This window comes from Atractosteus spatula, chromosome 3, assembly GCF_055471065.1.
Source record: "Atractosteus spatula isolate fAtrSpa1 chromosome 3, fAtrSpa1.hap1, whole genome shotgun sequence".
Classification (NCBI taxonomy): Eukaryota; Metazoa; Chordata; class Actinopteri; order Semionotiformes; family Lepisosteidae; genus Atractosteus; species Atractosteus spatula.
Window position 1 is genome coordinate 25,898,422 of NC_142708.1, and position 144,179 is coordinate 26,042,600.

The 144,179-nt window shown below is 36.9% G+C and overlaps 2 protein-coding genes and 1 pseudogene across 4 annotated transcripts; 2 read left to right on the top strand and 1 right to left on the bottom strand.

Annotated features, from left to right (window-relative positions):
• The first annotated feature begins 2,721 nt into the window (after nucleotides 1-2,721).
• On the top strand, nucleotides 2,722-10,828 carry nfil3 (nuclear factor, interleukin 3 regulated). Of its 3 annotated transcripts, none has more exons than XM_088911946.1 (2): nucleotides 2,722-2,922; nucleotides 8,922-10,828. In XM_088911946.1, the coding sequence occupies exon 2, from the start codon at nucleotides 9,081-9,083 to the stop codon at nucleotides 10,503-10,505; it is 1,425 nt and encodes a 474-aa protein (XP_088768072.1). In that variant the 5' UTR covers nucleotides 2,722-2,922; nucleotides 8,922-9,080; the 3' UTR covers nucleotides 10,506-10,828. The 3 variants fall into 3 exon arrangements, with proteins under 3 accessions (XP_088768072.1, XP_088768074.1, XP_088768073.1); XM_088911948.1 differs by having other exon boundaries at nucleotides 2,757-3,003; XM_088911947.1 differs by lacking the exon at nucleotides 2,722-2,922 and adding an exon at nucleotides 3,227-3,901.
• A 4,411-nt stretch (nucleotides 10,829-15,239) lies between these two features.
• On the bottom strand, nucleotides 15,240-19,689 carry LOC148837613 (uncharacterized; annotated as a pseudogene).
• Nucleotides 19,690-24,158: 4,469 nt separating this feature from the next.
• On the top strand, nucleotides 24,159-119,706 carry auh (AU RNA binding methylglutaconyl-CoA hydratase). Its single transcript, XM_088909925.1, has 10 exons — nucleotides 24,159-24,441; nucleotides 25,709-25,776; nucleotides 25,858-25,945; nucleotides 43,595-43,681; nucleotides 68,674-68,766; nucleotides 78,957-79,013; nucleotides 110,344-110,531; nucleotides 112,231-112,281; nucleotides 117,178-117,225; nucleotides 118,529-119,706. The coding sequence occupies exons 1-10, from the start codon at nucleotides 24,198-24,200 to the stop codon at nucleotides 118,604-118,606; spliced, it is 1,002 nt and encodes a 333-aa protein (XP_088766051.1). The 5' UTR covers nucleotides 24,159-24,197; the 3' UTR covers nucleotides 118,607-119,706.
• Nucleotides 119,707-144,179: the final 24,473 nt, after the last annotated feature.

Sequence of the window (144,179 nt, forward strand, 5' to 3'; positions counted from 1 at the left end):
GTTGACTGCACCTTTTCATGAACCATTTATTGTATTGTGGAAATCCAAGTGTTACATAAAAATAGACATAACTATTAATTTTCAGCGTGTGTTAGATTTATGTTGTAGCTAAGATTTTAAGCATATTGTCCTATGAATTAAGTAATGATGCACTCTTGTGACAGGGAGGCTGCTCAGTTAATGACTTCATAGTTTGTTGTTGGCAGCCATGTGAATATGTGAGGGAAATTCCATTTAAGTTAACAAGTTCACTTCCTACACACATGGCTAATTCAATTTAGGCAGTAAGTAAAGTCTCCTCTTTTAGTTCAAATAGTTCCAAAAATGCTGGTGGTTAGTAAGTACTCAACAGCTCTGAGTTGCTGTCGTTATTTCAGACTTAAATGTTTGTTTAGAAACTGGTTTTGGTTTGCTTAAAGGGGGCTGGGTTTTGTTTTGCCTAAGAGATAAACCATTTTCAGTATCAGGTCTCCTCACACTGGTTCCTGGATTTTCGGTCTGTCTACTGAGTTACATTCTGATCTTTTTATAATAAAGAGAGCAACTCAATGTGATTTTTTTTAGTTTGCTACTGTGCTTCTGTATTTGTGGTATATACAGTATATATCTCACATCACATCACTGTTTTGCACATGCATCTGCATCAGCTCTTACCTGACGCACAAGTCCAAGCTACTTAGCACTGACATGTTTGTATGTGCTCTGTTTTGTGCCCAACATTGTGTCAAACTTTATATCTCTGCTATTTAGGCTGCAGATTTCAGTGTGGCAGAGAGTTTTATCTTCATAATCCTGATGACTGTCGTTTTATATACTGCAGCCCTACAGTTTAATTTAGAATCACAAAAGAACAGAACATGAATTGAACACTGGACCCAAGGGGTGTGAGGTGAGACAGGAATAGGTTTGGGCCACTCAACTAGTAAAATAATCTTTATGAAATGGTTAAAAAGTTCTCAAAAGAAAGGAGCAGTTCCTTGTCTAGCCCTCTCCGATGCTTGTTTATCCAAACCCTTAAAGAAAAACCTTTTGAGTACTCAGTATTGTGCAGTAATACATATATCAATACTTAATAACTAAAGATTGCAAAAACGTATTGTTTGTTACCGCCATATACTAGTTATAGTGTAATGTTATTTCCAATCGCTGAAATGTTTTCACATTACTGAAGAAAAGACTGCATTTTCTGTGTAATGTTAAGGCCTTCACAAGACAGTCTTTAAGCAAACTGAGAATACTCTCTGAGTGGATTACTAGTCCACTACAGGTGAACATCTCCAGCAGTACAGGTATCCATTGGTACATACTGGTGGACTGTAGCAATCGGTCTAATCGATCTCCAGTTTAGAAATATACAACACTAAAGCGCTACGACATTGAACCCATAAACCAAAACCCAATAGTAATGAATGGATCCAGAGCTGTAAGCACTCACACTGTCTTTGTGAACACATCAATTCAAATGTGAATTTACTCCAGAGTTACCTACAGTATATCTAACTATACAGGAATTCTATTAAACAACTTTACTATAATAAAGCAGATTTCAAGTCAGTTTATTCTGAAAGTGTAGAGTTAAAAAAAAGTTAATTAGAAACATATTCACCATCCCCTCCACTGGAAATCCTAATGTATTCCTCTAAAGTTCTAACATTTTTTTACAAAATACTGTACTTTTGCAAAAGCTTACTGTATTGTTTCTATTTTATCTATGCCTTGTTAGGAAATACATTTGTTTGTATTTGCTTTTGTAAATGCCAAAGATTGGAAAAAAAACAAAATTACTGCCAGGTTTTGAAACTGTAACAATGTTGGCTACTTAAATTTATTTGTTCACCTCCATAACACGCATGCAAAAAGCAAATACAGGAGAAGATTTAACACTGAAGTCCAGTAGATAAAAGTGAAGGTTATACTCAAGCTTTATGCCTCATCAGGTCTGAACAGTTTTCTGCTGTGTGACGTGGACTTGAGAATACATTGATCTCTCTGAATAAAACACTCGTCTATCACAGGGCAATGCAGAGTCATATTTAGGACTGGTGGGTGGACTGGAACAATATCGGGATAGCTACCTTTTTCAAGGATATAACAATAGTATCCATTGTGTTGTGGAACCTTAAGCCCTAGAGTACAGAGCCTTAACTACTACTCAGTGTCACCCTCATTAGTCTGGGATGTTACAAAACCTTGTGAAAAAGTATGCATCTTTTTCTCTCTCTTTGCTGCGGACACATGGGTAGATAAGTTGAATGTGTTTTTGCACTGTCGTTACCAAGAGGATTTTTAAAAACACATTCAAGTACTGTGGAAAGAAAGTAAAGACAGACCTTCTACAGTGAAATGTTATGTTTACAGTCCCGTTTTGAGCGCATGATCCCCGTCCGCATTTCAACGCTTTTGAAACTTCCAACTAGTTATTTTAGTGTCCTCAGAACTCATCTGAAAAAATCCTTCAAATAAGACCCCGTCACACCCCATTGGTAATCCTACCGGGCTAAACATCTTTCTCTTACTACATAGTCACACTATACATATAACTCCGTTGCTCTCTAGCTTGTTATGCAATAGGTGCAAATTCGGTGCAGAAGATACACTCTTGTGTACCAGAGACTGGTTTCGCAGCTCGGGTAAGTCATCATTGGTTGAAATCAGATAATGCCTCTCTTGGATTGGCTGTTTTAAGTGTCAATAACACGCTGTGTTGCCAATACGTTTCTTGACTGACCTACTAACACAGATCTGTGGAGCAGACACTCCAGGACTGGAAAGCTAGGGAGAGAGAGGTTTTACTTCAATGCAATTGGATTTTTACCACCAAGGAAACTTAATTTGTTTTTTTCTTTGTACCGACTTGTATTTTAAATTACAATGTCACAGGACGTCACATCTTTGACATTTAGGTCGTGTTCGATTGAAAAGGTAAAGCATTACTTGTTTATTGAAAACCTACAGATACTTAGTTTTTGAGGATTTATTCAATGGGATAATCGCCACCTTAAGGTAAATAGTTACATTGCAGTGTACCGGAGTGGCACGTAGCCTTTTTTTAAACATAATTTCTATTTGCCGTATAATAATACAGTCTAAGGATCCAGTGTTGCGAATTCCGTCTCCGGGTTCTAATTCATAAGCTTTGATGACTTTTCAGTGTCTGTGTGGACCGAGGTCCTGGCTGTGGCATGATTTTCAGGTTGTGTAAACATCACCGTTGTAACCATGGCATAGTGACCCAGAAAATTAATCATGTGCGCTGTTCTGTATAGAGACGTTGTTGTGATAAAAGTCATGATCCTGCCATTGTTGCTTTGTGGTTCTTAATTTATACGATCAATGACCAGTTAGGAGTGAATGTATTGTCTGTGACCTATGCGTGCATACACGAACGCGGACTGGTGAGTTTACCAAGTTTCTCACTTAAAACCAGTTATGAATGGTGATTTTTATTTACTCACATGTACATTATGGGCTTAAGCCTAGGTTTACTTCCCAAGTAATAGTAAAAGAGACCCTGAGGGGAAATAATTCATAATTAAACACTTTGGGCTAATTTAGCCGGAATTGATGAATTTGATTCGTCCGTGTGCCCGTTTAATTAAATGAAATACATAACATTCCTTCGTCATTGCGTATTTCATCAAAATTATCAGTCACGGTTGTTCTGAGGACATACGACAGAATCGTTCCTGGAAATGTTGCATAATGCAGCCACAGAATTTGCTGGCAGCTGGTGGAAAGAAAAGGGGAGCTGATTACGCGATTTTGTAATCCTGACAATAAAGGAATCTGGGACATAGACGTGAACAATGTTTAATTCACCCATGCGAATGTGGGCATAAGGATTGTCTGACTAAAGATACGCTTTCTCTTACTGGAAACAAAATCACAAAACTTACAAGGGGTGAGTTGTTGTTAAACCTGTCGGCGCAGAGATTTTAAGTTATTTCTTCTCGATTTCGGACATTTTGAGTCTTGTTTGAATTACCGAGTCAGATAAGTGAAGCAAGCATTTGAAAATGCCAATCTTAAATCTGAATTGAACAAAACAACCATGAGGCCATGTTCCGAGCACTTCTTTTAACGAGGTGCAACGCACGCCAGAAACGGGTTAACCGGTAAACTCGTCTTTGAGCTAGCAATGTTTGCTCTCTTATGTAATAGTAGGATAGTTAAGTTACACTTTTGTGTTGTGATAGTATCTTTTTTGTGTGGCGCATAGCTAGTGGGATGTCAAGGGGCGTTGGTGTTTCGCATTCTTACGCAGGTCTGGCTAGACCGTTGTCCATAAAAGGGGAGCTGTAGTGTGGCTTTGCGTACGCTAACATCTAAAAAAGGCAAACCAGAGAAATACATATTTTTTTCCTGTACGCATACAAAATAATCTCAGCAACTTTTTTTAAAAAAAACATCTGGGCTTGAATACAGCAAGCTCTGAAAAGATTTTTAGTCTGTGAGGAGAATGGGCTGAAATATTAATATTAAAAGCACGTGTTTTACGTCTAGCTCACGAAACCTGACATCTTTTATATGTGCTTTAATTCCTGTTTTTTTTCCCCTATCGGCTGCATACACGTGTATGGATGGCAGGGTGCATTCCTTTGTTCCTGGTGCGCTAATAAACACGACTGGCTGGCGTGAAAGCAGCGAGTCCTACGAGCTCCAATGGTGCCTTAGTCACGTACTGTACGTCTACATGTACAGTGTTGCAATGAACATTTAGCACAACAGCACATATTATAATATTGCTTAACAGTCCGGGAATCCAGTCAGGCAGCCCGCCCTAATCCGTACGATGAAATTTCTTTTAACCACAGACAATTAAGATACAATCCGAACGGCAACTGTCACCTGAAGGTCATCTGTGTAATTCAGCCTTATAATTTCCACCATGAATCCAAATGTTGTTCAATATTTAAACGTCCCACAGATGCTATCCCGACGGATACTTAACTTCTTTTCACCCTTATCTATTTTTAGAGTTAACGCCGGGGGAGCTTTTAAACTATTTTTATCAGTGCAAGTGTGTCGAGCCGTTTGTCTGTTTTATGCGTGAGCTTGGCTTTATTTATTTTTAGTTTACAGAGAGGTAAAGTAATTGTGTAATCGGGATACTCCGATAAACGAGTGACATAATTTGAATCCGAGAGGCTAGCCGTAGTGAGAGTTGCTGAGGCAGTTGCATAACAATTTGCATTTGAGCAATAGTGCAGAGTTCAAGTAAGGCGTGCCAGATTTTCCCAAACTGGCAGAGTACAGCTTCAAACTGTTTGGGAAAAACGCCTGAGCTAACAATGGAAACGTTTTACTGCCTAAAGTCGGTAACTTTTGTACTGTTTTTATTTTTAATACTTGGATGAGTTATTGTTACCTTTATGCGGTTATTTCAGTCTTTTTATTAGGGATTTAACGGTGGCTGCTTTCTATGTTTTATATAAAACGTTTTATATTGTTCTTCCCGTGTTTTTTTGTTTTACTTTATCTTGACGACTTTTTAAAAATCTCACTTTCCTTTATCTCTACCTATTTTATGCATATTGGTTAAATAGCCCAATATATCACTGATGCGTCTTTACTTTATCCATTATTCCCGAGGGTTTCTTTTCGTTTTTTAAGTGAAGATATAATTAACTAGAACATTGAGTCCAGGATTCAGTCCAAAACCTGATCATATTGTTCATTCATAGGTGTGTCGAGTAATTAAATAAACTGTATTTATGATTAAAATACTGTTGACTGTATGCTATTTTATAATGATTTAAGTTATTATTCACTCAGAACTGTCAAATGTTCAGTTTATGAAATCATAATATTTTAATTATGGAACCCAACTGAAACGAATGAGTCATAAATATCAAGTCAAGAATAAATTAAAACAGGATGTGTATTTTTATCGTAACTCTGAACTAAGTTTAAAAGGACTTTTTGGTATCTCAAAATAGGGTATTGAACTTACAAGTTAGTCAGATATATGTATACATACATCAATAACAATCACTGTTATTGTGATTATTCATGTTATTTGATTAACTTAAGTCCTCCTTATGTTCTCTCTTATCCTCTCAAGTATGCCCTACGAAACCAAATTTGAATATAGTGGTAGCATCACCAAAGTTTTTGTTTCAGATTTTCTTTAGTAGCCCATGAAAGGTCTAGAGAAAACGCACAATGTCCTTTTCTTATTCACAATCCTTCCTAATAAGATGTACTTGCTTTTTTATAAATTTAGAATAGACAGACGATTTTCAAATAGCCAGCGGCTTTGTTTTAAGTCTAATTTTCCTGATAAGGACCCTGTGACCACACATGGGGAAAGTGTAGGGAGACTTCTCCCATCTGACCCATTCCTGCCATTTGTCTTTTCACATGTCACTGGCATCACAGCCCCTCACGAAAGGTTCAGTACCAACTGGACGATTGGTCCTTCCCTCGCCGACAGCACTGTATGTCAGGAGGCCACAGGTGTCAATATGTCGCTCGCAGCCAGTAGAGCCCACCTGCACTTGATGACACTCAGCCAGTAGTCCCCATTGCAGTTGGCTAGTGACATGATTCGATCCTGATTCTGTGATCACAGAGCTTGGGCAAGGACCTTTGCTGGTTGAGTCACTGAGGTGGACCCAAAGCACCCACTTTTTGTGCATTGTTTTGCAGGCTTTAGATGTTTCACTTGGCATATGTAAGAGGTCTTCTAATCTGTAAGAGAAAAATATATGAAATATAATCAAAATGTGGTGTAAGCCTATATATCAGAGCACATCTTATAAATAAAGCACTGGGTGCTGACTATGTTGATCTTACCTTCATCAGAGAACAGATGGTCTAGGTTTTGAACTATCTGTCCATTTCCTAACTGCTTCATCAGGTTAAGGGTAATGGTGGAGCCGGAGCCTAACCCAGCAAGCAGCTAGGCTAGGTGAGATATGCCCTGGATGGGATGCCAGTCCAGACACATACACACTCATGCCACGGCCAGGCCAGGATTCCCAGAAACCATCTAACCTACTAGTATATCTTTGGACTGTGGGAGGAAACTGGAACACCCAGAGAAAACTCACAAGAACATACAAACTCCATTCAGATAGCATTCTAGGTTCAGAAGTGAACACCGTGCCCCCAGCATTGTGAGGCAGCAATGCTAACCATTACACCTCCCTAAAATTTTAGTGAATTTTTTTTTTTTAAAGCTGGGAGTGGGATTTGAACTTGTGCTCCTAGAACTATTTGGGCATCTGAGACTGTGGTTTAACTCATTGAGCTATCTTGTCTGGTTTTAAACTAGTTTCCTGGTCACATACCACTTAATATTCACTCCTTTTCTTGTATGCTGGAGTCTTAATGATTTTCTCTGAATTAATTTTTCTCTTAAACCATGTTACTACCTTCCAGGTCTTACTCATTGGGGATACAAGTTACTCATAAATGTACCCTACCATGGCCCTCTGGGACCATGTGAATATAACCACTTTACTTCTTTATTTTGTCTGTTTTCTTAGAAAAAAATGAGTGCGTTTGTAATTGTCTTATGAATTTGACCCTGGGTGTCTAAGTACACTTCAGAGTTCATGTCATATCTGTCTCGTTCATTGAAAGTGACAATAGTCAGTTTCTAATAAGTTGAAAACAGTGATGTGTTAGGGATATTGCAAGCTGGTTCTGATGATTCTTTTTTTACGAGTGTACACGCACCCTTTTATGATTGAATGCAAATTAGTAGCCCTATGAATTAGTCATTTGCATTTACCAGTTGTAAATCTCTTCTAAGTACTGTTAGTTTTTATTTAAAGGTGTGTTCTGAGAAAGCGTTGATTTCTTTCCTTTTTAAATGAAGATTTGTAGCATTTGTAGGTTGTAACATTTCCATCATTTATATCACCCACATACGGTACATGGTGCAGAAAGACATTGCCATTAATCTGTGATGTTGTGAAAGAGCTATGATTAAATCTTGAAACATATGTTCACAAATTTGTATTCATTCATTGAGCTCTGATTAAACCACATTTTAGAATACCTACAAGAAAACAATAACTGTTAATACTTCTTGCTTTTGTAAGATGTATAATTTTATCTATGAATTATTTATATTTTATATTGTAATACTCTAACATCATGAAATAGTGGACAATCTCAGACCCTTAAAGAATCCTTATGAAATTAAGTAGAATAGACATGAAGAGATTTTTAGGCAGAGAAAATTAACCTCTTTGTACTTAAGAGTACTAAGTATTTATTAAAGTTCTGAACTAAAAACACGTAAGTTTGGAATTGCTTAGGTGATGTGTGACTGCCTTTTGAAGGTAACTGGAACATAATTTGCCATAATTTTATTTCTTAAATTGTCTTTAAAAGACACTACTCTGGGCAGTAGCAGTTGACACAATTCACTCGTGTAATTACATTTGAACTTGAGTGCACTATAGTCAGGTTGAACTAGTATACGCTGCGCTCTTATTATTAAGTTTGCTTTCATTATCTATAAAGCATGCCAAAGGGAACGTTGAATTATGTTGTAAGCCACATCAGCTTCCTTTGAACAAAAACTGTTTCTGTAATCATATGTAGTGACCAAAGCTTAAGACTGTACATTTTAATAAATGCTTTTATTTTATAAATCTTGTTCAGTGTTTCCACTTCCATTATGATTAATAATGATTCTTATTAATGGTAAGCAGGACCCCAGAACTGCAGGGAGGCTTATTCTGTTTAAAACGGTATTTTTTCAGTGTACTTTGCGTACTCCTTTTTCTCTGACAAAACTCTTTTAAGGTGTTCTGCTAAATTCCCCTAGTTACTTGCAAAGGCTGACTCATAAAATAAGATCTTTAGTGCATTGCAGCTGTACTGAGTCAGAGGAAGTTACACTTGGCACATTCAAGATTCTAATTATTTATGACGTCTGCCTCTTTCTTCCCCTCTTTTAGGTATTGTAGAACCTTTGCCACTGAAGAAAGAAACCACCATCTTCTGGAATTAAAAGGCATTAAGAAGACTGCTGCATCTGAGTCTTCCCTGTAGGAAAAATGAAATCCTTGTAGAGACTTTTTTTAAAGCCAAAGCAGTGTATTTTGAAATTTTGAAATATGCAATCGATCAAAAAAGAGCAGAGAACTGTAGACCCTTGTGGTGGAGATGATGTTTTAGTGCTTGCAGCTGCTTTACAAGGCTCGGACAGGGAGTTGGTGGCTCAGAAATTACCCGGTGTGGCTTTTAAGCAGAAGACCTCAACGTGCCGCAGGAAACGCGAGTTTATCCCCGATGAAAAGAAGGATGACCAGTATTGGGAGAAAAGACGGAAAAACAACGAGGCTGCCAAACGGTCTAGGGAGAAGAGGCGACTGAATGATATGGTCCTTGAGAATAAACTGATGGCCTTGGGGGAAGAGAACGCTACCTTAAAAGCCGAACTGCTGTCCTTGAAACTTAAATTTGGTTTGGTCAGCTCATCAGCCTATGCCCAGGAGGTACAGAAACTTTCAAACTCCACAGCTGCGTTTTATCAGGATTTTAACTTGCCCAATACAAGCAGAAGCTCTTACTCCGGGGAGTCGGAGTCCACCTTGCTGAGCAGCAGTTGCATTTCAGTTATTAAGCACTCCCCACAAAGTACTCTGTCTGATGTGTCGGAAACGTCTGTGGTTGCCCAGGATAGCCCTTTACGAAATACTTGCAGAACCCCTGAAATAATCAAACAAGAACCGCTTGAGAATGGTAATTACACACGGGAAGCAAGAGAGGAGAATATCCCCTATGACCTGTACCGGAACTATATGGGAAACCCGTTCCCAGGAAGCTACTCTCAGCCTTCTCCAATTTTACAGATTACAAGGTCCTCCAGCAACTCTCCCAGAACCTCGGAAGGGGACGAAGGTACGGTGAGCAAAGCCTCGGATGGGGAAGATGAGCAGCAGGTTCCAAAAGGGCCGATTCCTTCTCCCATTGACCCAAAGAGCATTGGCACCTCCACCGTCAAGGTACCAGACACAAACTCCTCAGCCCTGCCTCATAAACTCAGGATCAAAGCAAGAGCCATTCAGATTAAAGTGGAAGCCATAGATCCTGACTATGAGTCCTCAGGAAAACTGTCATCTCCCCTTGACATGTCTGCTAAAGGATGTTATCAGATAAGGAAACACACGACTTCAGATTTAATACAGTCCTCTATCAGTCCTTTATCTCTCCAAGTGACAAATCTCCAGGACTGGTCTCACCGGCCAGAACACTGGCACAACAAGGACCACCCAGTGACTGTTCCAAGCAACTGTAATAACAGACTTTGCCCTGCCTCTCCTGGGCCTTTAACCAGCAAACTAATTGTGGACCTGAAAGACAATTCTTACAATGATGCCGATTCTGAAAACTTGTATTTAAAACAGGGTATTGCTGACTTGTCAGCAGAAGTTGCATCTCTAAAAAGACTCATTACAAAACAGCAAGTGTCTGTTGTAGAGTCGGGCAAAAGCACTACTGATCATAGCTCTTTGTCTAAAGGATGTTACACAAAATGAGATCTGTGTATTTGCACAATGGCCTGTTTCCACTGGAGCTCTGTTTGTTTTTCACTGTTGTGTTATTATAGTGTCTTATTGATGCAGTATGTTTTTAATGAATGGTGTCTCGTGCACAGATTGTTGTAGTCGGTGTGTATTGATTACTCTGTACAGTCTTAGTCAGGCTTCAGGTAAATGAAATGTTCACTTTTGTTGTAAAATTGCAAATTTACATTTACAATAAATGTCTGTAGATAAGCACTGAAACTTGTGTTTTTTCAATAACAGTATCATGTATTTTACAATAATGGAAGTAAAATCTAAAGTTTTTTTTGTCTTAAGTGGTTTATTGTACAAATGCTTTGCAACCTTTAAAATGGCCTGAAATCTAATTGATTACAGACACAGAGAGGTGTGTGCCAAATTCTAACAACTTAAAATGCTAGAGCTAAGAGTTTCTCAGATGTTTAGATCAATTGAAGTACAATATTCATTAAGAATGTATATTAAGTTCTTATTATAGTAAAGTATTTTAAAACATGGAAAACGGTAGCAGAGGATGACTGGCAGATTTAAATGCTCTAGGTCTTGAAAGTTGTAACAGTTTTTGATCCCACAGCAATTGTGCACTTTGTGAAATGAAAACATTCTCTTTCCATTGGGTAGAAATGCAAGAAGTCCTGCTTTACAATTTGACATGTAAGCTAAAATATGTCTGTTGTTGTCATTACCAGTTCTGTGGAGATAAGTGTTTTACCATATGGACAAAGTTCAGTTCTGCAATTTTTATCCATTTTATATGCAGTTAACATAGGTAGCATTGGCACCTGGTGTGACCCTTATCAAGGTTTACATGATGTTAATATTTCAATAAATAGCAAAAGCACATTTACAGTAAGTACTAAGTGCTCTGATTAATAATTGAACAACATTAGTTTAAAAAAACAAGGGAATAGAAAAATATAATACTGCCCATAAAATAATTGTATTGAATATCATGTTTTCTAATACAACTCTTATTATTTTGTAGTAGAATGTTAATTTTCCAACAAAAAATAGTGGTTTTAAGTCATCAAAATAGTGAAGTTATACGGGGAAATGTACAGTACCATAATATATTATTACATCAAATTATAAAATTTGGGAGTGTCAATGCAAAGTATATTAACCAAAGAAATGAAACATTTGGAAAAAAAATATCAAGTCATGATAAGGCAAATCATGAAACAAAAATACAGTAGATTTCACTTTAATCATGTTTGAAACACTAGTTAAAATTTCAATAACTCAACGTATGTTCAGTTGGAAATTCGAGTGGCAACAAAAATCCGAACCTGTCAGTTTTTCTTTTTCTTGCCTCTGACGAGTGTTGAAATGTTAGGTATCATATTAAATTTCCAGCAGCCATATCACCCTGCAACTCACATCTGGCAACCCACTGGAGCTAAGCAGGTGTGAGCCCGGTCAGTGCCTGGATGGGAGACCTCCTGGAAAAAACTAAGGTTGCTGCTGGAAGAGGTGTTAGTGGGGCCATCAGGGGGTGCTCACCCTGCGGTCTATGTGGGTCCTAATGCCCCAGTATAGTGATGGGGATACTATACTGTAAAAGGCGCCGTCCTTTGGATGAGATGTAAAACTGAGGTCCTGACTCTCTGTGGTCATTAAAAATCTCAGGGCGTTTCTTGAAAAGAGTAGGGGCGTAACTCTGGCACCCTGGTGCCCTTACCAATCATGGCCTCCTAATAATCCCCATCTATAAATTGGCTACATCTCTGTTCTCCTCCCCACTAATAGCTGATGTGTGGTGAGCATTCTGGTGCTGCTGTCACATCATCCAGGTGGGGCTGCAAATTGGTGGTGGTGGAGGGGAGTCCCTATTACCTGTGGAGTGTCCAGAAAAGCACTATACAAGTGTAAGCAATTATTAATTATAAATTTATTGTGAGGTTTCATACAGTAAATGTGAAGGTTATTAATGGGCAAAATACCTGCATACTCTATTTTAATTACTTTTTTTTTAGTTTTCCAGAATTAAACATCTAAGAACAGTTGTCTGAAAGCTATTAGAAGAGGGGAATTCAGACCGTTCTAACAAGTCCAATGCCAGACCTAACTGAGTTAGTTGCTATTTGCTAAATATACCATAATGGCCTGTGTTGAGATCCTTTCAGTAATTTCTCTGAGCTGTTATGCACTGTAATTAAGTTTCCATTTAGATAATGTAGAAACAAAGGTGAATTGGGTTGTTCAGTAGTGAAAGCAAGTATGACCGATGAAAGCATACCTTTGCCAAAGTATTTTATTCTGAAAATCCTTTGATAATGTACTTTTCTTTTTGCTTTTTGTTTTGTGTAAAATTGCTTTGGTGTTACATTTTGTTTGGTTGCCAAACTTAATAAGAGTAAGACTTTCTGTGATGGTATACCTCTAAGGAAATTCAGGTTGCTGCTGTAAGTGGTGTTGGTGGACCAGTAGGTCACATACTTCTTTAAGGATCAGAGCTTCCAAGCCAATGGACTATTATGGTGACATGGGACAGAGTTACAGGAGGTGTCGCCCTTTTGAATGAGGAATTAAACTAAAGTCAAGACTACATGGTCATTAAAGATCCTATGGCACCATTTAGAAGAGTTGGGAAGTTACTCTACTTTCAGTGTGTAAAAGGAACCATTGAGGATCAAGTAAAATGTGCCCGAGACAAATGTAAACTAGACGATGAAAGGGAAATGAAAGATTTACTAACCAAGTATTTCTCTCAGATGTTTGCAAAGGAAGAAGTCAACATACAGTACCTCAGACAGCAGCAGGATTTAGTTTGTTAAATGGTATTAGAATAGAAGAGGTGTTTTAAAGTACTAGAAGGACTCGATAAATCTCCAGAGCCCAATGGTATCTTAACAATTTTACTCAAGGAAATGAGATATCATTCAGATGCCATTAATGTCACTCTTCTTACAGTTGCTCAGTAAAGAGGTAGCACCCATGTACTGGAGAATTTCCAGTGTAGTGCAAATCTAGAGGAAGGGTGACTAAGTCTGACTTCTATTACATGTAAGCTTATCAAAAAAAATTATTCAATATAGAGGAAAACCTACTTTATATGGAAATAATATCCATTGGAGTAGTCAACATGAATTAAGAAAAGGGAAGGTCTTGCACAACCAACTTAAGAGTTAAGAGTTCTTTGAACAAGCAAAAACAGTATTTAGATTTTCATTTGGTCTCTGATAAAGTTCCCATTAAAGATTAATTCTTAAATTACAGGTTGCTGGCATTCAGGGAAATGTGTGCATTTAGATTGAGGATTGGTTAATAAATAGAGGGTACAGATAAGGGGCTATGGTTAATATTGTGTGTATTTCTGGGATCTATACTACTGCTATTCCCAATTCATGTCAATGAACTGGACTCTGGTATAGCTAATAAACTAGTCAAGTTTGGAGAGAACACAAAATTAGGAGGATTATCAAACACCATAGAAACAGCAAATGAAATAAAAGATTTAGATAAAATTCATGACTGGGCAAACACTTGGCAGATGACGTGCAGAAAGTTTAGGGATTTGCATGGACATAGTAAAAACAAACTATAATTACAAAATGGGAAACGCTAAACTAGAAGAGGCTACTTTTGACAAAGACTTGGGTATTTATGTTGATACTAGTTTACATTTTCCATAAAAAGGCAAACTAATTTTAGACTGTACAGTCAAAAGTGCAAAATTCAAATCAAGGGATGTTACGTTAAAATTGCAATTGTGTACAGTTTAGGTCACCATATTAAAAAAAAAAAAAGATGTTGATGTTCTGGAATCGGTCTAGAGAAGAGTAGATGGATTTTGGTGGTTAAGGGAATGTCCTACATTGGTAGGATGAAAGAATTGAACTTTTTAGTCTTTATACTGAAAGCATAGGGACCACAGAGAGACTATACAGACTGCACATGGAAGGTGCCCCAGTCTAGAATCAAACCCAGGATGCAAGAGTGAAACAGCAGAACTAACATCCATGCTGCCAAGTTACTTAAAATGCATTTATTCTGAAGGTAGAAACATAACACTTTTTTCTTTACTGATGGAATATTTCATCTCATATTTGATTTAGATAATCACTATGTTTTAAGAGATTAAAAACCTTTTATGAACTCATATCATCTGTACATACGTGTTGAAAGAGAGCAAATTCCAATTAAATGAGTCATTTCTTAGGTGTGTAAATCACCCCCTTCTAATGGACTGTAAACAGGCAGCTGCCCATTTTAAGACAAGGATAAGAGTGTGAATATGACCATTACTGAGGAGATAAGCACTAAAAAACGTCTAAGATTGATTTCTCATTGAAAACTGAATTAATTTACTTTATGAATGAGATTTATCATAAGTCTTTTGACTCACTGGCTGTCGTGTCAGGTTTCTGCAGAAATGACTACACTCCAAGCAAGAAAACAAACTAGGTCTGTTGAAGGAACTAATCCATCTGCTTTCATCACCTCCAAAATATTACTTGGGCTCACATCTCTCCACTATAGATGCTGAGTTTCTACAGTCATGTGAAAAAGTACACCTTCTTTCAATTGTATGGTTTTACTGTACGTATCATGACATAACAAAAAAATAATCTAAACTAAAATTAGGTTAATCCAACCTCAGGTGACAAACAGCACATAACAGATTCCACTATGTTATTATTTATTTAACAAAAAATAAGCCAAGATGCAGAAGCCATGTGTGAAAAACTAAGTACACCCCATGATTCAGTAGCTTGTAGAGCCAACTTTAGCAGCAATAACTTGAGTAATTGTTAATTCTGTTAGTAATTGTTTTCTGTATGAGTTTATCAGTCTCTCACATCGTTTTGGAGGAATTTTGGCCCACTCTTCTTTACAACATTGCTTCAGTTCATTGATGTTTGAGGGCATTTGTTTATGCATAGCTCTCTTAAGGTCCCGCCATAGCATCTCAATGGGCTTGAGGTCTGGACTTTGACCTGGCCATTCCAACATCTTGATTCTTTTCTTTTTCAGCCATTCAGTCGTAGATTTGCTGGTGTGCTTGGGATCATTGTCCTGTTGCATGACCCAATTTTGGCCAAGCTTTAGCTGTTGGAAAGATGGCCTCACATATGTCTCTAGAATACTTTGGTATAAAGAGGAGTCCATGGTCGACTCGATGACTGCAATGTGCCCAGGTCCTGTGGCTGCAAAACAAGCCCAAATCATCACCCTTCCACCACCGTGCTTGATGGTTGGTATAAGGTGTTTGTGGTGATATACTATGTTTGGTTTTTGCCAAACATGGCATCGTGCATCATAACCAAAGATCTCCACTTTGGTCTCATCTGTCCAAAGGACATTGTTCCATAAATCCTGTGGTTTGTTCAGATGCAACTTTGCAAACCTAAGCCGTGTTGCCATGTTCTGTTGTTTTGGAGATAAAGGGGCTTTCTCCTGGCTACCCTTCCATGAAAGCCATACTTGTTCAGTCTTTTTCTGATTGTACTATCATGAACATTTAAGATGTTAATCAAGGCCTGTAGATTCCTAGACGTACTGTAGCTCTTGGGATCTTTGCGATTTCTCTGAGCATTATACAGTCTGACATTGGGGTGAATTTGCTGGGACAATTGTACAACACCCACTCCTGGGAACATTGGCAACTGTCTTGAATGTTCTCCATTTGTAAATAATCCTTCACACTGTAGAATGATGGATTTCAAATTGTTTGGAAATGGCCTTAATAACCCTTCCCAGACTGATGAGCAGCAACAATTGCTTCTCTGAGTTCATTGCTGATGTCTTTTTCTCCTTGGCATGGTGTTAACACACACCTGAATCTCCAGACCACCAAACTGCCAAAAGTTCTGCTTTTATAGAGGTGGTCACACTTCCTGATGATCAACTAATCAAGTGCATTTGATTAGCTGCACCCGGCTGCTAATTACCTTCTTAATTCCTATGGAAGCAGTAAGGGTGTACTTACTTCTTCTCACATGGCTTCTGCATTTTGGCTTACTTTTTGTTGAATAAATAATGACATAGTGAAATCTGTTATGTGTTTTCTGTTATCTGAGGCTAGATTTGTCTAATTACAGAAGTTGGTGAGGACCAGATGATTGTTATTTATGCACTGATATGTAAAACCATTGAATTGAAAGAGGGCGTACTTTCTTTTTCACATGACTGTATGTCTTGAGTTTGTCTCCTCCACTGCTGCAGTGTTCTAGTTGTTGAATTAAAAAGTACAGGGGTTATGTTTTCACTGCTATTAATGCAAGCATGAGATTAAGCTACACTCGCCTCATCTACATTGATGACTCTGATTGCGTTTATGAGCTGGCAGCCTCCATAACATCCTGTACAACAAATCAGATCATTTAATTGTAATTCTCATGGTTGTGGAATGTTCACTTTTAGATTGGACCCTCTTTCATTATAGATCTTGACTGAACACATCTTGCCTCTCTTTCAACTAATGTGATATCTCTGCTATTACTAACATAATATTTTACTTTCTACATTGTGTAGCATAAAACCTTTTTACAGTGTTTTATGCTTGCACTCATCGTTATTGATTACATAATTAATTATGACAGCAACAGAATTAATTGTGAGATTTACAAATATGATTTGTCTGTTTACAGTGGGTATAGAAAGTCACCACCCCTTTAAAATGTTCACCTTTTGTTGCCCTAAAGTTAAAAAAGAAGACAAATAAAATCAGACTTTTTCCAGTTATATTTGCAAATTGTACCTTGCAACATCCAAGTGAAAAAAGAAAGCATTTTTTTAAAATAAAAAAGTAGAATAACTGGGTTGGATAAGAGAACACCCTCAAGAGTTAATAAGATAAGATCACTTTATTGGCCATATACAATTTCTTGCGTTAGGAAAATGTCTTTTCACATACCCCAGCTTGCTCTCCATGAGACACACAGACAGGGAGAGAAGCTTGGGGTCAGAGTGGAGGGTCAGCCATTATACAGCACCCCTGGAGCAGCTGGGGCGAAGGGCCTTGTTCAGGGGCCTAACAGAGTAGGATTCCTCTGCCAGCCACAGGATTTGAACTGGCAACCGTCCAGCCACAGGCGCAGATCCTTAGCCACAGAGCCACCACTCCGCCCATAATACTTGGTGGAAGCACCTTTTGCTTGAATTACAGCCTTGAGTCTGTTTGGCTACATCTTTACCAACTTTGTACACCTAGAGGGAGGAATATTTGCCCATTCCTCCTTACAGAATTGTGCAAGCTCAGTCAAACTGTGTGGTGACTGTTGATGGACTGCCCTCTTCAAGTCATTCCAAAGATTTTTGATTGGATTTAGGTTGAGGCTCTGACTAAGCCACTCCAGGACATTCACCTTCCTGTCCTTCAGCCACTGTACTGTTGCTTTGGGTCATTGTCATGTTGAAAGGTGAACCATCTTCCCATATTCAACTGCCTGGCTGAGAGCTGCAGGTTTTCTTCAGGAATTTACCTGTATTTGCACCATCCATCTTCCCATCTATCCTGACAAGTGCCCCAGTCCCAGCTGAAGAGAAACACCCCCACAACAGGATGCTGCCACCACGGTGCTTTACTGTAGGAATGGTGTTCTTTGGATGGTAAGATTTGTTGGGTTTTCGCCAGATGTACCATTTTGCATTCCGGCTAAAAAGATCGGCTTTGGTCTCATCTGACCACAGCACCTTTTGCCACTTGGCCACAGAATCTTTAAGGTGCTTTTTAGGAAAACATAAACAAGACTTGATGTGGCTTTTTTCTTGCCACCCTCCCATATAGGCCAGATTTGTGGAGCACTTGTGATATTGTTGTCACATGCACACAATGACCAGTCTTTATAAAGGCCTGTAGCTCATTCAAAGTTGCCTTCGGCCTCTTGGTAGCCTCTCTGATCAGTCTCCTTCTTGCTCGGTCATCCAGTTTGGAGGGACGGCAAGGTCTGGATGGGGCCATAAGCCTTCCACTTCTTAATGGTGGTCTTGACTGTGCTCCACGGGATACTTAAAGCCTTTGAAATCTTTTTATAACCATCTCCTGACTTTATCTCGAAGTTCTTTTGAAAGCACCTTTCTGCCCATAGTGGATTCTTTGCTTTGAAATGTACTTCCAAGCAGTGGAATCCTCTGGAAACAGCTGCTTTTATTCTGAACAAATCAAAATCACCACAATTGATCATAGATGGGATCCAATTAGATTGTTGTGTGATCTGGAAGGAGATATACTGTACCTGAGCAAGTTTACAAATGCAATTGTAAGGGGGGTGTTCACTTATCCAAATAAGGTATTTTACTGTTGTAATATTAATTAATTTTCAAAATGTTTTAGAAGTTTATTTTCACTTGGCTAATGTGGGTTACTCTGTAAATAAAAATGGAACAAGCCTAAATGAATTTATTTTTATTTTCAGAGTGTCATACAACAAAAGGTACAAATTTTGAAAGGGGATGGTGACTTTATATACGCACTGTACGTAGAAGAAAATATTTTCATACTTATTGGAGCAGCACCTCACCATGCAGGATGATAATCAAATATACAGTATAGCCAATGTGACTGAGGAGTTCATCAGGTGAAATAAGTGGAAAATGTTAGACTGGCCAAGTTTATCTCCATTTTTAAATCCCATTTAAGCATGCATTGGGCATGCTGAAGAAAAAAGAAAAACAAATGAAGTTGTGGTACCCCAAGAATAGACAAGAACTCAAAGTGGCTGCTGCAAAGCACCTCAGATGATTACACAGAGCCTGGTGAGCTCACTGGGTGGCAAATGTCATGCAGGTCTTGGCTCAAAGCGCTGTGCAATCCAATACTGATTATATTTACACTCTAAAATGTCCTTAAAGGGGATGTGTCCCAGAATGAACAATCGCCTGAAATTGAACTGGCTTGAACACAAAGTATGGTTTTGTTCTAAGATAATTTGATATGTACATATATTATACTTCATCTCATGATCACAAATACAGATTGTGATACAGATTGTCGATTCCTATTGCTATATAGCAAACATTCTGGCTTTACTGTTCCAATACTTTCGAAGGGCACCTGTGGTTCAGTTCTGGCAGCTCACAACAGCTTCCACAACCAACCCCCCTTGTTTCAGGCAGTTTACCAAACGCCTTTTCATGTGCTCAGAATTGCATCATAAATATTTAAATTTAGACATGACGGAAAGTTACCCTCCTTAGGTTGCCTGCCAAGCATATCTGTCTCTCATAAGACCTTGTATCTAGTTCTGGAATATTCTAATGCAACCAAAATGTCTCTAATAACTATTATACTCATTAGATTTAAACAATAATGGACTTTAAATCCAGTAAACATATAGTTAAAAAGCAAATGTATTGGCAAAGATGTCTGTAGAAACATTTTGAATGCCATATCACAAATGGTGACAGACACAAAAAATGTTTGTTCCATGGTGAATACGCACTTAAAGGTTTTAATTATAGTAATATTACTAAATCTTTCCTTAGAAAATGCATTGGGAATCCTGTAGAAGCAGGATTGGGTACTCTTGAACCAGAGGGGATACTGATGTAATAGAGAAATAGATGAGTAGAATATGTGAAGAATATTTGAAAAGGGGGAACTGATCTCTAAAGGTCAGTTCTAATAGGGTGAGGGAAGCACTGGGCAACAGAAAGAACAAACTTAATGTTTAAACTTAAATAATAAGCATATGGAATAAAATTCAACCCCTTAATGCAACCACATGCACTGGAAACAGAAGAGGAACTGAAATGTGCCTAGAAGAGCGCACAGGGATGAATATAAAGTTGACAGTCTTTTTGTTTTTACACTGATACAGTACATATTTTTCTGAATGAAAGGCAGGACAGAAGGGGTGGTGTGGTGTGACTATATATCAAAAGCAACCTGCAAGATAGCGAACTGGAGCAAGAGACTACAGGTATCTTAGAATCTATATGGGTAACATAGTTACTTGTACAGTAGCTTAGCGTATGATGAGAAACAGAAGGCATATATCAAAGTCAACATTATATTTCTGTAAGATTTTGATTTTCCACACTTAACCTGGAATATTGTGATGGAGAACAAAGAAATTTAATATGATATGGCTGAATATGATTTCTTCTTTAACTGTACTTGTAAAGACACCAATTAGGGAAGATGCCCTTATTGACCTATTGTTTTAAAAAAACAACAGGATATAATTAAAGGGATAGTTGTAATAGAACCACTAGGAAACTGTTACCACAATCTTTTGATGTATACTTGAAATATCTAAAAGCCGAATCTAAAATTAGGATTCCAGATGAGATTTCAAAAAGTGAACTAGAACAGATCATCAAGAGTAAATAGAAAAAGAATGGTTACACGTCAAGCACATAACATTTAAAATGAATTAATTCCTAAAACAATTGAGTTAAGATGTAGGAAAATGTGGCCTGACTCATTTCGAAATTAGAAGATCATCAGAAGGTAAAGAGTGCTCTAAAGACTGTGCAAAAGGGTCCAAGATTCAAAGATAAAAACACAATACACTTAGCTCCAGGTGCCCCAGAAAAAAAAAAAAACATTAGAATTGCAAGAGAAACAGAAAAGAATATTGTAACAGTGGTACAAAATGCAAAGTTTCTTCATCAGTATTACAACACTAAAAGAAATGTTAAAGGAGAAGCACATGCTTATGTCACAATAGTGTGTTAAAAACTTAAGATGATAAAGAAAGAAACACTATGTTTAATAAATATTTCTCATAAGGTTTTACAGTGGAAATGCCAATAACTTGCCTCATGTTATGAAAACACTTACCACAGACTGGAGAATTGGACATCTACTAATACTTGACTCATCAATTCACAGACTAATTCTGGTTTTAATCTATGTAAATATCTGAGTTTTGAACACAAAGGCCACATTTTTTCTTCATGTGATAATAAGTGTGCATATGTACTGTAGTGCAAGCAATCTGAGCCTGGATTCAAAGCATGGTCACAGACACACCTCAGTGTCCAAAGAAGTATCAATCCGACCACAACAAAAGATTAGTCTTCTGGCCCAGGGGATTCAAATACTCTTGAGAGGCAAGGAGAGTGAAGGCATTTAACAGGCTAATTTTACACTGTGAGTCACTCTCCACCTCTAAACTCTGTAGCAGCCTCAGCATCTGGAAGATGACAGAAACTTCATCAACAGAACACCTCGTATTTTCCTGAACAGACCAAAAGCACGTAAAAACTATGATTTATGTCCCTTGACATATCTTATGAGGGACCAGAGAACTCACATCACAATAAAATATTCTTTGTGGACTCTGTTCCAGTTGTATACTTATCTTATAGATAGCCATGAAACTGGGGTGTCACTTGTTAATAAAAAAATAGGAAAAGCAGATCTTTTGTTAGTTTTGTTAGTTTACATTTAGGTTTATGTTCTATATTTTCCTTGCAGCACTGGAACCCTGGGTACAATTACCTGTGTATGTTCTCCATGTGTTTGCATGGGTTGCTTCCTGCAGTCCAAAGACATACTGGTAGGTAAATTGGTTTCTGGGAAAACTGACCCTGGTGTGTGTGCACGCAGTGATGGACTGGATGTGTTGGATAAAGCAGTTAAAAACTGGATGTATGCTGGTACTGTATGCCCAACTGACCACAAATGTGCATCTGGCACTCACTTGACAACTAATTAGCACAGACTGGTTTGTTCACACTACCAAATATATTAGGTTTTCTTTCTGGACATTTATGTTTGAAGATGTTGAAATTAGATGTTGTGACAGGATTTAGTTTTGTTTAAGTATTTTTATATTATCTTAAATGAGAACCTTCATAAGACAATTACATAACTACCGTATCTCTTCAATGACATCATCAGGTATGGCTGATTTAGAATTTAGAATATTTTGAATTTTTCAAAAGAAAGAAGACACTTAACGCAGGTCTCTTTAGTTTTGTACCTATTGTCCACTCACCATCAGAAAGAACAAAAAGATTCAGAAGACCGCCATTTTAACACTGTTGCAAATAACGCCTGATTTATTGATCAGCCACCTGGTAAATTAGGTATTTCTAATGCTTCAGAAATAACCTATTCAGTAACTTGTATTTAAAATGCAGCTTCGCATTTTCTTAAAAACAAGCCACTGAATACTAGATGTATCCGGTTCAGTCTGGTTCCAGGGTTTTGTTTTTGTAACACAAGATGTGAAAGAAGACATTGTGCATGTGAATCAGTTCGTCTTGAGTGGCGCTGCATGTATGATTGCAAAGATGAGCAGGAGCTGAAAGTGTGTGGCCCGGTTCCTAACACTGAATGAACTCAGCGTGTTGGCAGAGACTGAGGAGAGGCAGGTGTCTGCAGAGTGGCAACAGGCCACGTGTGCTCTCTTAGCTTGGCTGTGATCTAACCATTGAGGCTTCTCTGGATATTATGGATGTATGCAAGTATTAATTAGATTATAATGAATAGGTTTAGCCTTCTGCAGCCATACACTACCAGCAAAAAACCTCTAGTCAGCAGGTTTTAGGGTGAGAATGTGACAATTAACAACTTACAGTAGCTGAAATACATGTTTTAATCTTAAAAAAAATAGGTTCCATGATAGAGGAGGCCATGACGAACTTGGAAAAAAAATCAACTAGATAAAAAGGTGACAAAGGAATTTGACAGATCTTAGGATCACATTAGAATCACATTCATTTTTTCTAGAACTTGAAATAATACATTTCCTGCTACTGATCAAATGTTCAATAAAACCTGATGGATGTAATAGAAGCCTGAGTTGAAGGATATTTTTGAATAAAAAGGTTGTGGTTTTGGTTCAGTCTGTGTTACCTTTTCTCATCCTGCAAGCCCCACAGTTTCTTATGAGGAGCATAAGGAAGGTGGGAAGTGACTGATGTCATTACAAATTTGCAGGTGCCCACCCAGTCGCAGGACCTGCGGTTTTACTAAAAGGTAATAAATAAAAAATGGTTTCATTTATGTGGAAAGAGTTTTAGCCAAGGTTACAAAAAAGATACTTTGTGGTACTCAAGGGTAAGAGCAGACATTGACAGCTTGGGTTTATTTTCACACTGAGCAGCTGTCAGGAAGAACTGCTGTTGCTGAAATAGTATCATCAAGATACGAAGTTAAGATAGTTTCCAGACGAGAGGAGACTAATTTTACTCATCTTTTTTATCTAGGTTTTCAGTGGGTTACAACTAAAAACAGACCCCATCAACACCCTTCATTAATGTTCCCACTGGCTCAGGTGTGTAAAAATGATTAGGCAGTTCAAAATACTTCCAGTCCTACTTGTATGGTACCTGCTATGCTCAATGCTGAAATTAATAATTGTGTGAACAGCAATCAAAGAAATCTCCAGCAGACTGAACCTACACACATTCCTTCAGGAAGTGTTCGACTAAACATTCCTTTCCAAGGAGAACCTGCGAGACAACTAAGCAAGGCTGGAGCAGAATTCAGGAAAAAAAACTGTCACAAAAGCAGAACACGCCTGCATCAGTATGCTGTTTAAAAGTTGAGCTCGCCTGCTGCAAGTTTTCCGTTGCTTAATAAAGGCAATGTTTTAATTAAAGAAAATAGTTGTGTACATAGAAACCCCCCACCTCTATAAAAACGTTCCACTACAGTAGCAGATGGGAAAACACCACGCTGCGCGCAGCAGAAGACACGTGACTAAAATGTCGCAGTTCAAAGTTGAAAGTCGAAATATAAACACAGACACGCAGTGCAGTATGGCGGTTCTGGCTGGGAGTGGAGTTCTGTCTCGGACGTTTCGGTCTGTTACATTATGTCCCAGCATTAACGGAGCTCGTAGACTGTACGTGAATGCAAAATCCCTTTACCATGCTCTCCTCACAAACGAATTGCAAAGACTTCGACCTGGGGGAGGTACAGTGGGTCGACTTTACAGCTCAGAGGCCAAGTCGAGTGGTGCAGACGACCTGAGCGTTAGGTACTTGGATGGAGAGGACTCAGGTATAGAGATTAATATTGTTAAACAACCTGACCGAATACAGTTAGTGAATATATTGCCACACAATCATTTGTGCTGCACGTTGTTTGCACACAATATGTATGTAGAAACAAAATACCGAAAGTGGTTGAAGTATGCGCACGAATTGCAGTTTAATTTTTTCTGCACATTTTATGCAGCTGACGAAATGTGCGTCGACTTTGAAATGCTTAGCTTCTGTTTCGCTTAGCTTTGAAATAGTTACGTGATGTCTGATAGAAAGTATTTTGAAAGTTATGAAAGCAATACTCAATGAAGTGATGCATTTAAATATATTCAGTAACAATTATTCTGCGTGAAAATCTTACAACGTCACACGCATATCATTTTCAACGATATTCCCAGATTGTGAAATGTTATGTTTCGTGCTTTGCTGCTTGTGATAGTTACCTCCTGGTTAATGACCGTGAACCGCCTGTCGCTAGTGCTTATGGGAAGTAAGGCAGAAGACATGGCACATTCAATAGACGCTCACTTACATTCATGAGTTAGTGGTGCAGACATTAAGTTTAATTGTGGGGTAGAGAAATTTAACTTTGTTTATGCTTACCCGTGTCGTGTTTAATTTGTGGATTTGTTGCAGAAGACAGAGGCCCTGGTAGTCTAGAATAATTTTGTCAGGTAAATTGGGAGATGGAAGATTTGGAATTTATTACAGGGTAGAAGACCAGTTGTGTTCCCTAAATATTAGTAGTGCATGTTCAGCAAATCTGATCTTTTTAAAGAACAAATGAGTTTAGAATACGGAAGCGGCTTAACCCTACTGTTCAAAAACTGCACTTGGCTTTTATAGCTTTTAGCCAAAAGGGTCATCTGTCTAGTATGTTAACGTCCCAGTTTTAAAATTGTGATATGTTCATGCTGGTGATATTAAAACCTTACAGTCAAGAATTTACCAAGGGTTTTCTCAACTGTAGCAACATTCTCAGCAACAAATTATTACATCTTTTCCTTGCATTGAATGGTTTTCATTTTATAATGAAAGAAACAGTTGGGTGAATATATTTTGAAATGTTGAGTGATGCATTTTTCCAGTTCAGTTTAACATAAAATATAGAATGACACATAGAAAACTTAGAATCATGTTTTTTATAAAATTGCTCCAATTAAAATATCAGTGGACTTTTGTAGTGTGGATAGTTTTTTGTATTTCCTCTGGCTTTCTTTTTTTTTGACAAACATGCATTTTTAGAGCCCTGTATAAATACAGATCTTTGATTTCTTTTTTAGGAATTGTGGTGCTTGGAATACACAGACCAAAGGCTAAGAATGCAATAAGTAAAAACCTTGTTAAAATGGTAAGTCCCTGTGTAGGTTTCTTATGTGATCTTTCCCCTTGTTTATTTTTAAGGTAACAGATTTTCATCTCTGTTTTCCAGATGACTGAGGCTGTAGATGCAGTAAAAAGTAATAAACGTGTTCGGACAGTCATCATATGCAGTTTGGTGCCTGGAATATTCTGTGCGGGTAAGTGGTTTTCAACTGACCTTTGGTAGGTCTATTTATATTTTTATATTTGAATGGAAGTTTAAAATGAATGTTTATGGTATCAATGTATGAAAGTGCTTGTTGATTACTTCAGAAGTCAATTTATTGAATTTGAAAGTTTACTTGTTCAAAATTACCCTAATGTCTGCTGTTACCTACAGGGTATCGATCTTTCAAAATATCTCAAAAGCTGATATGATTGACTTAGGTGCAAAGTGGAATGTTTGCAGAATGCTTTTAAGGCAAACGCCTACAGTCTAGGTTGGCAGATGTTAGGCCTTTGTTTCACTATGGAGCTATCAGTTCTTTTTTAGGGTGGACAAACTGATCTTTAACATAAAAAATGTCAGCAATGACTGTGTTACATATTTGTAGATTGACATTCAAGTTGACCAGCAGATCTTAATAGAGTTGACAGAAGTCACCAGTGGCTTGTAAAGAGTTAAGGAGAAGACAGTCAGCTTTTGTATTTTATGCTGATCACTTTGCATTGTCTTTCTTTATCATGTTTTTCCAGGGCAATGTAGCGGATATAAAAAGCAGTAATGTGGTAAGCATGCAGGAAATTCTAGATGAGGAAATTCTAAAAATGTGCTTTGGATCAATAACAATTCTCAAGGATTAGGAGAAAACATTTTTCATTAGAAATGACTTAATTAAACAGGATTTGGTAGTTCACATTCAGTAGCAGCATCATATAGTGTTATTGTTGCCACTACCACTACCACCACCCGTCAAAAGATTTCAGAACAGCTGTTTGTAATGACGGCAACAGTCTGTTTTCCACTCTTTTTGTGTTGATAGAAAATGTATTTTACATTTACAAGAGCAGGTTTTTCAGTGCATGTTTTCAGATGGCAATATTTGACAAAGACTGGTAGGCTTTAGTGTTAAAATCAAAGTATAAACTCCTTATTTTTTCCAAGGGAAGTAATGCTAAATCGTAGTTTAGATGATCGTAATTATATTTCTCTACATGTGAGATCACCAGCAGATTTTCTTTTACATAAGGAAGTATAAAATTGCTTTAATGTGTTTAGTGTGCTATAAATCTTATCAATGGATAAGCAATGCTTTTCCAAACAGGACTATCTGTATTACCCAAGAAATTGACATTGTTCCTTTGTATTGCTGTTTTGCATACACACCTCCAGATGTTTCTGTGTTGTTTACTGTTGCATAAAAAAATACTTTTTCAGCATAACATGTTAAAGGTGCCAAAATGTTCAAATGAATAAAAAAGCATAAACAAAATTTTAAGAGCAAAATGTCTACCGAACATATTAATTCCTATTTCTTTATAACATTTGTGAGTTTTTAAAAAAATACTGAGCCTAGTAAACAAACCTTAAATTAACCTCTGACGCATTACCTTTTGTTTTTTTTGTACACTCATTTTTAAACAGCCATGTGGTTGTTCAAAGTTTTTTTTAAACGACTTGGTTTAGTTATATTAAAAAAGTTTAATTCAAAACGGAGCACTTGAAATTCGTTCGTCTGTTCTGTCTTACAAATCTAAGTGTTAAGATTTCATGGTGGGTCAGAACGTTCATAGCACAAGATTATAACATTCTTCACAGCACTTAGGCTCATGGCTTATTGGAAGCTTGTTGCTTCACAACTTTACATTTTAAAAATGTATTTACTGATCTTGTGGATAAGGCCTAGGTGTGTCATAGGCCGTATTGTTGGGAGCACAGAGAAGAATTTAGGCTTGAGGACAGGGTAAGTCACACAGTGCCATGGGATATGACAAAGTAATCTGAACTTTGGTTTAATGGAAGATCAGGCAATCCCTGGATTCCGAACTCCCTCCAGTTTTAAATTAGGACCTGATTAAGACCTGGAAAACAGCTGATGTAACATCTTATTTTTATAACTTCTTTTAATAATTGGTTGGCATTATAAAAAAAAACAGAAACATGGTACTTGAGGAGAAGGGTTGCTCTGCTCCCTGTTTAACCTGCCAACTAAATGATGGCACCCACCTCCTACAACACAGTGCACCACGCTGATGCATTATTTTGGAAATCCTGCGAGGGCAGCAATGTTTTTTTTCTTAGATTTCTCTCAATGCAATGTGTCTGTATAAGCATTCCTACTACATTCCTCTGTTTTTGTCTCTTGTATTGTAAGGTGATAACTCAAAGTTAGGAAGGAAGAAGTGTTAGTGGGGCCAGCAGGGGGTGCTCACCCTGCGGTCCACGTGGGTCCTAATGCCCCAGTATAGTGATGGGGACACTATACTGTAAACAGGCGCCATCCTTCGGACGAGACGTGAAACCGAGGTTCTGACTCTCTGTGGTCATTAAAAATCCCAGGGGGCTTCTCGTAAAGAGTAGGGGTGTAACCCGGTGTCCTGGCCAAATTGGCCATTGGCCCTAACCTATCATGGCCTCCTAATAATCCCCATCTATGAATTGGCTTCATTACTCTGCTCTCCTCCCCACTGATAGCTGGTGTGTGGTGAGCGTACTGGCGCACTATGGCTGCCGTCGCATCATCCAGGTGGATGCTGCACATTGGTGGTGGTGGAGGGGAGTCCCCATTACCTGTAAAGCACTTTGAATGGAGTGTCCAGAAAAGTGCTATATAAGTGTAAGCAATTATTATTATTATTATTATTATTATTATTATTAGAAGTATTTCCCCCAGGACCACATACTCTTTTGTCAAGGGTTTTTTCATCATGTGTGGGACTTGTGGGCTGACACAGGTCTGCATGAACCTGCTGGATGGCAGATGCATTTCCATCTGACCTGTTTGCTGATGATACTTTTGCTTCCATGTCTTTACAGCGTTTAACAGAGAGATAGCCAGGTGTAGTTGGTTAGGCTGGCCTTTGCTTCTGATAACCTTTAACACTGGCATAGTAACACTTCACCCTGTACTTTGGCTTTGAAGTTCTAGCTTACAGATTGTAATGGTTTATTTTAAAAAAAGTTTTTTTAGCAGTGCAGTATTATGAATTTGCTGTCTGCTCTTCAGTTGGCATCCTATCAGTTTTGTTGTAGGTATTATTTCTTTGATTTTTAAAAAGTATTTGTTATTCCCTTGTTTTTTTGGGAATCTTATGTCACAGAAATTTCCAAAATCTAGCTAATGGTTTTGGTGGCTTATAAAGATCACTGTCTGTCCTTATAGATACTGTGTATTTAAGATTTCCTCTATCCATATATAAAATCTGTTTTTAATATAGTATTTAATTTGTAATATTAAGTCATTTTATTTCCTATTATGGTACACACAAGTAATTTTGTCAAATCTGATTAGCTATCATTAATAAGCCCTTATAAATACAAGTTATTGTTTTGTTGAATTAATTTTAAATGACACAAGCTTCCTTTCTTAATTTGAAGTAAAAATTCTTGCAGTGACAGAAAAATGAATATGACTGATTTATGAACTGATCACGTTGTTAAAGCAGGATGTGAATCTTATATCAGAGATTGAATATGTTAGTAGTTCTGCTATAACAGGACATATCTTGATTGAACCTCCAGCATATCATTTTGCTTTTGCAGCCTGTTTACAGAGGTAGAGATTTTTAATCTCTGACTAAAGACAGATCCAAGAAATCAGGCAGGATGTGACAGAATTTAGATGTTTTGTTTAAAGTGCAGATTTTGTTTATTAAGTATGTCCTGCAGACTGGAAATTTGCACTTGTCTCTTTGTAACTAAAGTGACAGTTTGTATTTTCATTGTTTCAGGTCAGTTTTATTGTAATGTAAAGCAATGGAGAATGAATAAGTCAATGAGTTTTCTGAACACATTCTGGGAAAGATACAAAATCATCAGTAGTTTCTTTAATATCAATCAGTTTTTCACATTATATTGGTGATTTTTATATTTGATCAATATTTATCTTATTTATTTTTATCTTAATATTCAGACAATAATATTAATAATTTGTTTATAATGTAAATAATATTAGGCTAGATATTGTTCAGTATCTAAAGCCCCAAAATTAATAGTACTTTTTCAGTATTTCAGTTTATATTCAGGATGTTGAAATTTTCAGTTATACAATACACTGAGAATCAACAGAAATGTGTAATTTACAATTGCAACAAATTTAAAGTTCATGGATGATGACAAAATCCCTTTTGTAGGAGGAGTGCTGACATTTTTTTGAACAGACACAACATGGGTACATTGATTATGTTGAGTAACATTATCAAAAGTGTTGATCAAGAGGGGGTCTGCTGTGAAAGTCATAGTGTGAGGTGATCTAGTGAGTGTGAAACAGCCTCTCAAGTGTATTAATTAATAAAAGAAACATCAAAGCATTTAATCACTTACAGACATCATTATACTTTTTTTTAAAACAATATAGAAATAAAGGTTTCAGTTTCTTTAAATGCTTAGTATAATTTGGAATAGCAGATCACAATATTTTATGATTTTTTGCCAGATGTTTTTACAGGAAAACATGAGTAATGTTTTTCAAGCATGGGGTTTTACAAAATAGTTTGGCTTTGGTGTTTTTCATGTTCCTCCTTCAAGATCCCTCAGTTTTGTAATTTCACTATTAGAGGGTGGGGTGTTTTGTCTTCACTAGAGGCTAGAAAGGTCAGTGTAATCTAAAAAAATACTGAAATGCATCTAACTGAGAGATTACATTTCAGGCTCATTCCAAGGTTTAGATATCATGATGAATCCTGAGGTACATTGGAAATATTATGACAATAGTAAAACATTTAAAACAAATGTAATTCCATTCAGTGCTGAGTCTTTCCACAGAAGCAGTTGGATACAAACTGAAATTCAGTGCATAAGAAAATGATAAACCATTCATTTAAAATAGGATTATGGTCACATCTTATAAAATTATGGTCTTCAGTGCATCCTTAAAATGTTTTTCATTTCATGTACAATGTGAGGGTGTTTCAATATGTAAAGACACAATGGCCTGCAGTTGTAGTACTTTCTGTATCCTGGTTGGGGCATTACACCTACAAGTACTGGACAAAAATGTGGAAGCATCTGGATAAATGAGGGATGCCAAGTATGTTCAAAGCAAGGACTTCCACAGAGGTGTGGTTCATTTGTTAATTAAACTAAATAACATCCCAGCATAGGGTCATGTATAGAAAATGGTGGACAATCCTAGTTGCCTATTATCTGGCTAGCACGGTTGCAAGAGGAGACTTTGGTGACTTTGAAAGAATAATGATTGTTAGGGCATTTTTGGCAAGCCCTTCAGTGACCAACTTTTACTTCCTAATGTTTCATGAGTAATGAAAAACAAAGTAATTTATATGGCTATTCCCATGGTATTCTGCAGAGAGCAAACATGGGCGAAAGTGCATACTACAGGATCAAAACATCTATGTATCAAAGTGCAAGGCAAAACAGGGTAACTGTAGATCAGATGGCTGCTAATTTCATCCTGGGCCATGAGCAGGCAGTTTCATCAAAAATGGTCCACTGAGATCTGACAATTCAAGATACCGTAGTTGGGTTGCTGTGCATAAATCTGTCATCACACCAGCAGAGCATCTTTGAGAGATTGTGGTCCAGTGGTGCCAAGAGCACAAGTTGTAGTTATGAGTATTTCTGAAAAGGTTAGACTAATTGTCATTCATTATGTCCTTGATGTGTGTTGCCAACCTAAAGGACTCTACAGCCCAGGCTGGGAGTTCCATAATGTTGTGTGGTGCATTTGCCTGGGATGGTTTGTGTGTACTCTTTCTGTTGGAAGACAAGGTCAGTGCTAATCGCTACTTAATGGTACCGAGTGATCACCTTCACCCAATGTTGCAGCATATCTTTTCTGCCTGGAGGGGATGTCTTTTAGGATGACAGTGGCCCGGTTGGTTTAACGAGCATGAGATCACCAGATCTGAATCTATCTGAGACTTTATGGGATATCCTGGAATGAAGGGTGAGACAGTGTTTTCCATTTTCTTCAATCAGGTGGAAGTTGGCAGAGTTTCTCATGGAAGAATGATGCTGCTTCCCTCCTGCAGAATTTCAATTTTTCACATGGTACACTGTATTACACATTGCATACATGCCATAATGGCTGCATGTAGTGGCTCAACACATTATTAAGTGACTTCACATTGGTTTTCAATTTTTTTGCTACCTTAAGTTTTCCTTATAATTTCCCTATAAAGAACAAATTTGCCACATCTCACTTTGACTTTCATGTATTTCTCCTAAACACAAAAAAACTTTATTTTGCATGAGGAATCTCAGGATTGTACCCACCATGTTAGGAGTCCCTTTACGGTTACATGAGAATCGCTTGGCTCTGATTCTAATAAATTATTTTCCCACACAACTTTTTTCCTTGATTTTATTCACCACTGTTGAATTTGGGTGCTTGTACTCCATGCTTTGCCATTTGTTTTCTGATGTGTAATGGTATATCATTATTTGTGTAGGTGACTAGAAAATGACCATCTTGATTTTTTTTGGTTATATTGGAACATATGTATGGTACAGTAGCTTCATGGACATCATTTCATTGGACCAATTTGGCCTTGTTCCATTATGCAGTTTCTCATCTAGAGCAGAGTTTCTCAGCCTGTGTGCCATGTCTCTATGGTGCTTGTTCAGTCATGCTGCAAAATTTTGGCAAAGTAACATAAAAAAACAGACAATTTAAATATTGTTTCCTGATTAATTTTAGAGAGCACCCAAGTGTCATGTTGCAATTTCAGTGTATACTGTCAGACAGAAGCCACACTCATGAGACTGTTCACATGGGAATTGCTTGTTGTGAGAGTTAAGTGTTTCATATTTGAAAGATGTTAAAAAAAAGATATCATCCAAAAATTCACAAGCAACTGAGCAAGAGCTTAGCGTTCTATTAATTCCTGCCAGGATAATATCACTGTGCACTTCAAGGCAAACTCTGATTAAAAATTATTTCTAATATTATGTGCTCAGGCCAGTGACGTGTGGGGTGTGCCACAACATTTATTTGTGGATGATCCTGTCTGATTTGTAACTTGTTTTCTGCATCTCTTCATGATTTAAAGGTCCCATATAGAAGTCTATCTCCACGCAAAGAGATAAAACGTAACAAAGCCATAGAAATATTATTAAAACCTTGTATTGCTAAATATCTGCAATAAATAAACCACTCAAATGGGTAAATAACGTAACATCTCTCACATTTATGAAGATGTGTTTTTGCTTGCTGATGTTTTCACTTATAGTAGTGTCCAAAACTTGCAGTGGTGAATAGCGCAGGGTTGCTTATGGACAAAGCAGCAAAAAAAAATTAAAAACACACACCTACACAATGGTTCACAGTCAAAGTCCCTAGTTCCAAATCCCTTCAGTCGTAATTTTCAGTGTCAATAAAAAGATAGTGTCCCAGTTCAAAAGAAAATGTACTAGAATATACTACTCCTAGTTTACAAATGTCCTAAAATTTTTAATGTTAATTTAGGTTACTGTCCTAAGGAAGGAGAAACATTTAAAGACAATCTTTGTTCCCTGAGTGAAAACCTGTTAGGTTTAAGTGCAACAGTTTTAAGTAAATCTGTTTTGTGACATGTGATTCTGTGCATTGTGGAAGTATTTTCCAGTTGTAAATGGTGTGACTTATTCTGTAGTTCAGTTTTTCCTGTTTCCCTGGAAGTATTTTAGCGTAAGAAAGAATTTGGAAATTGGGTCTCTGCTTTTCTTTGCCTTATGGCTTGGGACACTTCCTCTTGTATGTTGTGTATTGAATCTAAAAATTAACACTAAAAGGATTTGGAATTTGGTTCCATTAGAAGAACTAAATAATGTAAAAACCTTGCTCTTATCTTTTTGTTCATTTTTATTAGTTAAAAAAGTTTTAAAAACAAACGAAACCTCTGGGTGTGGAACTTGAATGAGATGAGTCTTTGAGCTATATGAATTCTCATCCAAATAGAATTAAATCATTTCTCAAGCTTGTTATGGGAGCTTGTTTTCCTTGAATGCTGAAGCTTGTTCATGAGGCAGTGGTTTTTAAGGTCTGTGATCTAATTTAGCTTCACAATGTGAGTATTTGTGATTTTGAATAGTTGTATCAGGGATGTGCACATGTGTATTAAGAGATTTGCAAAACTTTATAAATGATTGACTGTACCTTGGTGACTTCCTTGGTGAAATAGTTTGTTGATAGTTTTCAGTTTTGATCTATTCATTAATATATTGAGTATATTATGTATATATGATATTTAACACATTGTGGTTTTGTATTAAACAAAATAGATTTAAATAAGTAATCAACTATATATTTTTTATTATTAGAAATTATTATAAGGATCTATACTTTGGAATGGCTTTATTTGCTGTATTAGTAGGGACTTTATCACACAGTAAAGGTTAAAGTGTTTCACTTGAACTCATTGTGGTTATTTTCACTTCTTTTTTGACACACAGATTTCTAAGAAAGTCTCAGTATGAAAAGGAATGTGGCAGTGTTTTTCATTTCCTCAGGAGCTACAGTATTCAAAATTTTATTTAGTGATTACTTGGCAAGTCTGGTTTGCTTAGTTTGCAAGTGTTCTTGAACCTTTTTTAAAGTCCTTGTGCATTACTTTCCACTTAGTGTGATGGGGTAAATGGTAGCAGAACAAGTTAAACTGAAATTTTGTTGCATTTTCTGTCACCTTTAGGAATCTCTTGGAATCTGGAATCTTTTAGGAATTTAGGAATCTGGTAAAAAGGTAAAGTAATTAGTGGTATAATTGAATACAGTATAAGCTGTGTAGTTAGACTTTCATTACATTTGAATATTACTAAAATAATACAAAAGTCTTGAGTGTGGTTTTTAAAACTATAACAATAACCAGATGACTCCTTAGGTTAAAACCTGCTAACAGTTTTCTAGAAAACATATTCTGTTGTTACATTTCCTCTTGGTGGTGTTTTTCTACTATAGCTAAAATAACGAAATGAGATAACACTCTTTTTTATGTTATAGAGTAATCAGAATGTCTAAGATTGAAAGTAATTAAGTGCGTGCAGTCATATACTGTACGTCAAGCTAAAAATCAAAGAATCCGAAAGGAATTTAGTAGTGATGACAAAGCTAATTTTTCAGAATTTTGTCATCAGGCTTCAGACTAAATGAAACATTAGATACATTTCTCTTATAAGATTTATGTAGGGTTTTTTCTGTAAAAATATTTTGAATTTTGTTGTTAACTTTAGTTGGTTTGAAAGTCCCTACACAATGATGCGTACTGAAGTGTGACGTTCGTTTTATTATATTATAAAAAAAGAATCTACTTCTGCTACAACAGAGGTATCAACCTTGTCAGTGTTTCCTGAAAGTGACAGCACAGCTGCATGCTTTTATATTTTCTTCTGTTTTCCATACTTCAGATATGACTTTGGTGTTTTTAAAAATGTTAAAATTAAAATTCAAGCATTTCTTATACAGCACATCTCATTACTGTCACATAGCAAGTATTTTAAATAGATCTGTAAAAATTATAAAAAAATACATTTACAGGAAGCATTTAATGGTGTTAAAAAATAACTACTCTGATGCTTTGAATTGTTGATGAAACGTCTGGGTTTTGTTAGGAACAGTAGTTATTTAGCAAGAACACTTAGTGTCTAATTTATTCATAGCCATATTTAGCTAAAGTCTTAGTAAAGTAAAAAAAACTTCCGGTTTTTAGACTGCCTTGCAAGAGTATTCACTCCCTTTCAATGATGTTCCTTTTTGTTGAGTTACAAATGTATGCATTTTTTTACATTTGCTGACATTTATCTTCTTTTCAATCTAAAAAGTGACTATTTTTAAAAAAACATGAATGTTCAAATTGAACACTTTAAAAATGTATATACATCATCTTGAAAGCAACAAAATAAGACATCATTGGAAGGCACTGTATGTATCACCAGGACTGCTTAATAATCTGGAAAGTATGGATGAGGCCAGGTAGAAACCTCTGGAAAAGTGTTTGAAACACCATAAGACAAACAAGAGAAGCATTATACTGTGTAGGTTAGTGGTCACCTTGTTGATGACTCGTTTCCTTAGTTTCTTTGTTCGGTTGTCTACACCTTGCGATGTGTTTAACAGGAAAGATGAGTCATGGTGAAAACAAGGATATTTTTGTCATTAAACCTCTTGATTCACACATGAATCTTTACTATGGGAACGTAACTATGAAAAACAGGTGCGATTAGTGCTTAATACTAAGGACTAGAACCTTTGAAATATCAATTACTTTGTCTTTACAGTAAGATCATTAAAGTTTCATTGCAGAGGACTGTTCTAAAGTTCTGTGAAGAAAGATATGACTATGTGGTTGGGTTTTGTGGAGTGTATTTTACAGAAATCAAGGTTTTATGAGTTGGAGGGGCAGTTTCCAATATGTACCTGAGTTGCATAAAAAGTTCATGGACAAATGCAGTAGTTCTGAGCCCACATACATAAATACCATTTTTTTTTGCTATTGATTACTAAGGAGAACATTCTTATACATGTAAGTGATTGAGTGAATTATTTGTTGTATCAGGCCAAACTGACTCTGCTCCTGATTCGTCTGAGGGATTTCAGTAAAAAGACGTGAAATACTAGGACATGAAATGAAAATTGTAAAGTTTTTGTGACTAATTTGGTGTCCGGTTGTATTTTTGCAATTGGGATAAAAAGTTTGATTGTCTCATATACAAAAAAAAAATGTTGTAGATTTGGTTCAAAAGGCAGGAGTGGTAGATGAGATGAGAGTGAAAGCTGTCAAAAAAGTTCAAACCCCAAATAAGGAAGTTTGGTCATAGAATCTTGTTGAGATCTGTAGTGTTAACAGTTCAATGCATTATTGCATTTTTTAAGTGAAGTGGTAGAGAAGCCTAGAATCAGTAACAAAAGGTCATTATCCTTACCGCAAATAAAACAGGAAATGAACAAAAGGTGTTTAGTTAAGCAATGCAGTGAAAGAAATTTAGTCTTTTCTACCCTCAAGGGCAAACAGAATATTTGCATTTTATCTATGCAAATTAAAAATGGCTAAATTTGGTCTATTGAGCTTATCTGTGTCTTCTGGAATTTTTTCTGCTTTCATAGTGTAAAAAAACAGGATTATGGTTTCAAAATATTTACAGTTCAGAAATGTAATCTTTGCTGTAGTGCTGTTCATGTGTTGGAAAATGTGTTAATCCTGTAAATATACTGAAAAATGGCAGACAGAAAATTCTATTGCTTGCTAGTGCAGCAGTATGTTAAACAGTGCATCTTGAAAAATATTATTAAAAGTAATTAGTGGAATACAGTTGCATGAAAGAAAGAAAACAACCACCATGCTGTTTTAAATGTATTTCAGATAACTGTGTAACTGTGCTGTTTTCTTAAAGAAACAAAAGAGTTGTTAAATTGAAAAAAGTAGACTTTGTGTAAAGTACATATATTCATTTAATTTAAAAGACCAGATGGGCAACTGATACTGTACAGTATATTCTTTGTGGTATTCAGTGACTCATCTTTAAAATGAATCAGGTCTTGAAAATTAGATTCAAAATAACCAATTTGCATAATAGCCTACACTCTGGTGTTAATTAGCAGTTAACAAGCATGTGTTAACAAGCAGAACAAAAACATTAGTACTGAAACTTGTTACTGAATGTAGCAGTATCTAATTAAAGTAAGACAGAAAAGATTGTGTTTTGAGATCTTGTTTATTCCTTGTGATAAGAAAAAGAGTCTGGTTTGTACACAAGCTAACTGTACATGTATAAGGAATATTTTTTCTTTTTAAAAGGCTACTTACTTAGATTGAGATTTTAGGTTTGGAATGTAGATTACTTAGATCCAGCCATTCAGAATGAACGATGAATAATGCAGCACAATACATTCCACATACCACATTGCACCTTGCTTTTTTAGAATATTCTTGTTGCAGAACTCCACTACTTGTTAAACCACCAGGAGGCGCTGTGAATGCTTAACGTGACATATGGAAGCATTTGCGAAGACACCTGATAACGCCCGTTTTCAAAACAGTGCAGAGCCCCATATGGACAATCTTTTTCCAATTATAGAATTTAATTTGCATACTGCTTACTTTATTACTTTATTAATTGTATACTCTATATTACAGTATGTTAAATATTAAATTAATATTAAAAAAGAAAGTAGGGCTGTCTGCAAAACAAAATTACTCAGCTGGCTATATAAAAAATAGTTGTAAACACTATGTGCTTTTTTCACATTTACATTGGCAATAAAATCTTTTTTTAATGCTAATTTCAGCAACAAGTAATAAAGAAACAATTTTGCTTTAGATTTTGATACCGTACTTTAGTGGCTTTAAAACTATACAGTATTATACAGTATTTACTGTATATACAGTATATTAATACATTATGCTGATCATACAGCAGTTCATTGCACACAATATCTGTGGATATGATTTTATGTGATTCCCGTGTGTGAGACATCGGAAAATGTAGCCTTTGTATCCTAATTTATTAATGTGGCTGATGTTTTAAAACGTGCGTTTGTGTGAACAGTAAAATAGAACTCTCCCCAAAAACCACCATAATTGGTGTTTCAGCTAATTATATTTTCTTAAAGATTTTGACCAGCTGCCGTAATTCGTAGCAGTGTTGATTTTTTAAAAATAAAGGTGATTCTAATCCGTTTCTCATTGAATCCTTGAATGTTTAAAGTTTCAACCCTTCTGTCGAGCCACACATTTAAAAAGGCACTATATATTAACTTTAAGTAGTTTATAAAACTTTAAGTAGTTTTAATAACAAATCTGTAAACCAACTTGTAAAACAAACATGACCATATGACATATACAGACTTTAGTAATATTTGAAAATATTTGTAGGTATAAGTAATCAAATTTTGAAGCCAATATCTCCCATGTTGCATTTTAATTGGAGTGTTTTTACATAAATTCAACGGTCTATCCATTTTCTAACCACTTTATCCAGTACAAACTGGTGACAAAAAATGGGTGCAAGCCAGGATTCACCCTTGACAGGAGAGCACTGCTGATTGTGGGAGGAAAGCCATGTGAACATGGAGAGAACATGCAAGCTCCACACCGATTACACCCCGGGAATTAAACTCAAGGGCAACTCCGTAAAGTTCCCCCCCTGCACATCCCCTGCACTACAAATGGCATAAACAATGACTCCCATCACATTTAGTTCCCGAGATAATGTCTTATTTTTCAGGATGTGGCATCACTCATTATTATTAAATGTATTACTATATTTTGAATGACATATTATAATTAGATGCCACTGTTTGATCTTTAAATTGAATATATCACCAGCCCCACAATTTTAAGAAATATTTTAATGTGACAGAGAATACTTCATAAACTAAGAAGCTTAATGTTTTGGAAACAACATGATTGTTACAAGAGAGTTAAACTTGACCTAATTTGATACATTTTGGTTTTGTACAGTTTTGTTTTTCATATTTTTTCCTTGTGGCTTCAGAAGTAATGTTTTTTGTAGTTCATAGTGCAAGGGTTTTGTGCATTTACTGGGACAATTATTAATTGTAGCAGTAAGTCACAAAATGATTCTTTGATGGCTATTAGAAAACTGACTCAGCGGGATAACTCAGCAACACACACACACGGATACTAATACACGACAATACATTTATTAATACATAAAATGTGCATATAAACATAACAGATCTTATAGTGAGGGTTAGCAGAATACAAAAGGTATATATTCAATCACGAAGAGTTACAAACCAAGAGGGACATACATTCAGTATACCATTCATTTAGACCGTTTCGAAAATGAACTTGGATTACATCTTCTACACTAGATACTCAAAGGCAAGTACATCACTCATAGGAATTAAATTGATATCAAATCAGGTTGAGGTAACAATTTAATTCTGGAGCTGTAATGCAGAATGTTGAATACTCATAAAAATCTGTGTGGATTCAGATCTCCCGCGGAAACAAAGAAGCAGTGGCAGGCTGTTGCTATGTCCAATTGGCATCCTCTGGCCCGTTGCCAGACAGTTCTGGTTCGGCTGGAGGTGTGAGAGAAGGGGGGAGAGATTTCTGCTGCGGCATGCTAGCAGTGGGTTCTCTGAAGACTGGCTAGTTAGTGTTTGCTGAACTAGCAGAGTTTGTGCACATGAAAAGTGACTGTGGATCCAAGGAAGTCACACTCTTTAGACAGGAAGAAAACCGGTTCGTTCCCAATGCAGCGCTAGTCCTGAATCCTGAGATTCAGCTGTCCACAGTTCCGACCGTAGTTCACTCGTTGATCAGGTGAGTGTTCGCGGTGGGTTCACGAGGCTTGCTGCTGGGCTAACCTCGGGCATCCTTTGGTTACACGCTGGCAACCTCTGTTCTCGACTCTTAGAACAAAGCAAAGTCCTGGCACTCGGACACACTGGCGGTTACGTGATTGTCCGAGATGAGTCTGAGAATGTCCTGGAGGAGCCCCTTCTGGGCCCTGTGCTGCCTGTTTTATCTGGAGGAACTACGGTCGTTCATTGGTTTAAAGTTCCGCGGTCGTTCAAGACCCACGTGGGGTTACCTTGCCCTACCAGTTCCTGATTGGCTGATCGAGGTGGATGATGAGTAACAATGCACTCTTAGGGTTGTAAACCTTGGGATGAGACTCTCCCAAGGAATCTCCCAGACAGTAAGGCTGGGAGAGATGACCATTTATTAGGGTGGCTGGTGAATCTCAGCTTTGGGAGCTGTTCCTTATCAGGAAACTCTATCAGCTAGAAAAACACCTTAAATGTAAACCAAATGGAATGGCCTCTCTGTATCCAGCACCACTTAGATGAGGGAGAGAAAGACTGGCAAAGGAGCAGCAAACTTAATTCCTGTATATTTAATAAGCCTTGCCGCTACAATAGCCTTACATTATCTTGCAAGTGCGCTCATCTCTGAGACACTGCAGCCTGCAATGTCTGAATAATTAATGCCTCCAAATTGCTTTCTTACTCTGTCCGGGGAGAGTGGGCTAACGTTACTCTCTCACTTCCTCAGTGTAATATGGGATAGGTCCCCACTACTACTATGGGGTTAAGAGATCATGAATGTAAAGTGAATATTTCACATACTACGATATATGAAATAATAAAAACATCATGTTAGATGTAGTAACTTTAAATTCTTTGTATTTAAAACAAAACTTTTAGTCATTTGAATGAATTTGCTTCACTCCATAACTTGCCTTTAGGTAAGGTGCATTAGTAACCAGGAGACGTAGGTGCGTCCAGGAGGTCGTCCTGTGGTGTTCACAGGAATTAAAGTTACTTACCTAAAGCTGCAGCAGTGACTATTGGGAAGCCGTATTGAAGATGTAGAGCAGAGAGTGAAAATAAAAACCCACATTGATGGTATGGAGGTATGTTCATATTATTACTTAATTATTAATATTATTTTAATATTTGACATACTGTGATACATAAAATTATCAGAAATGTGAAAAAAGTTTGCATTTTATTTTATTATAATAGGAAGTCTTTACTGTGCCCAAGTGGCAGTTTATTAAAAAGGTTGCTTGGGTTTTGGCTGGAATTGAACCCAGGTCCCTCTCGAGTGGTACCGCAGAATCCTACCTCTGAGCCACAATTGCAATGACGATTGGTGTTTGATTTTCTGTTATAACTGATGTAGTAAAAGGAGCATGTGAACACCTTCCCAAAATAACCACAGCAAGTGATTGAGTTCAGATATTTGTGCAGAAAATGTTTATGAAGAAGGTGGAATAATACCTACCTTATTTTTTTATTTTTAGATGCCACTATACATGTATATTATTGTACATTGTTATTCTTAAATTAATATTGTTAATGATGTTCAGAGACCTTATTATACTTCAGTGATTTTTATTTTTAGCTAAGAAAATTTTCGTTTAGTTACATGATTCTATGATTAATATTGTTTAATAATTATTAATAAGATTAATATTCCCTATTTAGTGGATTTAAAAAAGTACTACGACTTATTTGCAACAATAACAACAGCAAGTATTCACTGAAAATGTTAAAATATTATAGCTCTTAAACTTTATGTATTTAGAATGAGCATGTCAAAACATTTCCAAAATAATCACAGTAAGGGAGGTGGAAAGGTTTGTTCTCCCGCTACTTTACCTTTGCCTACTGCCCTGTCTCTCTCACACCTGAAGAAGGCTCCACGGCCGAAACGTTGTGTTTTCTTTCTTCTTTTTTTCAGCATGGAATAAACCTATTACTTGTTCTTTTGCAGCCTACGCATGCTGACGCAGCTACCCACCTGAACTACTGTTGTATATGTTTTTTTTATTTTATGCTACCACTACCAGCTGCTGTATGTACATTAGGTATAATAGTTTTAAATTAATAATTTAATGTAGTCTGTTACTTTCAGAGACGTTATACTTCTGTTTTTATTTTCAGCTACCAAAAGTTTTCTTTAGTTACATAAGTGGATATAGAGACAGTAGAGAAACATTAAATGAAGCAATTGTTTTATTAACATCTAAGGCACCACAAGTGCTACCTAGCAATCGTCTTTGGTCATACTGTGCCCCAATACTGCAAATATGGTAATAAGAACTGATGTGCGTTCTGAGTGGCTGCATCTGTACAACAGGTATAGATTTCTTGAAATTAGTACTTGAGAATTAAGTAGATGCTTAATGCTTTATGCTTTATTCATGACATTGCAATAAAACAAAAAAAGGATGGTCATAATATTGTCTTAAAATTTCACAGAACACCATGTAAATGTTCCTGTAGTGAGTACCAAGCACCGCAGTAATTTTAATGTATCAGGGTAGGCAGCGTAGGAATCACTGGTGCAGTCTAGAAAGAGGTTTTGGAAAGATGAGTGCAATAGGTGGTCAGGGATGGAACAGATTTGATGTCCGCATCTGTCTTCTGTGGTAGAAATAGCTGTTTCTACCACAGAGGTGCTTTATAAATGTAAGAATAGTGATGATAGATGAGGGTTAACATGAGGCAGCTAGTAGTGGGTGACCTGAGTGGACAAGAAGGAGCATGAGAATAGACAAGTGTCTCAAGATAGGAGGGTGCAGAGTGATGGACAGGGAGTGAGGTGAAAACATAAATCTTGACATTGATACAGAAATAGTATACATAGAAACAGAGTCTTATGTCAAGGAGCTATGTGGGAGAAGTGAGGCAGAGAGAACAGAAGACAAGGTTGCAGTTTTAGATGAGCTGGAGAGGGTAGGTTTTTAAAGCTAGGAGGCCAGCCTTTAGAGGATGCAGAAATGAATAGCACAGGCCGGTACATGTAATAGATTTTGTTAGTGCTTTGTTAAAGTGCGTTTGTTAAAAAATGCCATCTCGGTAGGTGTGGTTTGCCTGATTGCAGTAATTGTATATAGACAAAGAACGCGAGGGTAATGTGATGGAGAGAAATCTGAAACAGTATTATGGTAGGAATGGAACAGGTCTTGTGAAGAAAAATCCTTTCAAAACTATGAATAAAAAGTTAAAAGTAAAGGTCTAGTGGCATTTAAGACATTTTAAGGATTTAAAATATAAGGATTTGTTAATCATAAAAGCATAGCTGTTAAAATCTACTGTACATAATGCGTTTTTAAATAAATGTACTGTAGTAAAGCATTGTATAGAAAGAATATTCTATTGGTTTACTGTGCAAGGTATAGGAATTCAAGTTTCTTCTCACCTAATCCTACTTTCTTTCTTGTGTAGGTGCTGACTTAAAGGAGAGGGCAAAAATGCATCCCAGTGAAGTTGGACCATTTGTTTCGAAAGCGAGAGCCTTAATGAATGAACTAGGTAAAGTATATTGCAAAAAATCTCAATTATACACTCGGAAATAATTTATAGCATATACCACTTTTGGGTAGCACTGGTAATCCTGCGTAGTGAGTGTTATAACTGTGAATTTAACAGTTAAACATCCATTTCGAGGTCATTTAGGTAAATGAGAAGAACAGACAAGGAGGGCAAATAGTTTTCATGAATCCTACAGTTAAATGATCTTTATACCATCTCAAACTTTGTATTCATGGATCCCACTATTTTAGATTAGGCATCAGCTATTTCTAACTAATACATATTATCTTTTCTTGTTAATTTCCCTAACCTGCAAGTAATATATGTAGTACTGTACTTATTATCTTTACCAAACACCGATATACGACAAACACGTCAGGTCTAGTTAAGCACTGAATTGCATCCAAGAGGTTCTTGGAGTTCTTTGCCTTTTCGCAAGGCTTCCTGAATTTTTTAACTCAAAGGAAAGGGTATTAGTATGGTAAGTTTGCTAAGTTATATTTAAAAAATTGATCTGATTTATACATTGGTTTTAAAATAAGAATAAGGTAATAGTCTCTCATGAAGCCTCCTCAGAGCTGACCTTCTATTAGATAAGAAAATGAGCCTCTATTATAGTCTGGTCAGTGGCAGCCTGTCAAGTGGCTCTACTAACAGTTTGAAGTGATTGTGTATCTTTATTAATTTATACACTTCTGAATACTCTGCTCTGTTAATGTGGTTTGTACAGTAAGAGAGATTAAAAAGGAAGTGTCTAAAAAAAAACCTTTACAACAGCAAAATGAGATCCACTGCTTTTAAATTAATCTGGAATCTGTGTGTTATTCTCAGAAGCAGTCATTGGTAGAGGAACAAATGGTTTCTGAATATACTGACTTTGAAATAAAATCTTCTCCTTCCCATTTTAGGAAACCAATTCCTAATAGTGACAGGAGCTTGTTTGATTTTACTATAACTGTCCTCGAACTGAATCTTAGCTCAGTTGCATTTTTATAGACTTTATATTAATGCTTCATGCTGGAACACACCTTTTAAAAGAACTTTTAAAAAAAAAGCAGTTTAAGTAATGGGTTTTCAAAGACAATAGTTGAGATTTGAAAATTATGTAATTGCTGATTATATGATTGTAGACTAGGCAGCAGACTAAAATATGATTATTTTCTCATGTTTCAGTGGATTCATATCTTGATATATTTTCTTTCCTGAATAGATACAGCATATTTAGCCTTCCTTTAATCCCAAATAAATCTTCTGGCCATTTATCCTTAAATAAGATTTTCTGGTCAGGACACTTTTCTCAGTTGTACATGTGTATCATGATTAGATTGGGACTTTTTGCAGCACAATCAAAAACATGAATAATTAATAAAAAAGACATTTGGGGTCATGCTAAACCAAAACATATTTAAAAGAAAATAGTTAATTTGTCTCAATTAAAACCTGATGTCACATTTTTCTTTTACATTCTTATTCAATGTCAAAAATCTTTACAAATGTTAGATGTTAACTTTCATTATGGTTTTCTACAGTAGTGACGTACACCTACATCCTCCACCTCCACAACAACACTAATATTAGGAAGTAAAATTTTAAAGGAAGTGAATCAGATATGTGTAGCAGATACACAGTACTCAGAAAAGAATGCCTAGCTTAAACATTAAATAAGAAAGCGGTAGAAGCAGAAACAAATAAAGCTAATTTTCTTAGAAAACCACAATGTCCATTTCGTGGTTTTCTTTTCTTGCAGTGGTGTTAAGCAAAGTGTACAATTTACATCATTTAGTTTCTGTTTTCTTGGAATCTATTTACAGATATCTTATCTTGTTTATCCATTACAGAAATATATTCACGTCATATGTCATATATGTCATATGCTGGTTGATTAAAAAAAAATAATGACAAAATACCCTTTTTGTGTGTAATTTGTCAAATGAGGCTAGTTTTATCTGTTAGGACTTAGTGAGGTGAAAGTCAGATATGTCTAAATGTTAAACCATCAAATCTAGAAGGGGTGTACTTTTTACCACACTGATGGAAAAAAGAAACGCAAAACCTCCTCCTCCACACCCTGGCCCTCCCGTCTGTGTGGAACAGCCTGAAGAGTGACTCATCCATAAAGAGGACCCGATGCCACTGCTGATGAGTCCATCGTAGCCTCTGTCTGGCCCAAGCCAGTCAGGTGTGACATCTAGGAGGTGTGAGCAGAGGGCCTCTGACAGGTCGCCTTGCTCTGAGGCCAGCAACATGGAGCCTCACTGTCCTGTGACTGATGCGGGCATTGTTTCTGCCGGCAGTTTCAGCAGCAGTAGGGGTGGCAGATCTGAAACAATCTCTCAGATGGATCTGTTTGATGTGTTGGTCCTGCTTCGGTGTGGTCACTCGAGGGCGACCGGATCTTGGGCGGTAATTTGTCCTGCTGGTCTGCTGAAACCTTCTCTGCAGGCAGGACACAGTGGAGTGGCTTACTCCATAGTGTCTGGCAATGCTGGCACATGACATGACATGCCTGCCTGCAGTATGCCAGTGGTCCTCTCCCTTGCTTCTGGTGACATTTGAGGCATTATGGAATGCACAGAAAACTGACTAAGTGTGGCCTTCTTCTTGCAGGGACCTAAGCTTTGAATCAAGGCCTTTTTAAAGGTGACCTGATCAGGCATTGTTCCACCTGGACATCATTGGGTAAAAGTGCACCTAACAAGCTTTCATGTCGTTGGAAATTGCAATGCCTCACTGCACAAACTGTATTGCTGGTCAGAGAGCTTAAAACAAATTGACAACTTTTTGTGAAAATACTTAAGCTATAACTATAGTATTCTCATTCCATAAAATGTTGTGTTTCTTTTTTCCATAAGTATATAATAATATAGTTTTCACATTTAAAAGGTAAGTATTTTGTTAAATATTTCCATGCTTTTTTCACATTATTTTCAAGTCAGTACTTGATTCTTTCAGAAAGAGCAAGTCTGTTTGCCTCTGAATTGACAGGCACCCACTTACTGTACATTTATGAGTTGTTGAGAAATGCTCTCCAGAATGTAGATTTTTAAAAAAAATTAAATTATATAAATTCATTTGGAGATTCTGACAAGTCAATAAAGCCAGCAGCCATATCACCCTGCAACTCAAAACTTAGAGAAGCCAGTAGGGGGTGCTCTCCCTGCGTTCTGTGTGGGTCCTGAATAGTGACAGGGACGTTATACTGTAAAGAGGTGAAGTCCTTCAGATGAGACATAAAACCGAGGTCCTGACTCAATGTGGTCATTAAAAATCCCAGAGCGTTTCTTGAAAAGAGCTGGGGTGTTACTCCGGCATCCTGGCCAAATTTCCCATTGGCCATTACCAACCATTGCCTCCTGATAATCCCCATCTATGAATTGGCTTCATCAGTCTGTTCTCCAACCCACTGATAGCTGATGTGTGGTGAGCGTTCTGGCGCACTAAGGCTGTCGTCGCATCATCCAGGTGGGGGCTACACATTGGTGGTGGTGGAGGAGAGTCCTCATTACCTGTAAAGCGCTTTGAGTGGAATATGCAGAAGAGTGCTTTATAAGTGTAAGGAATTTAATTAATTAAAGGTATTTAGCTTTATATTGATACTGTAGGTGTTTGTGAAATTTGTATCAAGAGTTTGTAATCATTTGATTTGCATATGAGGGTGTTACTTGTAATCTTAACATTTCCAAACATAAGGATAGACTTTCTGGTCTTTACAATTCGTCATATCACCGACATATATTCAACATATAAAATATAAGCTTGATAAATATTTTTAAAGTTGATATACTATACATTATCTGTTGAACAGAATATGAACACATATTCTGTTTGAATGATCAGAGTACATTTTATCCTGTATACAGCCCTGGGCTGGGATCTGTTGTAATTCATTCATGATAACTGCAAATGTTTTACTTACGTAAATTAGAACTGACTGGTTTAAAATACATTATATTTAGGAAGTATATCTAAATATCTTATATTTGGCCAGTTAGCCCTCACATTTAAGCAATTGCTCATACTTTGTTTCGATGTGAAATTTGAATTTACTCTCTTCATTTCCTGGCTTTCAAACATGTTCAAATAAGGCCTGAGAGGACATCCTGTGGCTCTGTGTTGATATTCTGTTTATACTACAGTGTTTGTTTAAAACTGCTAATTATTTTCAGCATTGAAACAGCATTTGCAGTAGTACTGCATATTGTTTAGTAGCCATACATAAAATAGCACTAGAAATATGATAGGTTCTGTTCAGTCTTTTTCCATTCAGTTTCTTCCAGCTTTGCTCTCTGTAACAAAGAGTGAGTATTTGATAGCAGATACTGTATTTAAAGATGTTTTGTAGGCTAGGTAATATTCACCTTTGAGGCCACAAGACTTTTAGCTATAGTACCACCTAGAGTGTGAATCTAAATATTCTATTAAAAATGTTGCATTTTACTGTAGTTTTTTTTCAATATTGCATTAAACAGAATGAAATTACTCACACAGTCTTCTTTATATAACAGTGCACTTGGGTTTTTTATATTTGTGATTTCCTGAACATTGTTGTTACATTTCAAAATCTGCATGTTGACATATGATAGTTTTTCCGATCTGTGCTTTTGTGTTGATCCTGTAGATGAAAAGTTGACATTTTTATTTATATAAAGATTCAAAGTGTTGATACAATATACTGTACATGTACAGCTGAATGGATTAAGTTTCGTACAGTTATTTTTTCCAGCAAAATTGCTAACCTTGGCTGGTAATATTTTATAAATAAACTGCTATAGATTAATTTTCTTTGACTATGTATTTAGTCCTACCTTTGATTTTAGAGCATTGTTGTTCTAGATGTAATTGACAGACCTTCAATTAAAAATACTGCTGGAATTCTGACTTTGATCTTGGCCTTTTCTAAGTCATTGGATCACTCTTGCTTTTCCCATAACATTCACTCTTTGTTCTGTAGTTTTCACTTTGCAGAATGTATCTTAATTCCTCTTCATATGTAGCAAACATCACACATTCTGAAACCATTTGCGACATAGTCATGCAGAATCTGTAAATGTAGCAAATGTATACATAGGGTAGATTACTCTTTGAGTTATGGCGTTTGAGTTAAATATTACATAACCTTCGATCAACTGTCACCTTATGGTAGGTTTATTTCTATCAATTTATTTGCTGTTATAAAAAGTATGTATATTCCTTAATCAGTTTCACTTCAACATCTTGGCTATATGAATAATAAACAGGTAAGCAACAGTAGTTACCTGAGTCTTATTTTTGCCCATGAAGATGATATAATCCTTTCTAGTGTTAATTTTTTTCTTAAAGGTACATGTTGATCATGTTGATTTAACTATGTAATGTGAGCCTTTGATACCTTTTAAAATGGACAACTGCTGCAGGGTAACTGAAATGTGAGACTCAGGCAGGGGTGGTGTGCAAAAGCAGTGATTTTTTTAAATAGGTGGGTTTAGTTAAAATCACATACAAATACAGCTATTAGGTACAAAACTAGTGTTCATTTATTTAGTGTAAAAGATAAGCAGAACAACAACAACGCAAAAGCCTAAGCTCCTCTTTGAGCTGATAGCTAGACCTCTATAGTTCCCTCTTTATACACATATATGGCTTATTACTGCCCTCAAAACAAAACCTCAAAAACACTCTTCCAAAAGGGCTAAGCCCCTCTCATAGACTCTTCAGAAAAACTCACATGGCCAAAAGTCAGAGGTTCAAGTATCCAACAGTATCTCCCAAGGTCAGTCAGTTTATTCTCTGTCTTGTGAAATTGCACATCTCAGTTATCCCTTGTTTTCAGATAACAGATTAGACCAACCTGGAAGCCCTGCTTCTTGTTTTTTTTAAATATAACCTAGATAATAGTCTTCTCCCAGCTGGTCAGGTTTTTGAGGGCAGCAACTCATTCCCCGCATCATGCTGGAGAATGTGGTTCAGACAAAGATCTCCATCTTGTCTCATTGTAGCACACTCTTAAAATTGTTACAGGGCTTTTGAGGAACAGATTAAACAGTTTACCACATAGGCAAGAAGGTATGCATACACGTTCCCATTAGTGACTGTGAATTATATTTCTGTTTTTTTTCCATTATCGTGACAAAGTTTTTTATAGTCACTGGTATAAAGCTAATAACTTTAAAAATTATTATAATGTTTTGGGGATTTAAAATATAGATTTCTAGAAATAAGTGTGTAGCATCAAAAGCCCTTGCCCAAGAAAACAGAAATTGAAAAATCATTCCTTTGTTCTTAATGGAAAATCTGTTTATAATTTAAGTGTAAAATGGTGACTCAAAATTTACCAATGTATGTTCTGCATCCTGACTTAATTTAGGCTTAACTCTTACTTCTTGTTATATGTACTGTAGTGAGGTTCTTATGCAACACCCTCAATTAAACAACTCTTCTTCGGTTATTTTTTTATTACTGAAACTACACTTGCCTCTTACTAAAATACTTCAGTATATAAAAGATTGCTAATAGCATTAACAATAATGTTAGCCCTTTTCCTATAAATATTTTTTGTGTCATCCATATGCGGTATATAAGTAGAATAAAACCTTTTAATTTAAGTGAATAATAGTATGTATATTACCAATATTAAGTAACTAATAGTATAATAATATATATAACTGATTAATATTAGTATAGAATATTAATGAATAGTGACCTGTAGAGCACTGGTTCCCAGCTTCTGTCCTGGTTCTAGAGGAGCACTGTGCCTGCTGATTTTCATTCCATCTGAGCTGTAATGCTGGTGCTAAATGATGACCTCATCCATGTTTTCTTGTTTAGATTGGACTTTGACTATGACTTCTTTGGTTAGTCCTGAGAGTCAAACAATGTTACCGATATTCTTTAATACAACTTCACCATACTGAACTTTGAACAGTCTTTCCTCAACTTACTTGCATTTTTCTCTGACTAAACAAGTTGACTAAATGGTGCTGAGAAAAATACCTAATTTGTGAATTACAATTTTCATGATACCCTTGTTTTATCAAAACTGGTCTTTTTCAATTAACTAAAAATGGTTATTTTTACAAATTCAATTTTTTAGATGAAGTGGTATGTGAAGTAAAAATAATATAAATTAGTGGATGTGAAATAAACGAACCCCTATTTTACTTAACTAACATTTAAGGGTAAAATTAGAAACTGGTTGAATAATCAGATAACAGATAAAGACTTGGACCAACCATGTCCCATATGAAGTAAACTTTTTGAATTCACTATGCAGGTTAGTGAAATGTGTAATTCCATGGTCTGAAGTAAATTCCAAAGTAATTCCAGGGGCTTCAGAAAAAGAGTAGTTCATGCTCCTCAGGCAGGAGAGTTTAATAAACCCTTTATAAACATTTGAGTATTCAGACAGCCTCCAAATGAAAAATATTCAAGACCACAGTGACTGTGCCCCTGTGCCCTGACGAGTCATCCTGCCAAGATCTCCCCAAGAGCAGCCCTGAAGATAATCCAGGAAGTCACAAAGCATCTTGCAGACCTCTGTTGCTTTGGTCAGTCTCCATACCTCATCCATCAGAAAAAGACTCAATGGTACAGGGGAAAATATTTTCACTCAAAATAACAATGCTATCCATCTCATGTGTGCCAAAGAGCAGCTGCAGTAGACAAATCACAAGGCTGGAAGAATGTTCTCTGAACAGACGGAGTCAAAAGTTGAAATCTTTGGCAACAATAAAAAATATTTTGTGTGGCAAAAACCAAACACTCCCTTCCAACAGAAAAACCTCATCCTGACTGTCAAGCATGGTTGTGGGAAAATCATGGTTTGGGACTGCTTTACAGCCTTAGGATCTGGGTGGGTTGCAATCATTGATGGGAACCATGAAATTGATATCATATCTGCAAATTTTGAAGGAGAATGTCAGGCTATCCATTTCTCAGCTGAAACTGAGCCAAAAGTCGATCATGTAGCAGGAATGATTCTTAACATGCAAGCAGATCTACAACAGAATGTCTGAAGAAGATGAAATTTTGTTAGGGTATGCCTTATGTACTGCAGTTTTCAAGCAGTTTTTTTCCCACAAAAAAATTTCCACAATTTGCAGTAGGATTTAAGTCAGGACTTTGACTGGACAGCTCAGGGCCATTCACTTTCTTTCTTCAGAGACTTCAGTAGTTTTATACCCTTCTCCTGATCTGTGCTTACTTTGACCATCTGTGAGAGCTCCTTAGACTTCCCAGTTGAGTGTTTGCTTGAAATTCAGTATCTGACCAAGGAACCTCATAGAGTTTTTTTGGAAATCATAAGAACACTTATTAATATATATTTTTTATTTTGGATATATGGAGAAGGTTGTGTGTGTACAACAGATATTAATTGCTACAGTACTTCAAAGTGTAACTATCATTTCCAAATTCTACCTTTTAATGCACCTACGATTTCCAAACAAATTTCCCAATATACCTCAAAAGTCAGTTAGAATGTGATTAAGAAGTCAGCTGGAGCAAACGTCTATAGACACAATGCTTCTTCAGGACCGGAGCTGGAAAAGATTGCTGTAGAGATTGTAAATATGATTATCAAGGCAATAAATAAAGTATACTGTGTTTGAATTTTGTCAAACTACCAGTTTCACTTTAGAAAAGTTTTTTTTTTTACCTTGTTTTCCATTAAGGTTGAGGGAAAAATGGCTTTTAGTTTCAGAAATGATTAAATACCCTCTAAAAAATAAAGATATAGATATAATTTTTACAAGCACCCAAATACTTTTAAGTATTCAACTTGGAATCACCAGTTATTTTTTCTGCATGTATAATACTGGAAGTTATTACTTGTTCATATGCTTGATTAGTTATGACCCCATCAGCAGTACAGGAGAAGCAGGGTCTGTGGAAAAAGAACTGCTCTGCTCCGGTACTCACTGTAGTGTTACTGGTGGTACTGCTGTGCAGACACCTGAGGATATCAATGTTTATTTCACGCCACCTCAGTTGTATAGTCCATGGGCAATTTTGCACTGCTTCTTGGGGAGTCCTTGTTACAATTAGGTGGATAGTTCAGAGCTCAGCTTGACTGACCAACTAGTTTTGCTTGCTGGGCTATTTATTAGCCTTAGCTCCATGATACTTCTTTATTATCTTGTACATTTTAATGTTTTTATTTGACTGCTTCAGTAGTTAGCAGTGGAGATTGCTGATTAGTTCTTTAGAGATCTTAAAACCCCATGGTTCTAGATTAGTAATTCTAATACATGAAGTATGGTAATAGACTTTGAAAACTTTTTTGTAATGTCAGTTTGAACACCACATTTGCCAGTTTCCATGTAATTCTTTTCTCTGTTGTTGTTATATGCTCACTAATTCAGACTTGCTATGTTACATTTTTTACATTTTTGAATAAGCACAATGCAACCACAGGCAGAAATGTGCTGGGGTTTTATTTCAGAATGTGGTTTCAGAAAAAATGAGGAGTAAAAACCTTTACTTCTATACCATTCAATATAAAACATTTATCTACTAGACAGTAGGCATTTACCGCATATGAGGTATTTGTTATATCTGTGTTAAATCTAAAAAAGTTTGAGCTTCATGGAGTTTTATCTTTTCAGTGCTGTATGATCACAAGGGCTCTGACTCTTGTTGTTGACATTGCTAGACTGGTTACCTAGCAGGGCTCCTGGTCTTTATTGACTCATCTTTTCCTGAAAGAGAAACCACAGTGTGAGTTCAGAATTTTGAAGCTATAGCGTTACAGAATTAGAAATGGTTGGCAGTTATAGAGTATGTGTGATTTTTAAGAAGTGATTCATCCCGATTTACCTTTGTTCACTCAGGTTTCTTTTTCCAATTAATATTTTGACAAAGCAGCTCAAATTACCTCTATTAAGAGTAGGTAGCATGGGTAGCACTATGGTGCAGTGGTTAGTTTTGCTTCCTTGCAGTGCTGGTTCAGTTCCAGACGTGGGGTGCTATGTGTGTGGGGTTTGTTTGTTCTTACCTGTTCTTTTATGTGTTTTGGGAGGTCATTCCACAATTTAAGGGATCTGTAACTAAAGGCTTTGCTGTCGATAGTTATTTCGAAGGTTCTTGGGGCTACTCGGTAACCACTGTCCTTAGACTGAAGTGCATTGTTTGGAACGAATGGAATGTATGTTGTCAGTAGTTTGCATAAACATGGGAGAGCTACACCTTTTAGTGCTTCGTGGATCTGAAAGAATGCAGTAGGGTCTCAACATCTGCAAATTTAACATTCACATATTCGCTTATTCGTGATTCAGTCTGGCCAATGAAGCCTTGAATGGAAGAAAAAGCAAGTCAAAAGTTACTACCAAGAGCCAAAGGTTGTTAAGCCCAACTTTTAAATTAGCTACACAACAGACTAGCATCGTGAGATGAATCTAGCGAGTAAGCGAACCTTTCATTGCGCCCTGCCCTAGTACAGAGCAGGTAAAATCAAGTTCAACTTCAAGTTTGTCATTCCATCCATATACAAGTATACAGAGGAGCGAGATATTGTTCTCCAGGTCTACGGTGCGTATACAGACAAGGCACTGACAAGACAATGCTATAGACCAGGGGTGCCCAACCATTTTTAATGCAAGATCTATTTTTTCATTTGCCAGTCTAACTTGATCTACTAATGTGAATTTGAAGCTCTGATATAGGAAAAACGGACTGTGGGCACATCAGTACAATAACGATACCCATCACTAAAATGACAGCAAACAAAAGCAAGTGACTCATGTTACAGTGAACAAGTAATGTTCCCCATTTTAGAAAAAAGAATATCCTACTTTAATGTGAGCATTGGCACTGAGAAGCTTACTTGAAAACACTTGTTTTTTTTTTAACGTGTTGACACTGCTGATCATGTCGATTGGCAATTTTATTTTGTCCCTGCAATTTGACATTCAGCAGTTCAGTCAAGTCTGTGAGAAATGCTAAATCCAGAAGCCACTGGTCATCCTCTAACTGGGTTTATTCACCATGTTTAGACGACTTGAGAGCTTTCGGGCAACAGCTGTCTGAACTTCGCCAAAAATGTTTGTTTTTGACATCTCCAAACAGCAAGTCAGCAGCCTCAGCAAATGTGTTTTTTATTACTTCTTGATCTCTGAGTGACTTTTTGTGTCTAGCCAGGACATGGATCACACGGAACGATGCGATCATTTTCACTTTCCTCTTGTTGTAGGCCTTGTGAAAACCGACTATTGCTAGTTGAGATTTTAAGTTTTCCACTTTTCTTTTCCATAACTTACTTTTAGCGGGAAAGTCTACATCATACTTTTTGTGTGCAGTTTTGAAATGCTGTTCTGTATTTCCCTTTTTCGCGTAGATGCTATCATTGCAGGTTTGAATGCAAAAGTACAAAAAAATAATCATGCTCCCATTCCTTGTGGTAATGGTAGGTTTTCGGTCTCTTTGCTTAATCATTTTCGCTCAAACACTGCAACTATCAAATCAAACTTTTGGCAAATTTGTCACAGCCAGTCTGTCCACTATGCACTGTAGTGAATGTGAGGTTCCTGCGGCAGTAACCAAGAGAACGTTCTTGGGTAGCACACACAACACTCTTTATTTACGGAGCTCCTGTAGCCTTTTTTCCCAGTGTCAGCCAGCACTCAGGGAAGAGACTTTTACAACCCATTCGACAAAGGTTAAACACACACAAGGGCAGTTAAATGTATGACATTACATGCACAGATCTGAATGAATTTTTAGGGTATCAAAAAAAGTAAATAGTCAAATAGCCCATTTATTTTTTGCCAAACATTCTTGCGGATTGACTGGTTGGACACCGCTGCTATAGACAATGTAGACATAGACATTTCTGACAGGGTACATAAAGTGCAATGTGCATAGTGCAATTTACTTTACAGAATTGTGCAAAGAATACATCAGACAGTATGCCTGACATTAGGCAAAAAAAAATCCAGATTTGGAGTAGGTGCAGTAGGTACCAGGAGCTTGTTGAGGAGCCTGACAACGTGTGGGGAAAAAAGCTGTTACAGAGCTGTTACAGACTCTGGTGGAGCTGGCCCGTATACTGTGATACCTTTTATACCAGATGATAGGAGGACAAAGAGGTTGCAGGAGGGGTGGGAGAGATCGTCCACAATACTGGAGGCTTTGTGTGAGCAGTGTTTGTGGTATATGTCCTGAATGGATGGAAGGGAGGCTCTAATGATATTTCCTGCTGTGTTGACAATTCGTTGCGGGGACTTGCGCTCTGAGGCCTTACAATTCCCAAACCAAACAATGATGCAGTTTGTCAAGATGCTCTTGATGGTACCTCTATAGAATGTGGATAGTATGGGGGGGGGGAGTTTGCCCTTCTCAGTTGCCGGAGGAATTGGAGATGTTGTTGTGCTTTTTTAGCTAGGGAGGTGGTGTTGATGGTCCAAGTGAGGTCATCTGTGATATGCACACCAAGAAACGTACAGTAGTACTTCTAGCTGTCTCCACAGGTGATCCGTCGAGTGGGGAGTGATCAGCGAGGGCCCTCCTGAAGTCAGTTATCTTTTTTGTCTTATCTACATTCAGAGACAGATTGTTGTTTAAGCACCAGTCCGCGAATTGCTCCACCTCCTCTCTGTATGGTGTCTCATCGTTGTTACTGATGAGGCCCACCACTGTCGTGTCATCAGCAAACTTGATGATGCAGTTTGAACTGTGTTTAGCAGTGCAGTCATGAGTCATCAGCGTGAACAGGAGCGGGCCAAGTACACACCCCTGGGGGGTGTTCAGTATGGTGGTACTAGAGATGTTGTTTCCAATCCGGACTGTCTGACGTCTCTCGGTCAGAAAGTCCAGAATCCAGTTGCAGAGGGAAGCATTGAGATTCATCAAGCTCAGTTTTCTATGAGTTTCTGGGGGATGATTGTGTTGAATGTTGCTTGTTTTGTTGATCAATATTATTTTAATTACTTTGAAACGAATGCATTAATACTTAAGGAAGGAATGTCTTTTAACCATACATACTATATAGTATTAAATTCTGTGAGGGTATAGGGGTGGACTTGGTTATATGAGAATTTGTTCGCAGTGGGTCTCCACACCGACCCACTGTGAATGTAGAGACCCTACTGTGCTTTACAGTTTGTCCTGTGGCCAATGTAAAGATGTTAAAATTATTTTAAAAGGATTTTTGTTAAAAGATGCGTTTCAAAAGTTTGAACAAGCTGACGTCTGGATATGCTGTTATATCAGATGGTAACCCATTCCACAGGAGTTGAATCTGTATGTAACAAATGTGTGTAGCTGTTTTTATTGTGTTCTGTGTAGAATACTTGAATAACTTCTAAGATGGAAAAAAGTTATCCTAGACAAGTTTTTACATGTTCATAAAGCAAGAGTTCTTGGTCAAACAGTACATCTAAATTATCAATGAAGGCACTGTGGCTAAGGCTATAGTCATTTAGATACAGTAGTTTATGGCTGTGGAGTCATGGGTTTTCATAGTCAAATGCTATGAAAGTCAAATTGTTTCCTGATGATGGCCCTATGCTGACCTTAATACCATATGGGGAAAATAGGTAGTAATAATCTGTAGTAATATTTTTGTTACAACTGTTGACTGTATCAGAAATGGAGTATTTTAAATGAAAATGAATGCTGTTATTCAATTTGCAAACAAATTAAACCAGTGTTCTGATATTATAGCTTATTCTGTATAAGACTGTGGACTGAGTTTTTTTTGTTATTTAATATTTCTTTTATTTTGAGAAAGAACTCTCACATACAGGCATTTCTCATGACAAATCTACACACAACGTAAATCTGTAACTTTCCTGATGGAAACTCAGTTACTAAAGCATAACTCGTGAGGCACTTCTAGATAAACATGTTAACTCTTTGTTAACCAAGTTATGTCTTCACTACATAGACAGTAGCAGTTCAGTTGAGGTAGATCTGTGAGATAAAGAAGTACAGTGGGTGCCCGCATTTATGCTCCTACTGCACAACCAACAAATAGGCGATTTTGGTCCATGAATGTAAATAAAGTAGTCACTAATAATTTTACGCTAATAGGCAAAAAATTGCAATTGTAGAACTTGCTAATACTGAGTTTTTTCGTACTGTATACTGAAAACAGTGTAGGTCCCACCACAGAGCCTTGTGGAACTCCAAATGTATCTTGTCATAAATGCGTCTGAGTGTACTATGATCTGTTTGTTAGGTATGATTAGACTCAGTAGAGGACACAGTTATAGAGGAGGGACTAAGGTTTCTAAACAGTTAATAAGTATCTAATGGTTGATGGTGTCAAGAGCTACACTTACAGATGCAGCCATTCAAAGTGCGCGCCACAGACACGTACCGGAGGTAATTGGCTACGGCCTCGCGCATCGTGACGCGCGATGACGCAAAATACCGCGGTACGTGATTGGTTGACCGACAGGGGCACTCGTGGTCCGTTGGTCGGTCGTAGAAAGATTTAAATGTCTTTACTGTGCCCATTTTAGTATTGAATATTTATATGGAATTTTACCACTGAAGGGAAATCTTAGTAGCTGAGCATAAAATGAATAGGAGCATACTGTAACGCGTGTGAAGGCCATAAACGATATTAATTTTGGAACATAAACATACAGTATATGGCTGGTCTCGGTACTTTAAATAAAAAATACACACCAGTATTCCATTTCTCCCTAAACATTTTAAGCATCGAAGTCTTTAACGTGATACCGGAGTCAACAAGCATACTTTTAGAATTTGATTAAAAGGGAATATAATATGGAATCGTGTATCTAAAGAAATTAATAACGATATAATTATATTCATGTACCGCAACACAGGAATAGTACATGCTGTACATTGTCTGTTGATAATGTTTCTGTAGGGCTTTTTCAACACTCCTCATGTGACCTTGCCAGTGGCACTGTGGGTTAGGTTCCCGACTCACACATCACACGTTGGGTGTTCAAATCCAGCCGGAGCCATGACTTTTTTTTTTAACAAACATTTCTTTGAAAAAATAAAACTTTTCCCTGGGTCAGAGATTACATAAAACTTCACTCGCACCAAACAAATTTATATTTCTAAATATCACAACATGATCGAATTTAAGTCATTTTAATAACAATGAATAGTCACCTGTGCGTTACAATATACACATTTATATTGATTTCAATCGCGTTTTGATTAAAATCGCAAACGCGTGTTTAAATATATGTGTTTTTTGATTCACAATCAGACAAATGCAACATAAATTGATATCTTTGTCTTCTAAGTATCTTAATAAACTTTCAGCATAGCTTTCTCCCCGTTTAGATTTATTTTTCTTGGGATCTTGGGATCAAACGTGGAAAGATTAGATTGTAATCGTTTTTATTTTTTAAATACATTTTAGAAAAGTGTAATCTATACTAAAAAGCTGTACACCACCTGCTATAAAGATACATATTGTAATACTTTCGGGTTTGGATAGGACGGACACAAGAACTCAGACTTGCGGAGTTAAAGCAAGTTAAAGCCTTGATTTTATATATCACCTTTAAAAGTGGCATCTCAAAGCAATACAGTAGATGTAAAAACAGTTAAAAGGACCACAGATTACAAAGTAAATACCCAACACTGATTGTACCCATCTGTCATGCTAATAAAGCACCTTGAATTGAATTGAATTGGGGGGGGGGGGGGAGGGCGAGCGCGAGAGCACAGCCAGGACAGGCAAATAAGATACACTCAACAACAGATGACAATTTCCTTAGTCCTTCCTTAGTCTTCCTGAAATTGTCAGATTATGAGTGAATAAAAGCATTTTATTAAAAACACGTTTGCGTTTGTTTGGGAGCTATATAATGTATTTTTCATATGTAAGATATAATGATGTGTTCCTGCTTACACATCGCACGACTTTAAAAGCTAGAAAACAGGTTTTGATTCACATTATCTGGCGAGCCTTGTTTTGTCAAGGGACAGCACATACTTTGAAAAGACCGCAAATGTATTAGGAAGGTGTGATTTGGGGTTTTTTGACAGAGGGCAACTCTCTCTCTCGCTCGCCCGCCATCCCCCCCCCCCCCTCTCGCTTGCCCTAAACAGACAATACACAGGGGGGAGGGCAAGCGAGAGAGAGAGAGTTTTTTGCCCTCTGTCAAAAAAAAACAAATCACTCGGGGCAGAGACTCTGGGGGGATCATTGTGTGGTACAGAGCGGAGCTGTCACTCCATACAAGTAGCAAAGAGAGAAGAGTCAACAATTGATTTAAGGACGATCTGTCAAAGTGCAATGAAATACAATATTGTTGTTGTTGTTATTGTTGTTTTTATCCTGTAAAGCGTTTTGAGAAGCCACCTTTAAAGGCGCTATATAAAAGCGCTGATTCTTATGGTATGTGTTTTCTCTCTTCTTTTTTTCAGCATGGAATAAACCTATTACTTGATTCTTATGGATGGCCGGTTCCGCCGGGGATTCAAAAAAAAAATATTTTTTATTTAATCGCGTATCTAAGGAAATAGCAGTATAACCTTATTCATGCACAAACAGTGGCATGTTACATTATTAATTTGGGTGTCTCCTCTTGCCAGAAAGCTCTAAATTGCATTTTGAGTGCGGTTTTTGACTTTTTTTAAATTGCAACCCATAAATAAAGCTGATACTGTTTAGACTTTTAATTATTTTAAACTGTATTACAGCAGCACAATGCACAATGCAACGGAAATTCCAAAAATGCACTTGGAATCTGTCCAAGCCCTACTTTGTCAGGCATTTTTTTTTACTGTAACGGACAAAAACTCCCTTGCTTTTAACAAAGCGTTTCATAATTTCTAACTACGAAAATTATTTAAACTGCGACACTTATCATTCAACCAGAGCTCAAAATATCACAAGGATCCTCAAAAGCACAGCAAAGACTGTATTAAAAGAATCGCGTATCTACAGAAATTAATAAGATATAATTACATTCGTGTACTGCGACAGGGCTGTGTAGGGCTGTTTCACCTCTCTCTTCGAAGTCGGGAGACATTAGAGGCTTGCCACACCCGGACTGTGAAACAATGCATTAGCACGTCAAAGCCCATTGAGGAGCCGGGCGCAATAATTGTTTTGTTCCTTGATTAACTGATCTGCATTAATTACAGAAATCGAGTTCCTGCTCTTTGCAGACGACCTGGTCCTGCTGTCGCCCACAGAACAGAGGCTGCGGCAGAACCTGGCACTGCTGGAGCAGCACTGTCAGACCTGGGCGCTGACAGTCAATCTGGACAAGACCAGAGTTATGGTTTTCCAGAAAAAAAGCCAGACCTCAGGGAAACAGGTACAAATTCACACTTAACAACAACACATTAACACCTAACAACGGGAGCAGGGCCGAATTAGGCCAGTTCCCACTATTGTTAAACATACAGAAAAGAATATTAAAGTATTGGCTTTAATATTAGCCGTACAGAACATTAAAGTGCCCCTTTCCATTCATCTAAATATCAAAATATACATTCGCCCTGGGCAGAGGCCGAAGAGCGCCCGGCTGGGGTGCGCGGGGAAGAGCAGGACAGGAGTGAAAGTGGTCAGGGCGGGGTTTAGGAAGGCCGCTGACCAGTGCGGCTGTCCCACAGTGAAGCGGCCGTACAGTCTAGGGAGGTATCCGTTTTCCTTTAAAATAGTTCCCTGCTTCTGCACCCCTGGGTCTTACTCTTTCTCTCTTTTCTCTCTCTCTCTCTCTCTCGGGCGCGCGGGCGGTGTGTTTGCTTGCGCTGTTGGCGGGCGGGGGCGCGGGAGAGCCGGGCTAGCAGGTGGTGACAGAGAAGAAAAATAAAGGCTTTCACTTCCTTTACCTCCGCAAGTCTGAGTTCTTGTGTCCGTCCTATCCAAACCCGAAAGTATTACAATATGTATCTATATAGCAGGTGGTGTACAGCTTTTTAGTATAGATTACACTTTTCTAAAACGTATTTAAAAAATAAATACGATTACAATCTAATCTTTCCACATTTGATCCCAAAATCCCAAGAAAAATAAATCTAAACGGGGAGAAAGCTATGCTGAAAGTTTATTAAGATACTTAGAAGACTAAGATACTGTATCACTTTATGTTGCATTTGTCTGATTATGATTCAAAAAACACATATAATTAAACACGCGTTTGCGATTTAAATCAAAACGCGATTTAAATCAATATAAATGTTTATATTGTAACGCATACTGTACAGCCTCCATTTCTCTATAAAAATGTAAAAGATCATGTGCGCAGCCTAAGAGGGGGGGTCTACTGTCAGTGACAGCTGACAATCCTCCATACACCCATGTGAAAAATGAATAATGCCAATGTAAACGTCGTATTTACAATTTGTTGATAATAGAAATGTTAAGTTCTCTAAAGCTTTGTGATAGTTGACCCAGGCAGCAAAAGATCAGCTGCACTGGTAAGATGCGACACCGAAGATATGATTAATAACCTTTTAAATCTGAAGGGAGATCTAAAGGGATCCCCGCCCCACACACACAATAGAAGCAGGAAGCAGAAGCAGGGACCGTTGTCAGAAGGGAAGAAGGTGACTATTCATTGTTATCAAAACTGACTTAAATTCGATCATGTCGTGATATTTAGAAATATAAAAGTCAATTAATTGTCCATAATATTGCTATTCTATTTTTTCAAAGAAATGTTTGTTAAAAGAAAAGTTGCGGCGCCGGCTGGATTTGAACACACAACCTGTGTTCAGTCTTTGATGTGCTCTTGAGGATCCTTGTGATATTTTGAGCTCTGGTTGAATGATAAGTGTCGCAGTTTAAATAATTGTAGTAGTTAGAAATTATGAAACGCTCTGTTAAAAGAAAGGGAGTTTTTATGTCCGTTGCAGTAAAAGAAAATGCCTGACAGAGTAGGGCTTGGACAGATTCCAAGTGCTTGTACAAATGTGCTAAAGAAATTAGCAAAAAAAAGTCATTCCTTTATCGTATTGGCTAGCTAATGTCCTGTCCTCGTTCATTAGATCAACGAAATGCTGTAGTGTTTGTCAAAGAAAAAACTAAAAGTGCTTTTGTTTAAAATGACGGTTAGAAAGAATGTGGACCAGCGTAATACTTTGAGTTTACAGCTTGTCCAAAGTCATTCATTATTAATACTATTAGTAATATCTTCGGTAAAGGCTTTGATGCATAAATATTTCTGATAAAGGTAGGTTGTGTACTTTTGTCCAACTGAGCAATCTTGCTTTCATAAAATATACCAACTTTTTAATGACTGATGATTAACATGCTGTAATACACAGTTTAAATTTAAAAGCTCAAATGCTGTAAATGAGAGGTTAAGCTTTATTGGCTCCTCCTGGCGGTTTTACAAGGTGATTCCGGATACTTTCCGGCATGACGTCAAATGAAGCGATATACCGCGTGATACTGCGTGATACTGCGTTTTGATGCGACACGTCCACCGGGGTATACCGCGAAATACCCCACCCATTTTGAATGGCTGCATCTGTATATCCAGAAGGATAAAAAGAGTGATGTCGCTGGTGCCTAAGGACATAAGCACATCATTCACTATGCTAAGTAAACTGTTTTGGTGTTGATGAACTGGGTGACAATGACTACATTTTTTAAATAAATATTTTATAAAAGGAAACTACAGTATGTACTTTTTCTCAATAATTTTCAATAAAAATGGAAGATCAGAGGTAGACCTGTGTTTTTCTTTTTAGTTCAGATTTTGTTTCTTGAAAAATGCCAACATTAAGTGTAGCTGCAAAAATGCCAGAAAGCATAAAAGTGTTAATTATGTTTAATATGGATTAGGCATGTGTATGAAGCAAGTCTTTTAATACACGAATTGGCACAGGATCATAGCTACGACATGTTGTGTCGGTTAATGCAACTAATTCCTGATGACTGTGTGGAAGGTTTCAAAGATAGCCTTATTGCTACCAGGCACTTAGGGCCAAGGTAGCATTTCTCATACTGTTTGCTGAGTTTGCAGTACTGTTTGATTTCCAATGCTAGTATTTTATTCCTTTAAAATAACTTAAATCATTGTTTCTAATATTAGAAGGTAGTTATAGTTATAAAAGCGGAGATTATTTTTTTCAAATCTAACAGGTTTGAGTAATAGGCTGAGGAAGCTGAAAATAACACTTCATGATACAGTTGTGGGAAATACTTCATCCAAGGAGCAGGACACAGTCTTTGTGGATTCAGTTGTTTTATTGAGCTCAATAATGACATCAACACGCGTTGGGTCTGCCCCGCAGGACAGACAAACCGCAAGGGTTTCCCAGCTCTTATATACAGTATGATCGCAGGAAGTTGTTTTGTTTCACAGCTTCATGTGTATTCGTCTTGCCCTTTGATATGTACAGTAGCATTAGTTGACCAGTTGGTCCTGTCTCAAGTCCTGTCGTTTGATGTGTAGCTGTCCTTTGATATGTAGCATGAGATGACCGGTTGGTCCTGTCTCAAGTCCTGTCCTTTGATGTGTAGCTGTAATTGTTGGAGCTGCTTAAGATATGTTAAAACAGCCGACACATTACACAATGTGCTTGAATTAAATTGTTGTGTTGAATACAGATAAATTATATATATATTTTCCATCAATAATATATATAAGTATGTTTTATGTTCTACTTCAATACTATCACTCCAAGCAATTTTTAAGACTTGCAACTTGGTTATTCTCCATTTTCTTTCTATGACTTTCTAATGTGGCATTATCTAACGTCTATGTGATAACAACTTTGTTAACAGAGGTACTTGAGAAAAGAGCAGTTAATGTGGTCTTAAATATTCTACTCTATTACAATTACTGAATGCAATATTAACCTTTCTAAAGCTATCTTCATACAATGTTCTGAAAAAAAATTACATTGACTATCATTACCTACTTGGAGAGTAGTACAGTCAAATAAAATGATAGATAAGTGAAATATGATTAACTGCTGCTAGACTAACTTGTAAATAAAAATACATTTCATGTGGGCGAAATACAAAGTAGAAAAAAAGTTTGTAAAGCTGATAGTATGTATCTTACCAGGTTGCCATAGATTTACTGTTATATATCAATAAAATGTAAACAAGATATAGAACGTTTACTGCTTAATTACAATGCTGCAGTTAGAGCATTTTCTCCATAACATACATTAGGCCATTGCTAATTTCACTGTGTCAATTCCCTGTGAAATCATTCTTTAAGAAGAATTTTTAACTTTGATATTAAAACCTTGCGTTTTTTAAATGTCTCTCCATTTCTCTGAGATCTGTTTCTAGATGCCACACATCCCTCCCTAAAATCTGGTAAACCTGGCCATCTCCATCATTCAACATAAAATACTAGGGGCTTACCCCAGGGATGGTTGAGCTAAAATAAGTCTCTCTTTTAACAGTTCTATTTACATTATTTTTAAATTGTACTGTTTTCCTTTCCTTTGCTTTCAGCATAATTTATTGCATTTTTGTGTTTTATAAATGATAAAATATCTGTGATGTTTTTTTTATGTCTGCAAGTGTTTAGGTTGAATTGTGCTTTCTAGAATAAATGGCAAATGTAAATCACAACACTGATTTTGCTATGTTGTCAGAAGGCTGTAATCCAGCATTGCATATACATGTTGCCTGGGAGAAACTATATCCCCTGTGAGACGTGCTACAATACCTTTTCTTTTGGAGGTGTGGAGTTCTGTGATTAAGTCTACTTAAAGCCCAGAGACTGAATTGCTTTATAATTTTATATGCGCTGCAGCTTGTCAGCATAATTTGTGTAAAATTACATGCTATGAAGTCAGTTGTGGTCTAGCTCTTAGGTAACTGATAGTACATTTCATATCTGGAAGGTTTCTACTGTGACAATGTGATAAATATTTGGTTCTACATATACTTTTTAGCACAGTAAAATATTGGGCTGACAATGTTAATAGCCATCGCACTCCATGGATACATCATGAACTGTCCTCAGGCTCTTCTGCTGCTCAGCATATCATAATCTGGTTGTACAAACAGACATAATTTATTCACCACTAATTTGAAATGTACATAGCAGTGCAAACTCATTGTCATGCTGTAGCTCTAGTTCATGCTACGCAGATTTAATACCACTACAATGATTCTTTACATTAGGTTTTGATATTGTATGTTTGGAATGTGTTTTACATGTGATAGAATGTCTGTCGTGAAACAATTATTTTATTTTTTGAATATATCGATTTAAACAATTATAAAGTAGATGTTTGACATAGACTGTAGTAAATGATGCAGAGTTGTGGCATGGTAAAATAAAGGCAACAGTAATTTAGCCAATACCTTTTCAACTTTTCTTGATAACTGCTCTGTATCTGATCTTGTTAGGGCCCATTTGTTATAGTAAAGTATATTATATTATCTATTTAACTGTGGAAAATATTGAGCTAATTGTGGATGTTTCTAGGCATTTTTACATAAATGTGGTATTGGATTAAAAAAATAAAGGAAAAATAACATTTTGCTAAAACTTTAATGTAAAAAACTCCAAAAAGTAAAAAGAGGAGTGGTATTCATACTTTGAGATTGAAATCTTTACTTGAATGTTGAAATGTACCTTACACAAATCTGTGGTTTATGTTCTATACTTGTTTCCAGATCAGGTGGACCTACGGTGATTGCTAGGAAGATTCTCAGGCAACATAAATTATTATACTGTAATAATTGCTTACACTTACATAGCGCTTTTCTGGACACTCCACTCAAAGCACTTTACAGGTAATGGGGACATAAGTTTGATAATTGTACATTTTTCCCCTTTAAATGTTACTAGACTGGTGCTATATACATAAAAGCCTTTCATGTAGATTTGCTCTTTGTATTTTCTAAGTGAAAAGAAGTTAACACAATCTCTGCAGCGGACAAACTTAAACTTGACATATTTCTGCACATTTTGATGCATAGTTACTCTTTATTTGCCGAATTTAACAGATTGAAAAATAAAACAGTAAATGTGGCATGTGCAAAAGTTTTGGCACCCTATCAGTCAATACTTAGTAACATCCCCTTTGGCAGAAATCACAGCCTCCAAATTTTTTTTGTAGCCAGCTAACAGTCTTTCTGCTTTAGGAATTTTTTACTAATATGGGGATGTGGGGGTTTTGCTTTGCATTCTTGACCAGTCTACGAGCAGTTCTTTCGGAGATTTTTCTTGGTCTTCCAGAACGTTTGCAGACAACTGTACCTCTAGGACCAGGGCAGTTGGAAACCACTGGCATAGATGATATTGATGTTATTTAAATCAAGATGTTGTACCTAGCCAGTTAAGTTCAGATTCTTGAGTTCTATTTTAATATTTCTTTTTAAGGTCTGTTCTTACTTTTAAATCTATATTTCTTTTCTCACTTTTGAATCTGGTTGCTATAGGATCCTTTTTTAGATTTCAGTTTGTAATTAATTGGAATGACTGCTTAGGCAATGTTTTTTTTTGTTATTTTTAATTTCATCTTATACCCACATTACTTGAGATTGCCAGTTGTTACTTCATTCCTTTCTTTTTGTCGGCACACATCATTGCACTGCATTGACTGGAAAAGAAGGATAGAGGGAAAAGAGGCTTTTCAGACCTGTCCATCCATCAGTACTTTCTTCTTTTGACACATTACAGGCTCCACAGGGACTTACAGAAATGCTGACTGGAGGATTACCCTGTCCCTCACAGAAATGTCTGCCAGGTTGCTGGAGCCTGAGAACCAGCCCTATCCTTAGGGGCTTTCTGTCAGTCGTGTACTGCCACTTGGCGATTCCTGGTCACTGTTGGCTTGTGATGTGTCCGGGCTCAAATTTGGAGTTGAGCTTCTTGAGAGCACCTGTTATCTTTCTTATTTTAATCAGTATTTTTCTCTTTATCTTGTGAAGTAATTTTTGTTAGGGGATTGTATTGTATTAGATAGCTCTAAACCAAGGGACCTATGGGCCATGACCCAAAAATTGGTCGCCATGTCATTGTAGAGTATGTTGTAACATGGAACTCTTGAAATATAAATTTCCTCCTAAACAAGCACATTTTTATGAAAGCCTTTTAATGCCACAGAGGAAAAAAATATGATTGAGTTATTAGGAGATAACATTACATTATTTTTCAACAATTATTACTGAAAAACCTATAAAAATTCAACAAATAATGTTGTGAAAGTTTGATTAAAATAATTCTTTAGGAACCAGAATACCATCTTCATAAAATAAAAAAAAAAATAACTTTACACTCCCTTTTGTGGGAAATCAGTACAAAGGAAAATGTTTAATGTGTCTGTTTTAGATGTTAAGTATAACTCTAAATCAAACATTCCTGGGTTAAACACGTGTAACATTAACTTATATTCATAGAAGAGTGTAATCTGTGAGGGGGGACAAACTGGTGAATCATTTCACATGGTCACACAATCCCAAGATCAAACCACCCTTATGGTTACAGGTAAATTTAAAGTGGCTTACTTATTAAATTTGAAAATGTTATTTTTTTATTGTGAAACAGACAAGTGAAGTTGGTGTGGACATGGCTCATTTTTCATGGTGCTTTTATCCTTAAGTTATCTTGTTAAAACAGTAATTATTGCAATTAATGCAATAAATTAATGGGGCTGAGAAAGTTTTTTTTATTATTATCCTTTTCTACATTTTTTCACTTTTCTACTTGGGAGAAGCATGTTTTTCTTGCACTGTCCATCACAAAAATTGATTTAGCCAACTCCAACCAGACCAGGACTCAAGAAGCCTCCTTTCAATTATACAACCATAGTTTGAGACACTTTCAAAGCTTGTGCAAAGTCAAGGTTCACATTAATATACCATTGCTGTTTTTCTAATATTTGTGCTTTTGCAAGACTATTGAATACTACTAATAAACTGATTATTAATCATTTTTAATAGTATTTTTTGTAAGTACCCTGCTTAGAATGAATGAATATAGTTTCATGTGTAAGAGATTCCAGAGATGATTAGATTCTTTTTAAAGCTTTACTGATTGCACTTTAGAGGACAGCACCTTAAACGTGTGTAAAAGACACTGCATTTGATTCTTTAGAAAAGTCTTACAAGTTTTTATTTCATTGTGTTTTCCTCTAAACAGGTAATCTTCCAATGCCAACAATTGCAGCAATTGATGGTGCTGCTTTAGGGGGCGGACTGGAAATGGCTCTTGCTTGTGACATCAGAATAGCTGGTAAGAATGTTTGCATCATCCTAGTTATGTTTTGTAGTCATAAGCCTGGTGGTGCTATGGTCTTGTAGTGTGCTCTCACGAGGCACCAGTTCTGTAGGGGTTTGGGCATTTACTGGGACAATTATTAATTGTAGCAGTAAATCATGAAATTGATTCTTTTAATGGCCTTAGAATCCAACCATGCAATATAACTCAACGCACACACACAGGTACTAATACACGAGGATACATTTATTAATACATAGAATATGCATGTAAACCTAACAGATCTTATCGTGAGGGTTATCAGAATACAAAAGGTATATATTCAATCAGTTATGAAGAGTTACACATATCAAGAGGACATACGTTCGGTATATCATTCATTTAGACTGTTTCGTAATTGAACTTGGTTACAACTTCTACATTAGATACTCAAAACAAGTACATAACTCTTAGGAATTAAATTGATATCAACTGGTTGGGATAACAATTGAATTCTCGAGCTGTAATCCAGTGAAGTTGAATACTCATCCAATCTCTGGGGATTCAGATCTCCTGCGGGCACAAAGAAGCATTTGCAGGCTTGTTGCTGTCCAATCCGCGCTCTCTGGCTCTGTGCCAGGCTGTGCTGTGCGGCTTGCGACGGTGAGCTGCTGATGCTCTCTGAAGACCGGCTAGTTAGTTTTGGCTGAAACTAGCAAGAGTTTGTGCACAGGAGAAAAGATGACTGTGGGTCCCAGCAGGTCAGGAAGAGGACCGGTTCGTTCCTGATGAAGCGCTTGTTCTGAATAGTGATTCAGCTGTCCACAGTTCTGACCTGTTCACGAGGCTTGCTGCTGATGCTAACCTCAGGTGGATCCTCTGGTTACTCTCTGGCAACCTCCGCTCTAGACTCTTAGAACAGAGGAAAGTTCTGGCACTCGGACACACTGGCCGTTCCGTGGTTGTCTGGGCTGAGTCTCAGGATGGTCAAGAGGCGCGCTGCGAGAATGTCCTGCCCTTGGGAGCCTTTCTGCTCCTGGGCCGTCCTGCCCTGGAATTGTCTCGCACCCCTGGAATTCTCCTTGAATAGTTCTCTCAGGCTCTCTGTGATGCCTGTTTTTACCTGGAGGAACTTCAGCTCGTTCATTGGCTGAAAGTTTCCTGGGCATCAGAGACCCACGTGGGTTACTCGCCCCTACCAGTCCCTGATTGGTTGATCAAGGTGAGATATGAGTCATTTACTCCTGACACTTAGGAATGCACTCCAGATGTCCATCTGGCACTCCCTAGACAGATAGGCGCCAATGGATGACCATTGATCATGATAGCCAGGCTTAGCTAAGTGCACCCCCATTTGGGAGCTGCCCCTTATCAAAAGAAAACATCTTTAAATCAGCCTGCATGAATAGCTTCTCTGTGGCTGCACCACAGAGATGAAGAGAGATGGGGCCTCACTGGCAAGGGAGCAGAAAACTTAAGTCCTGTATTTTAATAAGCCTCGCCGCTACAGTCTGCTTTTTGATACATTGCATGACATTTCTTTCTGAAGATTTTTCATTTATACGGAAGTGCATTGGTAAATCTCACTGATTAAATTTGATTATTTTACTTGTTTATTTAATGATGGCTTTTTAGTATATACTGTACTCATTATGTTACAGTATGAATGATACTGTAGGTGCAGTATAGAGTACATTTTTGTGTAATTCTATGGCTATCTTTGATCTTATTAAAACAAAAACATTGTTTTCAACCCACTGATTTCAAGTTACCACAAATATTGCAATACATTAACTTTAAGTTCAGAGTGTAAGATCAGCATTCGTTTGGGTATCCCTTTGAGGTAAAGTAATTGCTTGAGGTATGTGACCAACTGTTGTGTCACCAAACTTTGCGTGTAATCAATTAAGATGCATAGCTGCATCCACTTTGAGTTCCTCCCTGGTCTTAAGATATTGTCTTTTTTTTCTTTAGCATGTAAATTTCATGTTCAGTTGAATTAAATGTAGTGATTGACTTGGCCAGCCTAAGATTTTCTGCCTTTACATTGGCTGTAACATTTTCTTCAATACAAAGATGAGCAAAAAGAGGATTGGAACAAAGTTTTATGTAAAGCATGAGACCAAGATACATTTTACAAAGAGATGGAAAGGTTACAATTGAGAAAGAAAGGAACTGCAGAAACTTCAAAGACCGCCACCTTATATGTAAAACATGGTCTGAACATAAATGACCACCTCTGGAATTGTTGAATCCATATCTATGGTCACCTAAAACTACCAGGTTAAATTCAGAATGTTTTTATTATATCAGATGTTTGCATTAATGTACCCCAAAATAAAAAGCATATTATATTTAGCTTTTGTGTTAATTTCGTGATCCCAAATATAAAGTACTTAACTATAGTATGAAGCAAAAACAATAGTCCCAATACTTTGTAAGGGCACTGTTTATATGTTTCTTTGAGAATTATCTGCATTTATTTTGTAATCAATCTTACTAGCCACTAGATATGAAAATAATCTATTGATCATGATCAGTGCATCTACCTCATGCACAAGATTATACTTATAAATCTGTTTATTATATATGTGTTCTAAGTATATCCTGTGTGCTTTCATATTTAGGAATAGATTTGTTTACCGACTATTTTAATTCCGTCCTGTCTACAAAACTGAGTTACCTGTTTTGTAAAACCATATGCAATAAAAAACGATTCTGAAACTTTTTGTTAATACAGAACATGTACAAACGTTTATGTACATTGGTATATGTTCAGTCTTGATGTTTTATATTTTAAAAAATTTAGGCCATTGTGAATAAACATTTTTCATGGCTGACTCAGGCAAAATGTGCTAAACAGGGTAAAGTCCATTTCTAAAATTATTTTTAATAATTGCTGTCAAATGTTTATCACAGCCTAGTTTCACATACTGCAATTTACTGTTATTTCCTGCGCTTCCACTTTTCACAAGGATTTATCTGCTGTGATAATGTGATGTCACTGACTAATTTCTTTAGTTCTTTATATTTTTATCTTTCCTTCTGTGTGTGTGACTTTGTGTGTGTTTTTGGTAATTTACTTTGATATCTGTGATTACGTGAGGTGAACTGTGAGTTGCTGGCATTTCAAAAAAAGAAAATGACTGTCAGCTAAATTTAAGGCGTAACTGCAAGAAACATGCATACATATGTCAATATGAACTTCAAAGGATGTTTTGCAAATGAACTTTTTTGCAAAATGGAGCTTTTTTATCTTTTTGCAGAAAGCGTCAATATTTATGCTTTTGTTAGAGATGTGGTAAGAAGGCGTTACTATTGCTACCGTTGAGTGCTTTAAAATCAGTTTTGCTCTTTGGTCATAGACTGTAATAGCGTTTACAATTTCTCTGTGAGGCCATAAAGAAAAGTGGCAGCATAGGCTTATCTGAGAGTGCAAAGTAATTGTAACAGGCAACATCAAAGTGAAACATATGAGGTGCCGTTTAGGCCCCTGGCGCCCGGCCCTGCACATTCTGCATTGACAGAAGAACACTCATCGCAGGGGTCATAGCCGATGACAATGAAGCTATTGCTTCTGGTGTGGCTAAGATGTTATTTATTAATTAAAGCTACGGCTTGGCTTAGTGCTTGTTGCGGTTGAGGTTAATTTCTTTCCTCCATCTTGGAGCACAGCAGAAAATGAGAAAACTTGTTTATAAATTTTCACAGCCAATCACCAATCACCAGCCAATCCAATTGTGCCATTTAGACGGACCATCTACATTGGCCATAATTTGTAATGGGCAGTGTGGTGGCACTGGGGCTAAGGATCTGCGCCTGTGGCTGGAAGATTGCCGGTTCAAATCCCGCAGCCAGCAGAGGAATCCTACTCCATTGGGCACCTGAGCAAGGCCCTTAACTACAACTGCTCCAGGTGCGCCGTATAAATGGCCGACCCTGCGCTCTGACCCCAAGCTTCTCTGTCCCTGTCTGTGTACCTGTGTGTCTCAGAGAGAGCAAGCTGGGGTATGTGAAAAGACAAATTCCTAATGCAAGAAATTGTATGCGGCCAATAAAGTGATCTTATTCACATCTCACATACACATAAAATGCTCTCACACTCTCCATTTTTCCTATCGCATACATACACAAACACTTTCACATTCATTAGTTTTACATCTCGCATACACATAAAATCCACTCACATTCACTACTTTTTCTCTCAGGTTCACATTGTGAAGGAGTGTTTTATGTGTACAGTATGTGTGAGGTAAAAGTAGTGAATGCAAGAGCGTTTTATGTGTATGTGTGAGGTAAAACTAGTGAATGTGAGAGCTTTTTGTGTGTATATGAGAGGTAAGATTTAGAGGGAGAGCATTTTATACTGTATATTAATGTGAGAGGTAAAATGGAGAGTGTGAGAGCATATTGTGTGTATGCGAGAGCAATGTTTGTGTGTATGAGAGGTAAAGTTTGAATAATGGCCTAAACAGCACCTCAGAAACATGAGGTTGCTCTTTTTCAAATCTTCTTGTTCCTATTTTCATGCCGTACCTGTCACTAAATATATCTGTGCTGAAGTTGAGCTTGGAGAGGTAGGTCTAAGAGGGTTGTCAGGAACGTGTCAGTCAGTAGTAAATCCAGTACACATGCCGCCTTTTTTTTTGATGTAGCATAATGTTATGCCTCACTCAAGACATTCATAACAGTTTTAAACAGATTGAGAACATCAAGCTTTCCATTGTTTCTGTGCAGTAGTCCCAAAATATAGGAGAGGTGAATGTCTGTATCTTCCATCTGTTTCGTTATGTTCCGTGTTCTTTTTGATTCTCTGTGCTGTTTGTCCTCTGATATTTGTCATTATACGTTGTGATTGGTAGGAAGTGTACAAGATTGTGTAGGACAAACTTATTGTTCTAATAATTGTCCAAGATATAAAAGTCGCAGACATAGTAAAAAGAATTATAGGATGAAATCTGACAAACATTTGCTGAGAGTAAGTTCATTAGGAAAGGTTTGAAATTTGTACAGACAGTATGACAAATGTAAAACAAAAGCCAACATAGAAGTATGGAATTTCTTGAATAAATAACCTTTCTACAGTGCTACCTTTTGTTTAGTTAGCTGCTAAAAGAAAGTCTGTTTTATTGAGCAGAGTAGCATAAAACTGTATTGTATTGTGCGTCATGAACCTACACATTGGATACGTTAAAACTTAACATAATGTTAAAGTTTTGAAATTCAAAAACTGAATTTTAATATATACAATTATTTATTCTGAAAAAAATATGAAACAATCTAGTTGTAAATATGCAATAGCCTTGTTATCCAATATTAAATAGTTCGTATAGCAGGAATGCCAAACTTAATTTGCTTTGGTGGGTCAGAATCGATTTAAATGCATTTCAAGAAGGCGCACAGAGCATAAATTATCTAAATAGTAGGTTTACCAAGATTATTTATTTGTAGTGTTTTTGATTCATTTTTTTATTGTACAACAGAGTACATTCCTTTAAAATACAATTAGTAATCATTGCATCTTCACTAAATGTTAGTTTTGCAACTTAACTCATTACACTCTAAGTGTGGGATATTGTTTAGCATTAGTACTCTTTTACAATATTCTTACTGTGATTATTATACCCTAGTTAAATAATAAAATGATAAGCCTTTATTCATTAAGATTAGACTACTATAACACCTTCCTTACTGATTTATTTATTAAGATACTAAATCATTTTGATTATGTCCAGATATCCATGTGCTACTCAGCTTCAGCATGCAACTCCTGTGTATTGGCTCCTTGTAAAGTTTTGAGTAGATTTTAAGGTTGATCTGCTTATACATGAGACATAGAATTGTCTAGTCGCAGGTTACCTTAGTTTCTGTCCTTGGATCAAATCTCCCTAGTTCTAGACTGAAGAAATTTTGTTCCTTTAACCTGTCTTTATAAGACAATTGTCTGACACCAAAAATCGTTCTTAGTCCTTTTTTAACCTTTTTTGTGCTGTGGTGACTACGCGTGAACACAATATTCTAAATGAGGTCAGGTCATAACATTGGTAAACTTAAGCATAAAGTCCTTTGATTTATATTCCACACTTTTTGCTGAATATCCAAGCATCGTCTTACTGTTTTATTCTTTTGCCACATTGTCTTGATGAGAACACAGAGAAAGTTTTATAAATTTAAATAAATTGATTTTTTCTTAATTCATTTTCCATTGTTATGGCACAGTTGGGTGCTGCAGGCAGCAATGGAGAAATAACGGGCTGAAACCCAGCTGATGAAGCTGTGTTGCAGCTGTGGAGGATGTCCTCAGGTTTTTGGTGCTGGTCGGAGATTAAAGAATATAGCTCGCCGAAAGCAGCCAAAGGTACATTGAGGAAGTGCTGGCTGACTGGGAGCACTGCTAGTAGGCGGCTGCAATCTGGTCTGGTAGCCAGTAAGGAGAGAGAAGCGCTCCAACATTAGAAGCAGCTTTATAGAGTGGATTTCTACAAGGAGAGTTTAGAGAGAGCAGAAGCTCAAAACTTGGTCAGGTGCGCTGACAAACACCGTGGTGCAGTTTTCTGAGCCGTATTCCCCTTCGTAGCTCAGTGATGGAGTGCTTCTTTGGTGGTGTCTAAGAAGTAAATAGAGGGCCTGAATTGGATTGATTAATTGGTAGATTGGATGCCAGATTGGTATGCAGGTGGTTTAATTGTAAGGCGCCCAACCAAGTTCTCAGACCCATAAGAGGGCTGTGATCACTCATGGAAATGTCACGGTCCCCCAGGACAACTGAAGACTGGGAGCCTTAATGGGTGCCCACCAGGCACCAGACAAGGCTTTTGGGGAAACCAGACTTGAAATCTGTGGATCATCAGCGGCATGTGAAGATCCCAAGCAAGCTCTCGGATCCGCTTCTTTGGTTCATTGGTTCATGCCTCCCTCCTTAAATGCTATTCTGGATCTGGCAGGAGTCCAGAATTCGCTGTGGCCTAAGTTCTTCAGAGTGGTCCACAGGAGGAGTATCCTGAGTTGATGGTTGCCAGTGTGGGTTTTAGTAGGGACACATGGAACATAGAGGGAACTCTGCACCCCAAGGCCCAAGGCAGTAGGTGCCAGCTTTCCTATGCTCAGTTACCTCATATGGGCCAATTTCCACGATGGCAGTTGAAGGCAGAAGTGTTTTATGGAGAGCCAAACCCACTGTGCTGACCTCAGGGGTGGTTCCTCCCTCAGGTGTTGGTGCCTTGTCCTGATGTTAGGTGGCTCTACAGAGATTTGTCTAGACCTGTGAAAGAATTGACGAAGATATACCAGGAGAATTTAGCTCACAGGAGGATGCAGAGACGTGGTACCTCAGGATATGTCTCCAAATCCTGATTGACCTGCTCCTTTTGGCCATCTGTCTCGGGGTGGTAACCTGAGGAGAGATTGATTCAAATTTCCAGTTTCTGACAGAAGGCCCACCTGAATTTAGAGACAAACTGGGGTCCACAGTCAGAAACCAGTTATAAAATCAGCAGAAATGTGTTGCTAGCGTTGGTTTTGGAATGTCCATCTGGGGTTGTGTGGGAATCCCTGGCCCTACTACAGAGCGGTCATGTCACCACATAAGCTTCTACATCCGTCCTCAAGGATGGCCACCACAAATAATGGCAGATATGCTCCAGGTTTTTATGATCCATAAACACCATAAATGGGTGTTGTGCTCCCTTGAGCAGGTGTCTCCACTCTTCAAAGGCCAACTTAAACTCCAACCTCATAATTACACTCTGCCAGGAACAGATTCCAGGAGAAGTAGGAGTACAGTTGGAGCTTCATTTCATCACCATTTCAGCTTCTCAAAGGCTTTTTATGCTTTGGGGGTCCACCTTCCTTGGTCAGGCCCCTTCATGGTTAGACTAGTGATGGGAGCCACAACCACAGTGAAGTTTAAAATTAATTTTCAAATTAAGTTTGAAAACCCCACAAAGCACTGGATTTGTTTCACAAAGATGGCAAAGGGCCAGTACTATCCTGCTGCGGCCTTTCCAGGGTCCATCCGAAAGCTCCAGGAAGGCCACCTCTGAAGGACTTGCATTTCTCCAGTTTTGTGTAGTGAAGGTGTTGCTTTACATGCTCCAGGCTGTTCTAGGAGAATATGTTGTCGACTTACACCACCATGAAGTCTACTATTAGGTCCCAGAAGATGTCATTCATAGTTTTGCACAGGCTGTAGGGCATCACTAAGTATTAAAAATGAAGGCTATCTTCCACTCATCCCCTTCTCTTATTCAGGTGAGGTTATAGGCCCCTCTCAGGTCAATCTTCGTGAAGATCATTGCATGACTGGCCTTCTTCAAGAGCGATGGGATGAAGGGCAGTGGGTACCAGTTCCCCCTTGTGATTTTATTTAGTTCTGTGCAGTCAATATAGGAACGAATCCATCCTTTTTAGAGACAAAGAAGAAGCTGGCCCATGCCGGTGACAGGGAAGGGCAGATGAAGCCCATCTTGAGATTTTCTACAATATATTCCTTTATCGTCCTGGTACTCAGGTACTGAGTGGGGGAAAAGGTGACCCCGAGGTGGTGTGATGCCAGGCAAGAGGTCTACAGGACAGTCGTTGTCCTGGTTTGACGAGAGTATGTGAGCCTGCTGGTAGCTAAAACATTCCAGTAATTCTGGTAGGCTGGTAGAAATTGGGGAAGACTGGGGCCCAAGACCCGCACTGCCGCTACTTGGAAAGGAATGTCATGGTCTCCCGGATCAAATGAGGACTGGGAAATGCCCCAGTTTGGAAGCGACACCCACAGTTTAGAATCACCCTTCTGATATGTATCGTGTATCATACTTCTGATTCCTACTGTATGTAGATAGCTGGTCTAAATTTGCTAAATTCTCCTATGTTTGTGTCATTTACAGTGCAGTCTGTACGTATTTGGACAGTGACACAATTTTTGTTGTTTTGGCTCTGTACTCCAGCACGTTGGATTTGAAATGAAACAATGACTGAGGTTAAAGTGCAGAATGTCAGCTTTAATTCGAGGGTATTTATGTCTATATTGGGTGAACCATATAGGAATCACAGCCCTTTTTATACATAGTCCTCCCATTTTAGGGGACCAAAAGTAATTGGACACATTAACATAATCTTAAATAGAATTTGGCCTTCGGAATCAGAGAATACGTTCATTAAAGTCACAAGTCTGCAAAACTGGTGACTGACTGCCCCTGAAATACAAGCTGAGCTCAATGCAGCTAGAAGTACAGTGGATTCAACATTAACTGTTCAGAGGAGGTTGCGTGAAGCTGGCCTCAAAGGTCCAGTATCTGTGTTTTTTGGCCCAGGCAAGTCTCTTCCTCTTATTCTGCACTCTTAACAATGGTTTCTTTGCAGCAATTATTCCTGGTAGGCCAGCTTCACGTGATATTTTATCTACTGTACCTTACGGTCTGTTATTTTAAAAGCAGTGTTGGAATGATTGAAGAATTTTTTAGGGAAGATTTAGTCTCATAAGATGTTGATCCATTTTGTCTTCACTCATATGGGCCTGTTGTCTAGTTAAATATCCCAAAGTCTGTTGCCTGATTATCTTTCCTAATGCTTCAGCTGTCCAAAAACACTTCAACAAATATTCTCTTTCTCAGCAGCCAGAATGGCTCTCCAAGATTAAGGACAATACAAATAACCAGCCTGCACTTTTATAACTAGACCCACTACCCAGCAATATTTGACATGCCTTTGGATTGCTAAAATAAAAAATGACACACAAAAATGTCAACAATAAATAAGATGAGTTTTGATATCAAGAGCTGCCTGAATTAAATTCCCATTGGCTGAACAGTCATAGCAGAGCTTTGTCTCACACAGTTCTTAAAATGTTTTGACTCTTCCAGCGATGGAGGAATTCATGGTCATCAGAGTATAAAAGTTTTATGGTACAGGGGCTCAGCTGCTAAAGTAATTAAAATTCTGCTGGGATAGTTATTCTTTGAACAACCAGGTTTGTTATGTTATGTAGTCCCATTGCTAATACTATCGTTATGGAGAAAGGCCCCCTATGTATTTCATTGGCACACTACAGTATTTTCCATTATGCATACAGTATATTAAACATTGATGTTACATTACTAGTCTAATACTTTTTGATAGCTCATGTTGATTATTTTAATTGTTGTCTGGGTTCGTTTTTTAAATTGCATTGTCAAATTTCATGTCATCCATACTTTACAATTAACACTTTCCAATATTTTTTTTTCCTTTCCTTACAGCCAGTACTGCTAAAATGGGATTAGTTGAGACCAAATTAGCCATCATCCCTGGAGCAGGTAAGATACTCTGTGAAACAAGATGGGGATGGGTAGAAAATTTTGAAGATGTCATTGAAAGAAAAGATGGAATTGTCCCACACTTGCCATTCAGAATGCTTTAATCAGTTGTTTTTGTGTAGGGTGTTTTTCTGTCTGTCTAAGGCATAGTCTCAGGGGTTATGATGGCTTTTTGAGATCATGTAGTCACTATATATTATGGTTATGAATCTTTTACTGTACACTCAGTGCCAGGGAAATAGAACCGTCTTACAACTTATATTTCCACCATATATCATATATCAAGTCAAAGTTAGCAGCTGTTTTCAACCATGATCCTCAAAATATCCATAAATATATGCAAATATATATTCAATATATTGAATTACTGTAAGTATTGGATTCTATATTAGAAGCATGTGCTAACTTCTCCTTTCATCATACAATTGAACTTGGCAGCAGATTATTTCACCTAATGAAAAACAGTGACCAAGTGATTGAACCTTGGTATGCCCCTTACTCAATGCTAGCCAGGGCACTCTTAGACTTTTTGAGTGCTGTGTCGTGTGACTTGATGTCCCAAAGTTTAGTGTCATTCTTTAACATTGCCTATTTAAATAAATGCTGTAGAATAGCATCTTCCACTTTTTTATATCAGCAGATATTCTGGGTATTTCAAAGGAATTTTATGTTCTCTTCGGTAGAAAATGCATGTCAAAGTTATTATATCTGGCAGAGGTGGCCATCTCTAGTTCTGGAGAGTGCAGCAGGTCTTATGGTCTCATAATCATAATTTAATAATGACCTGGGGCAAATGTGAGCTTTGAGCAATTTACTAAGTTATTTGGTTAGGAATGGCCAAATGTGGCACTTATGAAGTAGAGGATGTTGGTATTTTCATTTCATATTATTGGTAAACTGTCACGTAACTAAACATATCACCAGCCTAAGTACTCAAAAATTGATGATTTAGGGGTCCCCCAAAACACCTTCTGGATTGTAGCTTTCCAGTACCTGAGTTGTCCATCCCTGATATATAGGAACTCTATAACTATGGATACACAGATGCAATGCCATTGAAAAAAAATCTGTTGTTTAGGGGCGTGGATGAAATAGTTTTATTTGTGTTTGTACTATAGTGTGGCAGTTTACAGGCAGTGACTTTAGAGTTACTTTGAGGTATTTTTCCAAGATAAAGCATCTTCCTGTCAAAGTATTAAAGAATTGTCGTGCAAAGTATTAACATTAATGTTATGGTCCTTTGAAATCACCGAGATAGTGCAGTGCTATCGATTCATTGTTTGGAGAGCTCTGCTAGTAATGTTTACATTTTTATACTGCATGTGAACCTCATCTTTTTAAACAAGCTGAAACATTTTGAATCTGAAGCTACATACTGGCATCTGATTATATTTTCTGTCATAACACCTTTCAAGGTCTTGGTTTGCATGGAAGTGACACATTCAGAGGTCTGTGCAATACCACTTTGTTTTGGCTTTTAATCCTGATTAATGTTGACATTTAATGGGAATAATAATTTGCTTGATCAGACCATTTAAATTATTTTCAGTAATGAAAAATTTCAAGTTAACCACACTTTTGTAATTAACTTGAAATGCTTTGCTCTTCAGGTATTGAGAAGAGCTAAGTCAAATGAATTTTATGTGTCTGTATGCTAGATTTCATGTCCTCGTTTTTCTTCTCTGCTCTGAGAGTCCTTGCTTCTTACATACCTAAAATACTGTTGTTTATCTTCTTTTCTCTTGTCTTCACTATATAATTCAGCAAAAGGTCAGTCATAAGTGTGCAAGGTGTGGTGCCAGCCAGTATAGGAGCTTTCAATGAACCACTTGGGAAACAGCAAAATCGGGAAGGGGTCACTAGATAGTCACTGCTGGTGTTGTGTAAATAAACTGACTTGTCCAAAAGCAGCACTATTGGAAAATGACACTGTAGCTCACTCTACCTGGGTAGCATGTACACGAAGACAGAAATGAGCTCAGGGTATGTCAGTTAGGACAAGGTCTGGTCTGTTGCTTAAAATATATCCTTTTTGAACCTTCCTTTTTGTGGAATATCCTGCCATAACATGGCTGCAGCCTTAATGTTGGCTGGCTTTGCCCATGTAATACATTGACAAGTTGTTGCTTTGAATTAAACTAAGGCACACCTTATTTTACTGCTGCTCTGAACAATGTTAGGGGTGTCTATTGATTTGAGTTGCATGGTAGGTTGTAACATGATTGTCTTATAATATTCTTGTAAATGACCTAATCTTATTATATTTCTAGAATTCAGAAACAACCTGAGCATTAGTCAAATGTGAGTACGTAACAATGCGTTATATAAGATGTTCCATATTTGTTGGATTTATAACATACTGATGGAAAAAAGACCATTGCACTTGGACCTCCACATTGAAGTTGGCAAGGTGTTATAAATCATGGTCTCCCTGATTGTGGCCTGTCATTGACAGGCTGTTAGGAATTGTTGGCATCCCAGACAGCAAGCCCCTGTGTGCTACCTCTAACATACCATTGGCACAAAGGTTTTGTTCTCTTAATAAACAGAGAATATGCAAGCCACTAAGGGGACTTCCAGATTGACAAAAATGACATCTAAAACATGTATTCAGTATCTACAATTCCTATATTTTTCAAGAAGCACACATGCATGGTGATAGATTTCTTTTAATAGCTGATATCTGTACATGTGCATATGCTAATGTGGAGAAAATGGGTTCTTTAATATAAGGTTAAGTTCCACCTTTCTGCAATATGTATTTTGAGTTGGTGGTATCTGTGAGATTACTGCCTAAGACTTAAGTTATTTATTTACATTGCTCGAGGAAACTGTGGTTAAGAAATTTAATTATAGATGTAAAAATAGTGTAACCTTTTCTATACATGCAGGCCTGTGGGTGTTTAGAACACCTAATTTGTGCTTGTATGAGTTGCTTTATTAGTTAAATGAAAAGGAATGAATACTGTATATGAGTAATATCTCCATAAAGGCACCCTCTTTAGTTTAACCATTTTTTCTCAATTTTTTTGTTCCTGCCATCAGATCTGAATTGTCATTTCTTAATTTACTAAACAAATAATGTTACTGATATAAAAAAACTTAAAACTGATATACACTATATTATCACATGTGAATGATGACTTATTCATTTATTAAAGTTTTCAGGTTGTTTTTGTGTATTAAATTTTACAATTTTTTTTTAAAAAGGGGTGAGGTGTTCTTCTGAGCATGGTAAATGTTGTTAAAGATGGATTGAACAATATTGTGAAAAACATTAGCAGAAAGGAAATGTCTTTGTGACTATCTGAAGAAACGAGATAGGTTCATCATGTGTTGACTAAAGTCTAAAGACCTCAGAGTGGTTCCCCGATCTCCATTGCAGAGCACTGGCATGGCCTCTGTGTTCCAAAATCTCAGACCATGTAGTTTTCAGCTTTGAGGATGCCAGAGCGATTAGGTTATCAAGTCTAACCCAAGCAGTAGTGGGGACTACCAGGCAGGGATTGCATAGATGTTCTTCTGGAACACTTAAGAGTGTACTGCAGAGTTTGTGTGTTCGCTGAATGTGATTATAGGAAGAAGAGGGCATTTTGAACTGATTTTAAAATGAGTATGCTTATCCACTGTTGAAGAACAGGGTACTTATGAATTGTCTGTTATTAAAGTATGTTATTTTAGTTTAACTATTAAATCTATTATCCACAGCAATAATATTTTAAGGAATAAATTACTCTGCATACAGCAACATATTGCATACAGCAACAAGGTTTGTGTGATACTATTGACATTAAATGAGGTGAAGTAGAAAAAAGGTATTTTAGGTACTTTGGTACTTATTACAGAACGTTCCTCCAGTACACAATATTGTTTGTATTACATTTGTGTTAAGTGTGGTGTTACCCTTAACAAAATATGAAGCTTTCCTATCCATTTATTGTTTAATAAAAATGTACAAGTTGTAATTGTTTCAGTGGATATTTGTAGGTTTAATATTGTTAACGGTGATAGTAATATTTGTGGAAAAAATATTTTTAAAACGTCACTACAGAAGGAAGTTTTTTTTAACTACAAAACTCAAACTCGGTTATCAAGAACATTGTTTCCTTAGGGAGAGAAATAGGTCACCAGATGCTATGGTGGTCTGGGGTTTAGTGATGTGATTGTTGAATTGACGCCAAAGAATGTTTAATAAAAGAAACTTGCTAGACAGATTAGCTCATTCTAAAAATAATGTTAAAACATAGACTTCAGGCAGAAGTCTCAAGCAAAATCTTCATTAAGAAAAAATATTTTTCACAGGAAACCAGAGTGACTTTGAGAAACTATTTTCATGTCTCAAACCTTTTAAGTTGAAATGATAGTAACTTTTTAAAAACTAGTCTGGTGATTCTTATGAGGATGTTTGGTAAAGAAGGTTTTAGATTATGACTTCCTTATGTTTGACGTACCTTTAAACTGTGACATAATAGTGCTGAGTAAGGAAGAAAAAAGGGTTTGTTTTATAGTCTATATATTTGTTCTTTAATCTGATCTTCGGACAACGGTAAAAAAATTAAGACTGATTTTGACTAATTATAGCAATTTGTTCAGTACAGAGGTGTTTCAAAAAGTAAAATCAGTTCACAGAACTGTTTTTAATCATAACATACCTGTACATAGTCCTCCTGTTTTACAATGTACTGATTTCAGAGACTCGGTATTTCTTGAAAAAATCCCATTAGAAGGTTTTAGGTTATTGTGTGTGCCACAGTTGCACTGCTGAACATTATGATCACTTTGACCTTACAGGACTACAAGGGAGCAAAGAGGTGAAGATCAGACAGGGTAGTGTCCAGTTGGTAGGAGGTATGTGGTGAAGGTTCAAAGTGCAGTCTCAAAGAACTGAAAGTGTAACACTGTGAGCACTGTGTGTTATTGGATGATTGTTGATTGCTGTAGTAATCTTGTGCTAGACTTGTACTGTTTTGTTTGAATGACACAGTTGACTTCAGAATTGTTCCCAAAACCACTTAGTCCAACACAGTAATACCTTCTTCTCTAGTTGGGACTAATGCATACACATGTAAATTGACACTTTTTACACTTCTGACAAACCACACTATATGATGGAATGTAATTTAAACCATACTGTAGGTTGAACTGTAGTTCTTGTGGATGGTCTTAAATGTTCTGTGGAAATGTACCATGTTTATCAATATTAATTCATATTAAATGCAACTAACACTGTTTGAATGCACAATCTAGGCCTTCATCACTGTGGCACTTGCTTTTTTCCCTGATCTATTTTTCACTTGACACCCTTAGACTACTTACTTTGGGGATCATAGCTACTCAGAGTGATAAAGCCTAGTGAAGGTCTTATTGTGTGTTGGATGATCCCATCCAAATCCTGCTCCGCTGTTTCTTTCACATATCAGCAAATTATGTTACTGTGATAATGTGAAAAATGACGGCGAACACATCACCGCAGTCTCAACACTGCCAGAGTCTTTCAGTCCCTCTCTAGGAACCTAGCTCTTCCTTGTTGTTCCTTTCTTGAGGTGGAATGAACACTCCTCTTCCTTCTTGGCTGCTCTTCACTTGTTTTGACACAGCTCACTAGATCTTCTCACTGTCTCTTTCCTGTATCTTTGCCGTATTAAACCAAACGAACTCCTTGTTGCCCAACTCTGTCTTTGCTTAAATAACCACTCAAACTGAACTCCTAATCAAGCACCAGATTTTCACTAAAGACCACTAACTCTTCCCAATATCTGCCATTCATGGCTGACCCTGTTTGGCCCGGGACACATCTCTGGAAACATTACTCTGGACTCTGCCTTTAAGACTTTTCTCTCAAGTGATGCTACCTAGTCAAATGATGCTCCAATTCCCCAGGTGCTAATTTCTCCAGTCAGGCTTGGTTCAGCTGACCAACCTTGTTCCTCATCAGCACACTTTATCCCCATTGATCCTGGCAAACAACTACCACACAGCCTTCCTGTCCAGAACCTGTGAAGACCATCAGTATAGCTACGCTGTGTATTTGCTAAGAGTCCAGCATTCATGACAGCCCAGTTTGTTACTAGGAAAAGCTTTCGTACAGAGCTCTCACTCTCCGTCCTTCAGGCTGGAGCCTAGTTGCAAACTAAAGCCCTTTTTCTCCCAACTGGTCGTATAAGTTGCTTAATTATCTCAGAAGCATGGCTGTTGCCATGCAGAGCCTATCCCAACTGCTCCCTTACCTCACCTGGAATCTTACTCCCTCTGAGTGCTACTTATTCAAACCAGCTGTGCCTCATTCTGCATGCTCTTGCAATTAACAGGAGGGCATTTTGGCTCAAGGCCACACCACTGTGCAAGGGTTTTGAGCCAACATGGTGGAATTCTAACAAAGGCACCTCTCATTACCTCATAGAAACCCACAATTATGTTTGTTTTTTCTTAATATTTTCAACCTGGGTGTTCAGGTTGATAACATTTTACCATTATGTCTTTCATAGTTTAATGTAAAAGATGACTTAAGGCAGAGTAAAATAATATTGCCTTCAAAGTATGAGAAATAATTACACAATGCTGCACAATTGTCAAGTTTTGTATGTGACTACCATATTACTTTAATTTTTTCATGTCTTTTATTAGTATACTGTATATACCATAAGCATATCATAAATGATATAATTTGATGCTTTTATTTGTTGATGCTTCATCATTCTGTATTTCAAGTAGAAATTGAAAAAAAAACTGCTTAAAGAGAAATGGCAAAAATAAATAATCAAGAATGGTTTGATTTTTTTTCTGGTTACAGTACATGGAACTTAAATAGGCTTCTCTCTCTTCTAACGCCCGTTGTTGTCAGTTTCTCTCTCCTGGATGAAAAGTGGGTCATTTGCTTTTTGGCACTTGCCCACACTTCAGAGGTTTATTCAAAGAGCACATCTCCTAGAAATAGAGTGATGCAACATCAGCAGAAGCCATATTTTATTTGTCATACATTATTTCCAGTGCTCTGGATGCAGTTCATCCACTGGCCTGTTATTAAATGTAATTCATCTATGGCATGGCTGAGAAGCAAATTTCTATATCCGTCAATAGTTTGTGTATTTCAGAGAGTTCAGACACCATCCTCATACATAACCAGTTTACTGTACTTAATTTATTATGAAAGTTCTTATTATCTTGTGTTTGACAGATGTAGATATGCTTATTGGAAATGTGTTAGATAATCCAAATATTGAAGCACTGAAACCAAACTGAAAACCCTCCTATTTAAAGAAGTAATCTTTTTAGCATATTTTTGGAAACGATTTTTTTTTGATAAAGGGTAAATCCCAGCTTATGTAATTCAATAAGTATCTTTAAGTGTCAGTTTATCTATGAAAATATTGCAGAAGGTCTAAATAATTTCACCTTTTGTAATTATTTCAGTACATTATTATTTCCCCTTTAAAGCTTAAACTAACTTAGTAGTCTTTTGTTACAAACTAAATGCACTTCACAACTTTTTTTACAAAAAATGATATATAAGAAAAAGAGGAAAATCTGTTTTTTCTAAAACATCTCTTGAATTAAATCTAATATTGTTCAGAATGTTTAGAAACAGAAAATTCTTTGTGACACTTGTTATATGAGACAAATACATCACATCTTGAGTGAAGTGTTCTTTGTGAGTATCTTGTTATTTAAGGTTCAGTGTGTTTTCCCAGTATTGTTTTGTCTAAAGCAGTGGTTCTCAAACTTTTTGGACCAAGTACCACCCCTAATCCAACCAAAGCATCCAAGTGCCACCTACAAGTCATCATCTCATAAGAACCCCAGAAATTCTCAATGACCAACATGAGCGCGTGTGCACACACACTCACACATACATATAATAAATATTATAATATTAAACTTTGTTTGATATAAAAAAATGTGGCTTCTCAAAGTGTTTTACAGAAAAAAAACAACAACAAATAAAAATAAAAAAGCACCATTTCAGTGAGAGGGGTGAGCCTGTTTAGTCGAGCAAAGCAGTTGTGAATTAATTTTTCGAGCCTTGATTTTCGAGCCATTTTCTTGACGGCAAAGGTCTCGCGGTGGATGTTGCAATGCATCTATTAATTTCTGGAGCAATCTCTCTAATTTGTGCAACTACACCGCTGTGTCGGCTTGTCATTGCTCTAGCACCGTCTGTACAAACTCCGACACATTTTATCCAGTCGATGCCATTCTCTTCGATAAATTCATTCAGAAGCTGAAATACGTGCTCTCCTGTAGTTCCTATGGGTAGCGGCTTACAGAACAGAAAGTTCTCACAGGACGTACCCTCAAACTCGTATCTAACGTAAACAAACAGATTGGCCAAATCGACTACAGACTCATCTAATTGCAGTGAAAAACATCTGCTCATCTTAACGCGCTCTGTCAGCGTACTTTTGATATAATCCTTCATTTCAGTAATTCTATGAATGACTGTGTCTTTCAGGGGGGGCAGCAGGTCGAGCTGTTCAGCAGCTTTATCTCCACACATAATAGTGTGGGGCTTACCTGCTTTAGCAATCCGCAAGCTTGCATTTTTCCATGTTTCATGTTTTATTTCATGCGCATGGGAGAGAAACACAGAGACGCTCGGTGTATTTTTCTCAAATTAACTTAGAACAGTACTTAAATATTTTTCTGTTATTTTTCACGCTTTCCTGTGCTCACAAGATTACCAGCGTTCGTAGCACGCATTTCTGTGCATTCCTGTGTTTACAATGTTGGCATTGTTCCAAAATCACGCACATTCTCCTACCTCCCTATTTGCTGGAGATACAGTAGCTTTTTTTAAATACAATTGGTCACTTGCGTCCGTAGCACGCATTCCTATAGAGTGGTATAAAATTACAGAGTATCTCTTGTGTCCACTGAAGTATTAGCGCGCACTGTATCGTAGTACGTAGGCTGCATATTCAACACGTATAAAAATACAAAATATGAAAACCCGTCCCGATTTTTCAGCACACACAACACAGTTCCAGGGTCATTTGGCGTACCACCTGGCGGCACGCCGCGTACCACTGCAGGTACGCGTACCACAGTTTGAGAACCACTGGTCTAAAGCTTTACATTTTAAGTGATGGGATTAAAAAATGGGAGGAAACCATGTACAGATTTTAAGATGTAGAAATTTGTTTCCACAAATGGTCAATCTGATTTTAGCTACTTGAGTTTGTTACAGTGGTTCTTGAAAATTTAAGTCTGATTCTAAATATATTTTTATATTGATTTTTGATTAAAATGTAAGAGTCTCCCTTTAAAGTTCATTTAAAGGTCCCTTCATTACCAGAAAACCTCAGTGTCTGGCTTGGATGGTAAAATCAAGATATTTTTAAGAACGTAAGAACGTTTCGGCCGTGGAGCCTTCTTCAGGTATGAGGGCTCCACGACCGAAATGTTGTTTCCTTTCTTTCAGCATGGAATAAACCCGATACCAGTTCCATTTCATGTTTAGGATCACTTTTAAAGCTTGCATGATACTTGAAGTGCGAATAGTATTTGTGTATATATGTCAAGCAAAGATTTATCCATGAAGACCAAGCAGCATTCATAATAACTCGAGGATAAAATTATATAATGGTATAGATCAAAAGGGTATAAAAGTTTTCAAATGCCCTTCATATCTTATTGAGCATGGCTACATAAATCATTAAGAAATCGCGTAGATCAAGCTATCCCTCCAAGTTGAGCATCCAGTATTGACTTTAAAAAAAGCTACGTTCAGTGGCATAGATGGGAGAAAATAGCCATGATCAGTAATATACCAGTCACTCTTCTAAACCGGCCACTATAGCATAGGGTAAAACCTATCAGTAAGGACTGGAAAACTTGTCAAGACTGATGGAAACATAGATGGAGCAAATCTATAGCATACGGTAACTTAGTTAAAAACCTGCTTCAGTCCTAAAGGTGGGACAGAAAGTGAATGCCCTTGAACAGACCAGTTAAGGTTCTAAGTTAAACCCCATTAAGAATCTGTGGAAAGACTTGTAAACTGTGAACAGCCTGAGGTCGGGTGTTCAAATCCAGCTATCGCCACGAGTTTTCTTTTAACAAATAAACATTTCTTTGAAAAACTAAAATAGAAATAGCAAAATAGCAATATTATGGACACTCTATTGACTTTTTTATATTTCTGAATATCACAACATGTTCAAATCTAAGTCATTTATTAATAACAATTCCAATGAAATTGAAATGAAATGTCTTCCAATGAAAGACAGGTTTCTTTTGCCCAAGACAGTTAGGGGACAGTAGAAACTCGCCGCACCCGGACTTTTAAATTAACTCAATCAACCTTAATAGCCTTGCAAATGAGCTCACACTGTTGGATATATACTCGACGCTCCAGAGATGTCACATTTTACTGTACATGTCGAACCGGTTGCTTTCTATTGCAGATGTTCTTCCGCGGAGACTTTTTTCCTCATAGCACTTTACACTTAGTTTAAACTACTGAGTGACAAAGGTTTAATACAGGTGGATAGCCGCCCACGTACAGCATGCGTAGTCTGCAAAGGAACAAGTAATAGGTTTATTCCATGCTGAAAAGAGAAGAAAGACAACACAACGTTTCGGCCATTTCAGGCTGCGCTGTTCTGCTTCCTATGGTGATATACGGGTTTTTCGCACGAAGCCATATTGAGCAGTATTTCTCGCATTGTGAATATGTGTACACAGCGGTCCCCCCGGGTTCCAGTTAGTGCGTAATTACGCATCGATGAAAAACCGGAGGTTTAAAAAAAGATTTAGCTCACTGATAGTTTTATGTGGAGGCCGTGAAGATTTTCACATGTAGCAGTCTTTAAAATGCATTTGGTTTGAAGGCTTTCTGTGTTTCCCTTCCAAAGATATGGACAGAAGAATATTCGAGCGTGGTAAAAAAATGGCTTAAAAATGACATAGTGAAGGCTGTGAAAACAGCCACATGTACTTTGTACACATAGCATGTGTTTTCATAACTCTAGGAGGTTTCGTGAAAACGCTACAGGCGTGCCAATTGTAATCTTTTTTATTTTTAAATACATTTTAGAAAAGTGTCATTTATACAAAAAAGTTGCAGTTAATACCACTCGATATTAATATATTAATAGAGATAAGTTCTCTATTAAAGCTCAGATCAAAGATCAAGCACAGATCAAACAGCAAGATCTCACACGAGTTTATTAGTGAAAAGACCATGGGCATTTTTCCTCCCCCCTACATTCTTAGAGTGGAATAGAATTTATTATTAGCACAATTTATTACAGTGCTAAATTTAATATCATTGATTACTAATAGTTTATGCTAACACCTAACTTTCTTAATTAGATGTATTTAAAACAATGAACTAAGTGTAACATAGCATTCAGAAATACAATCGAGAATAGTTTTGTGGTGTATGAATAGATTAAACTTTTCTAAAATGTACAACAAAATCAAAGACGATTAAAATCTGTAATCTTTCCACCTGTAATGTCATTAGAAAATACAGTAAGTTCCTGCTTTGTCTAAAAATGGTATCAAAAAGTAGTCTGAGTGCTGAGAAACCTGTGCTTAATGATAATCAAGGGACTTAGGAGTCAAAGAAAATGATCTACGTTGTTTAATTTTAAACACTAAGTTATGAATGCAGACGCAATTGGTGCTTTACGGCCATTGTGCAATACTGAGCTCCATGCTTCCTCCCTCTCCCGGTGCTGCCTCCCCCTCTGATGCAGCGCAGTGGGCAGCACGCTGTTTTCAGACCCTGTGATTGAGGAAAAAATGACCTGCTGATCTGTTCTACATACCAGGAAGACAACAGAATATGATTTTTTCTGTTCGAAACTTGTATTTTAAACGTTTAATTAAGACGTAAAAGCCTTACAGCTTACACAGAGATTTTAAGCTGATCAGGAGGAAGAAAAATCACCTGTTTTTCACACATAAAAGTGGTTATTAACTATCGAAACCTGTTTTTATAGCTTTTAAAGTCGTACAATGTCTAAGCAGGAACATATCATTCATTATATCTTGTTTTTGCTTTATTTTTTAAGAATTAAAAAAACAACCTAATTTTAAAGACCTCTACTTGTGAAAGTTTTCTCAGCCTGTAGATAAAACTATATACACAATACTGCTGACAGCAGGAACATTTCTATTCTTTACTCAGCAGCTTATTAAAAACAGCAGCCATGGTGTTCAAACCGTTTTTTGTCACAGAAGAGTGACACAGCTTCTCTCTGTGAATGTTTTTCCGTGTTTACAAAGAAAGTGGAATACAGTAATACTACCTGCTATATAGATACATATTTTTAGATCCTTAAATTAATATAATTATTAATTTCTTTAGATACGTGATTCCCTACTATATTCCCTATTATAAAACGGATAATTCCGGTCCTGAAATCTGATTCTCTGATATACGCACACCCCAGAATTTTGACAAAGAATGTGTGTGATAAAGAAATTTTAAAGACTACTTCTTAGCGTAAATAAAAAAGCTTGGATTCTCATGTATCTGATACACATATCTTTTTCTGCTGTCTTGGTTGCGCTCTTGAGGATATTTTGAGCTCTCGTTGAATGATAAGTGTCGCATGGTTTAAATCATTTTCATTTTTAGAAATTATTAAACGCTCCCACAGCGAAAAAGAAAATGCCTGACGAACTAGGGATTGGATAGTTTTTCAGTGCTTGTACGATCGATGGAAATGTTCAATGATTAAATGTTCAATATATAATGATTATCATGCTGTAATGCACAGTTTAAATTTAAAAGTCTAAAGAGTATACAACTTAATTTCTTAATTGAATAAAGATTGTCCCTCAGCAGTGATCGGGATTCGAAACCGTATGTTTTCTGGTGACAGCTCAAATGCTGTACAGGAGAGGTTAAGCTTTATTAGCTCCGCCTGCCGGTTTTACAAGGTGTTTCCGGATACTATTAACATAATCTAATTTGCATACAGTAAATTGCGGTATAATGCGACACGCCCACCGCGTGTACGGCAGCATACCCCGCTTGTTTTGAGATGCTGCATCTATATATAAACGTGCAGTAATATGGTCATAAGGAGCACGTAAAAATGTTTCCGAAATAACCACATGTAAGACTTTGATGCTTAAAATATTTAGAGAGAAATGGAATACTGGTGTGTATTTTTTCTTTAAACTACCAATACCAGCCATATACAATACAGTTTACATAATATGTTTATGTTCCTAAATATAATGAACAAGTGTAACTCTCTTTGACATTTTTACTTATTTCACTTCTTTAAGTCATGTGGAGGCCATTTTTGTCCATAGCAGCATTGATAATGTCACATGTTTGGTCTTTTGGATAAGAAGTATAACTTCCTTTGTCTTTCTTTTGTGTATTTTGAACTGATGCGTGCTCTGTGTATGCATTGGGAGCACTTTCGTCAGACTCGGACACTTTCAGTTGTCTACTGACTTCTATTAGTTGCTTGCTAGTATTGTTCCATCTTTTAACTTGCCTAAATGACATGTCCAAAAGGTGATTTATTGTGATGGTGATTTTATGAATGAAATGAAAAAAGCCATCATGTTGCTTTAAGAGAAAGATGTGAACTATTTATGAATAATTCACGATTAAGTTAGATTTTTATTTTTTTGATTACAGTGACTCATTTTTTTTATTTTGAGGCTTAGTGGGTGTAAATCAGGACAGCTGACATGACAATAGTACATATTTTCCAAGGACTGCTAAAGCATGATGTGCCACAAAAAGTACTTGTCATCTTGTTCCAGGCAGTCTGAAATCTCTTTTTTTAAGTGCACATTATGTTGTGCTACTGACCTCTTTTCAGACATTTAACATATAGCTCTATGAAAACATACATTCAACTAACAGGCTTTTCTAATCATTTATTAAACCAGGTAAGTCAATTGAGAATGTATTCACATTTGTAATGACAATCTGTAGTATACATAGTTTAAATACATAATGATCCAAATAGACAGCAAAGGTGGAAGGGGGATAGGTGTTCAATTATAAATCAAAAAGAGTCATAAGAAGTTAATGTAGATGGATCAAGGGTCTTAGAATCTGCATGGATCAGACTTACATAAACATTGGGAAATAACATTCAGGAACTTCCAGCTTTCCTCACATATACAGTACTAATAGGTATGTGTGTAGTTGAAGTAATAGACCTGGCTAATGGCTACTAATTTTTTCACAACACCTACTAGAAAGGGTTGTATTGGTCTAATGCAGGGGTTCTTAACCTTTTTGAGAGTGCAACCCTTTATTCATCTATATTCCAGATTAATTCTTATCAAATTCCTCTTAGTTCACCATTTCTGTTCCTTGCAAAATATAAACTCTTCCTTTCTTATTCCCTGGAACCCATGGCATACTCAACTGCACTCTCCAATCCATAGCTGGTCTTTCCTTCACTGGAAGATGCTGTACATGTTCCCTTTGTCCTCTAAAACATATTGGCATGCCTACTTAACCACTGGTACCCAGTTTCCAAAATATAATCAGCACCTATCTACTACTCTATAGTAGAGCTTAGACACAGACCTAACCCTATGCACCTGACTGCAGATATACTCTGATAGGTGCTCTTGAGGACCTTTCAGTTATGCACAGGGCCAATCAGATGAAACCCTTTTTATGAGGAAAATCAGCCAATTAATGTAGGTGTGTAGCCTAATAAGGTTGGTTTACAGATTCACTCCTCTTTTACATGTAGGTTTCTCTGTCTATCAGGAGGGGCTGGGGATGAGGTAAGGGTATTTAAACTAGCACTTATGGTGTATCAAGTTAGTCTTGTCATGATCTTTGTAAGATAACTGTTCTTTGTATGGTTATTTTTACATTTTTGTTGAATATTTTTTGTCTTACTTTTTTAAATACTTTTTCTGCACAAGAATGCTTAGTAAACACATACTTTTTTCAAGCCAATTTTATGACTTCCAGGTATGGACCTATTGCCTTTTTGTTTAGTCATACTGTAAATGGTTAATGGATGATTTAAATTAATTAAAAAATAATCGTATTGTTACAAAATAAGGAGTCTGAAAAAGAGCAGTTGAATAAAATATAAGTGACAAAATTGTGTAAAATGTTCACACTGTGGGTCTGGTTTTTATAATTAAGTTTAACATCTTTTCCTATTAATGTCTAAACCCTAATATCTGCCATGTCAGAGGATATGTATGCCTTTGTGAAACATGACTCATTCTCTCTGAACTACAGGAAAGTGATTTATTGTTTATGGATTACACCTGTTGCTTAATTGCGAGGCACTGGATTTGCATCTATTTTCTCCATTATTTTTCCAGCAACCACTCACACTAAACTTCTAGGCATTTTAACCCCTTCTTACTTTAGAATTAAGCCTTCATAAACTTTCTGAATCATTAAACACTTTATTACAGTCTTTTGCACTACTTTTAATCTAAATAAATTGCAGTTAGAACCTACCAGTCTGTACTTGGCAACACCAGTGTAACTTATTGTAAGGCAGATGTCCTAATACAAAAACACAAAATCTCTAGTATAAACATGTTGAATGCCCTGCTATGGTGTTCTATGGAGGGCCAGTCTGTCTGCAGGTTTTCCAGGTTTCTCTAAAGGACCAGCATGTCAGGAGATGGGGAAAGCTGTTAAACTGGTCCATTTAAGCCATACTCACTCCTGCCCTCCAGGACAGGGTTTTGGGACCTCTGTCCTAGAAGATTTCTCATATAAAGACCAAACAAAATGTGCACATAGCACCTATTGTGGTATTTGGTGATTAAAATAATGCTGTACTTTCATACAGTGACTATTTTATGTGTGATATACAGTATATTGTACAATAGTTGCAAATACACATTAATTATAAAATAGGGAATATTAATCAACTCTTCCTGCTAGAGCTTGCTGATGAAGTAATAACCAGACCCCATGATTAAACAGATGTTTATTTTACAACACATAATACACCCAGTGTTTTACTACTATTATTTACAGATATTCACAATTCTGTGGGTTCCAGAGTACTACCTTCAATATAGAAAACACAGATCCTGGCCAGGACTAAATCACTCTTTAAAGCATATGCTACATGAATGGAAACCTATTTCCCTATTCCAAAAGAATGCATCACTAAACAAGGAGAGATTTAGCTTTAGGATTCTACAAATAAATGAGACAAACCATCCCTTTACTTAAAGCTTACTTAACAAATTAAGCTCATGGTGAAAAAGGTTTGGAAAGGGGCTTTCTGTTTTAGTCCTCGGTGTATTATTGTTTCAGATGTTACAGTTTACAGGTAAGTTGTGCATATTCTTAATGGTCAAAACAAAAACCAATCAGGTAATAGTTTAGTTTAGGTATCTGTTGATTATATTAATAATGTTATAAACAGTTAATAAGTATTATATACCCCCAAACACCTTAAAAAACAATCTGTAATCTGTGTAAGATTAAAAAGGTGTGTTGATGAGGAACAGGTAGATAAAGCCATGCTGAAAAGTTGAAGACAAAATGCACCATGGTGCCTTGTTCAGGCATGAGGGAGGAAGAGACAGTGTAGGACTGTTAAACACATACATAAGGAGAACTGAAGACTGATTGCTTCAGCAGGTGGTGGGACCAATATACTGTATTATTGAAGGGAAATGCGTGAGAACCAATTCAGCTAGCCATTCAAGGATGTAGGTGGGTGGGGATCCAGCTCTGCTCATTTGTGAGGCAAGGAAATGGGTGATGACCATCTGTACAGTAGGGATGCAATGTCTTTGATGAAGATAAATTCTTGATAAGTCCAAAAGCTTTGAAAATCTAAGATGGAAGAACACCCAATGGATACATCAACACAAGAAAGAAAACATGTAACTTATGCAAGTAACTAGACCGGTATGTCATTCTATACATATATTCAGTTCCTCTAATACTACAAATCAGATTTTAAAAACATCTGTGAGACCAAGCACTTTCAAGGACTACAATGCTCTGCAGTGTACTTCAACCAGTCTCTCTCCCAATGAGCCTTTGACAGTTCTTTGCTTAAAAAGTATTTAAAAAAATAATTTCATTTAGTTCAGATCAAATAATTAGTTTTGACTCTGTACCAAATCAGTACATTTCCTAGGCCATTCTAACTGGTTTGGAATTGTATCCCCAAGTTATTAATTTATTTTCATTACTGATCTTAATGGTACCGTACACAGGGAGAAGTCATTTGCTGCAGTATTACTGTGCCCTTTTGTTTTCAGCCTTAACATAATGTGTAAATTACACGTGCTGGTGGGGTGGAGCAGCTGTGGTAGTTACTGTAGCATTGTTTCTTCACAGTCTCCCTGGGAGCCTTTCTCAGTTTGTGTACTCCTCCTCCTGTGTTTGCATGCATTTTTTCCAGGTAATCTGGTTTATTCCTATTTCCCAGAAACATGCAGGGTACATTTAACTGGTTACTTTGAATTGACCCTCCCAGAATTTGTTCTCTGGTCCCAGGAGGCAGAAATCTGTGAACATTGCATCATTACTCTGCACCATTAAGAATTGCTCTAGTGCCTCTGCACTGTGCTTGGCCTCTAGTGCTGGTTAGGTGGACATACTGTAAGTAGTGTAACGCAGACGACAACGCTTTTCAACATACATTTACTGTCTTTCTTCCCCAAACAATTACCTGCATTATTTGCAGTAAAAGCAATTGAATACATCTGCTCTAAAGAACAAGTTTTCAGTGAATGTTAAGGATTAAGGTTGTACGTATTTGTCCATACTGGTGTACTGACTATACAGTACATTGTGGTAAATAATTTTAATATATATATCAACTGTATGTTCCCTTTGTAAAATTAAGGATGCGAGTATAATATGCACCACTTATTTCGTAATTCTAAAAATATGCCCTTCTGAAGCATTGCGAAATCAAATGAAAAACTGACAGGATTTATATATATATATCAAATGCAATTCAATGTTGAATTACATGTATAATGAACTTAAGGAACTGGCTGTGTATATTAGTTGAAGTGATGAATCTCATAAGATAGCAAGGCTTGTGTTATTATTTCATATTACTGTTCAAAAGCAGACTTTTAGATCAATGACCAAACATTCACATTTCTTCATTTGATCTTTTTGCTGTCAGTGCAGTATAAATGAGTAGAACATTTTCTCTTTTGATCACCAAGTATTTTGAACCAAAAAATACATTTTAAAGAAGGAGAATTGTTTCAGAACAATATATATATATTTTAAAATGGGAAAAACTGCTTTGTTCAGAAAAGAAATGTTGAACTTTTAATAGACGATTTACATTGGTTTCAGTAGCATGTTTTTAAAGAGATGCAATGAAGAAACCCACAGAATACAGTGATTAAATAGCAAATATTGTTACACAGAAAGAAGGAAGATTAGTGTATCTTGCTTCCAATAATTAAAATTTAGCAATGCAAGAATGAGCTTCTAATTTTTTGTTCAAAGTCTAAAAATCGTAATAAGTTAGTTTCTCTTTTATCCCTCTGTCATTAATTTGACGCTCTGTTATAGATATAACCTTCTTTCTCTCTACATAAAAAAAGCAAAATGTTGCCTACAGTATGCTAGTTTTTATGCATGAAGTTCCTTTTCTTCATGTGAGATAGAGCCCTCATCTCTGACTTCATAAGTGGCATAATAGGGCATTGCTGTTTTTTGGGCTCATCTTTTAACAGAAGGCTCAACTGGCCAAATTCTTAGCTGAGTGTCCTGAAATGTCTTTAATAGAAATACCCCCAGAAAAAAATTTACAGTATAAGCACCCTTAGATTGTCACAACTCAAGTCAGCAGTGTTTATCAATGTTTTTATGACCCAAAGATGTGATCTAAAAGACCGTAAAGGCATCTTCAGTGTAGAACATGATATGCCTGCTTTTCCATTATGAGGTATAATCTCCCTTTTGAGCTCAGATCAAAGTTAGGCATTCAGTAATTTACCAATGGCGGGAAGTTGTGTAGTCTGCATAGTACATTTCCACCTTATTTGAAGTGGTCAAAAGTTTTTGATGTAATACCTCATATTTTCTCAGCAACCAAGATTGGGATTTGATAATAATCTTGGGACACATTTTTGTGTTATGATAATGGTTGCAACAGGACTAAGTAGCATCACATGACTACCTGCCTAGCCATTATGGCAGCCAAGTTTATCCTTCAAAGCTCTTCCTGTGTCCAAATGGAGACAGGATGCATCAAGATAATAACAAAAGCTCTGGGTCCTTATTGTGGTTACTTTATACTTGGCCTGAGAAGATTACACTTATTTTATTAGTCTTATTGAGTCTCTGTGATCTTAATACAACATAATGCAGTGCAGTCACAGCTTTGTCTCAAGACATACAGGGTATTCATGAATATGATTTTTAAAACAGCTCACGATATCTTGTAAGGTCTTGATTAACATTTATATCATGTGCTAAAGATGCCATTAGAAGCAAAGGTATTTTTTTCCCCACTACCATTGCTTCTAATGACATCTTCAGCACATCATCCAATGGTTACTGCTTTCCGTAGTAGAGATTCCCTTTTTTTGTTTTGCACATATTATGCAAGAGCAGCCAAGTGACCTTTGAAAACTAATTCCTTAACACTTGGCAGGAATTTGGTCATACCAGGAAAATTTAACTGTGAAGAAATTCTTTCCTGTATCGTGTTACAAAAGCAGTTTTGTATTAAAAGTCACTATTGCACAACATGATGAGAAAACGTGTTTTGTTTTGTTTAAATTACCAGAAGCTTTAGATAAAGTAGCTAAAGGGCATCGTTTCTCTAACTGAATTCAAAACAAATGCAGAGTGAATCAAAACAAAAGTAGAGTGAATCAGCTGCTTTTATTTTTTACAGTTACTGTATTTGATACACATCTGTTTTAAATGACTGAATTTTTGCAGAAAAACATAAAAGCAATATATAGTAATGCTCAGGTTTTTGACACTTGTTTACAGTCCTTTGAGTTGTTTTGCAGTCATCGAATAGGTACTTCCGAAAGCACCATTAAAATCATTTTAAATGTTCATTGCAGTATACAGTGAGAAATTCGTCCTTATGTCCTTCGGATGAGACGTAAAACCGAGGTCCTGACTCTCTGTGGTCATTAAAAATTCCAGGGTGTTTCTCGAAAAGAGTAGGGGTGTAACCCCGGTGTCCTGGCCAAAATTCCCATTGGCCCTTACCAATCATGGCCTCCTAATAATCCCCATCTATAAAGTGGCTACATCACTGTTCTCCTCCCCACTGATAGCTGATGTGTGGTGAGCGTTCTGGCACACTATGGCTGCCGTCGCATCATCCAGGTGGATGCTGCACATTGGTGGTGGTGGAGGGAGTCCCCATTACCTGTAAAGCGCTTTGAGTGGAGTGTCCAGAAAAGCGCTATATAAGTGTAAGCAATTATTATTATTATAAATTGCAATATATGCATTTTGGGTCCTGCATGGAGAAAAATATTTTAAAAATCCTTAATTGGAATAAAAAATATACATATGGTGAAGATGTTAAGGTAACACCTAGTCTTTTTCTAGGAGTCTGCTTCATATCCATCATAAACTCTCACGGATACCTTAAAACTAACTCATGCCAAGACGGTGAAACATTCATCACTTCTCATAGCAGGCACAATGAAAATAACTGAAATCTGAGTGTTACACATTGCTACACTCATGTGTGATGCAATGTAGCTGGGCTGTTCCTTGTGTAAACGCTTTTATATCCAAACTGTTGTGTAATACTTTTGTAACAAGGTCAAATGCCGAGCACATGCATTACTTGAGATCTGAAAAAAAAGTAATTTTTAGGCAGAAATGTGCAGTTTCCCAAGCAATATAATTTGTGGAAAGCCATGCACTCTTTTGTCATCAGAATAAGGAAGGCATGACTTAAATTCTCATGAACTGTTTTAAAGCAAATTAATTCTCATCACTACAGATGTGTCCTCATAGTCAAACTGCGGCTATGTACCTAAAGCTCAATGAGTAATGTGCTCCACAGCAGCAGTTATACTGTATCTAATCAATCCATTAAAAAGTGCTCAGACTGTGAAACATTTGTACTCAAGGATATATTCTGCTTTACTCAAGTGATTGTTCACTTCTCATGGACAAGTTCTTAGCCAGTTTCAGCTAGTCTTGGGTAAATCATGCTGCCTCTCAGGCAGCTCGATTGTTTGCATACTTCAGCATCCGTATCGTGTACTGGTGCTCACCTCTCATTATGGACTGATTGAATTTCACTTGCCTGTGCTTTTACTGTGGCTTTTGTGTAATTTTTACAGGTGAATGTGTGCTCAAAATTGGGGGAAAATATTGCTAATGGATACAAGTTATTGCTAACACACCATATTCCTCTAAACACTAATATAAAAGAAGACATATTTTCCAGTTAATCACTCCTTAAGGTGTCTTTATATCATTATTGTACTGTATTTTTTTGTTCCAGTGCTAACAGAAATTTTAAGAAGTTTTTAAAGTGAAACAAAACACTAGGAAGCCAATTAGCTTTGCAGAGTTCTCTGAAACTCACTAGTTATATCTTGTACGGCAAAACATGTGACATGGTAGGCTTCCCCTATTCATTTCCTCATAAATATTGTCAGTTATTGAATTTTTATTTAAAAAGCATCATTAGCTGAATTCTAAACAGCAGTCTCAGCAGAAATAAGAAAACGAGTACAGAAAACAGGATGTGAACCAATTACTAAGATGGACATAAAATGTATTGCCATCATTATCAAGCTGTTGATGAAGATTTGTGATGTTTCAAGGTTGTAAGTGTGTTATGGCTAGTACCTGAAGTTTTACTTCAGTTTTTAAAAGGCCATGTGACCTTTAAGGCTCCTAATCTGTAGTTCAATCATTATCCTCCAGCTAGTGCTGTAGTTACTCTTTTTTCAGCAATTATTAGGTAATCAGTATAAGAACTGTGATTAATCATACAGTTAGAAATTAATGTGTAAAGAAAATTAAAAATGGATGCATGAATTATGAAAAAAACATTCCATTTAATGAATGAGTGCAACAGTATTTACTTAGTGTACTGTGCACTGACTGGCAATTGATCATTTAAATCAATAAAACAGAAAATACAAGCTTGAGATGAATTGAGAGAGGTAGAGAGAATGTGAAAAGGAGACCTATAAAAAATACAGGGAAAAAAGCCTTGCAACATAGGCATGTTATGATTTACAATTTGATAGAAGCATTAGTTTGTGCTAATATTCCATGATAAAAGTTAACCATGCTAAAATCCATTCTTTTCTTAACAGAAATATAAAAAATAATGGGCAAATTCCTACACTTAGGAGTATTTCATGTCGACTGTTGGTTTGCTCAAAAGAAAAATCCCAATGTCTGTGGTGTATTTGTACAGTATTTACCAATGAATCTACAGCTGCAGTTGATCACTGTGTTGCACATTTTGTTTTACAAGGACCATGAGTTACCAGTGAATTCACAATTATTTTAGCATAAACTGTAGTGGTACAGTACAGACATTGTAAAATAGATTTGCTTTTAAAGTAGCTTTTAAAAATGTAACTGGACTTGTCTCTTATAATGCCAGTTACTGTACATGATCGAGGTATACAGTGACATTTTTCAAGAACTGATCCATATTCTGTACAAATGCCACAATATATACTGTATGATACAGTATATGATGGCCACATAGAAGCCCTTGCCAGTAATATATGAGGCAAATCATTTCCTGAAACCAGACAAGCTTGTTGCAACCATACAAATTACTAATTATTTTATATTATAAAGATCATCTGGGAGATCCAGATGGACAGAAAGACTATATTCTTCATAGAAATCAACCTCCAGAGCCATTTACAACATGATTAAGCACTTGGTGTTTTGAAGCAGAATAACATTACAAATACTGTGCATTAGGTTTTACCACGGCTTTTTAGGAAATGGACACTTTTGCCAAACACAGTGGTGTGAAATAAAAGGAAAACATTTTTGAAAGACTCATGAGGTTTGGAAACTAAACCTTTACTGATTGTGTTGCATTAAATAAGATTGATCTAATATAATAATTAACTCAGAGTCAGAAAACATAATAAAGTACATTAATAAAAACACAGCACTGCACAGATGCATAGCACTCTAATACTATATACAGATTTGTGTTAAAACCAATAATGAAAAACTGACTACATATTGATGAGGAATGTACATCTGAAGCAGATAAATACAAATTCCTTACTGAAGTGTTATGTGAATTAAAAAAAATTGACAGATAACAGATTGACAGTGACAGATAAACAAGCAACACGCAGATTCAAAATACACAATAAATAAATGAATTGATACAAAGAAGAATGTATATTAAACTTGCCAGAGCTCCTTCAATGACCAATACACCACTCTGTCTTGCAATGACAGGGAGTCCCAAAGTGCTGTAGGTCTCTTTACCACTCATTAATAGGGGGCCAGTTCACTCTACTCAGCCTCCTTCCCAGTCATCCACACCAGGACCCATGCCAAAGTAAGACTGCGGTTTTGTTAGCTCTGCTGCATCCACTAGCGAGTTTGAGACAGCAGTCAGTGCAGTGACAATGAAAACTGACTCCAGTGCCTTCTGCCATTAACAGAACCCGGATTCTTCCTAAGGCAAGAGAGCATCTAAATTCAGGTGTTTTCAACTGAAGCATGGTATACCCTACTTAATTTATAGGTCGGAGGGGCATCCATAGAAGTGCATTTAATTAAATACACAGCTATCAAGTTATATTAATTAATACTAATATTAATACTCGAGAGACATACGTGAAAATATTGGAAGAGACCATTAGAGACCATCTTGCTTACACCACTGTACACGCCTATTGTCCAGCGCCAACCTGTGACCATGAGGACTGTGAGGAGATGGTCTCAGGAGGCTATGGAGGATCTACGTGGTGCTTTGGAGGCCACCGACTGGGATGTGCTGTGCGAACCACATGGGGACGACATAGACAGCATGGTGGACTGTGTCACTGACTATATTAACTTCTGCGTAGATAACACCATCCCCACCAAAGACGTACACTGCTTTTCCAATAACAAACCCTGGATCACCAGCGACCTGAAGGCTCTTCTGAATGACAAGAAGAGAGCCTTTAGGAGGGGAGATAAGGAAGAGGTCAAGCGTGTACAGAGGGAGCTAAAGCAGAAATTAAGAGAGAGCAAGGACGCATACAGAAAGAAGATAGAGGACAAGCTGCAAAGGAATAGGGTGAGAGATGTATGGAGCAGCATGAGAGAGATCACTGGCTTCAAACAGGCTGGGGGTGCAACAGAAGGGAACCTGGAGATGGCCAACGAGTTGAACCAGTTCTTTAACAGGTTTGATTCTGGGTCCTCTGTGGCACAACACCCATCCCCCCACAGCCACACGCTCCCTAACCCTTCACAGCTGCGACTGCCCAATACCTCCTCCATCCCCCCACAAACATGGCCGCCTACAGCCACAACCCCTGACGGCTACTCACCCACCCATCCCCCACAGCTGCCACTCTCCAACACCTCCGCCATTAACACCTGCAGCACTGAAAGCACTATGAGCACCATCCCCCAGGCCAGGCTGACCATCACAGCTGACCAGGTGAAGAAGGAGCTGAAGAGGCTGCACGAGGGTAAGGCCACAGGACCAGATAACATCTGCCCCAGAGTTCTGAGGGCCTGTGCTGATCAGCTGAGCGGAGTGCTCCAGCGACTGTTCAACCTGAGCCTGCGCTTGGAAAGAGTCCCGGTGCTCTGGAAGACATCATGCCTGGTCCCGGTACCAAAGAAAGGGCGCCCCTCTGTCCTCAACGACTACAGACCAGTTGCACTGACTTCTCACATCATGAAGACACTGGAGAGGCTGGTCTTATCCCACCTGAGACCCCTGGTCAGCTCATCACTGGACACCCTACAGTTTGCCTACCAGCCCAGTGTTGGTGTGGAGGATGCGATCATCTACATGCTGCAAAGGGCCTACTCACACCTGGACAGGGCTGGCAACACTGTAAGGATCATGTTTTTCGACTTCTCCAGTGCCTTCAATACCATCCAGCCCTTACTTCTAAGGAGGAAGCTGGAGGAGATGCAAGTCGATGCCTCCACGACCTCGTGGATCACTGACTACCTGACAGGCAGACCACAGTCTGTGAGACTTCAGAACTGTGTGTCTGAACAGGTAGTGAGTAACACAGGGGCACCTCAAGGGACAGTTCTTTCTCCATTCCTCTTCACCCTCTATACTTCGGACTTTAAGTACAACTCAAAGTCATGCCACCTGCAGAAGTTCTCAGATGACTCTGCAATTGTGGGATGTATCAAGGGTGAGCAGGAGGAGGAGTACAGAGGACTGGTCAGCAGCTTTGTGGAGTGGTGTGGGGTGAACCACTTGGAACTGAATGTTACAAAGACAAAGGAACTGGTGGTAGATTTCAGGAGGAAAAAGGTCAAACCTACTCCTGTCTACATCCATGGGAGTGGCGTGGAGATGGTGGACTCGTACAAGTACCTGGGAGTGCACATCGACGATAGACTGGAATGGTCTAAGAACATCGAGGCCATCTATAAGAAGGGACAGAGCCGACTCTACTTCTTGAGGAGGCTCAGGTCCTTCAATGTGTGTAGTTAGATGCTACACATGTTCTATCAGTCGGTGGTAGCGAGTGCCATTTTCTACGCAGTGGTGTGCTGGGGCTCTGGGATTAGAGCAGTAGATTCCAAAAGGCTGAACAAGCTCATCAGGAGAGCAAGCTCTGTCATTGGGTTTGACCTGGACTCCTTGGAGGTAGTGGCTGAGAGGAGAATGATGTCCAAACTAGAGGCCATCATGGACAACTTCTCCCATCCCCTCTATGACAGGCTTGCAGGAATGAAGAGCACGTTCAGCAATAGACTGATTCATCCACGGTGTGACAGGGAGCGCTACAGGAGGTCATTCTTGCCGTCTGCCATAAGACTGTACAATGCATCCACCTTGCGTCTTGGCAGAGGCAACATCGACAGTGACCTGTTTCTGGACTAAACGCATCTACACATCTACTGCTACATCTGTTCTCTTTCTTTTTCTTTTTCCCGTTTACAACCACTTTTTGTGCAATATATGCCAGGGACCTGTGCAATACATTTATATTTATATCTATAGTTACATCTATATTTATATTCATATGTGTGATATGAGTGTGATACGATTTTCTGTGTACTGTTCTGTTCTAGTTTGTTCTTGTGCGTCCGGACTGTGAGTAACTCTTGTATTGTATTGTATGTATTGTACTATTATTATATAATTCGTTACACTGTGGCTGTGTTGTGTGTGTTAAGCTGCTGTTGCACTGCAATTTCCCTCACGGGATCAATAAAGTATTTATCTATCTAGAGATTTGAGAGGTCATAAGGACTTTCTGAGTCCTTTATTAAATTTTATTTTGGTATGTGGTTTTTGTTCATGTTGTTTTATTGTGTTGTCATGTTTGTGACAGTTATGACTGTGTTTATCGATGTAAGGCATTTCTGGTAAAATATATTCTTGAAGACGCACTACTCTGTGGTGTACTCTATAGTTGTTAAATCTAATAGCTCTGTAAGAATGTGGTTTGCAGCATCTCATATCTTTTAGCATCTAATAGCATTGAAATTGGCGGTTTGAGTGGTTTGTAAAATGAAACTCAAAGTTGTTGATTGCACATTGTCGAGCAGTGCAGATGAGTAAAACAAATACTTGCGTCTTATTCAGTCTGTGAACCTAACTTTCAGATAAGAAACCTGCACACATTCAAATTTGATGGGTCCCATTACATACGTTTTCATATGGGTCTTCCTCTCTCAGTAATTGCTGGTGAAATCAAAAAGATGGAAGAGGCCTTCTTTGCCTACTCTGACTCTACTTGACTTCAAAACCACAGAGTGAAATATTTTTTCATCCTTTGAACCTTGGTCTCAAGGAGTATGGAACATGTTTGTTATTTATGTATACGCTTTTCTAATTAGAGAATCAAAGTATTTGTAACACGTTTCTTTCAGACACGTTTGACAGTGTAAATGTGGCTGGGCTCATTATATTTTTCATTGAAAAGGTTTCTCATCAGTGATAATTACAGCTCTGCTATTTTTGTGGCTTCTGAACAGTCACTTAATTGTTTAGACTAATTTAATATCTAGCACGATTCATCATTAAGGGAAAAAACTTTTACATATGTATTTTTTTCAAATGAGAGCTACCATAATAAATGGAAACTGTTGTTGTCTGAACTCTTCAAATTTATCATGCTGCCCTTACATGCTTTTCAACTTATTAGTCTGGCATGCTCTTTAATGACTATGCATTGATTTGTTCAACATAGTCCCTGACTGAAAATCATGTAAGCATATTTTGTTGCTTCTAGTGTAATTTTTCTTTCATAATGATGTAACTTTAATTTGCCTGTGATATTTATACTTTATATTCCTTTACTTTATTCTTTCTTGTTTTGCTCAATAAGACAGTACACATATTAAGTTTCCTTATTTGTTGAAAAATGCGTCAGTAAAGTTCACATCACAGAAAAAAAGTACTCAACTGAGCGGCAAAAATAGATGAAGAGGTAAAGCTTTATTCCATGCTGAAAAGAGAAGAAAAGAAACACAATGTTTCGGCTGTGGAGCCTTCTTCGGGTGTGACACTTGTTCCTTTGCAGCCTACACATGCTGACCTACTGTACTTGCACTACTTCAGCAAAAACCAATGTCTGCCTGCTTGGCCCAGAACATTTGTGTGACACTTTGAAATACGTGAGAAAAAATTAAGATGGAGTGAATTTGTTCACATTTCTGTCAAAGAAAAACAGGTTGTAACAGACAACAAGCAGAACTGACAGATCTACAGTAGGTTTTTACTCAAAAGTGCATTTAATCATTTGCAGTGGTCACAATGACATAATGTATTGTGCAAGTCTAAATTAATATTGTGGTTTTGCCAGAAGTAGTCAAAAGTTTGGATGATATCTATATACATTATGTATTTTCTAATGTAGTTTGAAATTCACAAAGTGAATAACTCTGTTGCATAAAAGGTGTTGTTTGCGTCCAGGAGCTGACAAAACTCACTTTGATCTTAACAATCCAGTCATCCTCTAGGTAAAAAAAATCAGCATTGAATATACAGTAATTGTTGACTGACCTTGATATGACAGCAATAGTTTTACATACACATTCAGAATCTACATCAGTTATATGTACAGTGATATATGTAAGGGTAGTGGATATTATTCATTTTTATAGCATGAGTGGAGTGGCATGATCAGACAATTGTTTTTAATTTTTAATTGTTGCAATAATGACCGCTTGTTGTATATGTAAAGTGGAAGTTGAAACCCAAACAGTAACTCTGCTGGAAAAAATAAGATATATTAACAGAGAAGAATTTTACCGTCTTTACCTGAATTGAACAACAATAAATGGTATATCTATTTTTTTATTAGTGAATGAAATAAGCATTTTCAAATGTTAAATTACAGTATGTACTTCAGGGGTATTAACGTTGTTCGCATTTACTGCATTTTTTAGCAAACGCTTCTTGTGCAGCGGAATGATTAGACTCCTGTGCAATGTTTATTAATACAATGGACTGGTTTGTAGTATATAACTGTCATCCAGGGAAAACAATGAGTTCTGATTATAAGAGGTAAGAATTATTGTTTCATAACATAAACTAGTCATACAAAAATAATGTTAAGATGTACTTCTGGTAAGATGTTAAATGTCTCTTTAAGTTCCCATTAATTATGTTTGACAAGCTGCAATTTGTGAATGTATGCTTTATATTCATTTTCAAAAGGTATGGTATATTCATAAAGGCTTTTCACTAGTTGATTTTGCCAGACTGTATTATTTTCATGTTAAATCAAATTTAAAGTCATCTTAGTTCTGACTTTGAACCAGAGACAATTTTTTTCATAACATTGCATTTAAGATGTCTGTGGAGTTAACCTATTAGTCAGAAATTCTTCATAGCTATGAACGTACATTTCTGTTTTTTTATAATTATATGTACAGTATTTCAAAGGAAAATAAAGTAATCACAAGGATTCAGAGATTGAGTAAAGCACCAGAAAATGAGGCATTTCATTCAGAAGAAAATAAAAGATCACTTTTAAACAGATACAGATAAGCTCTTAGCAGGCAGAAATGAACAATGCCATAGTCACCCTGTTTATGCAGAGATTACAAATTCTTTCCTTTTCTGGTGTTATGGTTCTGGTGCAGCTATCTGCCATTTATAAGAGCTCTAGCTTAAAAACATTTGCGTTAGCAATTCATTCTATGCCCTTACAATAACAGTCTTTGAGTGAATGTGCGTCTTCTCTAGACACATCTAGGTCACGTTTTAAAACTGATTTGTTTAGACAGCATTTCTCTTATCAGAAAAAAAATGTGAGAATGTTGAGACATGTCCTGCGTTCATACTAAATATTGTATTAGAAAGACCTGATATTTTTCACTTAACAACAACAGAAATGTAATGGGAGCTGCTTTGTTAACCCATATTATTAGGTACAATGACTTTTACTGGGATTATACAGGTTAGAGAACAAAAGAATGTTCTTTAAATTCTTCATGATACTACAGGTAGTGGACAAAAAATGGAAACCCCAATGTAAAGTAATTTAATAGGGTGTTGAGCAGCCATGTACAACCAGTATGACCTGTGCCTGTATGTGCTGTGGCGTAGGGTCTATGTCCACTAGAGAGTCAATCACCACATGCCTGGTTGATGGAGGTGGAAAACACTTTCTCAGACGTTGTTCCAGAATATCCCATGAAAACCTGATTCGTTTCAGGTCTGCTGACGGAGAAGGCATCAGAATCATGCTCATCCACCCACACTTGCTCTTTGGGTCCCAGTGTCATCCTAAAAGACACTCCTTCTGGCAGGAAAGAAACATTGCAACATGGGGTGAAGATGATCACCCAGTACTATTACGTTGTGATTGGCATTTTCCTTTATAAGGTATAAGGCAATGCACTCAAATGCCAGGAAAATATGACTCACAACATTAGTGAACCACCAGAAGCTTTTACTTTTGGAACCAAGCACTCAGTGCTTTTGTGTCATTCTTGGTTGACCGTTTGTGATTAAATTGGCTGCTAGTCCCCTGATTAAAATTAGCAGTTAGTTGTTCTGCAGTTGCTCGCCTGTTTTGCCTTGCATTTCTGCTCACTGCTGCTCTGTGCTGATGATATCTTTCCAGTGAAGGTCCATGCTGACATTACCATTAGAAAGTTGTAATGTCTTGGTCACTGAACCTCCTGCCAAACATGCCCCAGCATCCTCCTCTCATTCAAAGTCACTGAGGTCTTTTGCAGCCATACCAGCCAGAAACATGGGCAACCAGGTCTGTTAAATATTTTACACATGCCCTTAAGCATGCTGGGATGTTATATGCTTAATTAAATTATGAGCACACCTTGTGGAAGCCCTTGCTTTCAATATACTGGTTGTCCCTCATTAACCCAGGTGTTTCCATTTTAGCAAAGGCCTTTTACTGCTATTGGTGTGTTATTGAATGACTCGTGCCGTGATTATTCTAAGTGCAAATTTGGTATTTCCAGTCAGACAGTTGCAGCTATGCTTAATGCATCTTGAAAGAATACCCTGGAAATGAAACTGCATCCTAACAAGACATATCAATGCTGTGTGAGTCATGCATCCCCGAGCTGCATTTCCAAACAGCCTACACATTTACAGATTAAAAGTTCTAGTATATTCTGTGTTGGCATTAAAGCAAAACCGCTGTTTTCATCAAGCCAATGTATAAATAACAGCTGAAGTGATCATGGTAGTTGTTAGATTATTGAAACAAAAGATTCTTTTCCCCCAATGTAACATTTTTCGAAATAAATTGTTTTCCTTGTTCTTGATGTTTTTTATTCAAAAAGACATCTTATTGCTTTCTGGAAGACTCCTATTTTTCCACTTGTTAAATGTGGTGTAGGGACTCCAGATTAACAGGGCTTCTTCTAAGCAATTAAAATAATGTGTTCTCCAAAGCAAATACATGTAAAGGTACTGTTTTTGAAAGGTGGATAGCACCACTATGGAATATTACATTTGTATATACATATTGCAAGTGTAAGAAAAAGTTGTAAAAAGAATATTGAAACAAGAATATTAATGTTTCTAATAATATTACTAACTATAAATATAATAAGTATTTAATACCATGGACATTTTATTGTATGATATACTATACATACCTTATAATCCCTGTATTGTGTTCTTTCATTCAGTCAGTGCCTTAAGTGTTTTTTTTAATTTACTGTATTTAAGAATTTAAGAATTCAGTGAAATCTTTGCTGGTATCCTGTAACAAAGACTGATCTGCTGCCTTTTCTTAGGTGGCACCCAGCGACTGCCTCGTGCAATCGGAGCGTCCCTAGCCAAGGAGCTCATCTTCTCGGGGCGAGTGGTGGATGGAGACGAGGCCAAATCCCTGGGACTCGTGAACCACTCAGTGGAGCAGAATAAGGCGGGAGACGCTGCCTACAGGAAAGCACTAGACCTGGCACGAGAATTCATCCCTCAGGTAAAGTGCTCTCTTTCGTGTGAATCCCGCCTTCTTCAACATTAAAGCTTCCCAGACTGCGCCTTGGGCTGAGTCAGCACAGTACATGCTTCAAGATATGTACCATTCTTTCTCTGTTCAGAGCAGGATTAACAAGCATCTCTTTCCACTCTTGTTAAGAACGGTGGTTTTCCTTCATACTGTAGATCAATCACAGTGGTATGTTAGGAGTCTTTCAACCTACAGTAAACATATTTGGTTTTTAGAGCAAACATTCAATCTGCTTTGCTAGATAAGGAATTACATACAAAACACTTTAAGATTAAAGACTAAATATCTTTTAATGCCTCTAAGGGCTTGTTTAAGAGACTTATATTTCCAAATCTTTGCTTGAACTCTGTTAATTTACTTTGTATAACTCAGTTTAAAATAGAACTCATTGCATTCTATTTTCTGTACTGTTTAAAGTGCTGGGAAATGTAACATATTTGTATTCCAGTATTAGATTATATAGTGTATATGCACTATACAGGTTGAGAGTAAAGTACATCATTTTTATTTCATCTGCTATGTCTAAACGTTTGCAGTGCAAAGCTTGTGCACTGAAAAACAAGTAAAGTATCTGACAAAGAAAAAAATGAATTGCATTGATACTTTGGGTCACTAGAAAGTGTAGTTTATTTTTAGTTTCTATAAGGAAATACTATGCCATATATTTTAAAGTATATATCCCATATATATGTAAAGTATTAATAACACATGTAGTAATGGCCTGACCTATGAGTGTGGTTTGAAACCTATTTTTAAAGAGATAACAGAAAATATAAAGAATTGTGACTACGTCAAAAGTGATTTATTAGTATCTTAATAATTATGGCTTGGTGCTTCATAGTAGAGGTTGCAAATATCACTTATTAACATATGCAAATTCAGTATATTTAATTAAACATTGACAGAAAATGCTACTAATAAAACCTTAATCCTGACCATACCTTGAACCATTATCCTGGCCCTAACTCAAGGGTTATTTGAATAAGGTAGATGGTTCCATCTGTAATACCTCATTAATGCATTTACAGCTGATTATTAGTTTAAAAGGTGTAATTTTGCAACCCCCAACCCATTCCATTTAATGGGTCATTAGCGATCCCATGATACTGGCCAATAAGAATAAGGGATCCCAGTGTCCTATATAAAATTATACACAGGACTTACACAATGTGGCACAACTACCTAAAATTCCTCCTTAGGTCAGTTGGTGTGCAGTGGTACTTCTGGTGCATGATGATAGATTTCTTATTATAGAATGAATTAGTATAATTATACTGAAATAATTACTAATTTGAATTATGCATTATTATTTAATTATGAATTATATTTTTTTTTTGCTTTGCTAGCCTTTGAGAAACATAACAGACTATTTAAAAATCAAAGGGCTGAGTAACTGTTTAAAAAATGTCTGCCTTGTTGTTCTGTGTGTAGAGAAATATAGTACAATACATACGAGTTCAACTTCTCTAGAGTAGACCCGGCAGAACTGATGTGATCTCATACTAAGCACTGAGCTCTTTCATTCAGTAACTAATCAAAACTTAAACTGGTATGTAGATCATAGTAAGAAGTAAAAATACAGGGAAAAAAACAGCAACTTAAATCCTTTTTCCTTGTTTGTGAAGTACTTTATGTTTATTTAACAATTAACCTTGTTTCTCAATTACAGGGACCCATAGCAGTCAGAATGGCTAAACTTGCCATTAATCAAGGGATTGAGGTAAGATTTTGACACAGAACTCTTGTTAATTTTATACATCATCTCCCATCTCATCAATGCACTCTAAATGCACTCTGGCAGCCATAGTGCGCCAGAACTCACATCACACATCAGCTATCGCTGGGGAGGAGAGCAGAGTAATTAAGCCAATTCATAGTGGGGATTATTAGGAGGCAATGATCGTTAAGGGCCAATGGGAAATTTGGCCAGCTTGCTGGGGTTACACCCCTACTCTTTTCGAGAAACGCCCTGGGATTTTTAATGACCACAGAGAGTCAGGACCTTGGTTTTACGTTTCATCTGAAGGACGGCACCTGTTTTACAGTAGAGCGTCCCCGTCACTATACTGGGGCATTAGGACCCACATGGACCGCAGGGTGAGCGCCCCCTGCTGGCCCCACTAACACCTCTTCGAGCAGCAACCTTAGTTTTTCCCAGGGGGTCTCCCATCCAGGTACTGACCAGGCTCAGACCTGCTTACTTCAGTGGGTTGCCAGTTGTGATTTGCAGAGTGATATGGCTGGCATATAAAACATGTTGTTAATAATTTCTGTGGCATTGTAGGAATCAAATGGGATGACCATGTTTAGCTTCTTGTAAATCTTTGCTGTGTGTAGCAGGGATAGTTAGCCCTGGTCTTTGAGAGCCATAATTCCACAGTGTTTATACAGCAACTCAACTTCTAATGGTATGGATGAATTAAATTTCAAAACCTGCATTTAGATTCATATGTTTTTTGCATGAAATCCTGAACATCAAGCAACCTTCCAAAACAAGAGTTTTTAAATAACAAAAGTTTTAAATTGCTAAGATAAATTAAAAATTGCATTTATAGATACATTTATGGATTATTATGAGTTAATTATAAACCTGTTAGATTTTGTTTTTTCAGTATCAACATTGCTTACCAGTGGTATGTTGCTCTAAACGTTTTAAACTTTTTAAAATGATGTTGGAAAAAGAGTGAAAAATAAAATAGATATATCCCTTTGTCTTTTCTAAAGAATTTGCAGATATGACTGTTGCACTGTTCAATTTATAATCTGGCTATCTGCACAGACAATTAGAAAAGAGAAGCGCATTCATCTAGTCATATTCATTTGGGACTTTGTACATTTGTACAAACAAACCTTGATATAAAATAAGAAAATTTTGTGTTGATGGTTTAAGAAGTGTCAGCAAATCTTCTACAATTATGCAATTAGAAGTTAGGACTATTATTATTTAAAGACTTATTTTAACTTAAGATATTAAATTTCCTGATAAATTGTGGAAGAATACCAATCTTAAGAATATCATAAAACCGGTAACCATGTAAATATTTTCACAGACATGTTTGAAAAGCCATATACTGTGGACTGAGTAAGTGCAGGAATCTTTGTTAAAAGGTTACCCCAAATTTTTTTTTCAGAAAAAAAATAAATTAAGTGTTCTGAAAGGTTTTAAGCTTCAAGGTTTTAATGTCTTTTTAAATGTTTTTATAGCCATCTCTTGATCTACAGCTTTGTCCTGAAGTTCTCATGAAAACCCCTTGGTGCTCGTGGTTGAGTCTTTACTTTGAAATACACTATCCAGCATAAGAAAACCTGAAGGAACTGCAGAATTTATCCTAAAATCATGTGAACCACTACTACTTAACATAGATGGAGGACAATTATCTTGGTGTGTGATTTTGAAGGTGATTGTTACACCTGAGGTAATTTAGGATTGCTATTACAAGGCGCTGGACACTTTGATTATTTTTCAAAAATTATATATTTTTTCCACTAAGATGTTGTGGAGTAGGATGTGTAGATAGATTTTAATTCTTATTTATTCCAGTGTCTTATGCAGAAAAAGGTGAACGTTTTGAAAAAGGTTGTGAACTTTCTATAAGCACTTTAGTTCATAGTTTCAGGTGTATTTGTCTGAACAAATTAGAGGTGGACGGCAAAAAAAATGTTGAGCACATCTCTTAAATACGTACAGTATGTTCCATTCTTCATTTAAATATCTTTCTAAGCATAAATAGCTAAAACAATCTGACATTCATAATAGCAGATCATATTTAACTTTGACCTAAATTGACGATGCAGGACAAAACAACATACTGTAACAACAAAAGGCAGATATGCTCAGTAGGCAGTTTACAATGATTAATTAATGAATTTAATGCTGTATTTCAGTATGTTTTCACTAATAAGCAGTGCTTAATGATCTCTAAGATTGTTAGATTTTTCATCTTTACAAATTCATACTATGTGCATGCTTCTGGTTGCAGCAGCTCCATATACAGCACATTATATTTACAAAAAAACACATTTTCTGAAAGAAACATCATTATGTAACTCAACAAAAAAAACTGTTGCATGAGTCTGGGAACCTGTGAATAACATATGGATGTATGGCAGTCGAATCACTATTTAGGGTGTCCAGCTGATCCAGTGTAAGGCCAGTGTTTCAGCAATTTTCATTCCTCTTCTTGATGAGAACTAAACCAGCTAGCTTAACAGGATTAATGTAGCAGCTACTCCCAGCTCTTTAGGTGATTCTGATTAAATAAGAGCGATAAAACCTGCAAACACACTGGCCAGGACCACTCAAGTTCAACACAAATAACATAACATGCTGACTGTTCATTTATTCCCTTTGTAAAAGAAAGTTTCCATCCCACATACTGATAGACTAGCTGTATTTGGAGTTTAATTTTAGATATTCACCTCCCTAATTTGATGAAGTGCCTCTGGCAGCTACAGCTGAGATTTTTTTTTTGTTTTATGGCAATAACTTTTAACTTACAGTTGCTAAAATGTGCATGGCTTATATTAAAATATGTATGCTGTTTAGCGAATTTCTATTTCTATTTTAAAAAATGCAGAAATTCAGAAACTTCTCTGTCAGTACAGTAGCCATTAGAAACTGTGTTCTCTTTACCTGACCAGGCTTGATAGTCTCTACCGTAATACTGACCATTAATTAATTTATTGGACCTCCTCTTTTTCAGCATGCGACACTGACAAAAGTGAACAATAACAAAAGCATGGACATATCATCAATGTTCTTATTGTGTCTTGGTCCTAAAGGTTTCTTCTGTGTTTTTATTAGTATCTTTTGGTATACTACTGCTGTTCTTGCTGTACCCAACAAAGTTGGTAACTCTTTTTCCGTAGCAGTTCGATAGAAAAATAAAAAAGAATGTTACTTTTTTATCAGTAACTTTTTTATTCTTAAATTACTTCAATCTTCTCGTCTCTGCTATTGTCTCTACTGTTCATTAGGGACAGGTCTTAGTATCATTCATTTTGCATTGTAGTTTCCAGACTTTCTCTTTTATTGTTATTAAGTTGTGTTTCCTCTGCAGCATTTGTAGGATGGAATTTCATTTGAAGAATAAACAGTTTCTTTTTGTGTTTTTTAATGCAATTTTAGGGCTCCCTACTGGGTTGTAATCAGAGGGGCACAAAAGTCACTGAATAGAAACATTCAGATTTTTTCAGTTGTTCACACAAAGCCTTTAAGAACAGTCTGCCTCCCTTAAGTCAGTAGCACATCCTCTGCTCTCCCAAGTAAACCCTTGTCCTGTGAAATTTTATTGTTGAATTTTTCATTATCACCTTCCTAGGTTACAAAGCAGTTCAGAAAACCCTAGATTTTCCAAGTTCTCTAGGTGGTAATGGCACACCGGTCATAGGTCACTAGTCACCTGTGTATATGCAGTCACTTTGAACTATAAAATGTTACCATGAGACCGGTTCAAATATGGCTAAGACTGCCAACTAGTGAACTCAGATCTATCTATGTCTGTTACTTGACTAAGCAGAAAAGAAACTTACCTTTTATTGTGTTACCTGCTGGCAATGCTTATTGAATTCTGTGACAGTCTGCTGTACTTGTGTCATGGTAAACTTTTCTTTTAGCCAGATAGGCACACGGTCTCAACCTCAGCATTTCTGCAGCCCTTCGTTTCTTGAAGCCCTTTGTTTCTGCAGCTCTTTGTTGAAAATGCTTCGATAATCTTTTGCACTTATGGCATATATGGTTCAGTGTTGCACAAGCACATACCATATGCTGGGTGGCACGGTGTCAAAGTGGTTAGCATGCTTCCTTGCAGTGCTTGGAAGCATGAGCCTAAGGCAGGCTCAATTGCTGGGGTGCTATCGGCATGAACTTTGTATGTTCTCCCCGTATTTGCCTGAATTTTCTCCAGGTGCTCTGGTTTCCTCCCACAGGCCAAAGTCAAATACTGTAGGTTAATTGGCTTCAGGGAAAATTAGCACTAGTTCAGTGTGTGTGTGTGTGTGTGTGTGTGTGTGTGTGTGTGTTGTGTGTTTGTATTTTTGTGTTTGTGTTTGTGTTTGTGTTTGTGCGTGTGCGTCTGCGTCTGCGTCTGCGTCTGCGTCTGCGTCTGCGTCTGCCCTGTGATGGGCCTGACCAGGGTATATCCCACCACCAGCCCATTGCTTGCCAGGATAGGCTCCAGCTTCCCTGCAACCTTCTATTGGATAAAGCGGTTAGAAGATGGCTGGATGAAGATGTTTTTTTCCCCGCAGTGAATGTCAAAACTACTAAAAAATGTATTGCCACTTATAGTGAATACTTTAATGTTTTTTGTTATGATTTAATTTTATGATACATCTTTTATGATGTATTTTTTCAGTAGATGATGAACCTACAGTACATAATATCTGTCTACGACCTACATTCTCATTTCTATGAAGAGTAAAAATACGGTGTTTGTAGGGTTGCATTTTATATTTATATTGAATATTGAGGTCAATCTGTGCCATTTCTATTTGGTAATTCATTATACTGTACATTCTAACAAGCACCACAAGAAAAAAAACACCAGAGAGCTCGTGTTTGACTTTTATGTGGGAGTTTTTAAATATCAAGTAATGTTATTTTTTTCTCTTTTAGGTTGACTTGGCAACAGGTTTAGCAATTGAAGAAGCATGTTATGCTCAGGTACCTGAGATCAGGTTTTATATTTATATTTACTTTTTCAAAGCCTTTTTCTGCCAAAAAATACAGTGCCTTGTAAAAGTATTCCGACACTTTCTTTGGTGTCCTATTTTATGAAATTAGAAAATTACTGTATGTGTGCACATTTTTTTAAACTTGATCTCCTATTCAGACCCTGAATGCTCAAATTGAAAAATCCATCCTATAGCATGATGCCCCGATGACAATACTTGACTAAAGGGATGGTTTTGACTATGTTTTTAACCAAATGCTCTGCATTTATACTAAAAGTTACAATGTACACCACAAAACTTTTTGCCACATGGTTACATTATCATGGAATATTTTGATGCAAACTCAGATGCATGGGTCTTTCACTCTGCTGTATAGCCCAGCTTTGTGAAATGACTGGGATATTGTTGATTCATGGTTATTTCCTACCTTCTCGGTCATTTATGTCTATAACTCTTTCAAAGCCATTATTGACCCGTTTGGAAGGACAACCAGATCTTGTCAGTGTCTGGGTGGTGTGATAAACTTATACACTTATTAGTTATTTGTTTTGCCATGTACAATTCCATGTCATGACATTCTTCATTGCTCTTCTTCTGATCTGTACCTTTCTACAGCTTTATCCCTGCATTATTTTGAAAGCTGCTGTGTCTTCATAATTGAAGTTGGCTTGAAATTCAGAACTTGACTGAGAGATCTTATGGAGACAGGTGCATTTATTCTGAAACAATGTGTGCATCTGTTATCGTAGACAGACAGAGGCCACTCAGCTAATTACGTGGGTTGTTAAGATAATTTGGTTCTCCTAAATTAATTGAGGCAAAGGGTTTGAACATATGGAATACTTATGCAAACATGTATTTTCCAATTTCTTTAATATAAATTATCTATTGACTGTACTTCTTTCTCTTTGTTTTTTGTTGCTTTGAATGTGTTTATACTGTTTAATATTAATTGCTACGTCAAAGGCTACAAACTTTAAAGCAACAAAATGGCAAAAGTGCACAAGGGTCTGAATACTATTGCAAGGCACTGGGAATGGCTGTTGTTTCTTGACAACAATTTAAGATTATCTGCTATGTTACTTTCCTCAACTTACCCTCTATTTCCGTTTTTATTCCCCCTTGCCTTTATCTTGACACTCTTTTCCATGTGTGGCCTTCACTTCCCCTTATCGTTCCATCTGTTTACACTGAACACTGACGTTTTGAGTACTTTTAGAATTAGGCAGTTTAGCCCCTGTTACCTTTGTAAAAAATGTTCTTAAGATATTTTTATTTAATGTGCATTGTAGGTAATTCCGACGAAGGACAGACTTGAAGGTCTTGAAGCTTTCAAAGAGAAGAGACCTCCACGTTACAAGGGAGAATAAGAGGAAGACCTAGTGAGCAGTGCTGCCTTCTTTTGCTTTTCACTTATTCTGTGTCATTCATAAGGCATAATGAAAGCGATATAGACCTTCAAAGCTGTTAGCATTTGAGTTGCTTGTGATACATGTAAATGAAAACATATGTAAGGCCGGGAAAACAGTTTGGAGTAGAAAGAAAGACATCATAATGGAATATACACAGTGTTTGGGACAGTTACTTTTAAGAAGTAATCCATTATAATTGTTTACTTTTGCAAGGGGATACTTTTCAAAATTAACAAGATGTTGGAGGAAAAGATTTTTGTCTTCACTTAGAATTATCCGTGAAGTACGTGCATTGTTACTATATGAAGTAATACATTATCTGAATCTGAATATCTTAAAAGCAATTTCCCCCAACTTTTTAATCATTTTAAAAGTATGTTCTTACAGAAGTAACTTCTGTACTTTTAAATTGAAATTTAATTACATTTCCACAAGATTGAATATAAGCTAGTATGTTAATGAACATTGTGAACAGCTGCATTTAGATCTCTATGCTATAGTTTGTCCTAACTACAATATCTGTGGCTATGTCATTCAGCTGTGTTACACATACCGTGTTTCAATCAATTAAGCATTTTAAGAGAATATAAGCAATTTCTTTTTAACAAAAGTAATTAAGAAATGCATCACATGCATTTCACATAAACTAACTTAAATGATTTTTAATACATTTTGGATTTTGAAAATGTTACTTTTGAATTACATTAAAATCACTACAAGGGATGAAATGTTAATGTATTTTGTTTTGTTTAAAAGGTTAAGAATGTCAGTGTCATTGCTGCCTCGCAAAATGTAGTTGTTATAATAAAACATATTGATTAATTTTCTCTGTTAGGAATGCTGTTCGTTATATAATGACCGCACTGCAGTTATATAAACTAATTTAAAAGTACGTCTGGTTTCATGGATTACTAATATTGTTTAAAAATACCTTACTGTAAAAAGGCATTGGTTTACGAAGGAGTGTAAAAGGAATACGTGATCAGTACTGTACTGTATTTAATAACATACTTAGACAAAAATACTAGTACATGAAATAAATATAATTTCATGCTGCATTTAAGGTCTCTTGAGTGTCTGAATACCTCTAATAGTATGAATCTTTTTGTACCATTTTACACCGTGCTCTCTGAATTGTACCTCCAATTTCTATAATAATCACTAACCATAGAATTCTTAATGGGTGTCAAGTATTTTCCAGAAACTTTACAGTGATATTAATGTGGAACCTTGATTTTTAAGAACTGCAAGGATGATTCCCAGAGTTAATTTAGCATTCACAGGTGAAGTTTTTGATTTCCCCACAGATCAAATTGTCAAGATGCAAATCTGTCAGATTGACTTTTTTCAGTGTTTCTAGTGATGAGCAGGACTGTCTCATCACATTTTTAATCTCTTCCTGTCCAACTAGCAACCTAAGATACCAAAACATCCCTTATACAGAGAAAATGAGTAATGGATAAAGAGTTATACAGAGAAAATGTCTAATTACTGCTATATTCATTTTGTCAAACTATATTCATATGAAATTGAATGAGCTTTGCTTCAAGGAATATAAAAAAATCTAAACTAAAATGCAATAAACATACTAAGTGAAAGTAATGAATATTGTTTATTTTTCTTCAAACTCAAATATTTTAGTTGATAACCTATTGCATAATTGAAATCAATCATAAAAAACAATCCACATATAGTGTGTACATTTACATGTGAAAAAGACATTTAAAAATTGCATAGAGACTTTTATTCATGATTTTAAACATTGTGCGTCCTAGTTTCTGATGGGTAAAAAACCCTTATATGCCCGCAATGTGGTAACAAGGTGCTCACAACCTACAATACTTTAAATGTGTCGTCTTCACAAGTCATTACCACACTATTTTTATTGATGTTTATTCCATGAATGTTGTTAAACACTGGTTACAGTTAATAAGCTGCAGATATATAGTACTGTGTATAAATCCTGACATTTTTTTTACTTTGACAATATAGTCAATGCTGTGAATTTAGAGTTGAAAAAATAATCTAAAAAATTGAAAGCCATTGTCAATGGATTCTCTCACTGCAACCTGGCATTTTTTTAATGAACGATTCTACACGTACTGTAATAATTTGCTTCACTTTCTCTGATTGACAACTTAAAAGAATTTGGCACACAGTAAATGTTGAAATCTTAGGTATATTCCATAACTAAGATGCAGTGGTATTTAATTTGCTTTAACATAATCTAAGATTGTTAGGAAATAACTGAAATTACATGGAAGTCATACACAACATACTTAAGATTTTTTAAATAAGCTATACTTTTCCTACCATCTTTCATTACTTAAAATTGACAAAACATTTTGGAGGTTCTTCTTTCATTCCTTGGAGACTTCCAGGGTTATTTGTCACTGTCTTAACAGTATGCAGAATGTGTCAGATCCATTCTAACTGATTGAGACAGCAATTATAATAGGGGAAAACATAACATGTTTAGGTGGCATACAATGATAGTTATTTAGCACAGGTTTCACTGAGCAGTCTAGTAGTTTGAATTGTGGCTTTCATCTACTTGCCTTCATAGCCTGGTTAGGTACAGTAAATAAAGAGTTCCAATTCTTTTTATGTGTACACAGTTTTGTACACTGAGGGTGTAAATTATAGTTTTGCCTGAGCAATTCTATTGCTCAGATGGGAGAGACAGGAACAGTTAAGCTTTTGATCGATATGAATATTTTAATCCAGACAGCATTGTTTGTGATATTATTACTACAAACAGTTCTCTTGAAAATGTCCCCCCTTTTGGTTTTATCTTTATGGGAATTCAGTGTTATGGTTGTAAGGGTCTTTAGCAGCCCATTAGTATCAACACAGTCCAAATCATTTCCAGAGGAGTAATTGTGCTGCAGGTACAGTAGCTCATCCCCTAATGTTTCAGTGGAGTTCACTTTCACTGCTAGGTTAGTAAATGGATTTAATGGATTTAAAATGTAATTATTAATTTAAAAGGAAGATTTAGTCTGTATGTCTAGGATTGTTATCAAATTCAGAAAAGAGACGTATTACCTGCTTGATGGTATTACATGGCTTTGGAGATCCAACTCCAGATATACGATATACTGTACATTACATGAGACAGAGTAAAGTCAAGTTATTCTATAACCTTTGACTTTACATTTTATTAATGCATGCAATTTTATGATGATAAACATGAATAATCAAATGTGATGTGTGTTATATAGGGACCACTACGTACATAATTGATTTACATAATCAACCTATTACCTATTGAGTTCACCATTAACAGATAGGAAATGTCATAGACTGACAAGTAGTGTAGCAGATAGATGGCATTAATGTTCATTCTTTCAATCTGTAAAACAACTGCCAGATTAGCAAACTTCAGTGATAGCTGATATTGGGGGGATTAGCGGTCTCTACTTTTACTCAAAACATTAGTTTGAACCAAATGAAATAGTCATTGCAAGACAATGATTGCAGATTAAAGCAGAAAGTCTTCAGTGACTCTTGCCAAATGACGATGAGACTTAACAACGTTAAAGAACCTGCACAAAGAAGGAGGCATAATGTAAGGTCTCAGCACGTGTATTTGTCATGGCGCAGCAGGTTGTACAACATCCTTTCCGGTACTGTTTCATTATGATTTGTGGAACTAACAAATGTTGAAAGGAACATTTGTTTTTCAAGACACTTGAGCCCTGCAAACCTTGCATTCCCCACCTGCTGCCTCCTCAACTTTTTCTGTCCAGGCTCAGCTGTCACCTCTGTAGATGTGCTTGGCCAGCCCGACCTTTGACAGTCAGGAACACATACTGCCCTTCAGGTGTCTGTACTAAACAGTGAACATTTGATGGGTGACAGGGACCCGGAAGTAAGTTTCTTTGCCACAGAGGTCTCTGAGTGCTGAGGCAGCAGTGTTTCCTTCCTGACAGCTGCGTTTTCCTTAGTAGTTTCCTGCAGTATCAGGACAACCAATTTAGCAGTTTGTGATTGTATTTCTAGTAATGGGTATGGATAGGTGGAGCAAGAAAAACAGATGGAAGTGTTTGTGTGTATTACTAAAAGAGAGGGTTTTACTTTCTGAGCCCCATTTAGTTGAGTAAGTTATTTTTTAACATGCTGGTAATCATTGACCTGTACAGTATGTTGCTCATAAAATATTATTGAAGTACTTATTTACTTAGACCTCACACAGAAAAAGATGCAGCATTAAAACTCTGTTAAGCGCTCTTACACACAACACTATGACAGTTCTCACCAGTTATCTTGTCTAACAGATAATTACATTACTTACAGTAATTTATGCTTTACCTAGTTACTCCTGCTTTGCAGAATCTGGTCTTATGAAAGTTCAGAATGCGAGTTCATTTTTTGTGATTATCCGTCATTGTCAAGGATGTGGAACCGAAGGAGCTGAGCTCACAAACTTTTAAACTTTTAAACAATTTAAAATTTTTGCTCACTTATTCAACCCCCCCACCACCACCACCACCACCAGCAGCAGCAGCAGCTTTAGGCTAAAAAAAACGAAGTATACAAACCACATCCCCCTAGGAAATAAAATGTGTACAAGTCGATCTACATTTTTTGAAAACAGAAAATGAAAAGCAATAGTTAAATCATTTTGAAAACCATTTAAATCAAGTATTTAATTACACTATTTTACACATTTACTCTGTCAAAACCATGGAAATAATTTATTTTAATTTATTGCAAATTGAACAGCTAATATAAAACTGCATTTTAACATATACTGTAGAACAGTTTATGTCTCACTATTTAATTTCATTTCCAGGCTAATACAATTTGATGCTACATCTTTGGGAACTCAGATGATTTATGTCTTGTTTAAACTGCTGTCAGACCCTATCCTATAATTCTACAGAATGCTTAACCTTTTTGGTCAAATGTTAAATGATTGCCAGTACATCTTCTGCTCCCCACACTGTATGGGAGGCATGTGATGGACTGTAAAGTAATACCAGATGAAAAGTGAACTAAATTAATTGATCTGGATAAAAACAGTAGCAAACCTTGTACATAGACATATTGTCATACAGAAACCTTATGTCTTTCTCAATTTAAGGTTTCTTATATTTTTTATTCTAATTTTATATATTTTTTAATTGTCTTAATACTTTTTTCAGTTTATTTTTTGTATTAAAGATGACCTGTTAGTTCTTCTCTCAAAAATATCCAGTACATAATGCTAATAAAATATTAAGTATTAAACAAATGTTCAATGTTTTCTTTTTTAATGTATCTTACTAAACATTTACATGCACACAAACTTTACTATTTCCAGTCAAATAATGTTACTTCTGTGACAAGTCTTTACAGTGTGTTGAAGCTTACAATTATTTTTTTGTTTGTCTTGTGTTTACAGTAATTTAAAATTTAATTTAACACTGTGATTTGAACCTGTCCTTGTTTCATTGCAGTTATGAGGGCTATTTATTGACATACTGTACAAGTGGACTTCAAGAGCACAAGATCACAGTTGTAGATAATTAAAGATTATAGACAAGGGGTATTGTTTTTTTAACACTGTAAATAGTTTTTAAGCAAGCAAAGTCTAGCTATACTACTTTCTATGATAAAGAATTCTGCAAATCAATGCAAACCAAGTGTGATTTCAAGGAATCTCAGTCTCCACTCATAAAATAGATATTTTGACAGCAATTAGACACCTCAGCAAAAGACATTTGCTCAGCAAAAGATTGTTTGTAACTTGGGAATCATCATTGAAAAGTCAGTCAGGAGTTCAGTCACGAAAGCACCTTAGTCACGTACTGTAAATCCAAAAGCACACCATCAAAGAACAATCCCAGGTGAATCCTACATGCATTCACCTGATCTGTTTATGATCAGACCACAGAATGGGGGAGGCTGGTACCTTCTGCGAATGGTATGATAATGAATGGACCATGTGGTACTTGCTTGGTGGTTCCTACTGAGCCATTCAATCACCGGGTAGGTGCAGCAGGCCATTCCAATCAACCACCCTCACACTGCTGATGCACATTCAATGGTCTAATTACAAACACATCGGCTGATGCATCTAATGATGGAGAGGATCGCGAGCAATCTTCATCTGTTACCACTTTTGTAGTGTTGGGCACATTGTATGCGCAAGGATAAATAGGATGAGCTGGTGTGCTGGGGCAGTGGGGTGGCTACAGTGATTAGTATTGCTGCTTTGTAGTGCTGGGGCTCTGGGTTCAATTCCAGATCTGGGGTGCTATCTCTGTGCAGTTTGTATGTGCTCGCCATATCCACATCGGTGTCTTCCAGGTTCTCCAGTTTTCTCCCACAGTCCAAAGACTGGCCTTAGTGTGAGTATTTGTGTGTCTGTGTGTGTGGAGTGGCATTCTTTCCAGGGTGTGTCTTGCCTGGTGCCTGTTGCTTGCCAGGATAGGCTTCAGCTCCCCTGCAACTCTGTAATGGATAAAGTGGTCATAAAACTGGTGGCTGGTGTGGAGTTTTCAGAACAATCCTCCTAACAGCATCACAGTCAGGACTACTGTACCATCATGCTAATAAGTTCACAATACAATGTAAATGTAACTGGGAGAAAATGCTGTTTTTATAAAATTCATATTAAAAAAAATCTTATAATGAAGAGAACAGACTTTCCTGTGGTGACTTAATTAATAAAAATCCCTACATTCTGTCGAGGTTCCAGGGGTCTTCGGTGGCAATGAATTCTCCAAGTTGTTTTTTATAGGGTTAAATCATGAAAAAGATTTCTGCTGGAATATTTGAGAATGATCCATATCCTTATTAAATTTCATTAAAAGAGTATTCCATAGGTTTTGAATACATCCTGCAAGTACCTTCACTTATTGAACAAATTAAAAAAAGCTATTAACTTAATTTACAAAGACAGTATGCAAATGTATGGCTGGTATTAATAAGCAAGACCAGTTGTGAAAATCTCAGGATCACCAATCATTAAAAATGTCTTTTCTCTGTGCTGAGAAGACCTTTTCTGTAGGTCATGAATAGCATGTTAATCTGTTTCTCATTGTGTATTCATCTGAACTTCAGAAAGCAATTATAAAAAAATATGGCAGACATAGTGGCACTTCACGATATTCATGTTCAGTGTTACAGCATTAAAAAGATAACATACAGTGGGTTCAAAGGCTTGCAAAGCAAAATAAATGTCTGTGGTTAAAGTGACATTGGGATCTTGCTCATCTACTGATTTTTATTTGATAGTTTTTCTTTTACGGCCTGAGCTGAAAAAATAAATTGATATTTTCCGATGTGTATATAATCTAAATGCTTCTGCAAATGTAAATAAATGGGGTTCAGTCACTTCTGTTCTTCATAAAAAGATGTTATACTGTAGTTGAAAATAGTAAATTCTGTGGCAAACAGATCCATAAAATATTGAAAAAATTCCCCACCCACATGAAAACAACATTTTTTGACACTGCTCTATCATCCTGTTAAGTTACACCATGTCCTTTTGAAAACTACAATAACTCTGTCATGTTTCGTTGATTGTATATTATTTGGCTTTTTATTGCTAAAGTGTGGAGTGTATACTGTATACTGTATCAATGTTTATTATTATTTTTCTAACAATTCCCTTGTTGTTTACGTGGTTGTGTTATAGCATAGATTATGTACTATGCTGTAATATAGTCATGTATGGTACTTTATTGGTATTGATGATTGCTTTGAGGGTTGTTCAGCACATATCATTTCATATGGATGTAAATTAAATAACTGACTTTATTAGTGTGCCATGACAGTAATTATCTTGTAAATATGTAAAGTTTGAGAGATAATCTCACCATGTATATTGAGGAAATCAAGTGAAGCCACTTCTGAAGGTGTTATAATCAGCTTTTCAAGTACAGTTGTTCTATCACTCATTCAGACATCACTACCCTGAAATCAGCAAGAAATCATCAGAATCTGTCAGATAGTGAACCTCTAGTTCTCCCTGTGTTTTATGTAAAGATAAGTTGTTTGTAGACAATGGAGATTTATATAAGGATTCCTGAAGCTTTGCATGATTAACAATCCAGACATTTATTTAATATGAGAGATCATCTAAATTCATATACTGTATTGTACATGGTGAATTAAACCTGGATATTAGGTGATGACATCACTTTCTAGTCTAACATTTATTTTTTGAATATCTAGCCTTCATCTTCATACTGTAGTAAATATGAAGGCATTATGGTTGACCATGTTCTTAAAACACATGTGACAAGAGAGAATCAAATCATGGTTTCAATATACATAACCATTGTATAAGATTTGGTAACATTTCTTACAGTAGACATATGTTTCCCAGAATGTTCGATTTAATAATGCTATCTTTTTGGAATCTACCTGAATAAGTGCTTTACAGTATTTACATATTGTACTGAAAGGTGGGAAGTAAGGTTCCAAAAGTAATGCATGATACCCTACCAGCCCCTGAAAAATGTATTGTGGTACACAATGGTTGAGCAAATTCTAGTTAAGTGCAGGGAAAACTTGCAAAAAGTGTGAACAGAGAGACCTGATAAAGCATCATGTAAATCAGGGATTTTTAACCTATGGGTCACGACCTAAAAATGGGTTGTCATGCTGTTTGGGGTGTGTCGACACAAAACTCTTTAATAAATTTAAATAAAACACAAGTGTGTTTTTACAGAAGCCTTATAGTGCCACTGACAAATAAAATATTGAGTTATTTTACGGTATAGTATACAGCAAACTTTTGCAACATTATTTAAAAATAATTGCTTAGGAACCAGAATACCATCTCCAGGAAAGTACCATCTTCATTAAGCAGAATAAAAGAATAATTTCACACTATAGGTAAATAGTACTACAGTACTGTATATGAAGGAAAAAGTTTAATACTTTTAAGATCTATTTTAGACATCAAGCATAACTGCTGGTAATAGAGCATTCCTGGGTTAAATGTGTGGAACAGTATGACATATTCCTACAATGTCTGCTACATCCCAGAGAAAGTGACTTACAGTAATTGTCACACACAAATCAACAACAAAAAAAAAACAGTTGTCACCAGCCTCCTGGGGGTGGTCATGTGACCATTTGCTGCATCACTTCCTGTTACCAAGGTGCTGTGCAGAAGGCCTGTGTGTGGGGGATGAGTTGAGTTTAGGAGCTGGCCATCAAGAGCAGATTACACAGATCCAGCATTACAAAGACGCTGCTCTACAATTTTCAAAAACAAGCAGAATCACTAAGTGTGCTCTGGATCAAAGTGAAAAATAAAAGAAATAAAACATTCTGAGGAGGTAGAGGACGTTTTACTTCCGTTTTCTCTGACTTTTCAGCACTGACTTTCACAAAAAATAATTAATCAATTACAATGAGATCATGACTTAAGAAGCAGTCTTTCAAATACACAGCCACGGTTTGAGCAACTTTCATTCACACCTTGTACAGAGTTGAGGCTCACATTTACTGTATATACCCATTACTGTTTACGTTTTGTGCTGTTTTTTAATGTGTTTCTAATATTTGTGCTTTTGCAAACCTGTTTACTACAGTGCAAACTAATAAACTAATAATGAATCCTATTTTTATTTAACTTTTTACAAGTATCTAATTTCTCAAGCTTTAGTTATATCGTAATACAAATATTAAAACAATAGTAAGTTAATTCAAAACCAAACCATGGATCACTTTGCTGACTCCCACACTTAATTTGGGTCCCAGTCAAAAAGTCAATATTTTAATCCTCATTGCACTTCAGGATTAACAATTCAGTCAAATTAGTAAAGCTGCAATATGGCCCTGGCATCTCTGGTTGAAACAGTTGTATAACTTAAGCATAGGCTGCAAATCAAGCCAATTATCTCGAATGTGAAGTGATGCCATTAAAATCTTGCAAGTCTTTCGAAAATAAAGGGTACATATAATTAAGGACCAAGTATCTTTTATATTAATTAATTTTATTTTTATAATTAATATTAATTTTACAATCTGATATTTTTTTCTGAACATTTTGTAGCGCATTCATACACTTCCATTTTAATGTAATGCATTGTTCCATTAGAAATTCCTTCATTGCTTTATTAGTTGTCTGTACTTGTGTAATGTTTCTCGGCTTAATAATTGAACAGTGGAATTTTAATGGTGCTATAGAGCACTTGGTGTTTTGATTATTATTGAAACATGCATTTCTAAAACTAATAGCTTAATTTGCGTTTTGCCACTTAATCCTAAAATGAAAATTCCACTACGCTAATGTCATAGGCTTACCTCATGTTCTATATTGTATTACTCACTAACAGAATAGAGTGTAACAGAGAGACTGAGCCCAGATTTGTGTAAATAGCTCCCTTTGTTCCTGTGTTCTCCCTGTTACTAATCATCTTCTTGTTTTTCAGTGCGTGTGTCTGTGGCACTAGAATGGGGCATGGCCATTGGAGTGAAAAAAGGAAAACTGGTCTGCCCTGGAGGTGTCTGGTTATGTAGCACCCAATGGGGAGTGAAAGGAGAGAAGGAAAGTACAGTAAGTGGAGGTACCCCCTTGTGAGATGATGGGATTTGGTATGTGGAGGTCTCTTCCACGTATGTTACCACTGCTCCAGCATGAGAGAAATATAGGGGCAAACTTGAGATATCCTGAGACAGGGATAGTGTAGTTTTCTGTTACCAGTGCTCATTATCCTCTATTTGCTATTTCTGCAATAAATCTGTTAAACTCATGGATGTGTTTGAGTGAATTCAGCAGCATCCAGATGGACATAAGTGGGAGAAGAAGCAAAGAGAAGTATAGTGACGTATTATCCCAGGGAAGCCTCAGCTGTTTGAGACCTGCGAGAAAACTATGGCAATGGTGGCAGATGGAGGCAGCACAAGATGAGGGGCCTGAGAGGCTGCAGGAAGCAATAACTGCATGATTGTGATGTGAAGCAGGGCTGGGTAGGTCAGGTACATGATGAACAATGGATAAATAACGCCCAGTGACCCCTAAAGTTCTTCTGGTAAAACTGATTCTGTCTTTATGCAAGGTTGAGCTGGAAGAGATACCAGCTGCTGGCTAAGTTCAGCCTGGTGACGGCAGTGAACATGGTCAGGAGGAAGCGTGTCTCTGGCTGCAAAGCAGAAAAACTGGCGTTCTCCCAATCTGGCTCAGTAACGGTTTGGCAATTTGGCGTTCACAGTGGCTGGACGCAAGGGAAATACCGCTTACATACCTAGTGCCTGAGAGAGAGGAGTTAGATCAGTCTGAGTTTCAGCAGCCAGCTCAGGCTGGAGATGGCGCAGTGTGGGGTCCTGTGGTTGGAGTCTACAGGCAGCCACGAATCAAAATCACCAAGAAAATTAAGCAAAGGGGATAAAAAAAGTCTACAGCCAGAGGTCTGGAAAAGGAGGTAACCAGACCAGGTGACCAGGCTATTTTGTGTAGCTATGCAGGAGAGCCAAGGAGGGGAACTAAACACCTCCCTGAAGAAAACAGCACCATGCTTCACTAAGTCTGGAGAGGTTGGGCTGAGGAACCAAACTAACTCAGCGGCTGATGCTCATCTCCCACCTCTGGGGACTGAGTAACTGTAGCATGAAAAGGGGACAGAACATGAAACCCCAGCAGATGGCGCAAGTACCACAGCATAGTGTTGTGGGAGGGTTGGCCAATGATGTCATCACTCCAACACCCCCAAAATTTAGGATAATTGAGTTTATTCTTCCTTTCGGATGGACGACATTGGGAAGTACAGACGCAGCCACCTAGAATAAGCGAGGTAGCAGTATACTGCAGTATGCACCTTGTGTCTTGAACAGCACCACGGCATGCCTTTCTTATTTTTTCAAATAATCGCATGCAGAACTCCACTGCACTGTAAAACAGCCATGTGGTGCAGTGAATCCAAACAGCTGCGTGTGGTTGTCAGACAAATCAGTACAATATTAAATGTTTATTATCCCATTAGTGCATTCCTGTGATAATCATACTGTATGCATATTAGCAACAAACAATTTCATTAAATACAATGATTACATTTTTGAGACTGGATGTTGATATCACATTGCTTACAAATAGATATGTCACAAAATGTTATGACAGTAGATTTTATATAATAGAATTATTAGTAGTTTTATGAATAGTAATTAGAAAACAGATAGCTTTAGATTTTAATTAAAATACTGTATGTATATATACATATACACATTATGGTTTTATTAACATATAGTATTTAAAAAGCAAACTAAAAAACTAAGAAGAGTGCAGATTAAAATAAAACTTTTAGATTAGTGATTTGAATATTGTCTCACATACTGTAAGGCTCATTGTAGCTGATACAAGTACTCACTTTGCACTATACTGTACTTAAATTCTGTTTAATTTTCATTTAAATGGCCACTTGCAAAACAATGTTGTAAATAATTACATTTAGTTGATATATCTGTTCATATTACTTCACACAATTCTTTAACTCAGCAACTTTCCTTACTCATTTTGACATTGTTTTGCTCTGTCTAACTGAAATTGTATCATCATGAATAGTAATGTTGAGAATGTGGGGCATTGGAAAATATAATCTCTTTGGCTTACATGCAGAATTAAAAACTACAGTACATTCTCTGGTTGGTGAGGCATATACACTTCCTGTTCATTTCAAGAAATCAAATTAAAATATTTTGGAAAGGTAAAATTACTAATTGCCACTTTGTCCCTTCATGACATACTGTAGCTAGGAGTTAAAATACATATTAAGGCCTCAGTGAGACCTGCAGGACAGCATGATTGAAAGGCAGATTAGTATGTCTATAAAATACTATGTAAAAGCTGAAATTTCTTGTCACTAGGTGCTATGAAAAGCCAAACAAGATGTATTGTACCACAATCGATTAGTGGCTGCCCAGCTCACAGAAGTGTTTCACAATATTGTGCATCAGCATTTGTATTGGGGATGTACTATATCAGATATGACATTATCTATTTTTATCAAATCTCTCCAGATATTTACAGTACAATGCATTGCATGGAATGAACTGGACTTAAAAATGCAGTGGAATGTCCTGATTTGGGGCACAGCACACATACAGTAATACCGGGGAGCAAGGTGGTGGAGAGAGAGAACAGGAGAAACATACTGTAAAAGTACAATGTAAACTTCACACTGAACACGACCGTGTTTAAAAAGAGCTCTCAGTTTATTTCTCTCTAGCTGGCCTAGTGGTTGTTTTTATTTACAAAAGACATTACAGTACAAGACTTTTCAGAAACAAAAATACTGTACAGCCACAGTAGCTAGGCTATTTTATATAACATACTGTATAAAGTACGTTCTATTCTCAGGACATATTAGAGATCATTATTAATGATCTTTTAATCATTTTTCGCATTAGAAAAATCATTATTAGATTAAGATAAACTCAGAATAAATTAAGCTGCCATTTCAGTAACATCTAATGCAACACAACTGCCACTTATCGATCTGTTTTCAGGAGTGATAGGCTGATTGTGACACACCTGCCAAAATGTGGGTAAAATGCAGTGTGCTTATATTAAACGTGAGATTTGATGCATATTCTAGAAGACTGCATCTGTAAATTATTTTGGAAAAGTGAAACAATGATATTTAAAAGATTGTCCTTGAATTTTCCAAGTCTTCTGTAAGATCAACTATAGGTTCTTTGTTGTAACGTTATCCCCTCTTTGATCAGAACCCTCATGGGAATATGAATAAATTTCTCAAAGATGACAAAGGCAGCGTTTATCATCATGAGGAGAACAAGGAACTCAACAGGAAATGTAACAGGAAACATACTCCACAATACTGTATCTCACCACAAGTGTAGTCAGCTTGCATCATCAGGGGAAAAACACCACACAGACTTCTTTGTCTTTTCCCTTTCAGTGGACAGATTTTGTGATCATCAAGGAAATGAGTAGTACTTTGTATCACTCAAAATGCATAACATATTAATATTTCCACAGCATACCTTGAAAACTACCATGTTAGCCAAGCATATTACAATATTACAGTAGTTAACAAACAATCTGTTATTAAGTATTATTATTGTAAACCTAAAGAAAATGGTTTGCATTGGAACTTTAATTCTGGTTTAGGTGAAATTCAGTTTGTGTAAAATTCAGGGCCTGGTTTACTTAAACAAAGAGTGAAGAATTAAGACAGGGAAGAAGGATCAAGCAGAGATAACAAAAATGAATGATTCCATCAAAGAAAGACTCAAAAAAAAAGTTTTACAGCTGCTTGTAACTGTTTTGCATTGATTAGCTTAAACTAAGAATGAAGATGGGTGTTTCTCTTTATGCTGGGGGATGTGGTCCACACAAGAGTTTTTTCAAAACCCTAACAGTGAAACCTCCTGGGAAAACTACTTAACTAAGCTGCCATTACACAAACTACACTGAGCACATTTTGCAACCATTAGCTTCACAGAGCAATGCCTTTTCACTCAAGCAGGAAATGGAAACGGGGGTTGGGATTGCATTGCCTCAGGATCTTGGGAATGATTAATTGATTGATGTAATCCTTATGTAATAAAGAAAGAAAGCAGGAAATAGCATCCAAATCATTTTTTTTTTCTAAATTTATAAAGAGGCCTAGAGCACAACCATACAGTACAAGTCATTAACCTTTTAAATAAAGAAACGCTAAAAAGCAAGGAAGTAAATAAAAATAATTTTAGTACAAAAGACGATGTAAAGCATTTTTATTTTTATTTATTTTTATTACTGTACACCATACAACACTGTGCAACAAACACTGAACTCATTTAAGTTTAGGAAAGCGCAGAAAGGCATATTCTGTGTATATATTGTGAAAATGAAAACTAATTAGCTATTGCTGTTTCTAGAAGTCTCTTTACAGTATATGGTCCCAATCCCCCCGTGTTGTTAGTCCTCAAGAATGAATTAATATGAATTTTCATAATGAGTAGTAACTGCATGCTCTGAAAAGACTCCATAAACCTGAAAGGCAATTGTTGTACAATAGATGTATATGAGGAAGTAGACTCGTCCATGAGGGAGGAGTTTATGTTGTGAAATAGAATTATCGTTTGCCCCTTTATTGCAGCCAAGGACCAGATACACTGTAACAACAAACCATTTGATAAAGAGAGTTGCTGTAAGTGATTTGTCAAAAAAGGCCAAAACTACTGAAGACAACACACAATCTGCAGGCAATGACTGGTTAGCCTTTGTTTTAGTTTAGTTTAGTTTTAGCATATACCTTTTTACTTAAAAGCAAAAAGCATTTTTTATTGCTGAGCAAATCTGATATTTTTTAGTAACTGTTGTTAGTTCCCAGTTGTAAACTTTTCACTTCCTATTTTGCCAGCAGACATATCACCCTGCATCTCACAACTGACAACCCCCTGAAGCTCAGCAGGTGTGAGCCTGATCAGTACCTGGATGGGAGATCATCTGGGAAAAAGTAAGTTTGCTGCTGGAGAAGGTATTAATTAGTGGGGCCGGTAGTGGGCGCTCACCATGCGGTCTGTATGGGTCCTAATGCCCGAGTACAGTAATGGGGACACTATACTTTATAAAGGTGCTGTCCTTCAGACATACAATCAAGGTCCTGATTCTCTGTGATCATTAAAAAGACCCCAGGGTGTTTCTCGAAAAGAGGGGTGTAACTCCGAGGTCCACGCCAAATATTCAATTGACCTTTACCAATCATGGCCTCCTAATAATCCCCATCTATGAATTGGCTTCATCACTCTGTTCTCCTCCCCACTAATAGCTGGTGTGTGGTGAGAGTTCTGGCACACTATGGCTGCTGTCGCACCATCCAGGTGGATGCTGCACATTGGTGGTGGTGGAGACGAGTCCCCATTACCTGTTTAGTCCTTCGAGTGGAGTGTCCAGAACAGCACTATATAACTGTAAGGAATTATAACGTACATATTATTATTTCAAATGGTTGATTGATGTCTAAATTCTTGGGTTTACCAATCTCTCTACTGTATGTCTACAGATATGAGAGGTTATGACATACTTGGAACAAATTCATGAAGGACATTACTGTACATCACAAACACTTGTCACTAAAGAAAAGTTATGTATCCAATCTTGGCAAAATATATCAATTAAGATCAGTGAATTTTTCTAAAAAGCAATCTGGAATTGCAAATTAATTTCATTTTGTTGTCTGCTAATTTGGAATGACCAATCTTATCAGCTTGACACACTTGTATTTTTAACACTAAAATGTTTTATTCTCTGCATAAAAACAGCAATACATCTATAAAATGTAATAGATGAGAGAAACAGATTCTAAGGCAGAATAAATGGGAGAGGAAAAACAAGCACATAGTGTAGAATGATATTTATGGGTACTGGAAAAATAAAATAACTGACCTACATAGACACAGGTTTGGCATAGTTGAAATTTTAATTACGTTGAAAAATAGTTCTCTTAGGAAGTATGCTTGAATTTAAAGATGCCCTTGGTTTCCATGAATTTAAGTTTTTTTTACCACAATGATCTATTATTTATTAATGTTAACTGCCTGATGTACACTGGGTGTTAAATTTAAATATTAACAATCCAAATTGTGTGTACAGATGTTAATAATTAGCTAAGAATTCTCAGAATGACTTGTAGACCTAATATCTAATTTCTTGCAATGAACTTCTGATGTACACTTCTGGAGTGGGTCTTGACTCTTTTTAAAACAGCCCTAACTCCCTTTAAAATAAACAAATGTGTGCAGCAATGTGCTTTCTCATTGTTAATGGCAGAAATGCAAGAAAGTCACAACCACATCAGAAGCTACACCCTGCCTCCATCATCCCATTCACCCATGAATCCAACAGATAGAAACAGCTCCAAGAAAAAAACATTAAGAAAGAACTATATTCAAGAATAAGTAATAAAAGACAAGGGCCTTGTCTTTCTCACACCTGAAGAAGGCTTCACGGCTGAAACGTTGTCTTTTCTTTCTTCCTTTTTTCAGCATGGAATAAACCTTGAACTTGTTCCTTTGCAGCCTACGCATGCTGACGCAGCTACCCACCTGAACATATATTCAAGAACAGTAGGCCATGGGATAGGGGTTTCAAAGAAGCACCACCTTGTTTTAGCTCCACCAGCTGTGGTACATTAAGCAATTATTGTCTATGAAATGTTCCAGGAAGTGTTCATTCCATTGTACTGAGATAACTCTTGTTCATGCTTTATATAAAACATGTTTAAGTTAATTGAACTACCATTCAAGATCCTGCTCACTATTTCTTCTCATTAGACATACAGCATCAAGGACATTTAACAAAACAGATCACAAGATATTGTTACATCGTCTGGGATGCCAGGCACTTATTAATTCTTATATTATTAAACTGGTTTGTGTCCTATTTTACTGGCCATGGAGAACAGGTTTCGATCAGGTTGCACCTCCCAGACTATTGGACTGACCTCTGGAGTACCCCAAGGACCAAATTTAGGCCCACTTTTTTGTGTTTTATGCTTCCAAAATGTATCTTACTGTATATGCTTTCTTAGTCAGTGCATTCAAAGTGGATATTGTGATTTCATAAGCACGTGATGATGTCTAACTTCACTATCGCTATCCGGCTATCAATTATCAAATAAATCAGTCTGGGGCTGACTCAGTTAGTCAGAATGTCTCTTTTATACTAAAAATTGAATGTATCACAACGTTGTGAAACTAAATCTGCGTAAGGCTCATATGCGTCAGCTCAAATATCAAATATTGATTGTCTGTCCTTTCCAAAATTATTACGATGAATAATTGTTGCTTCAACAACTGTTAAGTGATGAAGAGTTTAGGTATCCTTTTTGTCTCTGAAATACATTTTGATGCCAAGTTTAGTTATTTTTCTGATTTTCAATATTCATAAAATATTGTCAATATACACCCTTATCTAGACATTACTATTGCAGAACCTGATCCCTTTATCAATTCTGTCAGAAATAGATGATAAGAGGACTGACATGTACAACATCTTCATTGTTATTTTATGCAGAATTCAGAGATTTGTAACAATCCTTGTTTTACTTACAGTGTTTTGTACACAGACATTCTTGTGTCACGCATACACTAAGAAGTAGTACAGTGTGACATTTATTTAAGAAGAACAAAACAAAAATAAGCTCTAGACTTGTGTCCACTGCACTATTTCCTGGATAAGTTTATTCCACTGAGCATAAGCCACTTTGAAGTCAACAAAGCAGCTCATTAAATACTGGCATTTGTGTGTTACATAGTAGGATTGTGTTTAGGACCCTCATTGTTTCTTAGTTAAACAATCAAGAGGGAATGCAAAGGGAAGCACATACTTGCCCCACACAAAAGAACAGCTGCCAGCCGGGTAAACTGTTTATAAGCCCTGATTCCCGAGCCTAAACTGTTTATAAGCCCTGATTCCCGAGCCTACGTGCATTGCTAGTCAGGTTTTCAGCAGTGGTGATGAAATGCCTTGCATTTTTTCCGGGAACAGACCACAGATAAAAAAGGGCCATTTGGTTCACTAGCATTTCAAGATAAACCTGGGGTCATTTAAAGCTGTTGTAACAGACATTGTTTAATTTTATTATGTGCTGAAAAGCAGCCAACTCCACTCCCACCCGGAAAGGAGATAATGAAGGCCAAAACAAATAGAAACAAAAACTGATAATGAAACTGGCCCTGAATCGTGTACTTTTAACAACTCTTAAACTAATAAAGCTAATGTTCTTAGCTTTAATGCTGAAATTTTAATTTTACAGAAGATGGTTATGCAATATATGTGGATATAAGAATAATTGGTTCCAGAAATGTCAGCATGACTTCTACATGTTCAGTAAAGGTGAGAGTGAAACAATTTTGCAAATGTCAGAACTCCTTAATTTTAAGTTCCACCATTACATTATACCGAACTCCTTTTTGCCCAGCTTACACACTAACTCTTGAGAGCGAGAGAGATCAGCCCACCAAAGGAAAACAGACCACGTTAACAATGAAGAAACAGAAAGAGGTCATGTAAACAGATACTAGAGAGACAAGAGGGTAATTATTACAGCTTCAACTATTGCAGTGACAAGTACACAGGAATTTCCCAAAACACAACGTTAGCATACAAGTATTAGCATTTTCTTGGGTGATTCATTTTCCTGTATCTCTCTGTCACGTACTGTATAGTTTAGAAAGGCATGGTAGTGACTGTTCAACACTCCATTATTACTGTTATATTTGGGTAAAAGGTTTCTACTTTTGGTGTAGAAAATTACATGTTTAGACATTTTTTTTAGATGTTTGTAATAGAGAAGACAGGGCAGAAGACAAATGCCAGCCAAGGTGTCAGTGGTCTCCATAAAATTAAGGGATTTCTGACAGCTGACAGGTACAGGCTGGTTCTGATTCGCCATGCCATTCCCTCAGGAATGTGCTTTTTAGGCAGGGATTCATCTGTCAACATGACAATGACCCCAGTAGTACAGCCACAGTAGTGAAAGAATATTCTGAATGTAAAGAGATGGGTGGAACACTCCTCAAGATGCCTTGGCCTGCACACAGTCCTGACTTGAACAACAGAGGCCATATGGGGTTACATGGAAGTTGCAAATGGCACCTAAACTACTTGAATGAATTGTGGTTAGAGGATATCTGGAATACCACTCCCTGGTCTGTCATTGATAAACTGTATGACAGCATGTCAAGATCTGACTAAAGTGCCCCCATACTAGATAATGTTTCATAATAACTCACCGAACAATTAAATAGTGTTTTATTCATTTTTGGAATAATTAATTGTGTGTAAACTTTTAACATCATAGGTATTTTTTCTTTCTCTTAAAACAGTTTGGACAATTTAAATGATTTTTTCTTGCTTTTGATATTTTTTCTTCTTATTATTGTTATTATTATCATTCTAGTTTCTAGCCGATCCATTTTCTATCCAATACAGGGTTGTAGGAGAGCCAGAGCCTATCCTGGCAAGCAACTGGCAGGATACACCCTGGACGGGAAACCAGTCTATCATAGTATTACTATTTTAGATTATTCCTGTATTTACTTACAGTGATTTACAAAACGGACATCAGTGCAAAAATAAATAAAAAAGCTTGAAATTTCTGAGAATCTGTATGAGTCATCTGCTCTGAGCAAAAACAGTTTTCCACCTAATTCAGTCTTCTGATAAGTAATGATGTGAATAATAATAATAATAATAATAATAATAATAATAATTGCTTACACTTATATAGCGCTTTTCTGGACACTCCACTCAAAGCACTTTACAGGTAATGGGGACTCCCCTCCACCACCACCAATGTGCAGCATCCACCTGGATGATGCAACGGCAGCCATAGTGCACCAGAACACTCACCACACATCAGCCATCAGTGGGGAGGAGAGCAGAGTAATGAAGCCAATTCATAGATGGGGATTATTAGGAGGCCATGATTGATAAAGGCCAATAGGAAATTTGGCCAGGACACCGGAGTTACACCCCTACTCTTTTTTCGAGAAACGCCCTGGGATTTTTAATGACCACAGAGAGTCAGGACCTTGGTTTTACGTCTCATCCGAAGGACGGCGCCTGTTTACAGTATAGTGTCCCCGTCACTATACTGCGGCATTAGGACCCACATGGACCGCAGGGTGAGCGCCCCCTGCTGGCCCCACTAACACCTCTTCCAGCAGCAACCTTAGTTTTTCCCAGGAGGTCTCCCATCCAGGTACTGACCAGGCTCACACCATTATTAATGAATAATTGTGCAATACTGTATTTCTTGAGTACATGCTTAGTCAGTATAAGCTCAAGAGGAAATTGTCTTACTAAATATATAATTGCAGTGTAATTACAGAGAACAACTATGAAGTTTTTTATATGAGTGTTTTTTCTCCTATTATATCTTCTAGCACAACCATATTTAGCTGCTTAGTTTCAGTCTGGTTCTTCAGACGGTCCAGTTTTATGTGTCTAGTTTGAACTTGGCTCTTTAAGGTCAACCATTTGAAAGCAGTTGCCCGTGGATTTGAGGTCGACAGCTGTTACTTTGGCTAGCTTGGAAAATGAAAGGGCATCATTACGGAACAACATATTTAAACCATCAGCATAACATTCTTCTGTCGAAAAGGCTTTCGCCTAAGAATACAGCTGTTGAGATTCATGTGCTTGCTATTTTGGGTTTGCCTGTGTTGCTAAAATAAGAACCAATGTAGTGCTCCCTTTGAAAACACACTGTCAGCTTCTCTCACAAGTATGAAAAGGCAATTCTGTTGAGTAAGCAAGCCCTCTGATTTTAGGAAGGCTTTGAACTACAAGTTTTGAGCAATCAAATCTGCTCAAAACCATAGAGTCTATAAATTACCATCTGTTACAACATAAGTTATTTTTCGTCTAGCTGAAAAGGACCTGTGAGCTGTTTTGCACAAGCCTTGCAGTGTTCTGCTTTGTGTGCTGTTTTTTTAATGCTGCCAAGTTTTAACTGTCAGTTACTGTCTTGTAATGCATACAGGAGCTTTTTAAGCAACAGTCTGAATGTAAAAGAATGCCAGCTAATGTAAACACACACATATGGTACATTACTAAGAGGTATTAAAAATGCTGTTTGTTCCAATGCTGTTGTCCTTGGTTTCGTTTAAGTTATTTTTAGTACATAATGGGCACAGTCAGGAGTAGTAATATATGTAGGTTATGAGCATTAACAATTTACTCAATTTTGAACTATTGTTATACAGTAAATACTGTAAATATTTTGTCTCAGACAGATTAATGTGGATATGGAGTATTCTTTTAACCAACTAGCAATTCAGATTGATCAGAATCTTTAAAAACTAGATCACAGAAAGTAAAAGTAAATTACACACAACGAACCAATATGAAGTATAGCAGCTAATTCCTCACTTTGGCCATTCAAGTATAACTGACTGATCGTGTTTCTTGTTTTTGATATCATGTTTCTGTCTAGGCCTCCACGAAGCTAAAAGGCTACTTTTTGTAAATATACATTTATCAGGATTAACTGGTTCCCTTAAATACAACATCTACAATTCAGTGAAGATAGAATAGAATAGATTTGTGTTACTGTGTACAAAACAAAGATCTGTGTGGATTCATTCTTATTATACAGTTAATGACAAAGATATAACAAAGAAAGTTGCTAAACATTCAGTGGCAGATTTCCACAGAACTGTGTTTATGCATAAAGAAAAGCATTCCTTAGTACACCAGTGACTACAAAAGTTCTACTTTCACAATAAATAAGCATTCATAAAATTTTGAACTCTGTATTTTGTCTATGTACCTGTATACCTGGATAAAACTGTACTACCTTTGACCAAAGAATTCCATTATTCTTCTGATTCGTCACAGATTGTATAAATTTAGTTGCAGCATTGCTACATAGATGACTTGAGACTATAAATAGCAAAGCAGCTTGTAAAAAACATGCTGACTTCAGAACATCCTTTCGTAAACTAAAACCTTTAATTTTTTCTTATAGAGCCCAAAATAAATGAGCATCTTAAAGCAATAGGACAGTTTCCGGTTCTTACAACAAGCTAAATTGCATATTTGGGCATGAGAACAGATCATTAAAAACAGAAGAAATCATATTTCATATTAATCTCTATTTTTCATCCATTAATCTCTATTCTATCAGTCACCAGAATCTACATTTAGCTTGGATTTAGAATGTTTAGTAATTGAATGGCAGACCTCGTTCATTATAGCACAATAAGTTTGGAAAATATATGATCTTTTTTCCAACAAATGTAATATCTATCCATCCATTTTTTAACTGCTTTATCCTACACACAGGGTCTTGGGGTAGCCTGCGCCTACCCTAGCAAGCAACAGGCACAAGGCAGGATACACCTTGGACTATAGGAGGAAATCAGAGCACCTGGAGGAAACCCATACAAACACAGGAAGAACATACAAACTCCACTCAAATAGTACCTCAGGTCCAGAATTGAACCCAGGGTCCCAGCACTGCAAGGCAGCAATACAACCACTGCACCACCATACTGCTCCTTCCAGTGTAATGCAATCATCACCATTTTGTGATGATTATATAGTGTTTTTAATCTCAAAAGATCTCAAAGAACTTCACAAACAAGAGAGAACTCACTTCATACATGATGCACAGAAGTCATTATGAGCTAGCACTGAAACTATAGCACAACACATACAAATGTGAGAGATTGCTTCACCAATTTAATTAAGGGGAAACTATAGGAAGGTAGGATTGTACAAGACCAGAGTGGAATTTTAGCTAGGACCACCAAGATTACCATGCCTACAGGATTTTTAATAACTTAGTAGTCAGGACGTTAGTTTAATGCCAACAGTTGGCACCTCCTACAGTACAGTGTCCACTATCACTATACTGAAGCATTGGTTTTAGAACTCTGGCTCAGGGGGAAGAGTGCAAACTACTATCTACTTGGACAGTACTTGGTAACAGTAATCAGTGGTTTTCCATCACAAAACTGATCAGGTCCTAATTGTTCTAGTTTATGAAATTTGATGAGATTGGACTACAGTACATGGTAGTAATGCTACAATCAACAAATGTATTTGACATTATCAGGACTTAATTATGCTAAATACACATACAGTGTACAACAATAAAAGAAGGAAAAACGGACTAAGAAAAAAAATTAAAAAGAGACTGACTAAGCAGGCTGACAAATTTTGCACGAGCACAATATAACCTGGACATCTATTCAAAAACAATTTCTTCGAATAAATGGGACCAAGTGTGCTTCATGAGGTATCTCAGTTTCCAACAAACTAAATACCTTTATTTACCACAAAACTCACGTCTCAACAGGAAAACACCCGAGTGTTGCCTGAACAAAGATTCATCATCAAATAGGTGCAGCAGAGGGGTCACAGACAGTCACCTCTGAAAACATTTCAGTCTCACACAAAATGTTGAATCACTTGGCACTCCTGAAATATATGCAAGTATATACAGTAACAGTCATGTATTGAGTGGCTCTGTGGTAATGAGAGTTAAGAGCTTACTTTATCTGGGACCACTGGTAAAATAATGTGTATGTTCTACTGTAAATAATAAAATGCTGTACTGTATATCATAAATAAAAAAAGAGAAAAGTACAATAAAAGTAAATGGAGAAAAAAACAAGAGCATACAGGTTTTTACAGATGTAGGCAATCATACAGTATGTAGACCTTGGTAAAAGGCATGTTTTAAGTTTAAATTTGAAGAGAGTTAAAGAAGTTCCACAACACTGGACCAGTGACAGAATAGGCATGATCACCAAAAGTCCATGATTTAGTGCTGGGGACAGTGAGAAGGGGACTGAATGGAGCCTATGGGAAGGACTGTAAACATCAAGGAGTTCAGATGGATGATGGAGCCAGATTGTTTAGAGCCTTGAAAGTCAGTAACATGATCTTATATTGATTACATGACTTTATAGGCAACCAATGTTGAGACTTGACTGTAGGAGTGATATGCTGTCAGGGTCTGGTGTCTGCAGAGTTTTGAACATATTGCAACTTGTAGAGAAGAGTCCATAGAGTAAAATGTTAGAGAAATCAAGCCTTGGTGTTATAAATGCATGAATCAGGCACACAGCATCGGACATTGATAAAAAAATTGCCTATTGCGGGTAATATTTCTAGGATGAAAGAAAGATGTCTTAATCAAATTTTTCACATGTGCCTCAAAAGACAGGAGAGGATCAAGTATGACTCCCAGATTCCTGACTATGGCTGACGCGTGAATGGGGAAGCCGTCCACCATAACTGTGAAACCCTTAAGTTTATCCAGCTGAGATTTGCCAACTAGTACAATTTCTGTTTTGTCACAATTTAGCTTCAGGGAATGCATGTTGAAAAAGGATAGGGTCGTGTGGTAATTTTGTACAGCAAGATAAAATACCTGGAACTGTTTTTGAGTGTCTTGCAAAAGTGGGAAAACAGTGGTATTTTTTCATAGCAGTACTAAGTGTCATGGACAAGACAAATGGAGGGAGTTTGTTCCCCATACATTACCACTGGAAAACCCCTTCCATACCCTCATTTCCTTTGGGGTCTTATCTGGAGAGTTTCCTTTTGATGGAATAATCACTTCTGTACAAGATCTCTGAGTTGACAAAACCCTTTGCAATCAAAAGTCATTCACAACACAGGAGTAAAAAAAATAGGTCTGATCTTGCCCACATATAATGGAAGTGAATTGGCTTTTTCAAATTTAGCATTTGATTTTAAAGATTGTTCCCTGCACTTTATATTTTACTACTGATTTTGTTTCCATGGAGTCTATAAATGATTTCCTCTTGCTTCCACTGGCCTTTTAACCTGCTAGCTTGGCTCCTATATTTAAGGCCTGTTACATTCCTTTTGGTTTCCCACTCCAGGCTATGTCTTGCATGGCTTTCAGTTTAACCAAGTATTGCTTTAGCATTAACCTCCCCATAAAAAGTATATACTGTATACTGTATGTAACAGTTCTAGGTCGATGATGTTAGTTGAAATAGGGACTGTCAGTACATACAGTACATCTGCAACTGCATGCATTCATGAAATGCTTTTGCATTGCTGTAATAAACACCAACCTTATTCAGGTTT

Coding starts and splice junctions, on each gene's coding strand:
- auh (XM_088909925.1), top strand. CDS start 24,198: ATGGCGGTTCTGGCTGGGAGTGGAGTTCTGTCTCGGACGTTTCGGTCT. Junction 68,767..78,956: donor TTGTGACATCAGAATAGCTG/GTAAGAATGTTT, acceptor CTTTCCTTACAG/CCAGTACTGCTAAAATGGGA. Junction 112,282..117,177: donor CCATTAATCAAGGGATTGAG/GTAAGATTTTGA, acceptor TTTCTCTTTTAG/GTTGACTTGGCAACAGGTTT.
- nfil3 (XM_088911946.1), top strand. CDS start 9,081: ATGCAATCGATCAAAAAAGAGCAGAGAACTGTAGACCCTTGTGGTGGA.